The sequence below is a fragment of the Rhipicephalus microplus genome, chromosome X (assembly GCF_043290135.1).
Source record: "Rhipicephalus microplus isolate Deutch F79 chromosome X, USDA_Rmic, whole genome shotgun sequence".
Lineage (NCBI taxonomy): Eukaryota > Metazoa > Arthropoda > Arachnida > Ixodida > Ixodidae > Rhipicephalus > Rhipicephalus microplus.
The window spans coordinates 281,464,625-281,608,803 of record NC_134710.1 but is presented as its reverse complement, the minus strand read 5'-3'; the positions used below and the strand labels follow the sequence as shown (position 1 = coordinate 281,608,803).

General features: G+C 44.0%; 1 protein-coding gene across 1 annotated transcript; it reads right to left on the bottom strand.

The window, feature by feature from the left end:
- Positions 1 to 46,428: 46,428 nt before the first annotated feature.
- LOC119162396 (nose resistant to fluoxetine protein 6) lies at positions 46,429 to 128,699 on the bottom strand. The gene is made up of 12 exons (XM_037414790.2): positions 128,566 to 128,699; positions 125,921 to 126,012; positions 119,258 to 119,437; positions 118,088 to 118,181; positions 117,302 to 117,388; positions 86,100 to 86,268; positions 84,483 to 84,565; positions 83,342 to 83,464; positions 75,049 to 75,169; positions 71,955 to 72,141; positions 59,546 to 59,688; positions 46,429 to 46,851 (listed from the first exon to the last, which is right to left on the bottom strand). The coding sequence occupies exons 2-12, from the start codon at positions 125,952 to 125,954 to the stop codon at positions 46,636 to 46,638; spliced, it is 1,437 nt and encodes a 478-aa protein (XP_037270687.2). The 5' UTR covers positions 125,955 to 126,012; positions 128,566 to 128,699; the 3' UTR covers positions 46,429 to 46,635.
- Between the last annotated feature and the right edge of the window lie 15,480 nt (positions 128,700 to 144,179).

Below are 144,179 nucleotides of genomic sequence, written 5' to 3'. Positions count from 1 at the left end.
AGCCCCGTTACGACAAGCGAGGCCAGCCGCATGCAGTGCACGTACCAGCCTTGCGCACGAGCTGAGGCCCAGGGGCTAGCACGCGTGACAGAGGAAGCAAGCTATACTCGGTGACAACTTTCTGTGGCAGCATGGCCAAAAATACGTGGGCGGAGCTTATGCACAGGTGTTATTGCGCCAAGTAGTTCGGCTGTGTCCGCCGTGTGTTTCGGTTTCTATTTCACCAGCTCAATCCGCGTCATTACGTTCTAACTACGGTGCCATTTGAGCAAAGTTGAACCTCCTCACACGTGAGCATGCGAATATTCATCGTCCTCTGGCAAGCATCGTATATAGGGTTTAGAAAATTGAACGACACTTATGCTAATATTATAGAGAGGTATATCTAATTTGCATCAGTGGCACATTTCTGAGTCATTAAATTCTAAAATTTGCAAGAGCGCAACAAGTTCATAGACCATAAAAAAGTGGTGTAACCTTTCGTATACATTATTTATAAATTTCGAAATGATGCAATATTTGAGGCAGGCCTCAGAGCTCTATAGGCCGTCTGCATTTTCCCCACTGTGTCGTGAAGCGAGCTGCAGTCACGCGGCTCCTCCCAAGGGTGGTCGGACCACCTAGTACACAAGCCCTACGGCCGCAATAAAGAATGACGTGGCCTCATGTGCAAAAGACACAGTCTGTGTTGCAAGAAAGCGCAATGAGGTGTAATGTGATTTCTTATCTCAAAGTAATATAAAAAAGAGTAAAGCCGTATGTGAAGACAGATTTTATTTGTTGTGGATGTCAGCGCATATAAATTTTTGGAAAACATAACCATGCCCAAAAATTACGTACAAGCACCTTTACAATATCACAGTTTATATTCACTGAGCTTGCACTGTCGGCGTAGATTACTCTCACGAGAGGTATTTCATTACACTCATGTAGTGGACACTGTCATCACGTTTGCTGTTTGAATGTGACCGGAGTAGAAATATAAGCTGGTCGAGGTTTGTGTATTTCGAAAAATTATTTCGAGCGTGAAAACTTGACACGATCATTCACACACGCACACAGCCATGCATCAAACACACACAGCGCTGTGCGTGTTTGATGCATGGGTATGTGCGTGTGTGAGTGATCATGTCAAGTTTCCGCGCTCGAATTAATTTTTCGAAATGCTCTACCAACTAGCCCAACAACAAGTTCTTTTAGAGGTTTATGTAGATAAGGCCGTCATCTTGCGAAACGTCCTGTTTGATCTTTTTAACATAAGCGCATGCCCGGAATCAGTTGTCTGGCGTTACGAGATTGATCCTTTCGCGCAGCAGTTTTTCAACGCCGCCAAGGGTGAATGTTGCATCATTCCCAGCGGCGTTACCTTTCAACTAGCTCCACATCAGTTCAGTAAGGTTCACTTTGCAATGATACGGAAGAAGCCTTTTCAAGAAGTTGTGCTCGGCAGCTTTTCCCGAAACATCTACACAATAAGCGGGAAGCATCTGTTAGTGGTCATTAGCCAAAATCAAACGTTCTGCTTTCCGATGGTCTGGAGAAAACGCGATATTCTTCTTCGTCAGTCAAGGCTCAACGTCTGCCTTTCGTGTTGACTACATTGGTACTTTATAGAGGTGAACGCTGTGATAAGCTGCGTTATCCATGACTACAGCATTCGAAAAAAAAGTCACAGCTTTGCCACAAAGGCGAAGCATAAACGCATTAGCAACATATTAGAAAGTCACGCGAAAAATGGGAAGCAGATTGAAATGTGGCCCGCGTTTCTCACGCGGAATTGAGGCACACACCTATTGACAGGTACAGATGAACGCATCAAAGCGTGTCAGTTGTTACTTCACTGTGTCTGAAAAGCACGCCCTTTTCGCAAACAATACTGTGCAACGAGTGCGCTAACCATTGCGCGCTCGGTAACTACAACGTAATTGTTCCAGCGAATGCCCGAGGCGTACGATTGTTTTCACCGCGAGATAAGCGAGCACACTCGAGAGCGTCATCTCTCCACGCGGGAGGTGAGAGCGCGTGCTACCGCGTCGTGACAATATGGCGACGCGCGCTCATTGCGCCAGCTTGCTGGTAATGCTGAAATCATGATAGTAGTTCCCCCAAGATCCCCCATCACGAGCGGTACGTGGTAGTTATATATAGCTTGCCGTTTGAACGTTTGCGGATGTAGTTCTTCGTAGCTAAGTGGCTTACGTCTTGCACTTTCGATTAAGAGGTCGGAGGTTTGATTCCGCGCACCGATGTCTTTTTCTGAATTATATTTTTCTTTCTTGCGTTTTCATATATATATAGTTAGGTATACATATACGATGAATGATGGCGATGCCCACGTCGACACCAGCGGCGAAATACAGCTGAGAGTGTCCATATAAATGCTATCGCAATAAAATAAAGGAGAGCGACTCCGTCTTGCTTAGGCGTACTAGTTGGAGGGGGGGGGGCAATGGAAAAGTTAGGGGGGTTAAGCCCCCTTACGTTCGGCAGTGGTAACTGTTGGCTGCATGCTGAAGAAAGCAACAACTAAGGCTAATTTTGCCTTCATCCGGTGACCGTAATCACTCACTTATGTTGTTACGAGGGCATATTACAATATAGTGAAAGTTCTGCAACATTTTTGCAGTGACGATTTTCCTTGTGGGCGTCCACGGTGCGGGCCGCCTATGCGGCACTTTCGCGCCTTGTGCCGTAACATTTCAGAGCAGGCCAGCACTGAACATGGGCATAATAACATTGAATAACTTGTCCACGCTTTCGTTCTGCTGTAACTGGCTGATGCAGTTAGGAGAACTTTTCATTCACTGGTCAAATGATATGCTGCTTCAGGAAAATCGTTTTCTCAGATCTAAAATGAATGTCATCACCGCTACTTTGTCGAAGCTGCTGTGAGTTGATGATTGTTACGAATCTTTTTTAATGTTCTAGTGCTATCTGGAAGCGCAAAAGATTGTCCGCTTTAGTCTTCAAAAAACTTTATCAGCTTTGCTTATGGTAACTTAGAGCAATGATGGCAGCTTGAAAAGTGGTGACAAAGGAAGCAGCACACTCGAGCACAGTGGGAAGCTCAGCTTTTAAGCTTGCCCCTTAACTTGACCCACCGGACCAAGGGGAAGGTGAAAGAGTATGATTTTTAGCACTGCAGAGGCTTAATTCAGAGCAGGGCTGGTAGGTTTTCATTCAACTCGAACCGTCTTTTGCAGCTCACAATACAACTTGGACAGCAAAGAAGCGCACACGTGCAGCGCTGCTCATTTATTTCTCCTCTCTCTCTCTTTCAGCAAGAACGAGCTCACAGAAATGTGTGCGCGCGCAAACTACTAAACGCCATGATTCTGCAAGTGAAAATATTTTATTATACTTTTATTATACTTTTATTATACTAATATATAAGTGAAAATATTTTATTATATAAGTAGCCACTAATTATGTGACAAGCGGCTTGTCTACTTGAATAATATTTACAAGAGAATGCTCTCCGATTACCCCAAAAAGATTTAGGTATTGTTGAGCGCGTGATTGCCCTGTTTAATATGCATGCGCTGTAATGAGCACCTCGACCTTTCACCGATTCTGGCATTCATGTAAGAAGCAGGTGATATTATGTCACATAGACAATTGAAATAAAACACTATGCCGTTTTAAAAATAGCTGATTCTCTTAATTTTTCGTGGTTGTTTATAAGTGAAGTATATATATATATATATATATATATATATATATATATATATATATATATATATATATATTGCCACGTTCTATTTCTCAAGTTTTGTTATCGCCCCAAAGCACTACACAACTTTCAGCGCAAACCGCGCCTGCAGTTTTCGAGAAGCTTCCGGACTCTAGTATATCATTTCGATAAGATCGCGCCCACTCAGCGAACTGTACAGATTATTCTGGAACCTACGCCACCACCATCGATAACGCTAGAACATTCGATGGCAAGAGTATAAATGCCGACGCACTTCGCTGCTTGTGAGTAGTTGATCGACGTTCGATGCTCCGTTCGCCGCTATCAGTCCACTGCTACTATAGTCCGACTTTCCGTGTACTGGGCACCGGTTCGCCCAAATAAACAGGTAAATTCCAACACAATGTCTCCTGTCTTCGGCCACGTCACGACCCCGTGACATCTGGTGGAGGTGCTGCTTCTTTGATGTTCCGGACGCCCCCTTCAAGCCGCGACCCCAGCCCAAGCGGCAAAGAAAACCCAGACGCTAACCCTGAACAGCGAACAAGCCGCCGGCAGAGGGGACTACAACCAGAGAACGGGCTCCTTCCTGAAGCAGCCAGGCAGACCCGGATCCCGACATCAACTACTGCAACCATGACCGCCCCCGTGCAGCCTGCACTACTCCTGCTCCGACAACCCAAAGAGCCGCCAACTTTCCGCGGTTCGCCCCTAGAAGACCCGGAATGCTGGATTGAAAGGTCCGACCGCGTCGCCGCCCTCAATGACTGGACAGACGATGACAAGCTCCGGCATGTGTATTTCGCCTTAGAAGATGCTGCGCGGACCTGGTTCAAGAATCAAGAGCGAAGCCTTACAACGTGGGACGTCTTTCGCGCCAAGTTCCTCACCACTTTCGCAAGTGTGGTGCGCAAGGAGAAGGCCGCAGCTCTTCTCGAAACCCGCATGCAGATGCCAAATTTAAAAGGGGCGGTATTCACTGAAGATATGATTAAACTTTTCCGCCTCGCTGACTCCGACATGTGCGAGGAGAAGAAGGTCCGTCTGCTCATGCGAAGAGTAAAGCAGGAACTCTTCACCGGGCTCATCAGAAACCCGCCAAAGACGGTCAACGAATTCATTTCAGAAGCATCTACGATAGAGAAGACTCTCGAAATGCGCACGCGGCAATATAACTGTAGCTTCTCGTCTACAAGCTACGCCACCATTCAAGGGCTTGGAACCAGTGACTTGCGTGAGACCATCCGAGCTATCGTGCAAGTAGAGCTGCGAAAATTACTTCCTTCAGCGCAGCCTCACGCGGAATCCATCGCGGACGTCGTACGCCAGGAGATCTAGCAATCGCTGGGCGTTCCTCAGTCTCAAGAGCCTCAGCTGCAAGCCATGAGCTATTCGGCTGCAGCCCGCCGCCACGCCCCTCATCCACGCGCACGCCAAAACGCTGCCCCATCGCACTTCCGTCGCGAGACGCCACCGCCGCCACCACCCCCACCGACGTCCTACCGTTCGCCAGCGGCCCAGCGCAGTGCGCTGACGAATACTGACGTCTTTCGCACCCCTTACCACCGCCCACTCTGCTACCACTGCGGTGAGGCCGGACACACATATGCCGTTGCCAGTACCGACAGATGGGACTGCGGCTTCGCCGTCAATGCATCGCGTCCACAACCAGCAGAGCGGCCACGTGACATCGCCGACTACCTGACAGAAACTCAATCGACACCACGAAGTCCTTCCCGTTCGCCATCACCCAGCCGCCGCATGTCGCCGCACCACCGGCAGTACTCTGCCCCAACGCGGGGCCGGTCTCCTAGCCCGTATCTGGGAAACTAAGGGCAGCAACCTATGGAGGTGCGGTTGCTGTGCGACGAACTACCGAAGATCATCCTCCGACGACGACGACGCGACGGAGCTTTCCGAAACAACGCCAACCTGGCAAAGCCCTGACGGCGAAAGCTCACTTATCGAAGGTGGCCTGACGACGCAACATGGAAGCAGCGGTCAAGCCGACGCAGCCGAGACCCAACGCCACGCCCTAACTGTAATGCGAAACGGCGAACTAGTGACCTCGACGTTCTTATCGATGGCCACAGTGTGACCGTTCTCGTCGATACTGGAGCCGACTATTTTGTCATCAGTGGGTTGTTCGTCACGAAGTTAAAGTAAGGACAGCTTGGGAAGGCCCTGAAATCCGCACAACTGGACGTCATCTCGTAACACCTACAGGAATCTGCACAGCGAGAGTCACCATTAACGGCCTTATTTATCCTACAGACTTCGTAGTCCTACAGCGTTGCTCGAGAGATGTCATCCTTCGTATGGACTTCGTATGCCTCCATGGGGCTGTCATCAATCTAAGAACAAAATCGCTAACGTCATCCACAGAAGAAGCACTACCGCCGCGCACGCCGTCAGGAAACCATGATTTGATTGATATGTGGGGTTTAACGTCCCAAAACCACTATATGATTATGAGAGACGCCGTAGTGGAGGGCTCCGGAAATTTAGACCACCTGGGGTTCTTTAACGTGCACCCAAATCTGAGCACACGGGCCTACAACATTTCCGCCTCCATCGGAAATGCAGCCGCCGCAGCCGGGATTCGAACCCGCGCCCTGCGGGTCAGCAGCCGAGTACCTTAGCCACTAGACCACCGCGGCGGGGTGTCAGGAAACCATGCCTTGAATGTGCTGGAAAAAAAAACAAGTAACCATTTCACCTCGCTCCAGCGTCATTATTTCAGTCGGCACTCCTAAATCACCTGACTTGGAAGGTGTCGTTTAAGGCAGTCAGCATCTGTTGGTTACCCAAAATATTTGCGTCACAAGAGAAATTGCAGAGCTGCGGGGAGGCAAAGCAACGGTTATGCTCACGAATTTCAGCAATGAGTACAAGCATGTGAACAAAGGAACAACGGTCGCATTCATCGAAGAAATTGTGGACGCCACCAGTGCTTTCGCCCTCACTGATTCTGCGGAACCTGCTCAGGGGAACCAAGCCCCTCCCACAGCTCTCGACGTCAATCCTAGACTTCCGAACCATAAGCAAGAACAGCTCAAGGCCCTGCTCCTGCAATACGAAGATTGCTTTTCATTGTCATCAAAAATTCGCCAGACCCCAATCACGAAACATCGCATCATAACCGAAGAAAATGCCAGACCACTCCGTCAGAGTCCGTACAGGGTTTCGACGCGAGAACGTGAGGCCATGAAGAGACAAGTTGATGAGATGCTTCGGGACGACATCATCCAGCCATCCAAAAGTACATGGGCGTTCCCCGTGGTGTTAGTGAAGAATGGGACCCTACGTTTCTGCATCGATTATCGCCGCCTGAACAAAATCACAAGAAAGGACGTGTATCCTTTCCCACGAATAGACGACGCACTTGATTGGCTCCATAACGCCAAGTACTTTTCATCAATGGACCTCAAGACTGGCAATTGGCAAATAGACGTCGATGAAAGAGACCGAGAGAAGACCACGTTTATAACACCGGACGGCCTCTTCGAGTTTAAGGTGATGCCCTTCGGTCTTTTCTGAGCGCCTGCAACTTTTCAACGCGTTATGGATACAGTACTGGCAGGATTGAAGTGGCAGACTTGCCTTGTGTACTTGGACGACGTCGTCGTGTTTTCCTCGAGTTTCGACGAGCATCTTTGGCACCTTGAAGCTGTACTTAAAGCCATCAAGACGTCCGGACTCACACTGAAGCCAGAAAAGTGCAGATTTGCGTACGAGGAGCTCTTCTTTCTGAGGCACGTTATTATCAAGTCTCGAGTTCGTCCCGATCCACGGAAAACAGCCGCCATCGCCGACTTCCGGCCCCTCACTGACAAGAAAGCGGTGTGCCGATTTCCGGGCCTGTGTGCCTAATATAGGTGGTTCGTGAAAAACTTCCCCGCATCGCCGATCCTCTCACTAACCTTACCAAGGCCGACGTGGAGTTAAAGTGGAAAACGCCACAGAAACACGCTTTCCAGGAGCTTAAACATCGCCTCCAGACGCCTCCGTTACTTGCCCATTTCGATGAATTCGCCGAGACAGAAATACACACTGACGAAAGCAGCGTAGGTCTTGGCGCCGTTCTTGTGCAGAGGGCTGACGGACTTGAAAGGGTTATTAGTTACGCCAGCCGATCTCTATCCCAAGCAGAAGTCAATTATTCCACAACAGAAAAGGAGTGCCTTTCCATCATCTTGGCTACGTCGAAATTTCGCCCCTACCTTTACGGCAGGCCCTTCAAAGTTGTGAGCGGCCAACATGCCTTGTGTTGGCTAGCCACCTTGAAGGACCCTTCGTGTCGCCTCGCATGATGGAGCCTGAGACTTCAAGAATATGACATTACCGTCGTTTACAAGTCCGGCAAGAAATACTCCGACGCCGACTGTCTCTCTCGTGCGCCTGTCGACCAACCACCACTCGACGACCCGAATGACGACTACTTCTGGGAACGATAACTACCGACAACTTCGCTGAACGACAGCGGGCCGACCCGGAACCTAAGGCCCTAATAAAATACCTCGAAGGCAGGACCGCCGAAGTCCCGAAGGTATTCAAGCGCGCACTTGCGTCGTTCTTTCTACGAAACGGTCTTCTACAAAAGAAAAAACTTTTCACCACTTCGAGCTAAGTACCTCCTTGTGGTGCCTTCAGCTCTGCGACCAGAACTCCTGCAGGCCCTGCACGACGATCCGACGGCAGGGCACCTCGGTGTTTCTCGCACGCTCGCGAGGATACAAGAAAGGTACTACTAGCCACGTCTTACCACTGACGTCACTCATTATGTGAGGACATGCCGAGACTGTCAGCGACACAAGACACCGCCGACAAGGCCAGCGGGAATTCTGCAGCCAATTGATCCACCTTGCCGACCTTTCCAGCAGACTGGTAAGGACCTACTCGGGCCGTTGCCGACGTCGGCTTTTGAAAACAAGTGGATCGTGGTAGCTACCGACTACCTCACCTGCTACGCCGAGACAAAAGCCCTGCCAAAGGGCGGTGCATTTGAGGTAGCTAAGTTCTTCGTCGAAAATATCGTCATACATCACGGCTCCCCAGAGGTCCTTATCACCGACAGAGGAACGTCATTTACTGCTGACTTAACTCAAGCGATCTTGGAATACAGCCACACAAATCCCCGCCGGATGAGAGTGTACCACTCGCAGACCAACGGCCTCACCGAGCGGCAAAGACAAGACGATCGCCGACATGCTGGCAATGTACGTCGATGTCGAACGCAAGACGTGGGACGCCATTCTTCCGTACGTGACCTTCGCATACAACACGGCGGTGCAGGAGACAACGCAGATATCTCCATACAAATTGGTCTACGGAAGGAGCCGGGCAACGACGCTCGATGCCATGTTACCCAACGTCACCGACGAAGAAAACCTCGATGTGAGTGAGTACCTTCAACGCGCTGAAGAAGCCCCACAACTCGCGCGTCTCCTTATCAAGAGTCAACAGACGACCGACAGCCGCCGTTACAATCTTCGACGATGCTTCATGGAACACCAGCCCGGTGAACGTGTTCGGGTGTTGACGCCGATACGCTGACTTGGACTGAGTGAAAAGCTTCTGCGACGGTACTTCGGACCGTACAGGGTGGTTCAACGTCTCGGCCCACTTGATTACGAGGTTGTTCCCGACGTCATCACGAACTCTCAACGACGCCGATCGCGACCTGAAGTCGTCCATGTCGTGCGCCTCAAGCCGTTTTATGCTCGTTAACAAACTGAAACATTGTTTTTTGTATTATTATTGTATTTTAATTTATTCATTGTACGTTGTTGCATTATTCTTGTACCTTCATTTTAGTTAAAGCATCGGGACGATGCCTTTTTCAGAGGGGGGCGATGCCACGTTCTATTTCTCAAGTTTTGTTATTGCCCCAAAACACTACACAATTCTCAGCGCAAACCGCGCCTGCAGTTTTCGAGAAGCTTCCGGACTTTAGTTGATCACTTCGATAAAATCACGCCCACTCAGCGAACTGTACAGATTATTCTGGAACCTACACCACCACCAGCGATAACGCTAGATTATTGGATGGCAAGAGTATAAATGCCGACGCACTTTGCCGCTTGTGAGTAGTTGATCGACGGTCGACGCTCCGTTCGCCGCTATCAGTCCAAGACTGCTACTGTAATCGGATTTTTCGTTTACCGGGCACAGGCTCGCCCAAATAAACAGTTAAATTCCAACACGAAGTCTCCCGTCTTCGGCCACGTCACGACCTCGTGACAATATATATATATATATATATATATATATATATATATATATATATATATATATATATATATATATATATATGTATATCTCATCCCCTGATGAAGGGAGGACCCCTCCCGAAACTGTTGGGAAATATATTTATCCTAGTTGACAACGACGCTCCCGTTGTGCCATAACCCATTCCCATATATATCTATATATATATATATATATATATGATGAGTGAGTTAGGTTTGCCCCCCCCCCCCCACTCGCGAAAGAATTGGTACGCCCATGGGAGTGAGAATGGAGCAACAGGCTACGTTTCTACTTCGTCACCGTCACTTTCTTCCCTTCGAATGGATGGTTGGATGGATGGATATGGCTGTACCCTTTAGATCGGGTGGTGGCTAGCGCCATCAAGCCGTAATACTTTATGAACCAAAAATAGATTTATAATTATCTTTTCAAAGTAATGTTGAGGATTCGTACTTTGCAGTGAAGCGCCTTTATTTCACTCGTGTCTTGACTTTAGCCACCAATCAAATAATCTCCTTCTAGTTAATTATACCCGCTTAAGGTCTATTTTTCCCTCCCTGTACCTAAGCCCAACTGCTTCGAAAAACTCTGCGCCATCATCCTGAACTATAGGGTGACGCCTTTTTACAGAACATTATCAAGTATCTGGCAGTTTCTTCTTCCTCTTCGCACGCACTGCATACCTTGTCTACCCCTTCGTATTTGCCCCGATATGTCTTGGTTCGCAATACTCCCGTCCTGGCCTCAAACAGTAGAGAACTACCTCGAGTATTATCATAGATCCTTTCCTTGGCAATTTTCTGCCTAAAAGTTCGATAGACCTCTAGTACGGGCTTCCTTATCATGCCAATTCTCCGCATATCGGTCTCAGCTTCCTTCATCTTCTTCTTAACCGATAATTATTTTTGGTTTGGCCCCCTGCTGTTTTTTAAGTATTTACAAGTCAATTTTCTAGTTCGCTTCCTCTATTTTGTATCGACAATCTTCATGTACAAGTAGCTGAACACCTTCATAGCCCAATGCTCCTCCCCCATTTTTCTCAATCGCTTATCAAATTTTATCTTGCTGCTAGCTTCCCTGTCTTCAAAAGATGTCCATCCCATATCAACTTGTACTCCCTAATTTGGTGTATTCCCGTGAGCTCCTAGGGCAAGCCAACCTATTCCACGTTGCTTAATTTCTAATCTTGATTGAACTTCTGATCTCATGCACAAGACCGCATTGCCGAACGTCAGACCAGGAACCATGACCCCTTTCCATATTCCTCTGACAACAATATACCTATTGTAATACCGCAGTGCCCTGTTTTTGATCACCGCTGCATTCATGTTACCTTTTGTCGTCACGTATATTTCGTGTTTCCTTCGGTACTCGGCACCATAGCTTACCCATACGCCCAGATATTTGTATTTATCTGTTTTCTCTAGCGTGAGCTTCTGTATTCTAAGCTCACTACCTTCATTGTAATTAAAAATCTTGACTGCTGACTTTTTCTACCTCAATCTGAAATCTAACCTATCTCCCTGAATATCGCAGATGTCCACCAATCACTGCAAATCTCCCTTGTTGTCGGTCATTAGCACTATATCATCTGCGTAAATCAATGCTGGTAGTGCCTGTTCAATGATTTTTCCTTGTTTGACGAAAGAAAGGTTGAAGCCCAGTCCACTTCCTTCTAATTTGGCCTCTAATCCTGGTAGGTACATCATGAATAATAGGGTGACAGGAGACACCCCTGCCTAAGCCCCCATTTCACCTCTGCAGGCTTGGATATCTGTTTTCCCACTTTATAACTATCTTGTTAGCTTTATAGATATCCTTTAAAAGATTAGTGACTACATGTTCCACGCCTAGTGTGTCGAGTATTCCCCACAATTCCTCCTGAACCACGTTATCGTACGCTCCCTTGATATCCAAAAATGCTAGCCACAGGGGCCTTTGTTCCTTTTCTGATATTTCAATGCACTGCGTTAGTGAGAACAGATTGTCTTCCAACCTCCTGTGTTTCCGAAACCCATTCTGCAGTTCCCCAGCACCCCCTCATCCTCTATCCATGCCTGCAGTCTTTCCTTTATAATCTGCATCGCCAGCCTGTAGACCACTGATGTCACTGTTACAGGACGGTAGTTGTTTATGTCAGCTTTGTCCCCCTTTCCTTTATAGATCATGCTCATCCTGCTAATTTGCCATCCATCGGGAACTTCACCATCGATTATTAGTTTGCTCACTGCCTCTCTCAAAGCCTGCTTAGATTTCGGACATAATGTCTTTATCAGCACAATTGGAATGCCATATGGGCCCGTTTATGTACTTCTAGGAACCCTTTTCTCAGCCATTTCTCACTCTCGTTGTGAAAATGAAGCCATTCCGCCACTTGATTCATCCTTGTCTATTGTGTTGCATAAAGCACTTCTTTGTTGAAAATTTTCTGTCACTCTTGTTCTTAAATATTCTATGCCTTCGTCCCCTTTTAGCCTAGCACCTTTGGCTGTAGTTATAAACCGCTGCTCTAGGCTCGTCTCATTTCTTAGGGAGTTTAGATGGTTCCAAAACTTCGCAGCTGCCATTCTATCTTTCTTATGTACTTCTGCCAGCCACTGAGCTCCCTTTCTTTTAATCTTTTCATTGATCAGAAGGGATGCATCCATTCTACAGCTTAGAAAGGTTTCCCATTTTCTTTCAACATCCTCTGTCGGTTCGCCCCACTGCTTAGTATGTCTGTGTTCCCTTGAGGCTTCCTGACGTTATGCTATGGCTCTCTTAACTTCCTCATCTCACCAACTTTTGGGTTTGTGTCTTCGTTTCCGGGGTGACTTGTCACGCGCCTTAGCAAGCTTTAGCTCAAACAGTCTAATTAGATTCGTGTATGTCCACACTGTTTTATTGTCCTCAGTGATTACTTTCTCAATTTGTTTAGTGGCTAATTCAATTTGCCTTTCTGGGTTAAAATTTTCCTGTAGTTTCTCATCTTGCCTCCTTCCCACTTTCACTGCTCTTCCATAACTTAGCTTGATACGTTTGCGATCACAACCCAGACTTTCGGAGCCACTTTCATCTATGTGCATTCCCCTGAGCTTATCATACATCCTATGTTACATCAGTGCATAATCTATCGTCGATTGCAGCCTTCCTACCTCCCATGTTATTTGCCCTTCACACTTCTCGGTACTGTTGCAAATGATCAAATCAAGCCTTGCACACATATCCATGATCATTTTACCTGTCGAGTTGGTATACCATCTATATCTTCAATGTGTGCATTCATATCTCCTAGTATAATTATCTCGCACTCTCTTTTTTAACTCCTGAATGTCCTTTGATATACACTCTACCATTGCCTGGTTTTCCTCTCTGGCCTTTGCTCCCGTCCACAAGTACACGAAACCAAGGAGTGTCATTTGACCTGCCACTTTCTCTTTTAGCCATAAATGTTCCTTGCACGACTCTTGACCCTTTGGCAGTCTGTACCTTAATGAATGTATGCCCCAATACCGCCCCCCTTTCTGCTGCCTTCTGTTCTATTACTATATTCCTACGCGTAGTCCAGATTTTTCGGAGGTTGTACATGTCCCTGAGATGTGTTTCTACAAAACCGTATACCATCGGCCTCTCTACCCTTAGCTGTTCTTTTATCTCTTCCCACTTCAGCCTGTTCCTACCACCCTGCATGTTAATATACCCTATGTCTGAATTGGCTCGGTGCTCGTGGCTACGTCTCTCTCTGCCCCGGACTCTACCTATCTTAGATACTGGTGCCACTTTGGAATCATATCTGCCCATACCACCTGTCAAAAAGTCTCCCTGGTTCTTTTCCTCGTTACTAGCTATCTTGCACCCCGAAAAGCCCGCTTGCCCCCCCCCCAAAAGCTACTGCGCGTCCTGCAAGTCACCAACACACCTCATGAACTAGCCGCCCATTGAAGTGAATTCTGTCTCGTTGAAAATCACCCCACCTATGCACCTCTCTGTTTATTTCCACCACCTCAAAGCCTTCCTCTCGACTCATCCGCCATATCTCTTGGTTTGCGTTGACTACCGTTTCTTGCAGGTTGCTATCACGCACCGGTACCTCCGGTATCATGCATATGACTACCTGTACCTGAGGAGAAGTGGCGCGCATGGCATTGACGCCTTTCGCCAGTGTGGTTGCTAGTCCTGCTGTATCTTCATTTAAGACATCGTTCAAACCGCCTGAATATTTCACGAGGTTTCGTCTATCAGCTGTAGTTTGGAGTTTTGCGCTTGCTCGCCTCATGACTGCTTCCAGCTTGCGTCCTGGGAACGCTCCTACTGCAACCCTCTTGTCACCTCTTACCCTCTCTTCGATGGCTTCTGTGCATCGATTTAAATTCGAGTCCCCGGTGATTATCACATGCTGTGACTTTTCAGCTGAAGCATCCTGCACCTGGGGGCTATTTGCACCTGTGAAGCCGGCTGCTTTGTCCCCTCCCAGCCCCACCACTACTTCGCAGAAACTGGGCTTTGCGACAATTGAACCGGCTGAACCTGTTTTTTCCAAACTTACTTTCTCTTTCTTCTCAACCGTTCTGGTTGCCGGTTCCCTACTGTTCTCTCTGTAGTCCGCTCCTTTGTTTACCTTGGCTAGTGCTTCCTCGGCGGACTTCAGCCTTTCTCCCATTGCTCTTGTTTTTTCTTGCACTGTCGCCAACGCAGTCTCAAGCTCGGCGATTCTCATCAGCAGTTCACTCTGGGCAACCATCATTTTTTCAATTTTTTCCTCTACCTCACATTGCTTACACTTCGCGTCAGCCTCTTCTCCATCCACTTCTACACTTGGGTCCACTTTCAAACCCACTCCACATCCTGAACACTTTACAGTCTTTTTAACCCTGTCTTTCTGACACCAATTGTCCCCTCTACTCGATAATTACTAAACTCGAGCCCTGCCCTACGAAAAAAAGAAAGTCTAAGCTCTACTACAAAAATTTGCATGTTGAATGTACGCGCACCTCCTCCAAGGGGTGGCAAAAGAAAAGAACAACAAACAATTCAAACACACACACACGCATTAACTAATAAATACCTGGTGACTGGCCCCCAAAAAAGCCGCACCATAAAATAACTGCTACGGAGATTTCAACTGCTGCCTTAGAATTATAAAGACAAACTCAAAACATGCAAAAACGGTTATCAGCGCAGTCGATCGGGAGCGCTCGAAAAACACGTCTATCCACCGTGACAGTCTGAACCGTCCATTCGGGCCCTTTGCCCGCCACGCCTTCTTGCGGCAAGCACCAGAGGAGTAAAGATTTTTGTTCAGTGTTCCACTTTCTCTGTGACCTGAGGTCTTGCGCATGCCGAGCCACATTCCGTGCTGCGGAGACTGCCTTCTGCGCTACGGGTACCATATTTCTCATCGTTTGCCAGCCAGTTGTCAGTCTCTGGCTATCCGTCCAGCACTACTCAGCCACGGCTAGTCCAGTGTGATTACTTCTACTTACGATTGATGCAAGGAATGCGAGAGGGGCGCTTATTTATTGTTTTATCGGTATACAGTAACTTCAGAGCCGATATTTTTTTTCTTTTTATCGCAGGCACTCGCACGATGTGCCGCACACCTCCATGTGTCTTGTGTGTTTGTAAACTACCTGTTCGTCACAAATACAAGTTTTGCTTTCCTGATGGTCTTGCTTTATTGAATAGCCTTTTAATTTTTAAAGCAAACATAGCTCACATTATTTCACAACACTTATAAAGAAGCATTGCAGCTAATTCAACAAGACATATAAAAAGCATCGTAGTTAATTTTTCCAAAAATCCAGCAAACGTGATCCCCTTGCAGGGTGCATGCGTGAAAGCACGATAATATATAATTCCTCGTGTTTCACGCACCGAAATAATAGGAATATGAGGCATGCAGGGGAGCAGGTCTGAGGATCCAGGTAACACAGAACATTGAGTCAACGTGGTTTGAATGTAACGAACGTGAGGCAACGTTAGACGGTAACAGATAACATTGCACCGACATCTCCACAGCAGTCTCCACAGTTTGTTTTGTTGTTTGCGAGCGTTTCGGCCCTCGCTGTTCCACCAGGGGACTCGTCGTTTTCTGACAAGTCCAGAAGTTTGCGGAATGCACTTAGCTGTAGCTTCAATAACAAAAGCAGTAGAGTATTGTACAGCTGCATCTAAGCTAGAATCGCATGTCAGTCCAACTTAAGCTAGCAGACTATTAAAACTAGCCCCAATCGGCTTTTTCTATCAGCCATTTGGGAACCTGTTGAGGACTTTCATTTGGCATTGCTGAGCTCAGAAATACAGGATAGTGGTCACTTCTGAAAGGATTAATAATGACTTTTCAGTGAAGTATTGGAAGAAGCGATGAAGATACAATGCTTAGGTCGATTGACAAGTAGGTATGGTTGGCGAGGCTATAATATGTTGCCTCTTTTCTATTGAGGAGACACGCCCCAGAGGAGAAAAGAAACAGTTCAATCAGATGACCTCATGCATCGCAGCGCGAGTCACCCCACAGACTGCTATGTGTGTTGAAAAACTCTAAGAAGGTACAGTTCTGGAAGTTCATAAATTAATGACTGGAATTCTTGTTTACTAAATTTGTGCTGAGGAGGTATAAATAGAGCAAATTGTGACCAGTTTATTCAAGATAACGGCTCGGATGGCTACTGCCTCAAGAGACGTCTCAAGTGGTAAATGCGTACAGGCAGTTCCTGGATCCACAACAATGGCAACACGACCGGATAACGTGACCGCATCATTCCGATCCTTTCGAAACATAGCGTAACGATGTAGAAAGTTTGTGTATTTCGGTTTCAAGTGTGTCTCTTGTACACACAGAAAGTTTGGTGTAATAGTTCTCGATTATCATCGAGGTTTTTCAGCAGTCCTCTGACGTTCCACCATAATATTTGTGTAATTTTAACCTGTGAGGTGCGGTCTGTACAAAGGTGTTGCCTTACGTTACAGGGTTTTTAGGAGGCCCTGTAATTCGTAGTCTGTCTTTTTTAGTGCGCTCTAAAGAGCTGCGCCTCTCCTTCGGCATGTCGGGCACCGGAGGAGTCCTACTTGTACCCATCGCCTCTTGTGAGGTGTTGGATAGTGCCTGCTCGGCAGGCAACGTCGCAGAACTTTCGGACCTAACTGCCCTTGCAGTGGTCCGAGGTCCGGCAGACCGGGGAGTCTGCTGGCTCGGTTTGTTGGGCGGCGGAGCAGTACTGGCTGCTCCAGCCGGAGGCGCTTGTGGCGCGCCCGCAGTCTCACTCTCTGTGACTTTTGCGGGCACGAAAAAATACGGCGCGGCGCCCCCGCACGTCACATCGGCAAAGGAGGGACTGGACTGATGGATGGAGAACCGTTCACGTGCTTCTTGCAAGGACAGATTGAACTTCACTTTAATTTGAAGGAGTGGTTTTTCTTTCTTCCAGATTGGGCACATTCACATGTAGGCAGCATGGTCTCCTTCACAGTTCGCACATAGTATGTTTGAATTACACGTATCTGATGCGTGCTCGTTAGATGCACATTTTGCGCAAGTAATAAGCCCTCTGCAACTTTGTCACCCATGTCCAAAGCACTGGCACTTTAAACATTTGCGAGGGTTCGGCACATAGGGTCAGACATGGAGCTTGCAGTAGCCAGTTTTAATTGAATCAGGTAAGTCACTGGTACCAAAGGTGATGATTATGTGTTTCGTGGGTGCTTTTCGTTTGTCTTATCGCATAATTATTCTTTGGACCTGACTACATTCTGGTCTTGCCAGCCTTCTAATAATTCACTTTCGGACAGTCCAAGCAGGTCGCCATCAGAGACCACGCCGCGCAATGTATTCATTTACCTGTGTGGGCCTACTGAGACTAAGAAAACACCAAACACTACCAGTTTAGGTGAGTGGTCGTATTGGAGCTTGTCGCGAACCTCCAAAAGGAGGTCGTGCTTCCCAACTTCGTTACACGGTATCCTGGGCCGATTGCTTCGGTGAGTGTTTTGGAGACAAGAAAAGGTGGAGTTGCTCGGACTGTTTTGTTCTATTTTTTTCTATGCACGACATAAAACTTGGGGAAGGACTGCTTTGGTTTAAAAAAAAAGAAACGGTTCTTTGGTGCGCCACCTTTTGGGGCGGCGATCAGGGAGAGGGAGAAAAAGTTGGCCATACAGATCGTGTACAGTTTGGCAGCGATGGTGGCCACCCCCACCGAGCCCAACAAGGGGACGCTACAACGTTGAATAGTGAACACTCGGTAATGCCAGCCATGCATCTGCGCTATATCCGAATATAACTACCCAAGGTTGGGTAACTACACAGGGTTAACCCTCGCCACCAGAAAATTTGGAAGTAAACAGAAAAGAGAAGATGACAGGACAGGTAAAAAATAAGAGATAAAGACGAATATGTAGGTAGAGAGAGATAGGAAAATGTGACTGCCGATTTCCCCTGGGTGGGTCAGCCCATGGGTGCCGTCTACGTGAAGCCGGGGCCTAAGGGGTGTGTGGCTTCTGCCGGGGGGCCTTAAAGGTCCAATCACCCGGCGTCAATGGCCGCTGTGATAGCTCAGTGGTTAAAAACCCGGCGTCGACTCAGCCCCCAGGATTCCGTTTTCCCCGGACACAGCAAAGCCACGCACAGCTAGGCGTGGGAGAGAGTCGAAACTCCCCGTTAGCTCGGGTCCGTGGTGTCTCTACGCACCGAACGCCCACTTATGCAGACGCCCCTGCGGAGAAAACGTGACAACCTTCCTATCTCGATTATTGCGATTATGACATTTTGCGCTTACGCAAGCATTGCTAAACACTAATATTTCAGACACTGAAGTCGCTTCCTTAGTGGACACCCATAATATATACCGCTGTGAATGTACCAGAAAACAGGTGGTGGCGTCCTTCTCGCATTAAAGAAACGATCACTTCCCATGTTGTCAACACAAATTTTAAGCTTTAGGTGGTGCGGGCTGTATGTCTCGGTTCCACCGTGAAGGTCCTGTTTGGTATTTGCTACTGCCTCCTGACTCCACAAGCTGCTTCTGTATTGAACTCTGGTCTAGATCGATAAAGAAACGCAGCTTTATCCTACTAAAGTTACTGACCTCCTTAGTCACTTAATTTTTCCCTTATTGATTGGACATAGCTGTCTTCACCTTGTCGCCTCGCAACAGAATTTATCGATCTAACTGTAGACTTTAACTTATTCCAGGTTGTTCAGCTACCGACTCGTGGCAATAATCTGTTTGTCCTTATTCTTATGAACGCGCCAGAAACTAGAGGGCACTTTCACGCCTAGATCGTTTTAGTGATCACATATTACTCTAAACAACCATAAATGTTGCTTTTAAGTTCAGAGGACTTGAGACAAAAACTATAGGTGATTATAACAAGCGCAACTATGCCAAAAATAGACAGAGCTTTTGACTCTTTTTTAGCCACTTGCTTTTACCGTCGTTTTACTCAAGGCTCATTGAAGATTACTGGATAAGATTCAAAGAGAAGTAGTGCACACTGGTAGACCAACACGTGCCTATTATTATAATAGCCGATAAGAACAATTCATGATTCACGAAACATCTTCGACAGCTTTGTAAGAGAAAGAGACGCTATATAAAGCTGCAAAAAGTTCGGACAACCTGACATCTTGAGAAAAATATGACATCTCCGCAAAAGATTACAGCTACGCTGTTTGTGCTGCTAAAGATAAACACTCTTCTCAAGATCTCCCTATTCTACTCAAATGTAATCCTAAGAAATTCTGGCAAATTTTACGCCCAAATGATCACGTTAAACGCATTGCGTTACACGACGATATTAGTGCTCCTCTTCCAGACAGTGAGAGTTTGTCTGTTTTCAATAAATTCTTTTGATGCTTTTCACAATAGAGCGCCTAAATATTCTGCCAGTGGTCACTGATCGTGACTATCAATACATGACACCCATAGATATCTCAATCGAAGGTATCGAGCACCTCACTGATAATTTGAAGCTGTACACTGCATAAGGTATCAATAACACTAATTCCAAAGTTCTAAAAACACGGTCTTCGTTTCCAGCTAAATTTTATTCCACGTTTTCCAGCAATCTCTAAACACTGCTCAGATTCCAGCCGACTAGAAAACTGCCCAAGTTGTACCCATCTTTAAAAATGGCCACAAAACTAGTTGGAAATTACTGACCAATTTCATTAACGTGCATTTTTTGTATTATGATGGAACATAATATCGCATCTTATGTTTATAGTAATCGCGAATCTAATATATTCCTTTTCGCGAAACGGCACGGGTTCCGAAGAAGGTTGACATGCGAGACTCTACTACTAGGATGAACAATAGATTCGCACTCCTACATGGATTCAAACCAACAAACAGACTGTATTTTTCTAGATTTCTCTAAGGCATTTGATCGCGTTGCATATTGTCAACTCTTTATCAAGCTATGCACAATAAAACTGGATTTGTTAACTCTACTCTGGCTCCGTTATTTCTTTTCTAACAGGCAGCAATTCACTATGGTCATCTATGTCTCCTCATCCATCTCTTTTGTTGCCTCAGGTGTACCTCAAGAAGCGTACTTCGTCCCGTATTGTTTCTCATTTATATCAGCGACTTGCCCAAGGGGCGGAAGCTTTAATCAATGTTTCAGTTCAAAACGTCTAAAAAATTGTACGGATCTTCTCACTATCTGAAATTTCAGGTGTTGGTATACACAGACATCTGCATGACGGATCAGCAACTTGAAATTCGAAAGGAGCACACCCTTTTCCACCAAATCAGAAAGGATTCCACAGAAGTTATTGGGGGGGGGAGGGGGAAGAGGAACTTTTCACGTGTAAACTGCTGTCGACACTATAGTGCTTGCACCAAATAATAAAAATAAGTGCAGTCCGGTCTGCAATGCCTCATCTTTGACAAAACAAGGGATCACCTTCCCTTAAGATCTTCACTAACCTAGCAAAAAAAAAAACAATGCCATATTTTCATCCCATAGGAGAGAGAGGGAGGCGCCCAGCAGGAGCAGTTGCTCATCGCGTCGGCTCTGTGTTTTCTGGATGCTTCCCGGTGGAAAACACCATATCCAGCACATTTATCTTTACTAATCGACGCCAGAAGTCATCGTGACCAACCTGACGAAAAAGTAGGTGGGAGTACTTACATTATACCATTATACGCCCATTTCTGTGATCGCTGTAACGGCAGAAGAGACACCTGCATAGTGTTCGCCGTAGACACCGCCGCCACCGCTGCGACGCAGCTAGGCGTCGCGCGGAACTACTAAGAACGCGCCGCCCTGCATGCTTGGCGGTTCGAGTTTTCGGACCAGATGGAAGTGACAGGGGAGGGAGAAAGCATTTCAAAAGTAGAGTTTGAGGATAATACCGGATGGTGACCAGTGGGACAGCGAAAAGTTACAGAGCAAATATTAGACCAACCAAGCGAGCAGCATTTGAAAGGGCAGAAGGACAAGATACTGAGAGAACAATGGCTTCACCAAATCAACAGAGTTAGTAAAATGCCACCCCTTCCAAGGGAAGATTACTAGATAATTGTTCGACCTCATGGGGGACTTCACGTCAGCGACCACGGTGCCGCCCGCATTGCCAAGAGCGTCTACAAAGCGGCCAATATACAGAGAAGTCCGAGAACAAGACACAATCTGCCTCAACTACCAACAAAACATTGTTGTAATTAGCACTCCTGTCGAAGAACATGCCAACAGATACCCGCGAATCGCATGTACCGAAATAGGCACGCAAGCTTTTGAAGCCAGCGCTCATGAAGCAGCCCCAGAAAACACATCCAAGGGAGTGATCCGGGGAATACCGCTAGAAGACACTGCCCGAGATATAACTGAAAACGTCGTAAGCCCCAGGAAACCAACTGCGCTCGTGGCCAACCGAATGGGCAATACCACCAACGGGATTGTACTATTCGATGGCTACCGTGTGCCAAGCTACGTGGAATACAGCGGGGCATTGCTACGATGTTCGTTTTACAGAAAACAACAGGACGTGTGCTACCACTGTGGACGCTTGGGGCATAGGGCAGATGTTTGCCCGAACCATAAAGGTCTGCAGAGGCTGCAGGATGGCAAATCCTCCCGAAAGCCATGAATGTAAGGCCAGGTGCCAGCTGTGCGACGAAGACTACCCCACAGTAGAACGAACCTACAAAGCAAGATATAAGACACAATTCCTAGTGCAGAAACGCCGCTGGGAAAGAACGAGACAAGAACAAGAGAACGCGTTCTTTGCCGCACAAGACAGGCCGTCTCACACTAACGCAGCAAGGGACAAAATATCGGAGTCCTCCCCCAGTTTTCCGCATGAGAGAAAAGGCGCTCAAGGTCCAGGAACCGCTCCAGGTCAAAGTCAAGCTCCCAGTCAAGAGCCAAGAAACCCCAAAACCCCGGCGCCGATACATCGTTTAAGGTGAGCTGGGCAGAGAGGCTCAAGGGGACGCGCGCGGAGGCGGAGGCTACTTCTGACCAGAAAGTCACCAAACTCAAGGCAGAGGCAGCACAACTGAAACAAATGATTCTGCAGAAAATTCAGATAATTGCCGCCCTTAGGCGGCAATTATCTTAAGGGAAGAAACTCATAACTAACCAAATTAAATGAAGAAACTCATAACTACCGAACAAGCATGGTACAGTGAAATGACGCAATGATTATAACACAAGATAGTGTAACCAGTATGGAGGAGAGCACTGATTCCCCTCTACCAAATCGTAAGGCTTTAGAGAATAACGACGATAGTACTAGCAAGCACAAGAAAACCAAGACTGCTAACATGTTGTACAAAGGTCAAGAGGAATCTGAAGAATGCGTAAATTTACAAATAGGCAAAGTTGAAGAAGCTGTGAAAGTTCAAATTGGGGTAATAAATGACATTGGGGAAACCATAGCAGCCCAAATAAAAGTGTGGGAACGGCTATATTGCAGCAAATAACACAGTTATACAACAACAACAGGTTCGCCAGCAGCAACTAGACAGCTTATCTACTAGGGTAACAGAATTTCAAAAATGCCCCTTTGCTACAGGCCTACAAGTCAGGGGAGTAGCACCCAATAAAACAATCATCAAAACTCCGATACTAAAGCCGGCTACTATGAACCCAGCGCCTCCTCAGCAATAATTGTCGCCATGGACAGACGCTACAAATACGCATTATGGCAATAAAATTGTAGAAGTTACAGAAACAAGAAAGCCTCCCTACACCAGTATCCTACAGGTAAACAAAAACCAGATATCATCATCTTACATGAGACGCATGGCCTCGCTAAGTTGTCTGGCTACCGCTCTATCGGCAGTGCCGAGGGGGCCTTTACAACTTTAGTGCGGATGGATCACATGGCAGTGCAACACAGCACACTGGTTACCGATAAAAAAATTTACGAATTGAAATCATACCCACAAGAAAAACAGGGGACAGTGTGTTCATTTTAAACGTGTAGAATAACCTGAAATTCACACGGCACAGATTTTTAGCTCTCTTTAAGCGCACGCTAACCATAGCAAACGACAGAGTTGTAATAATTGGAGTGGACTTAAATGCTCCTCATTTTACATGGGGTTATAAACACGTCCACCGCAAGGGCAGGAATCTCTGGCTGGGCTCGCAGCATGAAGGCCTAACACTCTTTACTGACCCCACAATACGCACTAGGCAAGGAAATAGTGTCTGTGGTGATACCACGCCCAACCTTACTTTTATAAAGACCACGCAATCTGCGTGATAGTTGAATACACGGCAAGACTTTGGAAGCGACCATTCTTTCGTTGAAATCCAAATTATTTGGGGCCCACCAAAACACATGGGCAAACAGCTTAGGCTCGTTGACTGGGTTAAATTCAGAAATATACGAGAGGGCATCACAGAAAGCATTACAAACATTCACCAATAGACAGACAGCTAATCTAAAGAAGGATATTTGAGAGGCAACAAAAATAGTCCCACCACAAGCTAAGCTTGAAATTCAGGACAGTAGGCTATTACCTAGGTGTGAAGCCAAACAACGGCTGCAAAAAACGCTGGAAAACGTAGAAACGTAACAGAACACTAAGATAAAAGATAGCCACACTCAACAAGGAAATCGAACTATACGCACAACAGCGTTGTTGCCAAGAATGGGAAGAAACTTGTACCGCTATGGACAACCAACTGAGCCTAGGCAAAGCGTGGAATTTACTTCGACACCTCCTAAACCAAGAAGACACAAAAACGGTACACAAACAAATTATGAAAAAATTCGGCATGCTTCTAAAGGCACAGAAGAAAGATTTTCTCAAAGAGGTCGTGCTTAAATTCATATCCTAGGTACCACCATGCACTCACGCCGATTACGTAAAAGCGCCGAATCCTGACCTTGATGAAGAATTCAAGGAAGCCGAGATACGAGCAGTTCTACACAAAATAAATACTACATCGGCACCGGGCCCTGACGCCATTATGAAGAAAACACTGCGAAACCTAAACGATCTGTTCATGGGCAAATTAACAAATTTTATTAATGAATGCTGGAGACAAGGCCACATACCACAGCAATTTAAAACGGCGCACGTCATGCTTATACCCAAGCCTGGCAAACACTTGCAGCTTGAAAACCTAAGACCTATTTCACTAACTTCCTGCCTGGGTAGAGCAATAGAACACGCCTTACTGACCCGATCGACTAACTACCTAGATGACATCAACGTACGCCCATGTACTATGATAGAATTTCGGAAAAATCGCTACACAATATGCCATGCTACAATTAAAACACGAGATCATAGATGACACTAGCAGATCAACTCGAGCCATTCTCGGGCTTGATGTAAAAAGACATTTGATAATGTCACTCACCAAGCCATACTGAATCATGTGAGTAACTTAGGTTTAGGTGAGTGGACGTATAATTACATCCGGAACTTTCTAACGGCTAGACAAGCCAAAATCGTTGCAAGAGGCCTCACATCAGACGAAATATCTATGGGTAGTGCAGGTACATCCCAAGGATAAGTGATATCACCTATGTTACTTAGTCCTAACTGGCCTCCTGAGTAGATTAGAAATGATAAAAGGTTTGAACCATACAATATATGCAGATAATATTATGGCAGAGATGGATCAATTGAACAACGTTTACAAGAAGCGATCGACACCGTAGAGCAATACCTAGAAGAAACTGGTCTCACGTGCTCAGCCCAAAAATCTGAGCTGCTACTATCTAGACCAACATTAAAAGGCCGACCTCCCAAGCACCACAACACACAAACCTACACAGACATATAACTTAAATCAAGAGATGGACACACCCTACCCATTGTCGACAAGATAAGTGTACTGGGGTAATAATAGTAGTCAAAGTCACCAACGGGGAAATGGTACGCAGTATCGAAGCGAAGGTTTCTCAAACAATGCACCTAATCAAAAAAATTATGAATAAGCATAGTGACATGAATGAGGCAAATGTCATAAGGCTCATCCACGCGTTTCTCATCAGCCCCATTACGTATGTTTCTGCATACCATAGATGGTTTGCAGCAGAAAAAAATGAAATTAAACAGCTTCATAAGAAAAATCTATGAACAAGCGCTGGGGCTCACGCAAAGCACAAGTACAGAGAGGCTGTTGGAGCTAGGTTTACATAATACACTTCAGCAACTGATAGAGGCGCAACATAGTGCACAGTACGAGCACCTCTTAAAAACTAAGACTGCTAGATACATCCTGAAAAAATTAGGTATCAGTTACCACACACAATTTGGCACCAAATGTGACATTCCTCGCGACGTGCGGGTTAAGCTCACAGTGCCTCCATTACCTAAAAACATACATCCCGTGCGCTACGCAGATAGAAGGCTGAGCAGAAGCAAGACAATGACAAAGAGCTACGGAAACAACAAAGAAGTAGTCTTTGTAGATGCCGCTCGTTACAAACACAAAAGCTGCTTCGTAGCGGCAGTAGTTAACCACAAGAAACAATGCAGCACCAGCCTGACAATTTACACGAGACGCGTTGAAATGGCGGCAGATATCGCTATAGCTTTGGCCATATCACAAACTGACGCGTGTTATATAATCAGCGATTTACAAGCAGCTGTACGCAACTTTGCAAATGGCAGAATCTCTCCTGAAGCACTGCGTGCTCTTAGAACCGGCAAAACCATCCAACCAAGACGACAGATGTGTTTGCATTCTCTGGTGCCCAGCTAACATACCCGATATTACTGGAGATATCAACCTTACCGAGGTGGCACACAACGTAGCTCGAGCACTCTAACTTTCCGGGCTACCCTCTAAAAAAATAGCGATTAAAAAGGGTGCTTTTTGTCCCACAACAATAATCTTCATCTATAATGCGTTCCATCCTTGCGCTATCGCCCCGCGCCCCTGTACATTACGGTCACGATCGAGATGCCCAATATCACGGTTACATTGCATTCTCGATAGGGAAATGGCCAGCGCCGAGTTTTCGAGAATGGAAGCACACGCAAGCCTGATGACGATTATTGTGGGACAAAAGACACCCTTTTTACTTGATATTTTTTTAGAGTGTACGACAAATGTTGATGCCCCGTCAGAATTTCCAAATGTATGGGAGTTGAAGGACCTAATGACAACGTTCAATGAAATTACGAAACATTATAAATTACAGAGGCATGTTTACACCCCTCCTCACCATAAACTCATCAGGGTACAGTCTGTCCGATGGCGATAATTACAAACCAGATCCTATTGGAATCCAGCGCTACACTGCAAACTATTTCGCACTTTTAAGGGTGAATTTTTAAATAAAACACCCATCTTACACTTATTTCTGCGAAATTTATTCAAAAAGGTGTAATTTACGCAATTACACTCTTTGCACACCCATTTGTCATTTTTAGGCGTACTAGAGGTGTATGTTTGCAAACTACACCCGAAGGTGTTTGCTTAAATCTTACACCTATCATATATCTAAATAGTTTATAGCATCTATACATATCAAATCTCAAAGGATGCAAAAAGCGCGTGCCAAATTTCTCGTGAAAACATCAATGTTTCGGCAATCGTTTCCATTCCACATTTCATTCGCCAAAATATATCGTGCTTTATATTATATGTAATACATCACCCCCTAATTACATTATTCAGACAATTCCACGCATCTTCAACGACTTAATTCATGGGTTTACTCTTTAAGATTCTTACTAAAAAATATTTTGCTGCCGCTCATGTCCAATCATCCCTAATTCTCACAGAGACATCAGTAAAAGAGATTATGTTGCGCTTAAACATAACATGAAACGATTACGCACGGTTTTCGACAGGCTATACTGCGCGCTTTGTCATTTGAAATCACACTACATTTTTTGTACCAGAGGTCCTGTTTTCTTTACAATGGGGTCCACATATTTCCTCACACTGAAGTATTTCGCATCAATCCAAAAGTCACCGATTTATTCAGTGAGTTAGATCTATGAACATGGATCAGCTCAAATTGACTGTTTGCAGTGTTCACAATGCCATGTAACTAAGCATGTTTACAAATAACTGGCTGAGCTTACCCTGATGCAGCTGCTGTGCACACATGCCGCGCCGCAGGACAAGCTTTGCATACACCCGCTAAGCACGGAGGAACACGTCCAATGGGATGCACCACTCTGTGGGCACTTACTACTCTTTTTTATTTCCTTTATATTGTTACGAAAAGGGACACGTAGCAATATGAACGTTTGCGCGTCGTATAATATACATGTGAACGATCGCAGACGACACTAGCGCACTGTTACCATGCCACATGAAGGGAGAGTAGTTGACTAATTGCAGCATTGTAATTGACGTTTCTTACTATGGCGTTACAATGCACTGATAGTCGCACATTCATATGCTCGCACGAAATTTAATATTTGAAATTAAAGCAAGTGTCATTCATACTTTGTCGGTAAAAAAAGCATAGTCCTCAGGTTCTTGCTGAATGGCAGTGTGTTATTTTAAATAAACTGGTAGCGCAGCAGGGGTGTTGTTACGATTTATGCATGCAGGGGATAGAAAGAGGAAAGAAGAGGGCCTGACCTATCTGTATGTACATTTTTGCCTGTGGTTGCATACGTGCAGATCCCAATCGGTAGCTTTCTTCTTTTTTTCGGAATGGGCCAAATTATGACCTGAAAGTAGCATGTATATGCCAAGGCAGCGTTAGTTGAGCTTGTTTCGGTTCATGATTTGGCTCATTTTGAAATAAAAAATCTCCTCAAACGAACATAAAAAAAGGTGGAGATGTGTCAAATACAAAACAACCTCCCTGCCGCCCTTCCATAGCTCTTTATTTATATCTATGATGTACAAATAACAAATTTGGACTCAAGTTGTCGAAACAACGCCACAATGACGCCTCACTGAAAAAAAAAAGAAAAATGCGCATCACGAGGCCTACACATTTTTCGCCTGCACACGTCAGTGGCATAAAAAAACGACTTTGAAGCTCCGCTAGCAAATAAATATGTTGTCAAGTATATAATATTACACTATAGCTTAGTGGTTAGACATAGCTTGGAAATTATACCATAAAACGGTGCTGCTACAACTTTCGGTTTCGGTTTTGAGGTCTCGGGGCAACTGCGCATCGCCATTGCCAACAGTCAGAGTTTAAATTGGGTGGTATCATGTCATGTGCATGTTTGTTGAAGGCTGACGGTGGTGGATTATTCCACTGTTCACTTGCTTTGTCCAGGATGTGTACTTATACTGCTTGCACGGTTTAACTCGCGCTTACAGTACATACAGTACGTGTCACTGCAATCTGTGGCGCGTCGGCAACTACAGAAGAACTTCGGTGTGGCAGAGTGTGTGTCTTCTGTCAACCACTTTCATTGAAGCTGGGGCAGGGTTCTGTTAGGCGTCGCTTAAGTCATTTGCCAGACATTGGGGTGGTTGTTGCCAAACTGCCACCAAATATTGCGGAAAAAACTTGCTCCTGTAGTTACGGCTTTTCCGTGAAGGTTTGGTGTCGTCCGCTGTGCATTTCGCGAGTGCGTGAGCTACGATAGCCTTTTAATTACCAAAATGAACGTAAAACGAGCGTTACAGAAGTCGGGAGCGTTTTCTTGCTGTGTGCGCTCCTGTGCACTTAAGAGATTGTGACTCAGAGTAAGGGAATCCACGATGCGTCGTCCTCCGTATATTTTGCGAGTGCGATGAACTTTTTCGCGAGTGTGTGTGCGACGTAATTAACTCAATGAACCACGCGTTACAGAAGTTGGGGCGCATTCTCTTCCTGTGTGCGCAGCTGTGCAATTAAGAGATCGCGTCTAAGTATTAGGGACGACGAGGAAAACTGAATAGAGTCGCAGCAGGCGGTGTGCTCCCCCCCCCCCCCCCCCTCCATTTTTTTTTCACAGCTGATCGTGCTGCGTTGATCGCGTGCCACGACGGGGACGCTACGCTTCTCCTAGCTGTGTAAGCACAAGACATATCGTTTGGACTTCTGTACATGTGATGAATAAGTGTCCCAAGGCTGGATAATCAGGGTACGTCGGATATGCTACAGCTATGTACGCCTGGAAGGCTGCTTTAGCGACGCAGTTGGAGCGAATTAGGCGCGACTCGCGTGTACCCGTTTGTGCTTATTGTGGGTGGGGCCCTGCAAGCGACGGCGGCTGGTCGGCGGGGTATATAGCTGTAGCATATCCGACCTACCCCGATTAGCCAGCCTTAGGACGTTTATTCATCACAATGTTCGTCACATAAATGATCGGTTGAGGGAGCACGCTAACTCTCTAAAAGACTCCCTTTCCAGCCACTTGGCAGACCATTGTAAGAAGTCTTGTGGTCAGCCGATTCTCGAAAATTGTTTGATCATGAGGCGATATAAAAATCGGCTCAAGCACGAGATTAATGAAGCCTTTCACATAAAACAACTGGGTGGTTTCTGTGTTAGCATACCCTCAATTTTTCGTCACGGCTGTAAAGTTAGTTATATGGGGTCCACTGATAAAAACCCTTGTTGATAAGGTACGCCATATGGCTCATGTATGCGCGATTCTGCTTATGTTGTGCAGTTATGCGCAGATTCTGCTTCCTATATATTGCAGTTGGTTTGCAATAAACTTTGGTTGTTAGTTCAGCACTCTGTTCTCGTCTCTTCTATCCCCTCTTGTCGTTTGCGCTGTTAAGCACTTTCTTCGTCTACCACGCCCCCAAGAACTTAGCCAAAATGTGTTTGCATTTTTTCTATTGCAATACTGCGCTTTGTGTCAATATCTGAGTAGTGAATACTTACTACACAAAAGGTATATTTTGGGACCTCTCAAGCTGCTAAACATTACGAGAAAAAATCCCAAATTTTGCAGAATTGTCATTTTTATCTATATTGAGACGCGATTTGCACTGTCACGGGGTCCAATTAAAAATCACCTTCAAACTCGAATCGAAAGAAAAACAGGTATATTGACAAGTCAAATGTTATCACTACATGTTTTGTTTTAAGGAAGAAAATAATTTTTGAACTTTCCCATTGATGGCTATAGAGAATTTCAAGGCGGCACCTGTCGCATGACCAAGTGGGAAGATAGGCAACAATGGGAAAATTCAAAATGTATTTTCTTCTTTAAAACAAAAAAATTGAATGATGAGTTTCGCCACATAAAAATTTGTTTATTTGCTTTCAATTTATGACAAAGGTAATTTTAGTTGGACCCCCACATGGTGTAATTCGCATCTCAATATGGACAAAAATTACGATTTTTTTGAAGTTTATGATTTTTTCTCGTAAATTTTAGCAGCTTGAGAGGTGTCAAATATTTTTTCACTTCAAAATATACCTTATTTGGAGTAAGTATTCACTACTCAGATATTCATACAAAGTGCAGTTATGCAATAAAAAATTGCAAACATAACACAATTTGGACAAATTCTTAGAGACGTATGTGCCAGTAAAATTGCACCAATATAACTGAGCTTCACACACCTTACACAAGAACCTTTACTTAACATGTCGACCAAGTTTGGTATAGAACCTACTTTTAAAATAAATTTTTCCGCAAACAACACCCAAATGACATTGCGGGAAGTTCCGAAAGCAACCACGTCACCAAAAATTTTTTCTCTCAGCTATATTCTACTGTTTCGCTCCTTTCAATGCAGGTAATTAGCACAATATTTTTGGAATACATTTGAGATGGCCGCCAAAATGGCTGGGCACTTGGCATGGAATGACCATCATAGCATGTCATCAACACAGCAGAAGGTCATGCGTTTATTAAGCTCTCTGTTTACGAAGAAATATATTGAAAGTGCCTCTTCTCAAGTGCTGTATAACCATGTTTTTTTCACAGTTCTAAGCCGGCTGCACGTGATATAGTAGTTTACATGTGCAACAGCGGCATTCATATCTATTATAACTCACTCTTGGGATAGTTCGTGCATGTCTGAATTAAATATTAGTCAATTTTGCGCCAAAACGACGACCAAACAAACGAAGAAAACACGTAAACGTGATGGGCGCTCATTTGCAACTGTTCATTCCTTGAGGAAACAGGCTAATATAAACCCACTTTTCTTCAACGCCTGTACAACGTACTCAAGCTGTCACTTACCTAATCACGCTATAGGGCACATGATTGCTAGATACCGTGCTTCCGACTCATACAAAATTAGTGAAGTTTTGCTAACGCAAACTATTCCCCGTTTCTTCTGTGAAAAGCCTTTAAAGTATCTCTTGGTGTGTATCCTATTGAAGTGACATGCGTGCTTGAATGGGCACCGTCGTTATTCTTTACCGTGAGAGTGTATTCCCTCGCTCGATCATTCACACAGCGCCACGTTGTCTGACTAACATGTCTCTTAACGCACGACAGGGGTATTTTGTAAACCACTTCAGTGGCACACTTTGTAAACGGCCACGCATGCTCCTTTTTACAGCCTTTCAGCTGCTGAGCATGATTTTCAGTGATGCACAGGTAAAAATTTGCTAGTATGTTAAAGGCGGTGAACTCCAGCAGTACTTCATGCCGACTCGCCACCTTTTTAAGGTTGTGTGTAACCATAAGAATATATAGTACAAACAGCTGCTAGTGAGCACCCTTCCTGTCCATGTGTTTTCTTTGTTTGTATGTTCGTAGTTTCATCGCGAAATCGACTATTAAATTAAGGCATTCATATCAATTTACAGAACAAGTTTAATGTCTGTAGCATAATATTACTTGCTATTTTCGTATTCATATTTGCTTGTTCCAGAGCACAACAGGTATAAGATGTCCCACCAGCGTAAATATTTTCTCAGTATTTGTGTAGTTTAACGTCCTAAAACCACCATTTAATTATGAGACGCCTTAGTGTAGGGCTCTGGAAATTTCAACCACCTGGAGTTCTTTTGCACCCGAATCTGAGCAAACGGGCCTACAGAATTTTCGCATCCATCAAAAATGCAGCCGAGTGCCTTAGCCACTAGACCACCACGGTGGGGCCATCATCATTCAATCTAACAAAGTTGTGCCAACCGTAATTATAGCTTTTACTTGGCTATATGACAACCTCACGGCAACACAAAAGAAAAAAATTAGAGTGGTTCAAATAAGTTTCGTACCCCTTTCTCACAGGTGCATAACGCTTTTTAAGTTGCTTTTGCCACATCACATTGTTGCTATGCAAAAAAGTGCTTCAAGATTTGGAAGTGGCTACTAATACTCGCTTTCACAGGACAAAAAATATTTTTGCCCTTTATTACTCACGCATGCAGATGTAATACAATAACGAGTACTAGTATGAGTGCTGGCCGTCTTTCAGAGTGATTTATGAGGTTTTCGCGGCCTTAGAAAATGATAAAGAAAATCGTACGCCACTTATTTTTTTCTTTTCGCCACAACTTGAACTCCTTCTTTATGAATCTTTCAAATTTCAGGGTCGCCTGTCAAACAGTTTGACAAGCTCGGCATGTGCTATTGTGAGTTTTAGCATTGTTTGCTCTGTGGGGCAGTTCCAGAGACTGCTTATTGAAATAGTTGCGCTCTCGTGTATTTTGAATGAATTAGCGGATGGTAAATAATTTCGACACATATTTTTTTTCTTTCCTGTGATTCAGTCTAATTTTTTGTACTACTGTGAATTTGGAGCCTCGCCGCATTGGTCTAGTGGCTAAAGTACTCGGCTGCTGGCCCACATGTCACTGGATCAAATCGCGGCTGCTGCGGCTGCATTTCCGATGGAGGCAGAATTGTGGTTGGCTTGTGTGCTGAGATTCGGGTGCACGCTAAAGAACCCCAGGTGTTTGAAATTTTCGGAGCCCTCCACTACAGCATTCTCACAATCATATAGTTATTTTGGAACGTTAAACTCCACAAATCAATCAATACAGTAAATTTAGAATTTCAGGCTAAAAATGCTTCGTTGGCTTTTCCTGAATTCTACTATAAATTTAAATTTTCCTTCGGGGAAATCAAGATATGATGCTCCAAATTATTGCTACAAATCTTATCTTGGCTTTTTCGCCTCTGCTAGCTGTAAGTGGTTGCTCTTTCACCCCGATTTGTGTGTCTATCTTATGGTCTTTGATGTTGCATTGTTTCAGGGTGGCATGCTATTATGTGACGCGTTTATTATTTTACATCTTTACATAAACCATTCTGCATGGTTAGTATGTAGTGACACTGTTAAGTCATTGTAATTTTGCCTATTGTTTTTACTCCTGTATCAGTGTCTCTCTGGTATTCCGAATGTCTGAACACAGAAGGGTTTTTGTGAAATTAAATTGCCATTTTAAGACTGTTTTGTCGTTATATTCAATAAACTTCCTCTAGCCTTGAATATTATGCATAAGGCATGCCACAACACATGCAAACTGTGGCTATTGCAGTGTGCTTTGATATAATATTTCAGTATAATGGAGAAATAGCGCATGCTGCATTGTACGCTTCCTGCTGTTTGTATGCTTCACTGAACTTTACTTTCGTGTTTCATAAAGCATCTTAAAATTATTTCTTCATTATTAAGTGCAAATAAATGCTTTCCCTCTGTACTTTGATATGCATGTCTTGGTCGTTAGAGCTCCATGCCATACTATTGACGTCTGATTTCCGGTCTTCTTTTGTAGCAAATAGCACAAAAGCTCTGCACACTTGAAAAGGTTTTTTATTAAGCTGCAATTTGTCTCTGAAGTATGTATACGCTGTGTGTCTAATAAAATGAAGCTTGATTTTATTTTGCACATTAGGATGACTTTGAGAACATTGTGTTATGTGTGACAGCTCATTTTTAGTGATGCCTTCGCATTCAGCGAGGATTACAAGTTATATGTGAGAGGCTTATATGCCGTGCTTCACATATGCACCATAAAAGCAGTGCTATGGCCAGGATTTTCACACTATGGCAGAAGCTACTACAATGGGACATCTGGGCCTGAAAGGTCTAGCTAAAGGGTAAGCTTTCTAGTGCTTCCATGGGGGCCTGCTGGAAGGGGGTAACACTCGAATTATGGTATTTTTCGCATGAGTCTTGAGGCGTAGTTCTGCATAAACACCCAAACACTCTTTTAGCTGTTTGGCTGAATTACACTCTTACACTACTCGTGTTGTTTAAGAGTGTTGGGATTTACAACAATCAGCTTTGGGCAATTGAGTGGGTCGAGGAAGCCGCTAGGAGGCAAGGCCTTCTAGCCGACAGCTAGGCGGGAGCCCAGCCCACTAACACGCCGGATACAAAATAAAGTTCATTCCTTCCTTTCTTCTATCCCATAATAATGTGCTTAGGAATGTTTTGCAACTTTTCTTCACTTCGAAGTATTAAAGATTTCAACAAAGGTTCAAAAATATTTCATTCACACTCACACTTCAATAGTAGAATTCGTTTCGCACATAAAAGTTTGCTATTCGCAGTGCTCTAAAAAATAAAGAACACAAATTCATTTCTGTTCATTAGGAAATACCTATCGCTGAACTTCAGCAGTTGATTATCAGTTCACTAAGGAAGCATTAGCAGTAAAAATACATTAGCAAAGAATTTTATGTACATTTCATACAGCCTAACCAACAGAGGAACTAATTTTTAAAATTTGGACTATCATTCAAACACACCATGACTAAAGGAAGGCTCACATATCATCAAACAGCGACGGCTGGAATGTCAGTACAATCGTGGATCTCAGTTGAGATTTTCTTTCCGCAGACCACTACAGACGATGAACATGCAACAGGTAGATGCCACCTAAGTTTAAACATTAACAAATTATTTCTGTATGCAACTAATCACAAAAGCAAACTAGCAATGCCTTTCAGCATTTCCCCCATCAGGCATGTGAGCCGTCAGCAGCTTTAACTTGAACGCTTCGATGAGTGGCCTCGGCTCGCTTGAACTGAGATCAGCGCCACCAAGCGTTCAACATCATATACTCGCTGCAGTGAACAACAGATGTAGCGCACATCTGTTTCACTAGTACATTTCTGTTTCCAGTTTTCCTGACCGGTGGTTCGAACTCACTCACTTCACATCCCGTTTCACTCGTGGCTACGTTATCGCGCGCGCCCATGACGTTCCTTGTTCTATACTTATCTTGACAATGAACCATTGTGTGTGACAATGAACCATTGCAAACCCACCCTATGAGTTTGAATTCGCAGCAAGGAATCACATGTATAAATAGTGGAGCAAACGCACGTTCATGGTGTTCGTATAAGTTGGACAATAAATAAATCTCAACTATGATTCAATAACTTTCAGACAGCGTCAATTGAACTGTTCTCGCAATTTAGAGTGCGCCTTTCTGTTCGGTTTATGATGCACGGAAGATGTCGTATGGAGTGCATTGTTTGTGCATGTTTTCAGCAAGAAGGGCGCACGAATACAACGCAAACAAAGCGATTTTTGTGCGTAGTTATTGCATAAAAGCTTAACCTGACATCTTATAATAAAATCGTAGTAGGCACGCTGAGGCCCAGGTATTGATGCCCAGTCATATACTGTGCCCCACGACCACATCTTCCATGCAGCGCGAACCGAACAGGCATGCACGGTCTAAATTGCGAGAGCAGTCCGATCCACGCTGTCTGAAAATTACTGAATTGAAACATGAACAATGCTGCGGCACTTCAATTTATTGTGCAACATTTACAAACGCCTTGAGCGTGCTTTTGCTTGGCTTTTTATACGTGTGATTCCTTTTGACCAGCAGCTGCCAATTAAAAGACGAAAGGTACGTAAGCCATCCCACGCAACGGTTCTTTGTCGAGAAAGGAATGAAAAAATGAATTCCATGGGTGCACGTGATAACGTAGCCACGAGCGAAACGTGGCGAAAACGAGATGCGAAGTGAATGCAATCGGCCCGCCCGTTAGTCATTCTGGAACCGGAAATTTACTAGTGAAAGTGACGCACGCTACACCTATCCCTAACTGCAGCAAGAATATCATTTTCAACGCTTGGTGGCGCTGACCTCAGTCCGAGCGAGCTTAGGCTACACGTCGGAGCGTTCAAGTTAAAGCTGCTGATGACTCTACAGCATCAGCTTTACTCCAACTAATGGGACCTGCTTCGACTGATGCTAACGCTGCCAAGTGTTGGACACGGTTCGTTTACTGCAAGAAATAATAGGTGAAGCAAGGATCGATTTCTCCAGTAAATGTCCAGTACACTTCTTCCCAACTGGCTGGTCGAAAACACACTTGGCAGGTGCGTTTTTGCCACATTTTGCTGGTGGATATTTTTACGCAAGCCCATTAAATTAATTCCCAACGCTTATCTCAGCAATGGCCCATTGTGTGTGACAACTCACGCACCTTTCTACCTTTAACTTGAAGCTTCTGCTAAAAAAATAAAGTATTGAAGAAACTGAGGAAACAGACAATCATACCGCTTGTAAACATTCCCCAATAAATAAATCTAAAATGTGGTGAGCAAGCAGTTGATCTTCTATACGAATATGTTGCTTTGTTCAAGCAGCAACTGCAACTTCAAAAACGAATGATGTGTTAGCTGTCACACACAATGGTTCATTTCAGAGAAAAACATATGACAACGATTTTTATGGAGCGGTATAGAATATAGCCATGAGCAAAACATGGCGAAAATGGACTTGCCAAGTTAGTGCATTAAACCCATCAGTCAGGCAGACATGAAAACAAAATACTATTCAAAACAACCCCCTACTCCATCTATACTATGAGGTGCAGCAAAGATGCAGAGCCCAACACTTGGCAGCACTGGCATCAGTTAAAGCCAGTTGCGTCGAAGCGTTGAATTTAAGTGTGCCGAAGGCTGGAAATTCTGCGGCTGGAAATACAACTTGCAGCTGTGCTCATAAGCAGGGCACTGTAGTCGCCAAACTGGAAACAGCTTATAGAACGCATGCATTACAAAACATACACTCCACTGAAATGAGCAAGCTTCCTCACTAACCTCTCTATGCTTCTTCTTGTGGAGGCAATTGCTGCTTTGCAGGATTTTGGCCGCCTTCTGCCGCAGATAAACTCAAACAGTTTCCGTGAAGCTCGTATGGGTGCCGTGCTGGCCTCTGTCTACCTCATTGTGATGGTAGACCACTTGACCAAATGGAAGTCCTTAGAACTTTCATCAGGCGACTCTAGGTGGCCCTTGAGGACATCACATCGTTAGCGAGGTAAACCTGCTCACACAAACCGAAAATTATTTCATAATAAAAGAGCAAACCAGCACTGAGAACTTCATCCCGATGACTGAAACGATGTGCTGAGTTTCATAAGCTCTGAAATACACTTTGAACTGAAACGCATGCAGTAGAACTGCACTGATTTATCCTTGAGAGGCAAGTATTAAATGAACTTAAGACCTGTAAAACAGGCAAAAAAATGCTGTGTTGAAGCACAGAAAATTTTGTTTCAATTCATCTACTTGAAAACAAAATGCGCGTTTCCTGGAGAATTTACTTATAAGAGATAAGCAGCGAAAAACCACTGGAATACCTGTAGTGTCGCATACACCTAATAAGTATACTGCCACTATGGCCAAGATTTGGCAAAAAAAGGTTCCACTTATAGCGATAACTTTCCCCAGGTGAGCCAGTGTCAATGAGCGAACACAGCCCTGCAGGCAAGCAGGATAAGCTTTGAACTTTAAGATGTGTAAATTTTTTCACCATATTCGTGAAGGTGTGGTTGATTTGGCATCAAATAGCGGTTAAAAATGACTGTGACGTAATTCAGTTATGCCTGGGTGTGTGTAGCGAGAGGTACAGTTATTCTTATTGGAGAATTTTAGCTAGGATCCACAGCAGCTTTGCGAACACAGCCTGCCATAGGAAATGGCTGGCAGGCTGCGTCCACAGAACTGCTACGTAGGCCCACTAAATCTGTCGTTTTCAGATTATTTTTCTGCACGGCTACGCTTTTCGATGCATGTGGCTCATTCTTCCTCTGTGTCCTTCGCTCTCTGCCTCTTTTTGGTTTCGTTCTGATGTCAATGGCTCCTTTAGGCACATGACTCCGACTCACTTTTTATATCTGCCAACGATTCCGACCAAGTTGCCACTTTTATATTTATGATGCAATGTCAGCCCCTCCTATGAAGCCTGAACAGCACAATAGAGTTTAACACGCACACACACTGTTGATTTTCAACTGTAAATGCAGTTGCAATGGGGTTTTCTTCTCCTCTGTCGCTTGCCAGATCACGCTGTGAGTGGTGCAACTTCCTAATGCAGCCAAACGACGATAATGTACCCAATGTAGCTACCGCTACAAAAATCAGAGATATTATGCGTAGTCAAATGGGAGTACTTCACGGTCTCACTAAGCATGGTATTTTTTATTGCCTCGAAGTGGCATGGCAGTGGCAGTGATAGCCCTGATATCTTTTTTCTTGAGTGGCATGCGCTGATAATATTGTTTGGGAATATTAGGCAATGATGATAGCATCTAAAGATGAGGCTTCCATGATCAGTGCCACAAGGACCACACAAACAGGGGCGGTGTCGACACACAGGGGAGCTTGCACATTTGAGCAAGAAACACTTCACTAGCAGACAATAACTGCTAATGAACAAACACCTGAAGAAATATTTATATTAACACGGAGTCAAATGATGTATGAGTGGTACTAAAGGAGCCAAAAAGCTGGTAACCTTCGGGTTTTGCAGGTCGCATGCTCGTTTCGAGCTTTTTCTAAAGCATGAGCACTGTGGTGCGGCACATTGAAGAATATATGTCAGTTATCTAATCAAAATAACATCGCGTATGCTAATGCTCTTTTAACGAGACATGATTGATATGTGCGGTTCAACGTCCCAAAACCTCTGTATGATTATGAGAGACACCGTAGTAGAGGGCTCCGGAAATTTTGATCACCTGAGGTTCATTAACGTGCACCGAAATCTGAGTACACGGGCCTACAACATTTCCGCCTCCATCGGAAATGCAGCCGCCGCAACCGGGATTTTACCCCGCGACCTGCGGGTCAGCAGCCGAGTAGCCTAGCCACTTGACCACCGCGGCGGGGCTTTGAACGAAACGTAGGCACTATATTATGGCCATTTTTGCATGTACTATGTTCAAATAATTTTTTCGAGCAATAGTGTTTCCTAGAATTACCTATACGGTTTATTTCTTTCGTTTTTTAACCAGTTATGCTGAAAGTGTGACGATATTTGTTCTGTCGAAGAACTTGTGATGTTATTGTTATACTTTTCTATTGTATTTTTGTACCCAACTCCTGTAATAGCCCTGCATTGTGCTGCAGTATTAAAAAATATTTCAATAATAATAATCAGTCACCTGTCGCGCACCTGTCGCGCTCACTTCATTTGGGACAAAATACGTGACCAAGAAGTGTGGTATTCGACATCTCAGCTGAATACTATCGTAGGATCAATCCGATGAAAAAAATATTCGCAAACCATGGCTCCATGAATTTGCACACTGCGCAAAACATAGCATCCACTGACATGCCTGTATCGTGTCGACGGCAGCTCGCGGGGAGCACGAACTGTTGTATCTGAAGTTTTAGAAGAGCTCGCGCAAAACTTCGCGTTTGTGAGGCACGTGCATTCTGAGCCAACCTCTCGCGGGCTCCCTTTACTTGACGCTCGCAAACCTACACTTGCAAGCTTTGCGTACGGTATCCTATACGCAGGTTACATGTAGCTAGCGGTCAGCAAGCGCTCTGCAACATGATCTAGTTGGTTAAACACTGTGTGGTTGAGCACATCATCAGTACGGTGGGGGGGGGGGGGGATTCTCTTCTTAGACGAGGCTAGCGAGAAAAGACTAAACAAACGCACACAATACGCGGACCATGTAATGAGGAATTACAAGTTTTACTTCTCCTGTTGTATGCAGAAGTACGGTGTCGTAGTGGCAGCCTTTGGTCTTCTCATCGGTGCTCCCTGTAAGCACTGTTGGCGTCCCCAGGAATGAAGTCGTCAACGTCCTTGCGGCTCAATCATCGCCGCACTAAGGTGGCTGCTACAACCACCCGCTCTTCGCACTTATAACCTTATTGATCGTGTCAAACTGATATATTATGTACAATAACCTCGTCTCAGCAATAGTTGACATGTGAGCGATCGTTCACGCATAAGATTTTTTGTGGAAGCCATGAAAAGAAAACACGTCACTGTTGCTAACAGAGCCATGAAAGTGAATATTTCACTGTTAAAAAAGGTATATCAGCAATAAATCTTTTTAGTCTATCAAGTTTGCTGTTAGAAGCGAAAGAACCAGAACTTAAAAAAAACAAATATAGCTTTAACAAGCGTAAAACACTATCAATATTTTATTATGTTGTCATATTTATTGTATATTCAGTTACCGTTTGAAACGACACCAGAGCTAAATAGATTTTTCATTAGTGCGCTAAGGATTTCGACTATTTCTTTTTCTGGGGTCAAGAGTATTTCTCCTAGGAATATATTAAGCGGGCAAGATCACGCTAGTGCCTCATTAAAATGACGCTCCAGCAGAAAAAGCAAAAATGACGTACGTGTTGGGCCTTTTAAATACAGCTTCAGCGTTCCGCCTGATTTTCTTCAAGAGAAAAACAACAAATTGTTTAAAGCAGTTAGGTTAATTCTTCCTCAATTTGACATTAAAAAACGAAAAAAACCAATACATTTCGGATTAGAACTTGCGACATACGCAGTCACGTACTTGGAGGCAGTGCGCCAACAAACTAAGCTCTGGCAACAACGTGAAAAGGGAGTGCAATAACAGCACATGTACGATCGTACGACGAAATAATGCTATTTCACTGATATAGCATTGTGTGTGGGTGTGCGCGTGTGTGTGTTTATACTTGCGTGCGCAGGTTTTATTTCTTGTTGGGTCAGTACCGTGCACCTGTTGAAATGATGGGCCCGTGGAGGTACTGGCAGTGTTGGCCAGTGAAATTAGGTGGCACGTAGCGACTCATCAAAATTCCTCTGCGGAATGTGCGGAGCCATAAAACGGATCGTTTGCTACCCTGGATGCCGCCTAGGTAAGTTCTATTTTGAAGTAACTATTGTCATCTGGCAATGTCGATTCTCACATGGGGCCGTTACGTTTGCGCTCATGTGAGGTAACTGCTTTTGTTTTGTTTTTTTGCCGTAACTGACAGCTTTGCTCCGAGGGACGACGGAGTCAGCTGTTTCACATCTATGCATCAGCTGGGTACCCAGCGCGAGGAGCAGAGGGGGGTTTAGTAGTGTATTAGTGGGAATGCTAGTCTAATAATGGGGATTCTGCAGCCCATATAAGGAGCTTTCAATGAAATTTAATTGAATGAAATGAATGAAGTATTTAATGCTGAGTGAATGCTGAGACAGGAAAAATTTCTGGTGTCGAATGTTTCTGTTTAAACTACTGTGTACATTTCATGTGAAAAAGCTAACCTTATAACAAAACCATCTTGCAGAATAATAAATGAGATGGGCTGTGACGTTATGTTTTTCATTCGCTGTTGCTTGTTATTAGAAATGCTTAGCATCTGAAAAGAGAGTGATAGAGAGTATTGTGTGAATAAGACTAACACGCTTTTTTACCAAAACCACAAATGGTATGTTCTCTTGACTTGTCCGGTATTACAGCTTCTTTGATCCCTTTATGATTGCGTCGATTTGCTGTCCTCATGTTCAGTTACACATCTGCCCGCTCTCATGCTTTGAGTGCAATTGAAGCACCAATATCATCAAAATTATTTTAAATGCTAAAGTGGCATGCAACGAAATTGACTTTTACCTAACCTGATCCATGGCTTGTTCCCCTTGATAGATTGCTTAGTTGCAGAAATCAAGAATATATTGCTTGTTGTCCAGAATTGCTATAAGAGACCAGTCAGTAGCACAAAGTTTAACATGCTATCTGGTGGTCACATGGAAGGAGCAAAAAAAAAACATGGTTAACTGGTTAGAGCACGTGCAATGTCAGCTTAAGTGTGTACGGCTGCCTTCATACTGACAACATTTGAAAGCTGCCGTTGTCGTCATTTTCAGCTTCTATAGGTGACGACTAACTTTGTCATGTCGCTCTCATGTCGTTTGTGGCTTTGTCTACCAATTCGCCTTCGTCGTCACACTTCATGATCTAACATTTGAATGGAGAGATCCTTTATTTTGTCTTACTGCTGTTTTGTTTCTCTTTTTTACGCAGTCAAGCTCGAATGAGCTAACTTAGGACATTGTTGGGCTCGAAGATGAACCAAGTCTATGAGATGATTTTTCTTTTTGACAGTCAGCGAAGTCCACGGTGATTCGGAAAGTAGTCAAAAAGCTCCTGAAGATGCTCAAGTCATCAATGGGGATGCTGATCTTGGATTTTATATAATGAAATCCTGCAGTATTGCCTTCTGGTCTCTCTGTTAGCAAAATGGAAGCTTTGTGCTAGTTATTGACTTTGTTTTAACAACTAGACTGCAATGAACAGAGGTGGGTGGCTTGCTGAAGCTGCATAATGCAATGTTTTGAAGAAAAAAACGTGCGTTTATTGAAAGGGGTACTAACACCAATTCTAAAAGCTGACTTAATTCTGCCAGACAAATATCCTTTATATGGACATGACTATGAGCTAGTGTGAAACATGAAATAGGCGGAGAATATTAACTTACCTTGGTGCACGTTGTGATGTTGACCCGATAGTGTGGTTCTGGTGGCCCCGTGCACCAGTATGGGCGGTGTTGATGATGTCAGAGACAAAACAAAATGGCTGCTTGTACGTCACCAACAGAGCCAACCGTAAAAGTGTGTCAATATCTTGAGCTTGGGTGAGGCTGTGATGAAAAGCTTGTATCATGTCGTGGTGTAAGGGTACAGTAGGAACTGATACTAATGTGTACATAAATTTTCAAGGTGCACTGGTACTTACTAGTGCACTATCTCGGGCCCTTGAAGGCTTTGATTTGCATTTGAAGCTGAAAAAAGCAACTAGTAATTTTTGCATCATTACCTTTAAATACAGATTTCGCAAAATCTAAGCCATTTATTTGTGCTACTTTTAAACTTTTTGCAAGGTTTGAAGCCCCGTATAAGTGGATAAAGTTTATAAAAATATTTGTAATCTGCATCACCTGTCAACACTGCAGTCAGTAGGACCTTGCACTCATGGAAGTTAAATCTTCCCGTACAGAAAGAAACTAATACATTTAATTGTGTGGCTCTTCGCATCGTGTAATGCGCTGCACTGGTGAACACCATATAAATTGCTGTCATTGGACCTAGGATGCCATGTAAAATTGCCCCTCACGCATATAAACACATGTTTGTTTGCAGTGCAACAGACATACACACGAGCTTGGTACTAACTACTGCTTTCAATCTATTGTAGGCCCGAGTGCTCAGATTTGGGTGCACGTTAAATAACCCCAGGTGGTCGAAATTTCCGGAGCCCTCCACTACGGCGTCTCTCATAATCAAACGGTGGCTTTGGGACGTTAACCCCTACATATCAATCAATCAAATCTGCTTCGAATCTAGTTTTGTAATAATTGCTATGGGAAGGGTACGAAACAATACAATGCAGAATATAAGTGCTCCAATATTTAAGTACATAATTTGCACAGTGTTCTGTTGAATTTTTGAATTATTTTGTTACTACTAGCATCTGTTCGGCAAGTGTAATACGACATTATATACTATCTTGCACATATAAACTGCCATAGAAAAGCTTTGTGTAGTGTAAGTAATTATGTATTCTAAAATAAAGTATACATACTACTGCATGGCTTCAGTTTTTGTGCTGTTTGTCGGTCATCAGCTCCACAATGTGAACAGACTTCGTGCTTCCAGTAAATAGTAGGACTGTCTTGTGTTCTATGATGATCTTGGAATCACCTGGCCAAGGCTAGCTGTGTTGCGCCACATGAAGTTGTGGTTTGTGCAAAAGAATATGACATACCACAGAGGGATATACATAAGTGACTAAACTTACTCATGAGTCAATTAACTCAATTTCAGATCAAGCAGCAAGTCAGAGTCGGAGTAAGTTTGGGTGAGTAACATTTTTGGAAGTTTTCGTGGAAGAGTCTGGTTCAGAAATAGTTGGGGGATGAGTTCAAGCCAGCCATAGGCACAAAATATATTTCGTGAGTGAGCATGCATGAGCTCCACTCTTCTTACCACTTATGGTCCTATCTACTCAATTTTATTGCTATCAGTCTTATTTCGGGTTATGTTCATGCTTGTGCCTACCCACAGGTTTCAATGCATGACAGTTTATTCTCCATCTAAATACCTGTTGATAAGAGGCGTAGGTTACGGTAATGGGTCTTTGGCCTTAACCCACAATCTCTTTCACAGGACGTTATTTTCATAAAATTAACGCATGTGAGTGGCCTTTCAATAAAAACGTCCTAACTGAATTGCTAATAATAACTCATATTAAAAGCTACGAGGTCTAAATAAACTAAGGAGGGCACCAATAATGGTAAATATTAGCATTGAAGGAGTAAAACTAAATTCGACAGTTTTATTGCTGTTACTTCTAAAAATTTATACTTGTTTGGAGTGTAGTTAGTATATCTTAATTACCACTACGCAAAGGAATTGTTTGATTTTGATATGGAGGTCGTGGTATTATAGTGATACGTAAACAGTGTGGCATATGTCTAAGACACAAGGGGATAGTAACACGCACTGAGTAGATCGCAGTGGGTTAATTGCACGTGTTGTATGCAAGCAGTTTGGGGGGAAAGAACATGCAGGTGCTTCAAGAGCAATTATGGTTGCACACAGACACAGAGTTCGCAAATAACGTGAGCAGACACAGAGTTTGCAACGAACGTGTTCTATCTCAATGTGACAAGCTCTATTACCGGGGTTGTCATACGGATTCCGGTAATTTAACAAATCTTGGGGAACGATGCAGGTATGCCACAATGCATTAAAAAAGTACTGCAAGAAGCATGACATTATGCTTTCCATAATGTGGCTGGGCTTCAATCAGCTGCATGGGACAAGATGACTTTGCTATTTGTTTGTCAAGGGCCTAGCGTACTCTCCAGGGCAACAAAGCTCCATTATGAAACCAAATTTTGTTATAAGTGTTTCCTGATTTCTTCGTTAATTTTGAGTGTTAACAATAAATGCCAAGGAAACTAAAGCGCATTGAAAATATGGTAACAAAAGTTAACTATAAGTTAACGTACTCATGAGTCAACTCACTAAACATGATTAAGCCATGAGTCTGAGAGCGACTGGCTGAGTAAAATTTTGGTGAGTTTTAGTACAAGTGAGTCTGATTGAGGAAAATATTGAGAAGTGTGAGTTCCAGTGCACTCCGTTGAAGAAAATTCTTTTTCCAAGCCCCAAGAGAAAAATTCGCCTGAATTTACAAGCTACACTGTAAATGTCGTCGAAAGACGATAGTCTTGCGTCTGGAGAGAGTGAACAAAACGTTTATTTGATGTTCTGCGCAAGAAAATCGGTGAATAGTGTTCTGCAGGCGCTGCGTTAGAGTGCCTCGAGCGTGTGGCGGAGGCGAGCGAGCGCATCTAGGCACGTTAGACACAAGTGCCATCTGGCATTTATTTTCGAAAACGAAGGCGTGCAGCCTGCGGAGAAAGGTGCGCGCCAGTCTCGGGAGTGATAAGGTGTAGAAGGCAAAGCGACGGGCAGGCGCCACCACCTTGACGTCGTAGCAAAGCGTTGGAAAAACCTTTTTAAGGGTCGCGTTGCACTGTCAGCACAGCGCGATTAAACACTATATTCCTTAGAGTTACTTGTGTGTGCCTCTTCTGGTGTAAAGGCAGACATAGAAAACATCGAAGCATTGTTGTGGCGCCTCAGATATGCGCAATAATTGCTTTTTAATTGACAATCGCACAACTATGAACGCTAAACCTTGAGCAATATTGTTGGCATGATATATATATATATAATCTGCCTATCGCAGAAACATCATAAAAACATCTTAGATAAAAAATACTTGAATTATTTCATTAGTTAGTTATTCTAAGCCCATTTGTATAAATGAACATTTTATAAGATGAACAATATTTTTCCAACCAGTTATAGGTACCTGATTCCCCATAGACCAGGGAAAATTCTAAAGGCACTAGCTCAGAAATTGGCTTACCTTGCCTTCAACGTCGAATAGAGCTATTTCATCAATTGCAAAACATTCGAATTTTTTATATCTATGTGAAATTTGTTTGTTTATTGAAATTCCACACAAAAATGAACTATGTACAGCATGTGATGCCTCATCGGAAGACGTCATATGGCGCATCTCTGCTGTGCTTCAGCTGCTTGCTTGAAGAGTGCAGCTAGCAGCCTAGTACTTGAGGTTATGTATTGTAGCAGACGGGTCATTTGACCACAAAAATCACTTTTATCAAAGTTTGGCTGAAGAGTGATGAACTTGGTCACCTCCTATATTTATTACTGCAATGTGAGCGTCCGGTTGATGTTCTTTCGTTGCATGTTTCCCTCGGCCAGTAAGTCCTTCAAACACCATCTTATCCAGTGCTGCCGTCGGTGCTTCGCACATGAGGAAAGCCGGGTACGCCAAGAGGCAACTCCAGATGAACACACCGAAAAATAGGGTCACCTGATCAAATTCGAACAAAATTAGTTTCGTCATGTTCAGGTATATTGAGAACTGTTTCATATTACAAAAACTCTTGACATCTTCAACGTTAATTCACAAGTAAGAGGAAAAAAGACGAAATAACACTCAAGGCAGTTTAAGTGGAGCATCTCTTTTTTTTAATTTAAATGTATATAAGGAGAGCTTGGTGCCAATGCGTGGCGCCCGCTACTCCCCTTCTCTTGCACAAAAGTCGACATCGCACATTTTGTAGCAAACACAAGGCTATACTTATGTACATAGCACAACACTTGCACAATGAGGTCATGTTTTTCCCCACTGAGTGTCCACACCACACAGAAATGTGTCCACACTACATATAAATGTGTCCACACTACATATAAATGTGTCCGCACCACACTGAGTTTGTAAAAACACAAGTAATCACGCCAAATTAGGTGTTCACACAAAACGTGTAAGTTCAATAAAATATCTAAGATGATCTTGTTGTTTAAATACTGAACTGTTTTCAGAAAAGTTTTCCCAAAAATATCGTAGTGAAACACGAAAAAACTGTTTTGAAACATACCGCGGTTAACAGTGAAGTACATTTGTTTTTTGCTTAGTACTTTTGAGCTATTTCTGGTTCTTCCAGAAAATGAATGACTGCACGCGCTGCAGTGCCTTGTAGCTTTCCTTTTGGCCATGGACCCAAGATTTTTGCAATTGATGGAAGTCGTTTATCCAAAGAACTGAGTTTTTTAAACAGGTTTTTTCGAGCTACGTCATGATTTTTATAATGCAGAAGAATGTGCTGCACGTATTCTTGAGCTTCTTCACATGAGCAGGTAGGACTGATGGCTTTCCTTACTCTATACAGGAAGGGCTTCGTGTAGGCTGTACCAAGTCGTAGGCAACGGATGACTGTTTCTACCGATCGGCTAACCTTTAACGGATTATTAAATTCTATACCAGAATCAATGTTATACAACAGAGAGTTTCGCGCACCATTTTCGAACCAGGCTTTTTGAGACAGTTGACAGCTCAGCTTATTTATTAGACACCGTGCATCGCTCATCGATAGAGGTAGCAGTGATATAATATTTTCTTGATGTCCCGCATGTGCAATATGATCAGCTATGTCGTTTCCTGTGATTCTACAGTGGCTTGGCTCCCACTGAACATTATGGTCTGGTTTAAATCTTTTGCTATAGCATACGTCCTCTGTATTTCATATGCGAGCTCACTATCTGTGTTGCTCAAGCTGATTTCTTTTAAAAAAAACTAATGAGGACTGTGAGTCACTGATAACTACCCATAGAAGTGGACCTGGCTGTAAATATATGAAGCGTAAAGCATGGAGTATTGCATAGAGCTCAGCCGTTGTGTATGTTGTGAAATCGCTGAGTTTTAAAGCTTTTCTCGCTTGGTATGCAGGTACAAAGAATGCCGACGTAGAGCTTTGATTCAGACATGATCCGTCGGTGTACACGTGAATATAGTCTTCATAATTGGTATAATGGTGTGTTGAAGTTACTTTGCTCTATTGCAAATACGGGCATATCATTCTTACTATTTCATCCCGCAATGAAAGTTGTAATATCTGGGATAGAGAGTAGCCATGGTGAATGGGATCCACATGGAGGCCAGTATTCCTGCGTAGGCAGTAAACTCTTGAAATCTACCATAGTTTTAGGTATTCTTGCAGCTGATCTCTCCAGAATAGCTCGGTATAGGGGATGAATAGCGTGTTGAGTTGCCAACCGAAGATAATGCCGGCAACTTTCCGTAAATCTCATAGCATTTAAAGTCGGCTGACGAGACTCCGCAATTACTAAAGCATTGGCAGACACTCGTGGTACACCAAGACATATACGAAAGCTTCTGGCCAACAATCTTTGAGTACCCTTCTCTAAGTTGCTTGATATCCCATGTAAACCCGGGGCATAGTAAGCTATTCTTTGTCGAATGATTGCTGAATGTACACGCAATAAAGAAGAGCATGAACTACCCCATCTCACTCCGGCCAGTCGACGCAATATATTGATTAGGAAGTTAACTTTGTCCTCTAATGATTTTATATATGTTGCCCAAGGCAGACGTCTGTCTAAAATAACCCCTAAAATTTTCTGCTGTCGCGCAAGTTATAAGCGCTGAGAAACTATCTGAAGTTTAAATTTTTTAGGGCATTCAATTCTGAATGGAAGTACACATGTTTTCTCATAAGAAATAATCTTGCCTCTGCTCTTAAAGAAATCACTGATTATTGTCAGCCTATCTTGAAGCTTTTGCTGAACTGCTTGAATGCTCGTGTCTGATGCCGAAATGAACAGATCGTCTGCATATATGGAATATTTCAAACAAGTAAGATATTGGACATTTTAGCCATAACACATATAAATGAATATAGGCTTAGTACGCTACCTTGTGGAACTCCTTGACTAACTTCATGCTCTTTACTTTTACCGCCAGCTGTGTCAATGAAAATTTTTCTGCCTCGTAAGAATTCTACAATCCATCTTAGTGTTCTGCCTACTATTCCCAACTGAATTAAACCATGTAGTACATGAGCGTGGCTGGTTGCGTCAAATGCTCGCTTTATATCTAGAAATACTGCAACGACGATTCTTCTACAGCTCCTCCGATGATATACATGTTACATTGTCTAGAATGGTATTCATGGGGCAGCGGAGTTTGCGAAAACCTGTCATATTTTCTGGAAGCACATTCGTACATTACACTCAGCACTGAAGCCTTGCGTCTATCATCTTTTCCATAAGTTTACAAACACAGCTAGTCAGGCTGACAGGGCGGAAAGAATCTGTGGGTAGAGGCGTTTTTCCGGGTTTGAGAATTGGGACCACTCTTGCAACTTTCCAGGAGGGTGGAAGGCATTATGTTTTCCAAGCATCATTAAATATCTTCAACAAAGTATATGTGGCCACAGGACCCAGGTTTTTTAAAGCTGCATATGTTATCAAATCAGAACCAGCTGCTGCCCTTGGTCGGCACCTTGCAAAAGTGTTATTTCATTCTTGCAATGAAAACGGATCATCTAGGTCATCATGAGGTCTATTGAGGTCTATTGAGAGAAAACGGAATCAATGCTTTAATATCCCCAACAGACTTAATGTATTCAGGCGAGTGCCCGGCTGCACGTGGTCGTGTAATATGCTGACAAAATTCATCCGCAACGGTCGTTTCCGGTACGTTCTTCACTAAAGCTAAGGCTCTAAGTGGTTGTTGATGTGTTACTGTCCCACTTGAAAAGCGTAGAGCATTCCATAATTTGAACTCTGGTGTAAGTGGCGTTAGCAAAGTGCAGAATTCCTGCCAGCGCTTTGTGACTAGTCTATCCAGTTGTCGTCTCATGGGGTCATGCGTTTCTCGACAGTCGCGGTAATCTTCAAGTAGACCCGTGCGTCTGTATTTTCTTTCAGCTCTGCGGCGTATGGCCCTAATTCTTACGTATCTAGCGTCTACTCCAGCGTAACCTTCAGGAATTTTAACGAACTTGAAACACTGATTTAATTTGTTTTCTATGAGTCATACTAAGCTGTCAGTGTTAGCAATAGTGTCCACTTGGTGTGATATATAATAACGATATGCTTGCCAGTTAGTTGGCTTTGCTGAGGGCCTATATTTAGAAAAGCGTAGTTTTGGATGCTGTATTAGAATAGGTAAATGATCACTGCCCCTTGCTTCAATGTCTGTTCGCCATGAAGCCCCAGATACAATATCATGTGAGCCAAGCATGAGGTCTAGGCAACTCGAGTAATTGAAACCCCGTAGGAACGTCACTGAACCGTCATTTAACAAGCACAATGAACTATCCTGAATTGCTTTTTGTAGGTCCTTTGCGTGACGATCACAGTATGCACTTCCCCACATGGCATTGTGAGCATTGAAATCTCCGCAATATATCACAGCTTTCGTGTACGTCTGGAAAAGTGCTGTGAATGCAGAAAGCGAGATATTTGTAGAAGGCTGGAGATAAACGCTGACTACTGTTATATTTACTCGACCAAATCTAATCTCACATGCTGCATACTCTGGGTAATCCGATGATGTAGCATTCAACTGCACTGATGGCAGATCTTTTCTCACACGTATCATCCCTCTGCTTGGTCCTGTAGATCTAGAGCACATATACACAACGTAGTTCGATAACCGAAAAGTAGTGTCTACTCCGGCCTCTATATTACATAACACTCGAAAGGAGCTCTGAGTCACAAATTTTCTGAAGTCTGCACACTTAGCGCGAATACTATTCGCATTCCATTGGAAGAATCGCGACATTTTGATAACAATTATTCATGTCTTGCCTGCGCAGTGACTGTTGTGGCTAATTGTAATACTACCTGTTCCATCGACAAGATGGCTTTGACCTCAGGAAGGTGTTAGCCTGTGGGATCGCGGCTAGTTTGGCTTTTAAAGCCGAGAATAACATTGGTATGAAAAGATGAGCTGTCAACACAGAGGAGTTTTCTGGTTGTGTTACACTTACTGGACGCGATGTGCTCATGCTTTCTCGGATGTGAACCACGTGGTTACTTTTCTGTTGAAGTCCCTCCTGAGACTCTTGTCGAGCTTGCTGCTGGCTTGTTGGTGTTCCCGCACTTTTCCCTTGCTTTCGTTGTCCTCTTGCAGCTTGCGCGTACGTCATTACAGGATCCTGGCGTTTAGGTGCTGGCGGTCGTGGAGGCCGTCCAGGGTTCATGGTGTTCATGTTGGGCTAAGGCGCGTCATGCTGTTGCGTGTGACCGTAGATGATGTCACGTTGATATTGAAGAGAAGCCGCCTTGTTCTGCGGGCATCCAGAGAACGAAGCAGCATGGGGCCCCTTGCAATTGGCACACTTAGGTTGTGTTATTGATTTGCAGTCCTTGTGATGGTGGTCTTCGGCGCATATTTTTCAGCGCCTTGTTCTTCGGCAGTTTTTCGCCAAATGTCCAAACCTCTGACAATAATAGCAGCGTCATGCTGGGCCCAGATATTCCTACACTGGATCGCTTGTAAATCGAAGGAATACTTTCTCTGGAAGAGGTCTGTGATATCTGCATTGTAAAATTACACTTCTCATTAGGTGCGATGCAACAGTCCCATCTTCTTGTGGTATGTAACGAGTCTGGCGTCTAGCCGATATCACTCCTGCCTCTCTTAAATATTTTGTAAGTTTTTCTTCTGTGTTCTCTAGAAGCACATGTCTGATTTTGCCTACATTTCACATGTGAGACTCCAGCATGAGTGGCTTTACCAGCAAGCCAGCGACCTGCGCACAAGACAACAAGCTTTTGGCTGAAGCAAGAGAGCTCACGCTGGGTGAGAAACTTCCATCTTTGTTCACTCGGAAAGAACGCACTTTCTCCTTAGCACGTGCAACAATTTCTGAGGCTACAACGTTTGTGTTGTATCTATCTATCTAACTACGGGGCTGTTTGTACTTTTCAGAAGGTTTTCGTTTCCTGTATTGGTCGGATTACCACAGGAATTCCCTCAATTATACTCTTTTAAAATGTCACTTGAGTGAAAGAATATGCTTCCTCATCAGATTCAATATCTTCATCAATGAAGGAGTAGGTCGATGTCCCCTCCTGCATGTTCTCCGTCTGCTACTCCACTCTCACCCTTTTCGCAGAGCTTACTTCGTTCGACATGTCCTCCGCTTTCCTCATCGCCTCCAAAACGAGTGTTGGTGTCCTGATGTAAGAAACCCTGGTAGAACCAGGTTGACTCACATGCCCGTCGGTTCCGAAGCCATGCTGTGGTAAAAGTGGCCCTTGCCACGCTTGTGCATCCTGGCTGGTTCCGTCCACCACAGTGACGGTGAAACGTCGGCGCTCAGTACCGTCACACCACTTCCTGCTGTCAGGAGTCGCAGATAATGTCCTCAACACTGTAAATCGCTTTTCACGGCTGAAAAAAACCTAATTTGCAGGAACATAGAAAGCAAAGAGCGTCTCTCTTCTTACGGGGCTATTTGTACGGATGTGGGCACAACAACGAAAAACAAGATGCATCAAAGACGCATCGTGAAAATGTGGACAAGGTGCGCGGGCATACACGTGTCTTTCGTACTACGTTTTTTTCCTTTCTTTACTTCTTTTTTAATTCTTTCGTTTTTCTTCATTCCCTTCTTTCTTCTCTCTTTGTTTTTTGTTTGTTTGTTTCTTTGCTTTTTCTTCATTTCTTTATTTCTCCCTTTCTTTGTTTCTTTCTTTCTTTTTTTTCTTTCCGAGAAAGGAGGAAGTGCTGAGAAATGCTCCCTGTTCTGTCCTACATCAATAGGCCCCGCGCCGTGCTCCCGACCGGGTTGCAGAAATTAGGTGCCTTTTCTCATCTTCTAACCACTACCACCTCTATTCTAGGGAAGGAATTTGACCTTCATCCTTGACTTGACATTTCAACATTTGAGTTGATACAGAAACATTGATGGTCGTTCCTATATATTTCCAGGCAACAAAGAAATATTGCCACGTGAGCGCCAAGTCACAATGAAGAAAAATCGCATTATGCTATCAGAAATGGCCGTTCACCTCGAAGCTGATGATCGAAAGTGCACCAGTTTGTGTAAAACGCCACTCCTGATTCCGCATGTGACAGGCGCGTCATCGACAACTACACTTTGCGCCCCACGCACTATCTTTCTATTTAAAATTGAAGCATTTCTTAGCGAACATCGGCAAGTTTGCATCTATCTATCTATCTATCTATCTATCTATCTATCTATCTATCTATCTATCTATCTATCTATCTATCTATCTATCTATCTATCTATCTATCTATCTATCTATCTATCTATCTATCTATCTATCTATCTATCTATCTAGACACCTACGACTTTTAGCTGTCCTGACCACTTAGATAATGGCATCTATACCAAAATTTGTGCGGCATAGCAGAACTGTACGACGAGCAGAAGTGACTAGTCATAACACAAAAAGTATGACGTGTTTGTGATAACTGTCATGATATATATGTCCTGGTCTCGCTGTTCCTCAGGTGGTTTCATTGACATGACATATCGCAAATGTTGTATGGTATGGCATAGCTGCATGGCGAAAGGAAGTGCAGGCCCTAACGTGTAAATCATGACATTCGTGTTATGTAACAACATGACTACATGCCACGCTCATGATGCGCTCGTGGTCGTGTCGCTAACTCCCCATACATAAAATTTGGTAATATGTGCTGTGAATAGAAAATGAAATTATTTGACCGGTGTAAACATGATAATCACGACATGCGTGTCATGTTGGCGCATGACTACATACCACGCTCATGATGCGCTCGCGGTCGTGTCGCTAGCTTCACATACACCAAACATGGTACTACGTGACGTGAATGCATGACTGAGGTATGTGACTAATGCAAACATGATAATCATGACATGTGTGTCTTCTAAGAACATGATTACATGCCATGCATATGATGCGCTCACGGCTCTCTCGCTAGCTTCACATATGCCAAATTCGGTCTAAATAACATGAACGGACGACAAATGTAAATGACACGCCAAAACATGATAATCCTTACATGCGTGTCATGTAAAATATGACTACATGCTACGCTCATAGCGTGCTCGTGGCCTTTTAGCTTTCTTCATAGATACAGATTTCGTATTACGTGACGTGATCGAGTGACTGAGACCAAATGCCAGCCGCAAACATGATATTAAGACATGAAAGTCATGTACCGTACAACTTGCGTTCGCCTCGTAACGTTGTGCTGATTTTGATGTGACAATCAAGCCTTTCTCACTTTTGCTTCTCATATCATCAATTCTCACTGAACATTGGGTCTACCCACTTTTCTTCTGTTATATTTTCTTTTCGTACTACACTACTGAAACGCGTGAGTTATGACAAGCATCGCTTGAATACCCACATTTCGTCCAACGAGAGCACATCGAATAATTGGCTAAACTTGTAGACTCCTGTTGTTCGCGCATCAACGCAGCCATCACTTTCACGTTTCACTCTGATTTGATCTAAGCTGCTTAAATATGCACGTTGTAGTATTTAAGATTCCCTAATAAAAAGATCATGAGGGTACTGAGAATGAACCTATGTTTAGTTGATCGATAATGCGAGTTCATTAAACATAATACCACGTTGTGGTGACGTTGACGAAGGCACCAGCTGGTGGGTTCAAAAAAGAACCTTTTGTTTGGGTGAACCTGTGCTCACCAAACGACAAGACACACTACCTGCTGTATACTGTATACTGATAGCGGCTAACAAAGTGTCGTCCTTCGGTAATCTGGTGTTTGTTGAGTTTCTTCAGCACTTATGTGCCTAGGAACATTTTATTCTAATTGCTTCCTCACGGAATGATCTTCAACAGTCGCGAAGCTGCGGAAACAATGCGGCACCTTGCGACAAAGATTTTTAATGGTTTTTGGGGCTGAAACTTAAAGGGCCTCTGCAACACTTTTGGGACAGCCTTATTGAGTAGCGGAACGCGTATAGCGATGATTACTGAGGCGATTGCATTAAGAATGATTGAAAGTGGTGCACGCAATGTGAAGTTATGAGTCCTCAAATTTGAAGACTCGAGCAGGCAACGATGAGAAACTTTTTCTGCCTTTCACTCGCCTGCTGAAGTCAAAGACTGCTTCGAATCACAGCGCGCGTCTCATAAAGACATTCCGGAAATATGACCTCAGTGTGGCTTTCACACAATATCTCGCTACCGCTCTTTTTGACGGCGTCGTTAGCATATTTGCTATGAATCACGTGTGTCGGGTAGCAGACGCTCCCATGGTCACGCTGTATAAGATACATATACGCTTCGGGCGGGGTTTCTTCTCGGCTTGCATGCAAGACGCGTTCCACGGCAACGCGGGCGTCTACCATCTGTCGCATTTTTGGCTCACTAAAAACGCGGTATGCGTTTCCGCGTTTACTTGCAGGCGTACCATAGCCGCATTCGCAGGCTTTGTGTTGTGTCCATTCTTCTGAAAGTACATTATTTAGAAACAGCAATTGTTTCTTTCTGAGAAAGTATATGTAAAGTTTATGATGTTTTTAGGGTTCTCTCGTATTGCCTAGCTACCGTCATATAAATATTGCAAGCAATCGCCGAGGTCAGGCCAATCAAAAGCGAATGGTGTTTGTTGTCACATCAATGCCAAGACGTCACTACCTATAAAATATAGCCGATGTGTGTCACCGTAGTCTGAAATCGAGATAGTTTGTTTGGTATAACTGCGTCGATTTTGGTGTTGCCATGTGCGCAACAGTACCGGCGCGTTCCACTGCACGAGAAGAACCGATAAAAAATACATGCTCAAGAAGTGTCGCAGGGTTCCTTTAAATAAATTAAAATGAAGTTCATAAACATGCTTGGCTATATCCTGCAAGATGTTCACAGTGCCGATGAAGAGGCATGAGACATTAAATGAATGAATGAATCTATCTATCTATCTATCTATCTATCTATCTATCTATCTATCTATCTATCTATCTATCTATCTATCTATCTATCTATCTATCTATCTATCTATCTATCTATCTATCTATCTATCTATCTATCTATCTATCTATCTATCTATCTATCTATTCATCTATCTGTTCGTATATCCTACTACGTATGGTGCCGTCGACATTGCCCGCTTAACTTATTAATGCCCAAAGTGGCATAATACGAATTGAAGGTATGGCGAACATGACTGTCTGATTCATATGTAAAGAACGTAAAAATTTCGCAGTGCTCGTCGTTGACAGAACAATATAACACTAAAGGTCAATAACAATTCATGTCAGAGTAAAACCTTACTGTATGACAACTTCTAAAATTGCAATGTTATCAACAGTAGCGCCCTACTCATTGTGAAATCAAGCTAAATGTGTCTCACAACGTGTGACACGATTGGTACATTTTATTGCGATAGCTATTGTAAAGGCACTCTCAGTTAGATTGTGTCACCAGCTTCACCTTCGCTTTCGGTATATGAACACGTATCTTCATATAAGTAAATGCAAGAATGTAAAATAAATCAGAAAAAGGCTCCGCCACGCACAATCGAAATTGGGACCTCTAAGTCTCGAGAGCGAAGCGTTATCGACTGAGTCACCAAGGATCACGCCCTTGAACATTCAAACGGCAAGCTATTTATATCTACAACTTACCGCTAGTGACGGGCATGTCGGAGGGGGTCTATTGTTTTTTTAGAATTACCAGCAAGATAGCGCAATGAGCGCATGTTGCCTAAAGTACCACATCGTCCCGACGAGGCAGCCAGAGCTCGCACCTCCCTCGCGCAATTCGCCCCGTGGATAGCAGGAGGTTGACGCCCTTACATCATGGTGGGGAAAATCGTACGTCTTGGGTGGCCTTCGACTTCGACTCGAACGTTTCCGTTGTAGTTACCGGGTGCACAAACGTCACTGTGATTGCTGCATAGTCTCCGTTTTCGAAAAAAACGCTCTTTTCAAACACATGAAGTAACAACGGAGATGTTTTTCGCGTTCATCTGTACCTGAGAGCATGTTTCGTGCGTCCTTTATGCATGAGAAACGCTGGACACATTTAGATCTGCTGGCCATTTTGCGCGTGACAATCCAATTGGCTGATATCACGTTTATTGCTTTGCCTTTGCGGCCAAGCTGTGACTTTCTTTTTTAAGTGATCCCGTTGACGTGAAGCATCTAACTACAATAAATCTCTAGTAATCAAACTAGCTGCAAAAACAACAATAAACCTTCCATGTATAAAAGGCTCAATAGGAGCCTGCTTTACCATTACTTTTTGATCTATAGAAAAAAATCATCTGGCATCGAGTGCTTCAAAAGGTTTGTTTTGGCCGGGTTAGGCGGTAGAGCTCATGCCTTCTAGCGGGGTCCAGTTAACCAAGCAAACAGAAAAGGGTTCAATAGCCGTTGTTGCTACTGTGGCTTCTGCTACTTTCGCTTTGCTGATACTGTCAGGAACCGCGTAGTAAAGGCGGGTATCTTTGAGCATGGCAAGAGTGATGTTAACATGCCCGCTTTCATACGGATGATTTGAAGTGCGCTAACGTTATGCAGAGAATTAAAACATCAGCTATTTTAAAAAGCATTTCTTTGACTCTAAAGTAGCACTGCGGTTTCGGCACGGCTATTTCAACAATCAACGTCGGCTTAGCATTTACTTTAGTTTCCCCTCATGTACATTCCTCCAGTCAAGTGTGGCACACATCCGAATATCACTAGCCGTGTTATATGGGATCACGCCACCGGTCATATACGGCTCGTAATTACTCCCGAAGAGTGAAACAGTCATTTATTACTTCAAATGCGAGATAATGAAAAAACGGCGGCTGAAACAGCGTTGTTAACACGAAGCTAAAAAATCAATATACTTGGGATGATAGCTGGAATCGAACCCAGGCATTCTATGTGGCTGGTAACTATGCAACCTCAAGAGATATGCCAGGTCCTGAAACTACACAGGAGAGAAAAACAGCACTCAAAATCTTGACAAACACACATGAAGACGGATGTCGACAACGCTAGTCGTCGTCCATCTTTCTGCGTTTTTGTCAAAATTTTCAGCGTTGTTTTTCTTCTTTTGAATTATGTAGGCACTCGTCCAAGTCTTGATCATGAAACTGCTTTGTCCTGTGCAGGCATGAAGTGAGCGCAATATCACATATAGTTGCAGTGCTGGCTATCGCATTTTATGACAAGGTGACCTTAGCATATGTATTCATTTGTTTATATGGGTATAGCGCACCACGACAAGGACACAAAAAGAGACACACACACGTAGTGCTGTGTGTGTGTGTCTCTCTCTTTTTGTGGGCTTGTCGTGGTGCGCTATATTCATTTAAAGGATGAACTCGAATCAACTAGCCCGGCAATGCGCCTTACCAAGTATTCATATGGCTGCGCAAGACACATTTCAGCGTGAATAGACCATCGAGCAATGGCTAACAAATTATATATGTGTGATAATTACGTCATTGCATCGTATTGCGTGCCCTTCGTTTCGATAAATTGTTTTGATAAAAGCCTGTGCTGTAACACGACAGCTGACGTTACGTCTGACCCTAAGTTACTCTTCAGTCGCCAGTGTAGCCGGCGTGCCTGGTATACCACGGATGTGTTTCCCACCTACTTTTTTTACTAAAACACATATAATCACCTCTTAACGTTGGCTCAAATGAAAGGTAGCATAAGCAGCTGCTATGTGAGTGCTTCACACGAATTTATACAGCGTGCGAATCCGCCGATATTTCAGTGTTAATATGTCAATTATTGCCCACATCAAAGGTTGAACGTTTACTATGATTCCACAAATGTAGAACTTCCGACAATGCCCTTGCCCCATCCCCGGCATATTACAAATTGCTAAAAAATGAGGGTTTCAACGTTATCACAGCTTGTAATGTACGCGTCCAGGTCTGTGTAGAGCGTGCGAGCCACCGGCTTTTGTAGGGTTTGCTCTGCCGTCCCTGAAATTTGCCGCGTGAATATTTAGCCGCACTTGCTCATAACACATCCCAACAGAGCCCGAAACTATCGCAACATCCCGCCCCGCAAAGCAAAAACCGGGTGCTCGCACGCTCTACACAGACGTGGACATGGCTGTGCATGAGCCATATTTTATCATCTGTTTCTAGAAGTGAAGAAAAAACAATTGAAATGCTACATTAAAGTTTACACCATATGTAACAACGCAATGCGCAATTCACTCATTTCATGATAAAAGTCATGTTTGACGACCTTACCTGACCAAAGTGAGAAGCGTGAATACGCTCCCTGGAGGCGTGTAACATCAACATAATGAATGGATAATGTATAAGGTACACGCAGAAGGACAGCCTGCTTAGAGGTGCAAAGAAGCTCGATGATAGAAATCGACCGACGAACCCTGCAAAAAGAATATTTCAAATAAAGCAGAACTCTTATTACTTCATCGTAATCACAGTGCAGTGCTGATAATTATTCCACGTAAATCAAATACTGTCTGGAAGTGCTGATATTGTAATACTTCACACCCTCTTTGTTGAAAGGAAGGGCATAATGAGGTAATAATCGCTAAGTAAAAACAGCTGAAGAAGACGAAGACACTAAAACACAATGCACTTACAAGTGCGGAATTTACAAATGAAATACTCAATGCAATGACTGCTCTTATTACATCGCACAAAACTGCGCACACTATTCCTGTCGACTCGCCAAACAAAACCACCGAAAACAATGTACCAACGCGCCCAATTCAAAGTCCGGCTCGAGGTAATAATAACTTGGAGTTTACTTCCCAAAACCACACTATGAATATGAGAAATGCCATAGTGAAGGCTTCCTAATGCTTTGTTCATATGTTGCTTTTTAACGTGCAATGACATCACACAGTACACGGGCGTGTACTATTTGGCTGATCATCATCGTCATCATTAGCCTGGCTACATCCACTTCAGGACAAAGTCCTCTCCCATGTTCCGCCAGTTAACCTGGTCTTGTGCTTGCTGCTGCCAATTTATACCCGCAAACTTCTTAATATCATCTGCCCACCTAACCTTCTGTCTCCCCCTAACCCGCTTGCCTTCTCTGGGAATCCAGTTAGTTACCCTTAATGGCCAGCGGTTATCCTGTCTAAGCGCTATATGCCCGGCCCATGTCCATTTCTTCTTCTTGATTTCAACTATGATATCCTTGACCCCCGTTTGTTCCCTAATCCACTCTGCTCTCTTCTTGCCTCTTAAGGTTACACCTCCCATTTTTTCCATTGCTCACTGCGTCATCCTCAATTTAAGCTGAACCCTCTTTGTAAGTCTCCAAGTTTCTGCTCCATAGCTAAGTACCGGCAAGATACAGCTGTTATATACCTTCCTCTTGAAGAATAGTGCTATCTACCTGTTATAATTTGAGAGTGCTTGCCGAATGTGCTCCACCCCATTCTTATTCTTCTAGTTACTTCAATCTCGTGGTTCGGCTCTGCGGTTATTACCTGCCCTAAGTAGACATAGTATTTTACTATTTGGCTATCGAAGTATAATTATCACTTCTCGATCACAATATCGCACCACTTGTTTTACATGCTGCTGCTCTTGCCAAAGTCGTATACACAGATGTGGACAGCTATGAGTTTGTATACGGATGTTTCATCGCCTTGTTTTGTTCGTGTCGGGTGATTTCGACGCAGAGAACTTCAAAGTGAGGAGGTAGTCGGCGTGGTATTAGCCCTTGGGAGGGCTATTAGGAGATACGCCATCCTCTTCAGAGAGTTTCTACAGCCAATCTTAAAGTTGACTTTTCATGGGTCAATCATTTTAATGGGAGAACTGGCGTCTTCCTGAATTGAGAACATAATTTATACGAGCCACGAAGCGAAGCTTGGCAGTTTATGTTCCGTGTAAACAGTAGTACAGAGGTAGTGATTTGACGATAGAAACGATACTTCTAGCTGGAACTTGAGAGGCAGCCCGGTGAAGCGTCACTGGGTGACAAGCAAAAAAGAGAGGACACCTTCTAGAGTAATAAGTTCCCACAATGCTGAGTTCCACATCGGGATACCCCCCTCTCCAGGAGAGAAACTGGCCGGAGGCACTGGGAATCACACTCATTACTTCGGAGTAGGGCTGTTTTTCTCGAGTATCGTATCACATATTCCGTCGCACTTATGAATTCGTCTTGACGTTTTTATCAGTGCTATTATATGGCAGATGTTCATAAATAAACTAGCGAATTTGTTCTCGCAAAGAGACAACCTTCATGTTAGAAGAAGAAACCTAGACTCTTCTCGTGCACGCACGCATTACCAAATTGACTGAAGGGCGCAACAGTTTATTATCACTTTTTGGTCATGCTATGAAATTCAGCAGGTGGTATACTTTTCCAACGCGAAAATTTGCAAGTTTTACGCCAATGAACTAAGTTCAAAGAGATGCTTCGAGAAAGTATGTATGTTTTTTTTAAATGAATATTTTTAACGCCTCATGCGAACGCTGTTTTCATTGTATGTGTTTTTCAAAGGTATGCAGACTTTAGTATTGTTCCTACAACACGCAAGAAAGTCAATAAGTGCATTTAGCGGCACAAAGTGATGATGACTGATGCTAATGGCTGATGATAACTATGCATGATTGACATGGCTTAACACTTTATGCGATTCTACGCCTGTGCTCCGCAATACAGTCCTATCTGAATATAACGACCACAAGTAAAATATACTTTCATTTATTTAACAGTATTTTAATACCCAAATAGTTTTCGACGTTCTTGCATAGAAAAATCCACCGTTCATTGAACAAAAGTACTTACTCAGAACACTTTGTATAACGGACTTCATGCAGTACAGAGAACCTCAAGAAGTTGTCTTTGCCTCAAAATACGGCAGGTTTTTTAATGATGATGACGAGGATGATGTCAGTGGTCTTCCCCTTATAATGGGGGGTGTGGGGGGGGCTCTTTTGGTTACTGAATGGGAGGATAACTAAAGAAACAAAAAGAAGAAAACTTACAACAGGTAATTAACCTTACAATTGTTCACTGTCTCCCTGAACACCATCTGAGAAGTCGTGCTCTTGTTATTGATGCCGCTGCCAGGGGGTGGCAAATTGGTATCGCGGCTGCCACCTCCACCTGGTGTGCCGAAGATTTGCATAAAGCCCAGCGTTTCAGGTAGTGTGGTACAATCTGTCTGACGAGGACACAGACGTTTATCGTAAAGAGCAATGTGCTTATTGTTCCCTTCGTCTTTCCCGCATGCCCTGCACTGGAAAGTATCGTCATCCAGTGACGGGTCGAAGTGGCGTCGATACACTGAAGAGCGGGAAGCTCAAACACTAGCTTCAAAAAAAGAGGACGCACTGCCGACGCTATTCTCTTATGGTCCCTCTGCAGAGATAGTGGTCTTATGTGCTCTGTATAGAGCCAAGCTAGGTTACATCTCCATAGCCGCCTGCCACATCGACCTCTTTGCTTTCACTGTGCTTCGAACTCCTACAACCCAGTTTCTCTCACTGTTCTGGACCAAGTCTGTTGAAAGGGAGAACTGGTGGCACAGATATTTGATACGCCTGTGCGATGGTGTGCTTATGCCAATGATTGTTAAAAATCTAAATACGCGATGCATCTGCCTTTCGTTGTCTAGCAAAATGAGCCTTTGCCGCATGCTTGTTTAAGAGTAGTGGTGTGATTAGGAAAGTTAGCGATGGAGCGTGTGGAAATTTCCAGTCACCCCCCACCACGTGTCTTCAACTCGTTTTCACGCATCGGCTAGTAGTGCTCTGTTGCTGTTCGTTTCTTCGTAATACTTCGCTCTCTTTGCTAGCACATGGCTGCCGTGATATGGAAGAATCTGCTGTTCTTTCCAAATATGGCGGTAATCCCTACACTTGAACAGGCAGAAAGGCTTTCTGGCATCGTGACGTCACCGCTGTGTGCAGCATCCCTATAAGCAGGCTCAGTACAATATTGAAAAAAAACCATGATCGAAATGGATTAGAGAATATAGTCCAGAGACTAGAGGATACGATCAATGTGGACTACAGTCTATGGTCTAGATTAGGGACATGAGATTAGGGCCAATGCGGACTACAGACGTACCGCTACAAACGAGTGGGCACAGCTGCATATGACGATGAGGAGGTGCTGTTTACATCGATACCGAATTCCTTCGCCAATGGGTCGCATCAAACGCGTAATAAGCACCACAACATACACAATTTTCTAAAAAAATAACCATCTCACGTTAAAGGGAATCATGTGTGAATGCGAAGCAACGAATGCTAACGCTTACACTGACGCCGGCATTGACGCTAGCACTCATCACGGCGTTCTGCAGGACAGAAACCTTGGGAGGTACAAAGCACGCAGTGGTGGACAAGTGTTTCCTACTGGAGCATGCAAATCGCTTCTAATGGGCAAGACAAAGAGAAGACTCAAAGTGGACACAGATACCCGCAGTCCGCTTTTAGTTAACGATGATACGGCGAATTAGCACTAGCTTGGAGGTCAAAATCCAGTGCCTATATATATGGGGTGGTCAGTGAATAGTTGTGCAGAGTGAGCAGTTCGTTTCGCTCAATGAATGAACTCGCTAGCAGACCCTGCCTGCCTAGGTATTGTGAGGTGACAGAGGGAAGCAGGCAGGCGCTGCTTGCGCCAGTTTGCGAAGCGAGAGAGGGGAAAAGATGCGCACGCATAGTGGGGGTGTACATAACGTGCGTAGGCATGCCTAGAGGGATGAGCGAGCGTAAGGCCAACAGACGCTGCCTGCGTTGGTGTTGCAAGGTAAGAGAGGGGGTAGCAGAGAAGAGGAGAAAGGGTGGATGGGAGTCGCATGCGCAGTGCAGCGTGAATACCAACGCATCGAGCGAGCTGAAAAGATGCTTGGCATCTAAAAAAAAGAAAAAAAAACTCCCTCTACTACTAACACTATGAAATCATTTTGCAGCATTACCGTACACCAGTGCCATGAAGCTAACTTGCGCACCCAAAATTTCACTGAAAATCTAATGAATTGCTTCAAATATTTTTATGGAGCTAAATGGTATCTCGAACTAATTTTTGTTTCTTGTGAGTTCGATATATGTGGGCTTGAATGCAGTACACCTTTTAATGTTACTCTTCTAAAGTACCGCCTGCAGATGGTCCTCCAAAGCAGCTTCAGGTTCTGACATGGCTCTGCGGTACAACATTCCTCTGCCATGCAGAGTTACTTGGGGCTATCTATCGCATCACAATAATTTATACTAAGGACACGTGGGTTCTTGTGTAACACAACACGTCCTCTAGGTTAAACAAACCTTTTGTTTTATTAGCTACTGATAATATAATATTTTAGAATAGGTGTCCCAAAACCTTTTAGTACCTTGAAGGAGCAGCATCGAGGCCCCAGTGCATGCGTGAGACCCAAACAGAGTGTGTGTTTCTAATGTATACTTTAGACAGATGTCTGTCTGGTTGAGTATGAAAACTCAGCAATGATGTAAACTTCAGGCAAAAGTACGTAAATAAGCCCAACATTTCGGAACTGCCTTGGTTCCTTGCTCAAGAGGGACTGGGACAACGTAGCGGCGTTTTCAAAGCACTCGTGGGGTGGTTGATGACCGCCCCCCTCACTTTCTTCTGTTTTGCCGTGGAGCGCAGTCCGTGTGTATACAGTGGGGGAAGGTATACACTGCGGAAACAGGAACCACTCCTTCGGAACACTTCCCCAGTGTATACACACGTACTGCGCTCCACAGAAAATTGGGAAAGAGAGAGGGGGGAGTCGTGAACCACCCCGCGAGTGCTTTGAAGACACCGCAGCTACGTAGCCCTCACCTCCCTGAGGAAGAAACCAAGTTGGTTCCGAAACGTCGGGTTTGTTCACGCAGTTTTGTTTGGAGTTTAAATCATTTCGCAGTTGCGCTTTACAATGGGGACGCTATTTTTCCGAATATAGTAGAATCCCTAAAGCCAACCCCACGATCTTCGCGTTAGATACACATGGTGCCACACACTGACGTGACGGCTCTCCGTGCGCACTAATATGGATTCTAAACGTGGTGACACGTTAAATTTGTAAGTTTGTAGACTGAGCGCACTGCTTTTTTCAACTAACATCTGTAATGGACTTTGGTTCATATGACGCCATTGATTTTGAATTCAATTTCTTCTCTCGTAAGCGCTACACGGAAATCCTTGGGCTAGACAAAAAGAACTCGTTTTTAAAGAAAAAAAATGTCACCTTGAACAAGACAAAATTGGTAAGCAGAAAACCTCATTTCAAAACTCAATGTTCCTGCGTTGGAATGATAAGACATGCCTAATTCTTTAGTGCTTCAAACTTTTGGCACCCCTAATAATAACTGTCTATGTTTGCAGTAGTAATTCTAACGTCACTGGCATAAATTGCTCAGAACTGTCAAGATGATTCCGTCGGCTCGGCTTATGAATCTGACCTTGAGATTACCCAAGCGCAAAGTCTTGTGCAAAACACACCTTTATTGCGAAGCAGCTCTTTGACTGGCCTGTGTAGCGCTGTCCCCCTGTCCGCACCGCTCCCTTCGCCGCAGGTGTTGGGGCGGTTCCGAGTAGCTCACGTCCACCCAGCCGTGCCGATAATGTTTCTCTCTCGCCTGCCATGCGCTCACTACGAGTCAGTTCCCTCTCATTTCACCCTCTCCACCACTCACAACGCTGGAGCCCACTCTCTACGTTGGCATCATCTCACCTATGCCCCCTATCTCCATCTGTCGGAGAGAAGAAGCCGTGCCAGCCGGCGCCTCGAGAATTTCGGTGCTTGCCGCACAATCGCGCCAACGGGTGGAACGTGGTCGCGGCCTGCTTCCCGCAAGTATGTGCGAACTTTTTTTACGGTTGTCTTCGGCGTTGCGAGTATTAGCGAAGACGATCGCGTTAGCGAATGGCGATGTCAACGTGGGCGAGGTGGCAGCCAGGGCAGCAAAAGCAAGTGTCGGCAGCGGAAGACAAAGACACCGATGAGGTGCGAGTCAGCAACACCAATCGCGTTAGAGAATACGGATGGTGCGCGGCTAACACCGACTAGACGCGAGCCAAAGAAACTGAGAGCAAACGTCTTCAACGCGTATCGCCTCCCACGTCTTCGCGTTTCAAACAAAAGTTTACTTGAGTGAATGCTACACAGAGTTTTGCATGAAACCGTTCTTTCAGCACCCGTGTCGACGCCCGTTTCATCCGGGTTAACGCCATGCGCACCACTGCTGCTTCGTCTCCCGTCATGGTTCCCTTCGGGAAGACGGTCCATAGTTATTTTCACAGCGCCTCCAAGCAGAACATTTTCTAGAGTGTTCTGTCTCTAGCGATTACTATACTGGGTGTTCAAAGTTAAGCTTTGTGATTTTTTTTTCAATTTCAGCACTTGGAAGAAGATGAAAACCATCTTTGCAGATAACTTATGTATCCAGGGGGACACAAAGTGAGGCAATGATGAAGGCTGTCAGTGGCTCAAGTAGCTAACATTTAATAAAAATTTTTTGATAACTGCAGCAGGTCGGCATATTAGTATTGAAGAGTTGGAGGGAGTCGCGTTTCTACACAGTTACACTTGCAAGAATTATGCTAACATGTCTGTGCCCCAAGAAATCTCATGGCAAATTCAACTTGTGCCTAAAATAATAACGCATGCAAGACGGTCAGCACCAAGGTGAAGTCCCGCCCCCCCCCCCCCCCCCCGATGTGTCGCGGCACTTACGTGAGTCGGTTAATCTGACAGCGGATCGAAGGCATTGGAAACATAATAAGGGTTATCCATTTACTAAGCGGTGCCTGTTCGTCACATCGGCGAGCGACATTGCGCCGATCTTTACCTCCATGCTGGCGGAATCATGCAAAGCACAAGTAAAATTATACCTCGGAGCAAAGACATCATCATCATCTTCTTCAGCCCGACTACGTCCACTGCAGGACAAAGGCCTCTCCCATGTTCCGCCAGTTAACCCGGTCCTGTGCTTGCTGCTGCCAATTTATACCCGCAAACTTCTTAATCTCATCTGCCCACCTAACTTTCTGTCTCCCCCTAACCCGCTTTCCTTCTCTGAGAATCCAGTTAGTTACCCTTAATGACGAGCGGTTATCCTGTCTATGCGCTACATGCCCGGCCCATGTCCGTTTCCTCTTCTTTATTTCAACTATGATATCCTTGACCCCCGTTTGTCCCGATATTCTTGACCCCCGTGGTCCCCTATTCCACTCCGTTCTCTTCTTCTCTTCTTGTCTCTTAAGGTTACACCTACCATTTTTTTTCCATTGCTCGCTGCGTCGTCCTCAATTTAAGCTGAACCCTCTTTGTGAGTCTCCAGGTTTCTGCTCCGTAGCTAAGTACCGGCAAGATACAGCTGTTATATACCTTCCCCTTAAGGGATAATGGCAATCTACCTGTCAAAATTTGAGAGTGCTTGCCGAATGCGCTCCACCCCATTCTTATTCTTCTAGTTACTTCAATCTCGTGGTTAGACTCTGCGGTTATTACCTGGCCTAAGTAGACATAGTTTTTTACAACTTCAAGTGCACTATTACCTATCTCGAAGCGCTGCTCCTTTCCGAGGTTGTTGTACATTACTTTCGTTTTCTGCAGATTAATTTTAAGACCCACCTTTCTGCTCTCCTTGTGTAACTCCGTAATCACGAGTTGCAATTCATCCCCTGAGTTACTCAGCAATGCAATGTCATCGGCGAAGCGCAGGTTACTAAGGTATTCTCCATTAACTCTTATCCCTAACTGTTCTCATTCTAGGCTTCTGAAAACCTCCTGTAAGCACGCGGTAAATAGCATTGGGGAGATGGTGTCCCCCTGCCTTACACCCTTCTTGATTGGTATTCTGCTGCTTTCTTTATGAAGCACTATGGTAGCAGTTGATCCCCTGTAGATTTCTTCAAGAATGTTTATATATACTTCATCGACGCCCTGATTCCGCAGTGTCGGCATGACGGCTGATATTTCTACTGAATCAAACGCCTTCTCGTAATCTATGAAGGCTATGTATAGTGGTTGGTTATACTCTTAGCATTTCTCTATTACCTGATTGATAGTATGAATGTGGTCAATTGTTGAGTAGCCTGTTCGAAATCCTGCTTGTTCCTTTGGTTGATTGAATTCTAATGTTTTCTTTACTCTGTTAGCAATTACCTTTGTACACTACAGAGAGCAAGCTGATCGGCCTGTAATTCTTCAAGTCCTTGTCATCTCCTTTCTTATGTATTAAGATAATGTTAGCATTCTTTCAAGACTCTGGTACCCTTCCCGTCAGGAGACACCTTGTAAACAGGGTTGCTGGTTTTTCTAACACAATCTGTCCTCTATCTTTCAGCAGATTTGATGTTACCTGATCTTCACCAGCAGCTTTGCCTCTTTGCATGCTCTCCAAAGCTTTTCTGACTTCTAACATTACTGGTGGGGTGTCATCTGGGTTACTGCCAGTTCTTATAGTATTTAGGTCGTGGTTGTCTCGGCTACTGTACAGATCACTGTAAAAATCCTCCGCTATTTTAACTATCCTATCCATATAGGTAGTTATTTTGCCTTCTTTGTCCCTTGGTGCGTACATCCGACTTTTGCCTATCCCAAGTTTCCTCTTCACTGCTTTGAAGCTTCCTCCGTTTTTCAGAGCGTGTTCAATTCTCTCCTTGTTATACCTTCTTACACGCATACGTTACGTCTATTAATCAACTTCAAAAGCTCTGCCAGTTCTATTTTGTCTGTTGTACTTGACACTTTCATAATTTGACGCTTCTTAATTAGGTTCTTCGTTTCCTGGGAAAGCTTGCCAGTATCCTGTCTAACTACCCAGCCTCCAACTTCCACTGCACACTCCGTAATGATACTCGTCAGATTATTATTCATTGTATCTACGCTAAGGTTGGTTTCCTCACTAAGAGCCGAGTACCTGTTCTGCAGCGACACTCTGAATTCTTGTACTTTACCTCTCAGTGCTAGCTCATTGATTGGCTTCTTGCGTATCAGTTTCTGTCGTTCCTTCTTCAAGTCTAGGCGAATTCGAGACCGCACTATTCCATGGTCACTGCATCGTACCTTGCCAACCACTTCCACATCCTGCACGTTTTCTTTGTGTGCAGTCATTATAAAGTCTATTTCGTTCTTATTTTCGCCATTAGGGCTCCTCCATGTCCACTTGCGGTTTTCTCGTTTTTGGTAGAAGGTATTCAAAATCCGCAAATAATTGCGTTCTGCGAATTCTACTAGTAGCTCTCCTCTGGCGTTTCTAGTGCCGATGCCATAATCTCCTACTGCCTGGTCTCCAGCCTGCTTCTTTCCTACTTTTGCACTAAAGTCGCCCATCACTATAGTATACTGTGTTTTTACCTTACTCATTGCCGATTCCACGTCTTCACAGAAGCTTTCAACTGAAGCGTCATCATGGCTGGATGTAGGCGCGTAAGCCTGTACTACCTTCATCTTGTATCTTTTATTCAGTCTAATTACAATACCTACCACCCTTTCATTAATGCTATAATATTCCTCTATGTTGCCAGCTATGTTTCTGTGAATTAGGAACCCCACTCCCAGTTCTCTTCTGTCTTCCAAGCCCCGATAGCAAAGGACGTGCCCATTCTGCAGCACCGTATAGGCCTCATCTGTACGCCTAACCTCACTGAGCCCTATTATACCCCATTTAACACCCTCTAGCTCCTCGAATAGTACAGGTAGACTTCCCTCACTAGACTTCCCTCACTAGATAAGTTTCGCTCGCAGGATTTCAAGCTGGACGGTTGTGCCCTCGCGATCTCCGACATCAGCGTAGCTCCCGCCGACTGGTTCGCCCTCCGCGGTCTCCTGACGCCGTGCAGCTCTCGCATTGTGGCACCCCACCCTTGTACTGCTTCGACCGGATCCCCACTTTCCTATCTCCTTCTTTTTTCTCTCGTTGGCTGTCTTCTTCTCCGTCTATTTTCCTTCTATTCTTTTTATCCCTCCTTCCCCCCCCCCTATAAGGCACTGCGCCGTGTCGCCTGAAGGCAGACAGAAATTAGGTGCCTTTTTCCTCTTCATTCTAACCACCACTACCACCCTCAATAGATAAGGTTCTAGCGTTAAACGTCGCCAAGTTCAGGTTCCAATGGCAGCCTGTAGTCCAGAGATTTTTAGCACCCTCTGCTGCGTTGCAGCAGTCAGTTGCTTCGGAGCTGCTGGGGACTGAGGGCCGTGAGTTATTTGACGTATGCATGTGGGAGGTAGTGTCCAAATACTGCACCAGGGTGGCCAATCCTCCTCTGGTGAGGGAGTGCGTTCCCGGAGGTGGTTACCGGTGAGGCCGCAGCCCAGGCCTCACGATCTCGTGTGGCTCGGGCGCCACACGTTTATTAGCGGTTCTCGTTATATTCTTTCTAACTCTGTATCTTCCGGTTACCTTAAGCTATCAAAATTATTCTTACACTGAAAAAAAAACCGGACTGTTGTGTTCTAAAAGAAGATATTAGCTATTTTTCGGTGGCGTCTGTAGCTTCTTTTGAAAATTTGTTTTAATGAAATGAGCTTTTTGCTGGTTACCACCTTAATTAAGGGTCTAGAGTGTACGGAATCGGGTCTCCTGGTAGCCTATGGGGTGCTGTTTATTGTTATATTAAGCGGACAAAATTTAAATGCGTTTGCGAGGTGATATTTCCAATTTAATCTTTTTAGTGGTTAGGCTTAATTTCGATTGCAGAATAACTCTGGAACTATTAAACCTAGCCCGGTCAAACTTCAGTAGCGTCAGGTCTACCCTAAGTACTTTCAACTTTATAAGTAAGAAGTTTTCCGGTAGAATATTAACGAAGCTACAAGCGATCGTAAAAACACGTGGTCCGACTGTTGTTGTTTTCACAGATTGACACTGTTTTCCGCTCCTAAAATTAAAAATTTAAAAAAGACATGCCAGGAGAATTCATCTAGGTATAACTGTGTAGAAACGTGCCTTCCTCAAACTTTTATATTCAAATAGACCTACTTGCTGTGGCCATTAAGGCAATATTTATTAAATCTTTGTTAACTGGGCCACTGACCGCAATAAATATTCTCCCTTTATTTCCTCCTCAGTACGTAAGTTACCTACAGTGGTTGATTTTATTTTTTTTCCAGTGCTAAATGTTTAGAGATAACCATAAAGCTTAACTTTCAGCACCCGCTAGATTGGTAATGAGCTTGGCAGACATGTAGACCTGACGCGATGACCAGGCGAAGATAGTCAATATAGCGTTCAGATGGTGAGATATCAGCGCCTACAGGTGTAGCCTAGCTAACGACGCAGTTGGTGCCGTAAATGTGAGGGCAAAATTAATTTGGAGGCATGACACAAGGCATTATGAAAACAACGTTTCCAGGACACTTCCGCTGATTCCGAGCAAATCTCGGCTTGCTCGCTGTCGCTTGACGTGCAGTCCTTACTGACTCCCTGAAACCTCTTGTTGACTCTAAAAGCTGCAGGTACATTGCCGCGGGGCAGAGAACGAAATATTGCGAAAGGACCATTCAACACTAGGACAAAAGAGGCTGGTAAGATCCTTCAAAGAATCACGTCATTTAAGAAAAACACGAACCCTAAGATAAGACATGCATACACCTTGACATTAGCATGCAGTTCTTTGGGCACAAGATTGAAAAGTATCTTGCTGTGTCCTTAGGAGCAAGTTAAATAGTACTTAATTTTAGCACTAGAATGTCCTCACCTCCTCGACCAGTGGCGCAAGCCAGCGTGAGCCATGACAGGAACAGCGACCAGAGCACACGATCGAAGAAGGCTACGACCAATTTACCGGCTTCCGAATGGGTTTCATTCCTGTACCAGGGAATCTTCATGAAAGTTACGCAAAGCGCGCAGGTGACGGCCACACTCCAGCAGGTTACCCGCATCATCTGTTTCAAGATATGCAACATGTTAATGAATGCATTATCAACTTGGCAGTTTGCAAGTGCAAAGGATAGAACTATATAACAAAGTAAACATTGGACTTCACACAATGCGACAACGCCGCAGATGCATATCGTTCATTCAACCTGCTGTGAACTCTGGGCATGCGCAAATCAAAACGCTCCTGCAAAATTATATTGTCAACGTCAAAGAAGATTGTGTCGGAACATTGAGAAACCGCTGTGAAACAATGCTGCGAATAAAAAAGTAGTGCGCCTGCGTTGGGTCGCAGCGGAGCAGGCTGGCACGTAAGAAGTATTGGCTTACCTAGGGTTTTACCCTCTCATCTCTTGCTTTACCACCCCTCAATATGCTACCTATACATGGCTATGCTTGCTCTATTTCTTCTTTTTTTAACAGGGCAGCGTTTAAGAGAGCCGTAATCTGTGCAACGCGAACACTAGCCTCTAGCTGCTATGCACCACATCAACTAGCAAACCCCACTACCGAGAGCAAGTACTAGCATTAAACGAAAAAAAAAAAACGTGAAAGAGTCAGAAAATAAAAAAAACAAAAATTAAACAGAGAGCCAAAGATAGAAACAAAAAAGGTACAAAAAGAAAACAACAAAAGAAAGAGAAGGAAATGCAAAGGGAAAGAGAATAAACAAAAAGAATGAAGACACGAAAAGGTATATAGGCAGAGTAAAAAATAGGCAGAGAGATAAATCGATGCAAAAAGAGAAAAAAAAATAAAGAGTGAGACAATTAGAAAGATAGAGAGATGTAGAAACAAAGAAAGAGCGTTGAAAATGGGAAGAAACAGAATGAAATAGGAAGAGGGAAAAATAAACAAAAAGATATACATACAAAAAGATACCTCAGAGCTTTGTGTCGGTATATATTTGTGTTGGTGTACTCGAAGCATGCCTTAGTAATGCGACACCAGTCGTTGTGTGAAGACTTGTGGTACCATGGCACTATTTATGGTGGGATGGAACTTAAGAAGTGACCAAATAACTAGAGCGCGGCACCCAATACCCTTAGCGAGTAATAAAATAGTCCCGATAATTCAAATAGCATTGTTCTCCAATGGTGTGTACTCAGTCGTTGGGCTCGTGAGGTCAGTCAGGAGTGGTAGCCTGCAGTGCAGGCTCATGTGCTTGCGCCTTCTAGGTGACATCACAGAATTCCCAAGTTGTAACCGACTATTTAAACGCACCGCAATGCACTCCCCGCCCCGCAGGTATCGAAGTTGTGCCAAGCAGGTCGCGCCGCAGCGGCGCTTTTAGGTCACGCTCCTGTCGAAGTGAGCGCTGACGTTACTCTCTTCCTCGCCTGCCATGTTCTCGCCGCAGCGACCGCAGCTGCCTTATCGTCCGCTTGGCTGCCACAATTGCCCCTACCACCGCTCGCTATACCACCAGCTGTCGGTTCACACGCAATAAACCTGACGCGCCCAACATACACGTCGAAACATGCCTGTACATGTCTCCTCTCTCTTGCTTCACCCTCTCCACCACTCGCAATGCTCTAGCCAATGAAATTTAGTCGGTGTTGCTCCAGCGCGCATGCAGTGGTAATATTCTTTCAGCTCGTTTCTTTGCGATGGAGGGGTTTCCGGGAGACGATGCGCCTTTGCCCGCCGAAACATCCGCTGAAGCGGCTAGGCCTAAACCGGCCATCGTTCTGAGAAAAGACAAGGCCTACACCAGGCATCGCTTCAAACATTTCTTCCAGCGCTCGCCACAACACCCACGTTAGCGCCGTTCAACCGGTGATGCTACGAGTGCGCAACGCTGCTGCTTCCCACCCTATCAGGGTTCTCTTTCGGAAGATGGTGTGAATATTGTTATTGTTCTAAAAACACATAAAGTTTACAAAGGTTACTAGTTAATTTTTGTTTCATAGATACACAAATTTGCGAAAATGTGCACCTTTATTAAAAGTTATCGCACTTAGAGTGTACTTTACGCCTCAGCATTTCTTCTTCTGCTCTCACCGTCATCACCATCTTGAAATTACTAAGCGCCCGCACTCACCTTTTGTTTAACAGTGGATCTGCCTAAGCGCGAGTTTAGTTTGTGCTGTATGAACGGAAATTCTTATCGTCTCAATCCAACTGTAAATTTTAGCGCGTTCCTCGGCTGCTGCGTGCTCCCAGCGTATTCTTCATCTTATAAAGACCCTAGTAAAATTGTTTTCCAAGACTAATTTTTAATAAAAGTTCCAGTAAGGTCATACAAGATAAAACGGCAGAAATAATTTTATGCAAAGGATTACCTTGCTAAAATTGTTTTTCGAGACAAATATTTATTAAAGATTGTAATAAGGTCATGCAATTTAAAACAATAGAAATAAATTTACTCAATTGATTACCTTGCTATTTCTAGTTGAAGGTAAGTTAAATAAATGTTTACGAAATAACCACTCAGTTAACGTAGCCACGACAAATCTTTGCCTATTCATATAGTTTTACGCTCCTCAGCCAATAATTTCAATGTGGAGCCAAATTTACCAACAATTTAGTCAAGCTTGTAGACGCTGAAAGAAACTAAGTTGGCCACAAGCTCCGCGGTAGGTTCAGCTTTGCACCAGCAGCGTAAGCTTCCAATATTTTCTTCATAGTGAGTTTTGCCGATTTTACCGACACTGAACAGTTGGTGCACTAAAATAGATAGGGGTGTGAAGAAGTTTCAATATTTCTAATTACAAATTGAATAGTGTTTTTTTTTCTTTTTGTGTGCTTGAATCTGATATTGAACGCATGTTTCGACACTCCCATAGTATTTTCTGAAAAAGTCAGAGGAACAGAAAATATAACAAAGGCTAGTTTAACAGGGCCACAGAAGGACTCACTTTTTCGTTCTATGTCTGTAAAGCAGGTCGTACACAAAAAAAACAATCACATACCTTCGAAAGTTTGTGGTTCCTGAAGTCCTCCAAGAAGCTGAAGGTTATGCAACCACTGAAGAAGCAGACGGCATGATAGAAAGGTCGAACGTAGTATGAATTCAAAGTTGTCAGTTGTAAGCTGCAAAGTAATAAATTGTTTGGCTTGCACACGAACAAGAGTCTTTAATGTCATCGGAAAAGCGGGAAAAAAAGATACCAAAACTGCAGGCTGTCTGCTGCAGCAGCGCATGAGTATCATTATATGCGAGTAGAATAAACGAAATAGACGGATTTGTCTGTGCGCTGCATACTTACTTGTCTAAACACGCTTACTTGTTTGAACAGGCCTCGATGGCGGAATGTCGTCTTCCTAAATATAAAGTTAACCTTGCGCCATCTGTAAATTTTAAAGCAGCTGTGTACGTGCAATCGTATCAGTGATCGTTTACTAAAGCACGCTATTGCGGAAATATATTGGTCAAGATGAAAAATAATAAAGGCCAGTTTTTTTGTGATTCCACTCTGTGCAATGACAGTGTAAGCCTGTTGAAAGCCTTTTTTGAAGCCCGCTGAAAGTTCTTCGAAGACACTGCCCAGAAAATATAGCCGTATTGCACACAGGTTTATCTATATCATGGTGTAAGATTATCTGTGGCGAAAGAACGGCATGTAAGAAGCGCTTCGTTATTGAAAGCGCATAATATTCTGGTTAAGAAAACCCTTTTGACTAGGTATGGCCAACTATCCCACGCTTGTCCCAGCGTCACCACCCACCTTTCGCTGGGCCTGCCATGCCCTGTTTTATTGCAATAGCAATCACATGGACACTTTTTATGTGATTTTTCAGTTGATGTTGCCGTCATGCTGCACATGGAGTACAAATCGATAATATCGCCACAAGCATCGTATACTCTATGGGCGCGCAATATAACGCAAGCACTGGGGTCGTATGCAGCTGCAACTGAAATGAAACTACCTGGAGACCTCTATTGCACGAAGGATGTGATAACATCGCCCTGTGTGCGAGGCCTGCCGTAAATAGCACCGACCATCTTTCGTTAGGGGAAGGCACCTGATTAGGGAGGGTAGCGTTGCTCGAGCAGTAACTGCGATCTTCGCTTGTACGAGAGTTGTGGCGTGCACTGGCACACGCACTATCTCGACAGATATCAGAAAACGGCTCATGAACTTGCTGTGCTCAAACCACTTATTCTGCGTTGACAAAACACACACTTTGCTACGAAGACCACTTCATTCTCTTAGGCAGCCAAACTCGTTTATTTCAGTGTTTTGTTGAGTGTCGCCAGTTATGATAAAAATGGATTAGCGCCTAGCCTACAATTGATAGCATTGCAATAATTTTTTATCACAATTATTGCTTCGCTCTTGTTTTGGGACGCTGAACCTCGCGTATCAATGCTGCACTCTTGTGACAAAACATTGTCATTTTCCTTTTTTTATCGCGTTTACGTGTATGCGTCTGCTTTGAAGTGTTTCATCGTTCAGTGTGCTACTGTGGTTTGCGATGGCAAGTTGTCTGAGACGCACTGCAACACTAGCTAGAGGTCCTGCAAAGAGAAGTTTTCTTCTTTGACATCAATGACAAGGTAATGAAGTTGGAGTGTTATGATGTGCTCTTTGCGGATGACACAACCAACAAGTGCAGCGAAGTTTAGCTGGTTTGTTTAGCTAGTTTGTCATGTTAGTCCATCACATATATAGTCAAAATGTGATCATAGATTGCCACAGAAGCTGTCCGTAACTTATATTGTACCCACTTAACCAATAATTTTTTAATTTCGTGCATCATCGTTTCGTTGCGCAAGGCCTCACGCTTATGTGCGTAGGCTTTCATGCTCACGAGTTTCCGTCTTAAATGATAGATGGCTGGTATGAAGACGTTGGGAGGGATGACATCAACCGATATCTTTTTAACACAATATTGTTACTATGAGTCGTGTTTATTCGAAAACAAATGTCGAGGGGTAGCCGCGCCGACTCTGAGCTGCTTCCAAGCGGACCACTTCGTTCCCCTCTTTCTTTATTCACACGTTGCCGCTTCAGCTTAACATTTCCCCTTTCCCACGTGAAGCCCCCTGGGTGAGCATCAGTCACGAGGATGAACGCGCTTTAGGCGGGTGACGTGAACAAGCTGCGTCTGTCTAGAACGGTAGCCGCGAGATACGAGACGAGCGATTCAATATGTCACATCATTTAGGTGACCGACGATGAAAAAAAGACCGGTGTAATGAGCCGGGAACTTCTGGTACAGGCCACGCTTCCGAAAGGGTGTCCATAGCCATAGTTTTTCTCCATTTTTGTAGGACACGTTCTTGTGTCGTAATCATAGACGAACTTGGAGTGGTCTTGGGATGCCAACATACGGAGCTGAGCTAAAAGATGTGCTTTCTCCGTGCGGCAGAGAGTCTGGGCAATGGAAAAGTCCTCTTGCGCATGAAAGCGCAGAACGGTGTCAAAAAAAGTGGTGGAGTGGTCTGGCATAACGAAGATAGAATGGACTTTAGTCAGAGGTTCCATGCTTTGCCGTGTTATAGGCATAGGTTAATAAATGGTAAGATGTCATCCCGGTTCTTGTCCCTGGAGTCAACGTACATCGAAAGCATGTTGGTAAAACTTCTGATGGTGTGCTTGACGAGACCATTTGTCTGCGGGTGATATAGGGTCGAGTGGCGAAACTGGCAAGCACAAAGAAGCAAGAGTTCTTCTACGACATCGGCTACGAATTGTCGACCACGATCACTCAGAATAATTCAAGGCAGTCCATGGCGCAGTATCACATAATAGAGAAGGAACCTCAATATATCGACGGCCGTGCCTATTGGTAGTGCTTTGGTTTCCACATAATGTGTCTTGTGGTCGACGTGAACAATAAGCCAAAGAGTTCATTTTTTAGGCAAACAACGCAAAAAACAAAGACAGAGAAGTAGGAAAATAAAGGTCCCGTCTTCCTACTTTTCTGTCTGTTTTTCGCGCTGTTTACCTTAAAAATGAATTGTTACGAACTTGCCCAATTTTCAATACTACTGAATCCAACGATTGTTGTTCAATTAGCGCTGAAATGGACCGAGAAGATCCACTCCAACGATTTCGACAGGAGATGAGGGGGACGTCAAGGGATGGAGGAGACCAACCAGGGTTATACTTGGTCGCTTGAATTGCTGGCATTTATCACAACTGGCCACAATATTTTCGGTATTGCGTCACATGATAGGCCAGTAGAATCGAAGCAGCGGGTGGTGATACGTTTTGGCGAACCCCAGGTGCCCCTCTGATGCGTCGTCGTGCATAGCTTAGAGTACGTGCGTCCGCAAATTCTTGGGGATCACTAAAAGAAGCCGGGCACCATCAGCCACGTATCTTTTTTTGTAAAGGGAGCCATCTCGGAAGATGAAGCCATGGATACCTATCGGTTGAGCGGCTGAGTCTAAGAGAGGATTCAAGCTGCGGTCGTTGCGCTGTTCTCACCGGAAGGTGGCGAGGTCAGGAAAAGCAGTATCTTCGATGGCAGGTAGAAAATCGTCAAATTGTCGGCGTCACCTAGAATAGTTTACAGGGAAAGTCTCGAGAGACAGTCGGCGTATGCAGGATGTCGACCACTCTTGTAGCATATTGTAAAGTTAAATTCCTGCAAACATGGCGCCCATCGCGCGAGGTGATCAGAAGGGTCACGGAGACCAACCAACAAACATAGTGAATAGTGCTAAGTCAGGATCGTGAGGTGCCACCCGTAGAGATATGAATGGAACATATGTACAGAAAAAGCCGCAGTTGGGCACTCTTGTTCAGTAACGGTGTTATTTTTCTCGGCCTTGCTCCACGAACGACTGGCATAGGCGATGGCATGCTCGGCGCTGAGAACTATGCCACTTGTGTTTGTTTGCACTTCTGTCGGGCAGATCGTTTGAAATGGCGCTGTTTGATTCTAGACATGAGAAGGAATTCAAGTTTGCAAAATGAGGCATTACTCTCCGCTGTTCAGATGAAATTCTTATCCTTGCAAATCAGTGAAGTCAATGGGTAGGCAGTATCAGCAAACTTGGGCACAAATCGGTGGGAGTATGAACAGCGACCAAGAAAACTCTTTAGTTTGCGTTGTGACTGTGGTTGTTTGAAACAGGTAACTGCAGCAACCTTCTGAAGGTCTGGGCGCACACCATGTTTGTCTACAAGATGACCAAGTACAAGTGCTTCTCGCTGACCGAAGTGACATTTCTTGGAGTTTCAGAGTAAGGGCAGCTTGTTAAAGGCATGCTAATACAACGTCAAGTCGATGGTTGTGTTCAGCAAAAGTGTGTCCGAAATTGACGATGTTGTCGAAGTATCATAAACAAATCTCCCATTGAGACCAAGCAGTATTATGTCCATAATCCCTTCAAATGTCGGAGGAGCGTTGCACCAACCAAACCTCAAGACATTCAGTTCTAACAAGCCATCTGGTCAGACAAAAGTGGTTTTCTCTTTCTCGACGGCATATATAGGTACCTGCCAATAGCCCGATCGGAGGTCCACAGATGAGAAGTGAGATGCCGAATGAAGACAGTCGATAACGTTGTCTATACGGGGAAGCAGATACACATCTTTTTTGTCAATGAACACAGACACCGGTAGTCGACGCAAAACTTCCAGGACCCGTTTTTTTCTTCACGAAGATGACCGTTAGAGCCCAGGGGCTAAAAGAGTCTTGGATGACGCCATTAGCCAACATGTCTTCTACCTGTTCGATGATCACCTTGCGCTCCAATGCAGACACATGGTATGGTTTTTGCCTTATTTGATGCGCGGACCCCGTGTCAATCCTATGGCGAGCCCGCGTATTGGGAACACGAACTTTGGTAGCGTCCTGGGTGAAATCAAACAATGAAGCATGCCAGCTAATAATGCTCACCAAGACTTGACGCTTCTCAAAGGATAGTGCCTTGCTAATCATGTTGAAACGTGGCAAAGAGTCTTCAAGGACATCAGGAGTAGTGTCGTGCGCACGGGATTCGTTCGAGGCGTCATTGCTTAAGGCGTCGATATTAAGTCTCGTATCCGCTTCAAACGAGGCAAGTCACATACCGCTAAGAAGCACAGCAGACTGGTTAGATAAATTTGTGCCACTGGCCACAGAGGCAATACAGAGAGGCACGAGCCCACCTTTTTTTTTCAACAATTGAAGGCATTGGCTGACCAACATCGTCAAATACATCGTTGTCGGCACTAACAAAAGCGACCTGAACGCTGGATAACGAATGGGGCGGTACAACAAAATCTTCACGGACGGCGAGGGTGTGCGAACAAGTATCAGGTTGGTCTGCAACAAAAGGAGAGACAAAAAGCTATCCGGTACCGCAATCAAGAGTGGCAATACACTGTTGCAGGAAGTCTAGACCCAGAATCACATTACGCGTTCATTTAGCAAGCACTGTGAATGCGGCTTGTAGACGTTTTCAGAGAAATAGACGTTCCCGGTACATATATGAAGAGGTTGTAGCGATACTCTACTCCCAGATCAAAATGTCTCGCATTATCGTACTTGAACATCACCTTACGGCCTAATTGGGTTTTGAAATCTATGCTGATAACGTAGACACTTGCTTCCATGTCCACTAAAGCTGTTGTTGTAACATTGACCACAGAAACACAGATCTTGTTATGACGCATGGTCACTGGTGGATGCGTAGCGGCGTGTAGCTGAAGATGACTGGCGACCTCACTTCCATTGGTCACACCACCTACTTTCCCGGCGACGGTGAAGTGGGACATCGTCGAGGATATAGGGATCTTCGGTAGCGTGAAGGTGGTGGCGTCAAGCTCCACACAAATGCCGGTGGGTCACTGCAGTGATTCACCGGATGGTTTGGCCTGCTGTCAGAGTCTGAGGGCAAGGATGTCTCGTCAACGTGCTGATATCTGCGCCCGTAGAAAGTGCGTGGTCGCTCATAGGACGGTGCTGCCGTGCGATGGTGATCGGGGCCAAATCGGGTGACATCACAACGGATGCCACAGTGAAAGCATATGGGACGTTTACGAGGTGCGCTGGTGTCAGAAGAAAGATGGATGGTGAGACCGTTCTATGCCTGATAAACGGTAGGTGGTCTGCGTGCATAGTCGTCATACAATCGGTAGAACGGACGCATAATTTGGCTTGGCTCTCGAGGACGAGGCGTATAGTTGTAGGCATCAATAGAGGTGGCGTTGACAGTGGTAGCGCTGAAGTCACAGGGAGGAAAGGGCTCTCGGACATTAGGTGCCGGACGAGAAGGTGCCTCACGTAGGTCGAGCTCTTTGCGCAATACATTGTGAATGAAGGACGCGAGATCCGATGGGGCGGGATGCACGTCGATGCTGGCGACATTAGTGGCGTTGGGCAGGCGGTCGAACTTTGGCGTAATTCACCGCGCTTTCAGCACTTCAAACATACGGCAGTTCTTGATGACGTCACTTACACACTCCATACTTTCTTTTGTGATGAGTAACTGATAAACGTCCCCTGTGATTCCTTTTAGAAGATGACCAACCTTGTCCACAGTTTGAGCACCTCCTCGATATACGTCGTGCAGGTTTCCCCGGGCACTTGTGCTCATTGCATAGGAGTTTGCTCGGCATGCTTCCTCTTCGCTGCCGGAACCCTGAAGCACAACTAATTTTATTGACGAATTTTTCCCACGTCGTCAGGCTTTCTTCATGATTTTCAAACCATACGGATGCGGTTCCTTTGAGAAAGAGTCCCGTATTGTTGAACTGGCTGGTGGCATCCCCGCCATCAAACCGACTCGCCCGCTTGTAGGAGCTGAGCCATGCGCCGACATCTCCCCAGCTTGTCCAGCTAAGAATGGGAACTGGATGTAAGGCTGCCACGGAATGCGGGAAGCAGGTGGCTAGTTGTCATTGTTGTCGTGAGACGCCATCGCAGGTGGCAGACCAGCAAGTTGCCCGATTCGGCGAAGCTCCACGTATTGCGCCTCAGCGGTCGATGAGTCGTCATTTGTCTGGGACGCCGTTATTGTACCCAGCACTTCTCACCGAAAACTGTTACGATGGGGCCTGTTTATTTAGAAACGAATGGCGAAGAATAGCCGCGCCGACACCGAGCTGCTTCCAAACTGAGCACTTCATTCTCCTCTTTCTTTCTTCATACGTTGCCGCTTCAGCATAACAATATACAGCTGATGGACCGCTGTGGTTGTTTAGGGGTTACGATACTCGGCCGCTGACCTACAGGTCACGAGATGAAATCCCGGCTGCGGTGGCTGCATTTTCAATAGGAACTAAAGCGCTGTTCTCCCGTGTGCTCATATTTAAGTGCACTTTAATGAACTCCAGGTGGTCGAAGTTTCCGGAGCCCTCTACTATGGCATCTCTTTTAATCATATAGTTGTTTTTCTACGTTAAACCACACATATCAATAAATAAACTGCTGAAGGCTTGTTGTATATAGCTCCTAAGTGTGTTTAAAAACTGTCATAAATTGCTCTTCAGAGTGCGAGTAACGCCATTTTAGCGAAAAATGAACGAGGATCCTCGGGGAAGGTTTTTTGGCATTATAAGGCAATTGGTTGGCTATAACAAGCATTCCACACTCCCGACTATTTTGCAATTATACTGCGTGCATTCGTGGTATGCCATGTTGAAGAGACCACAGTTGTGCAGTTTCAGAGAAAGAAAAATCTGCTGTTCGTACCCTCGGGTACTTTAGCAAGGTGATTAATCCAGTACTTTTTCAGCACACTAATCAAATTTGTGAACTGAAGCATAACGTCGACTAATTTATCAGTGAACAAGTATGGTCGTGTGAATATACAGACGCTGCTGTCGTTGACGGCACTGTATGTTACGCAACTATTCTTACACGGCTACCTAAGCACAGTGAGCTATTTTAGCCATCGAAAATGTGCGTTTCAAGGGCCGTGGAGTGTGACACTACGGAAGCAGTGCTTATGAATACAAATTGATAACTTAACCATTGCTACGATATGGCAAACAAGAATCTTGGGGAAAACCGGCAAACGGAGTAAAAGAACAGGACATATGAAAGAACACAGCGCAGCGTTTTGTCCATGCTTTTTCGTGCCCTGTTCTTTGTGCTGTTCCCCGAGCAAGTTGTCAACCAACCGACACGAACACGCACGTTTCTGCAAACAAGAGCCGTGGCAGTCAGTGCACTATAGTCAAGGCATGCTACGGAAGCGTAAGTATTATACAGGACATCAGATACAATAAATGTTTGTTCGTTTTTACTCTGCGTTCTTGCATTTTAAACGATGTTTAGTGCAAACAGTTTCATTGTAAGATCCAATTGAAAACTTACGCCCTTGTGTAAGCAGGATAGACCATGAAGGGTAGAACGTTCGGATTAGTTGCAGTCCATAGTGCAATACCACATCCCAATGCAGAAAACAAGGTAAATGTGCCCAGCCTCAACATTTTCCATCTGGGGAGAAATCAACAGAGACATCAATCAATGAGTGGAGAAATCAACGAATGATGTGAATCTGTTCATTAACACATGGCAGGATCATAATATTTGATAAGTTTTTTAACGAGGAACTCATGTCAATCGCCATTTCCATTTGGTGTGCATCATTAAATCATCTATATTGACCTCCGCTTGTATTTGATGTATATTCTTGGTTTCTAACACTTAAGAGTGACGAACTGCAGATTTTTCAAGCCAAAAATGTTTTTCGCCACACACGCTTTGGCAGTAATATCTTAGTGAGTTTAAAAACAAGAAACAAGCGTGATATTACAATTCTATTTTTTGTCATCAAAGTTACATACACCAAATTTTACGACGTCAAACGAGGACACCTGTCTGGCGTTTTACGCATAATTTTAGAGGATATTCAACAGAACACCATGGGCACTTTGGCATTTCAGGAACACATTGCGCATACACTTTCCTGTGAGGTATAGAAATCAGGTCATTTTCTTATAACAAATAGAAGTGTTGGTTTACCCAAGATTACGCATTGTAAAAGTACTTTAAGCCCATCACGTGAAAAAAGAAAATCGATACCTGTGTTAAGTAAGAATATTGGAGCCCATTGATATTTTGATAATTGTTTTATCAAGAAATTTTCATACAGCAACATAACTACAAAGTTTTCGAAGCTATTATGCTGCTTTGTCATGCTGCACAGTGTCTTACATGCTCCGAGAGAGATAATAAAATGAAAGAAAGGCATTGAGGTAAGCAGAATCGTTGCATCTCCTTTTGTACCCAGCAGTAATGGTAGAGGCGGAGAGAAAACGAGACGCGAAAAAAAAATCGAGCGAAAGTTCTATAACTGTTCAATATGCCTACCGAGGAAAAAAGGTAAAGAAGGGCTTGATTAATTTACTGTGCGTCGGTGGTTCAAGTCAGCATTCGTGCACTGACTGTTCCGACAAGGATCTGTCATTACGGCTGCCTGACACAGCAGTGAGTGGCAGTCTTACGTGCTTACTTTTTCAGTACCAGTAGGATGAGAAGAGAAATGACGAAAAGCTGGAAATCAGCAGACAGGTACCATAGATGAACTAGCTTTGTCTGAAATAAAAAAGCAAATATGTATCACTGAAAGAGATATTCATTGGACAAAATCGGATCTCGCAATCTCCTCTTATATATTGAACGAAAACGGAACAATGGAAAAGCAGAAATCGCACACGCGTGTATGGTACATAATAAATTATAATTACCAAGCGCAGCTGTAAAAAGCTGAAAGAGGCAATACTGTCACTCACGAAGGAATCCAATTCAAAGACGTCATAGTTCCGCTCAAAACGCAAACGAGTTATAGAGACTGCAAAAAAATTTCTGACAGGAAGCAAAGTACAAAATCATCGTGCGTTTTAATTCTGCTCTACGCTGCCTTGGTAATTATATTATCAATTGTGGTTTTATACGCACACTGCCAGACGTGGTAAATTTATGCTCTGTTACCCAGAGCAATGACTATAACCATGCTGGCGTCATGGAGAGCATTGGCATCGAAAAGAGAACGCTCCGTACAGCACCTCTTGTGTATGTGCGCTGTGCGAAACAGAAAATAAGGAGCCTGCGGTGGTGGGGGAACATGGCTATACGCACTGTTCTTTTTTGGGGTGGGAGCGTGGTTGTATTGCACTTCCCTGCACCTATTCAATGCTTTAAAACACAACATACTTCATAATGACTGAAAAAAATTGAATTGATGGTGACAATCTTACAACGACCTGCCTTGGGACAATGGCTTTCCGGTAGTTAAGATTGGAAGCAAACAGCTTTTGAAATTCAACATGAGGTGCCTTCAGGTTTCATTATTTTCCAGGAGCTGCGTTTAAAAACCTCTGACTGCACTCTTCGAAAAACAGCTGTACCGAGTGATGACATGGGGCAGAGTGTGGTTAACCAGGGGGGAGGGGTGGTAGCCAACCACACTGTACCCCTGGCGCACTCGCGTAAGCATGGGAAGACAGCCCTCGTGCAGCCATAAGTCACCTGTATTCTTCACACTCTCTCAGGGCCTAGCCAGAAATATTTTTAAGGATGTGAGAGGCGGTAGGAAAGATAGGTTTACACTTCTGGTAGACTCGTGTATATGTTTGTGTGCGTGCATGAATATCCGTGAAAAAATGCACTATTTCAGGGAATCATACTCCTTAAAATTCCGCCTTTCTCTCCTGGCTACGGCAGTGCACTCTTTCTGAGTTACCTACAAGAATACCAGTTAGACATCGGGCAATTTTTTCACATATATTCAAAACATATAGCTCTTCTCGGTAGCGCTTTTTTTCATGGCGGATTTTCTCCTTATGTTTGAGGTGTATACTTATATGTTTTTGAAGTTGTACACTGCACAACATTCTGTTAAGGCAAACTCCAAACTATTGTTTGTCAATATCTAGCAGTTGGTGCCGAAACACCTACGTTGCCCACAAATCATCGTCAGAAGTGCTGTGATCTGCACTAGATATCAATGTCAATGTATCAATAAGATTTTCAAGCACTCAATATTCTACGCTGGGGAGGAAGGCATAAGAGATGCTGATGGGAAGTTTCAGAAATTATGTTAGAGATGCAACTATGACAGGATACATACCTCTTCGTTCATCTCTCCACACCAATTTCTTATCTGCAACAGCAGAGTCCACCAATTTTCCGCAATCTCTTTCTCATACTTCTCGAAGAACCTTCCGGTATCCGGTCCACTCACGTAGCGCGGAAGCACGTATATGCACATGAGGACAAAGAAGAGTGGCACACAAGTCCTACAAAAATAACAAATAATTACAATATGATACCCGTTTTCTCTTCTGGGAGGTTGTCATGAAAGCACATCTTTTTTTAGAGGCTGGAAGAAGCTTGATAATATATTCGAAGAAAACCTTCACCAATAGATTATATCACTGGACAAATATATTGCAAAACTATTTTTTTAATTCTTCTCTACGCGGAGTTGTAGGCAGTTCAATGTGTCCACCGCATTACACATGAGCGCCTGTTCCCTTGCGCCACCTTTCAGTGGCACACTTGGTCCATGCCTTCACAATTTTCGCCAATATATACAGTGAACATTTATTTGCCTAGCTTAGACATCACGTCAAGGTGGAGCCAAAAAAAACATTTCTGCTATGGCCCCTGCCTCCACTATGAGTCTTAAAGCTAAAGAAGCCAGGCAGAAGAAGAGGGGTCATTTACAACGGGACAACAGGACGACATCCCAGCAAAAATGCGCAAAGTACAGCAATCACTGATTGACTGTATCAATCAAACTTGTAGTTTTACAATAATGTGAACAATGAGAAAAAACTCACGGCGAATGCACGAAGTCAATGACGATGTGTGGGCGAAGGAGTAGGATCGTTGGACGCTACTGTAAATCAGCCGTGTTAGGGACCATTTACAAATTTAAATGAGTGACAAAGCGCTGTACAGGTATATACAATGTTTATTCGTCATAAAGAATACGTTGTGTTGAGATGTGAATTTCGTTTTGCCTTGATTCTTACTGCATTCTTTGTGGTATCAGGTCCTGAAGTTGTGAAATACTAGATCTGTGCATGTTCGCCTGGTGGTTACTCTTTCCAGTCATACGAATTGAATTGTAGAGTATATCGAGAATTCATACACTGCACGAGTCCGTCATTGTTTGTTTGTTTGTCTGTAGTCTAGAATCCATGGCTCATACCCACTCTGGGAGATTGGCTAAGAGAACATATAGTCTCATATGGACGATAACTGCACTATTGCTTACAACAACAAAAAAAGTCACTCTCCGTCCATCATCGTCTTCATCGTGGCGTATATTGGGTACCTTGCATGTGCCGTGCCGTGATGACAGAAAGGAAATGCGTGGTCTGCAGTTCGCTTGTTCTTTAATGTCATAAGCGTATTGTCATGAGGGATAGCGGTGCACTTCAGTGGATCCTGAGGAGCCTGGTCCCTAATAATTTTGAACCAGAAATCGATATCTTCAAATCGACATGATGTTACAGGGGTGCTACTATGCAGTCATTGGCATTAAGACTACTCATACCAACGTCTTCAGGTACCACAGCAGCGAATAAAATATGGCAGCTCCATTTGGTGACACCACACCACCGTATGGCTTCAATCGTTGCATTTGACTACCCCCGCATCCTGATAGCTTCTCTAAGATGTCTAGATAGGGACAGAAACAGTTCCCGAAAGATGTTATGCTCATCGAAACGCTTAAGAACCTTTTTTAATATTCGTCATACACTATTTTTGTTGCTACGTAGGCTTTTTGCCTTTTACTTATAAATAAACACCGTTTCAAGCCGGTTAGAGTAGGTTAAGGTGAAAGGAGGCCTTTTAAATTTGCCGACCTTCGTAGATGATAACGTAAGTAGTTCCCTTTGTTACTATGTTTAGGTGATAGGTGCTGGTAGTTGTCTACAGTTTTATGTGTAAAAGTTTATCATTGCTCATAGCCTTCGCTTGGAAAAAATTACGCGGCTAGTGTCGACGCGTTCGTGACCCGTCAGAAAAGGGCAAAATTCTGCTAGACTAAATTTTTGGAACCACGCATGAATATACTTCAGCATCAGTACAACAATTCACGTATTGATTTTGTTGCTCTATACTAGGTACATACCACTAAAAGTTTTGTTCATGTGGTTCATAGCTTTGGGGGGTGGGATGTGCGAGGGGCAAGACGCGGCAAATACAAATCGAAAGGTTACAGAGTGTGTCTTATTAAGTGAATATTTTGCACATACTAACTATACATTATAATTTCTAGGAGGGTTAGCACTGCACAAATTAATATTAGATAGCGCGATCAGGCTGAAAAACTACAAGAAAAAGCACCGACTGCTGTTGAGGTCAGGACTCACTCTGATCGCGCTACATCAAGGCTGTTCCGCATTCACAAGGATGCTCTCAAGAGGAGCATCAAAAAATTGTAAGATTATCCAAGTCAATAAGCTATTCACAAGCATGTCTTGTAATCACTTTTTAATGAGATTTTCTCACACCAAAGTTTTAAAGAACAAGTGATAAAGATTGGAAAGTTTATTGCCTCACAAAGCTCGGCTGATGAAGTTCAAAGCCACAAAATGCCACGCAGTTCTGCATTCAAATGACAAAAGGAAGTAAACAAGATGCGTCAAAGCATATCTAACCTCTAATAATTGAATATATATGTCACGTGCTTGCCACAAAAGACGATGGTAGTTGTGCATGTGCCATGAAAGAGTATGAAAAGGACGAAGAAGAACAACATGTTTGGGCGTTTGGACAAAGAGGAAGAAGTGATCGCTGCGTCCAAGGCTTCGCTGTTCAAAGCTTCACTGTTCGGCAGAGCTGTGGTACACTTCTAGGGAATTGTAGTGTTGAAACCGGCGGTAATTGTATCTCTGTTATTTTCCCAGTTGGAGCTTATTGCGTTTTAAGTGTACCTTTTTTAATGTCTGTGTCATCTCCAAGATAGAAGGTTTTTCCCTGGTCTGCTTCCACTGCTTCACAGGATATTACACTGGATTTCTATGTGCGGAACGGCATCAACAGCGTTCCTGTAGGAGTGATGGACACGAATGGAGGAATTATTCGGAGAAAGAAACCCAAGGCCATTCAGTCTGAGCTTCGCATGTTGACTCCTCAATATCTACGGATAACTGAGGTCCCTCAGTTTGTACGTGGTGGCATCCTGTTTAAAGGATGTTTAAGCCTGTTTAAGCCTGTTTAACTAAGCCTGTTTAAAGGACCTTCTAAAGTGTAGCAGTTTTGCCTCATATTCGGTGAGCTGTTTCATTCTCCTCACCTTGCTTGCTGTAAAGACATAGTTCGTGGAGTAGACGTCAGCTTATCTACAGCGGAAATCTTGAATATTTTCTCGGAGGCAGGTGTTGTATCCGTCTATTGTTGCAGCAGGCTTTTTAATAACGTGAGGGTTCCTTCCGAGACAGTTATCGCCACAATGACCGGGATATCGCGTGCTTCAGAAATCAAGACCTGGCCTCAAAGCTATCGAGTGAAACCGCTTGCCCATGCCCTCTTCTAAGTGAAAAGTGGTAGAGGTATAGATATAGCATGAATGGTTGCCGTTTTAATGTTTTAATATCGAATTTGCGGCTTCAATCATAGTGCTAATGCCTGCAAGTCTAATAAGGAGTCCTGTTGCTTATGAAAAGCCATTTGGAAAGCCGACCATTCTGACTGTTCTGCTAGATCTAAGGAACTGCAAGTAATTGACATAATTGAAAGAAGGCGTTGCTCGCGCAGCGCAGTTCTAGCAGAAGTACAGAGGAGAACTCGAGGATATGCAGGAGTTACAGCCCGACTGCATCTCACTATGAGTGCATCTATAGCTCAGGCAATTTTTTCGCTCGTGAAGAAAGCGGTGGAATTGTCCCTTAAAACACTGCTTCTTAACATATCTGAGACCTTGGCTCAAGTTTTTTCTTCACAACTATCTGGGATATTGAATCAACTATCCAAAAGCTTCCAAAATCCTATCCATCAAAATAATTCATCACATCGATCTCAGTCGCATGCTCTGAGTGATAACGAGATTTGACATGCTAACTCACAAAGAACTGAGCAAGACTATCTGTTTGATTAAGGGTCGTAAAATATTCAGGATGTAGAGATGGATGCTCAAATCCGTAAACGTACCCTATCCCCGAACAGCGAAAATCAGAGTTGTAATCTGAAAAAGCAAAAAAATTGCGAAAGAGCCTTGAACAAAGAATGATTTCTTAAAGGAGTGGTATTTTGAAACAAGAAATTACGGCTGCTTGCCTATCATAATAATAGGGTACCTTACAGCCCTTCAGGATAACAGGCGTTCCATACTTGCCGTGATAACAAAACTATTGTACCTTGACTCTCAGCAATCTCGAGATGTCATTGGTCATACAAGAAAATTGGCTATCATCTGAAAAAAACATTCATTTACAAAATTATAAATGTTTTTGTTTTGGTAGGAATACACGAGAGGGAGAGGGAAGATATTGTATATCATCCAAAATTTTTCCTAGGATGAACGTTGTATTGCGGGCAACATTATCTGAATACAAAATTCTAGTAGTGAAACCTGTACTTCAGGGCTGCGCGCCACTTACTTTCGTGAACAGCTACTATCCCACTGGAGTAAAAGAAAAAAAATATTCTACACTCCATTCAGAGTTTCTGCAGACCCGCCACATTATTTATGGGTGAGTTTAATTCACATCATGTAACATAGTGATTCCGCATGAACGCATCAGGCAAAATTCTGTGCACCTGGATTAGTAAAATTGAATATCCATGTGTAAATTTTAAGGAACACACAATTATTCGAGTTGATATGAGATCTGTGTCAGATTTGTCGTTTGCTAGCTCTAGCCTTTCGATTTCTTTTCGGGCAGTGGTTGATACCGCCACTAATACTGATCACTGCCCAATAGTGATCGACATCAAATAATTCTTAGTCACATTGGATCATCTGACTCAATCTTTTGTGAACTACTCCAAATTTTAAAAAAGTTTACAGTCAGCTTTGTTTTGTCGGAATAACTCTGAAACTCACATTGAAGCTACGAGACTGAGTTTTGTTCTAAAACGCTCTATAAAAAACTGACAATTCACTATAGCCTCAACACAAGGGAAACCTGTTAAAGTCTGGTAAAATTCCGATTGTGACCAGAAGTGTAGGCGCAGAAAGGCTGCATGGAACCAACTTCTCGATAACCAGTGCCCTTTTAATTGGAGCAATTATAAAAACGTCAAAGTTATGTTTAAAAGAACTGTTTCTATGATGAAATCTCAACATGAGGAAAACCGGTATGCATTTTTTCTAGAAAAGGAAACAAAAAGATCTCTATAAATTTCTTATATCTAATAAAATTGTTCTTTAATCATCAACATAGAGTTTGTTGTCCTGACCTCTGAAGAATTGGCTGATTTTTTAATTGGAATTGCAGTGGGTTTACAAAACCGCTTTACATTTCAAACACAAATATTGTTTCCCAAACCTTCCTGTGTGGATGATTTCGCAAAAGTATCAATATATAGACGAACTTTATCACGTTGTCCGGTTCAGCTCCCCTGTTCAGCTACAGGTCCAGACGGCATTACAATATGTATATAAAAACGCTATTGGAGAATCTCATCAGGATCTTCCAAATCTCCTTAACCATTCACTTCGGAATGGCTGGATTCCTTTAGATTGAAAAACTGCAAAAATAATCCTCTTGCTTTAAAAACAAGCTGCAGGTGCACATATTGATAACAACAGACCTATCGCATTGAGCTCGCTTGTAATAAAATTATTTGAAAGAGTATTATACCTTAGAATTAATAAATTTATGACAGATGACTCAGTAATGAGGCCTTGTCCGATAAAATTTAGACCAAGATGTTCTATTTGGGATGCACATATAGATTTAGAGGAACGCGTTAAGCTTTCTCGTCACAGGCGTCTCTTTTTAGCATTAGTAATTCCAGATTTCGCTAAGGCATATGAGAGTGAAGAGCAGGCTACTCTACTCAACATATCAGAAAGCTTGAACTTCCCGCGGTATATTAATAATTAGGTGCACGAATTTATAAAGGATAGAAAACTTTATTGTTCATAACAGGGCTTATCTTCTCTAAAATGTCGTCAGTACAGAGTGGTTTCTCAAGGTTCTGTCCTCTCTACCGTTTCATTTTGTGCCTTATTAAGTTCAATTTCGCTACACTATAACGTCTAAATGTATGTATATGCAGAGGACGTTGCGTTCTTCGCCGCTGCGTTACAATCATATTTAGTAACAATAAATGTTTCATTTCAACAGATTCAAATGGCTTTAAATGTTAGGAAAAGTTCAGTGACTTTTTTTATTTGAACTCTCCATTTAGCATTTCCCTTCAATATCGCCAAGAGGTGATGCCACCAAATGACTGTGTTAAATATTTATGAGTGTTCTTTGATGCGAAACTGACTTAGCGAAACCCCATTGAACATATTAAATTCAAGACAACTTGTGCTATTAGAACAATTCGGAAACTTGGTAGATACCGCACTGGTCTTTGCAAGGACAGTCTAATTATGATTTACCGTATGTATGTTCACCCAATTTCACAATTTTGTTGCGTTTTATATTCTGGGGCCCTATTGAAAATCCTGGGTTGGTGGATGCTGGAATAATTGGTGGATATGGTGGAAAGAGTAGTGGATATGGTGGAAATACTAGTGGATATGGTGGAAACTGTAGTGAGCATAATGACTGATGATGATGAGAGTGTAAAAACGATGTCAGATGGTGGTGGTGGTTGTGGTGGTGGTGGTGGCGATCCAATGGTGGTGACGGCGGAAAATGCCGGCTGATGACGGCTACAGGAAAAAATTAGTGGCAGATGGTGGTTGTGGTGGCGAGTCAATGATTGTGACGGTGGAAAATGCCGGCTTGTGGTTTCGAGGAAAAACGTGTTTGGTAGAAGGTTTGGTGAGCATGGTGAATGACAGTGGCGTGATGGAAGCTTGGTGGATGATGGTGGCATAATGACGAAGCACATGACAGTACGTGAAATCACTTATTCGTAGTGTTTCATTCTTGAGTGCGCAAAGATGTATGTTTACGGTCAAAAGAAACCAATGCTGCTCATTACGCTTTTTAGCACGTTAATTTTTTTATTGCTGTGCTGTCCACAACGCTTCACTTTTCGTGAAGCGTAAAATATGCGGCCGTGAATATGTTTACAGTTTGCGCACGTACTTACATCAGTTTACATCCGTGATTTGTTTCTTTATTGCGATGTTTGGAAGATTGTAAACAGTGACATATGAATGTTTTGCGTCGGCGCGCAGGCATCGAGAAGTGAATAAGCTCCAGTTCGCAATTGTTCCTTTTAATGTTAGAGCAGAACGCAGCGGTCACTTTATGTCACCACGCTAGAAATGCAACTCTGGCAATTCTTGCACACTCTATTGCGTGAGCCGTACTTTTAAGTTAACAAAGTGCGTGCGAATATGCATAAACTTTCACTTTCGACATGCGTCGAGACGAGCACCAGCAAATTCGACTTTCACCCTTCTGTTCTACTACCATGATTTACACTAAAGGTTTATCCTGCCGACCGAGCCCGTACAAGTGTTATCGGCGCTTCTGGGTTTCAGAATACACAGTTTTGACGAGAAAAAATGACGATACAGCACAGCTGTGGCATCAATTATCCTAAATGAATCCTTTTTTTATTGTGTACGGTGTCCGCGCAAGAAGCGACAAACATCGATGCGATGCGCTTGCATAACTTCCACCATATGTACGGCTCCCCTCACCGACAGCCACCGGTCACACTCACCAGCACCTCACTGGCTGTCATGCGAGAACGTAGACTCGTCAATTCGTATGCTTACTAAAACATTATGATAGTATAATGTTTATGGCGCACTGCATTCGTTTTTGCCAAGCCGTTATGTTGTTGTTCCTAACGACAGAGCAACAGTGGTGCGCTGGCACGACTGGGCTGTGCGTTGCGCGAAAAATATCACAATCGATTGTGTGCGCGTATCAATCGAATGAGAATAGAAGCGTCATAATGCCTGAACAGATATCGCCCTTTGGAAGGAGCGGCAAACGCATATTATGCTAGGTAGTAACCGCCGATAAACTCTACCTGCTTCTGAGTCCACTAAGTTGTTTTTTTTCTTGCGCTTGTAAATTGTAACAAAAACATAGCGCTGTTGCCATTATCGCAGTAGAAATTGCTACAGGCAGCAGTTGTTTATGTTTATCAAATGTGGAAATATATAGTAGCAGGTGCAAATCCCGTCTATCTCTAGTAAGCAACAAACAGAACTGAAATACTGAGTTTGTGAGTTGACTACTCCTTTAACACCATGCCTTCCCTCTGACAGCGTGCCACAGTGGTTGGTGTGCTCATTTGGAAATCTGAAGGTGGCATGTTCGACTACGCGCTTTCACGCCTTTTTAAGGGTGCTTTCTACACCGTTTTTTGTATAATTATTTTTATTATTTCTTTAGCGGCAGCTCGTCACGGTGCTTCTGACGATCCTTCGCGCTCCAGCATTGCCAGCTGGAGCACGGCATCCACCATGTGCCAGCAACATTTACAGCACCATAACCCGCCAAAATGAATGGTGGCATCCACCCTTTCTATGGTGGACGTTTTTTCAATAGGGGGGGGGGGGGGGGCAGCATATAAGATTAATCCCCTCGTTATCTTAGAACGAGAGGCTCATCGAAGTTGTCTAGAGGTTCCGAAACTTACTGCGAACAGTGTGTTATATCAAGAAGCCCGAATCCCAACCCTAGCTTTTAGATTCTGCATGCTTACCATAAAAGCATATTTAGAATTTACGCTTCCTAAATCAGACGTCCACAGTTAATAGTCATTACTGAACGAAGAATATTTTTGAATGAGCCATCTTCTAGAGTTCATAGACATAAAATGTTGTTTGTTAAACAGCAGCTAGAACCTTTTCACGTTAACATGCGCAGCATTGTTTCAGATGAATCATTGGCGAAAACCAACATTGAATTTGATAATATAATCCATTCTAATGGCAAATTTCTACATAATAGGCATCTAAAAGGCTTATTAGAAGACTGTCTACTTCAAATAAGAATTGTTAATGTTATTGCTACGGATGCATTCATGTGTGAAGAGAAAGCGGTGGAAGAAATCTTCTCAGAGATATTGTCTTGGTCATTGTCAGTATGTCTCCCAGATTACACTTTTATATTTGAAGCAGAGCTTTTAGAAATAATTTTGGCCTTTATAAAACTGCCAAATAATGAATTGGAAGTTGTTATTCTTTCTGATTCACTTTCCGTATTTAGATCCATAGCCTCAGCTTTTTCATTCGAGTATTTCCTTTGGAATGCTTTGGCTTCTTTAGTGTCGAAACACCTGAGTGCAACTTGTGTGGTTACCACATAACCAAATCATATATATATATATATATATATATATATATATATATATATCCAGCGAGTGTCTTCTGTGAATCCAGTGATGAATAGAAATTGGTTTGAGCGGACAAACGTGCGAAAACTTTTATTGCTCCTACGTTTCGGCCGGGGTCCGACCTTCGTCAGGGAACCTGACGAAGGCCGGACCCCAGCCGAAACGTAGGAGCAATAAAAGTTTTCGCACGTTTGTCCGCTCAAGCCAATTTCTATATATATATATATATATATATATATATATATATATATATATATATATATATATATATATATATATTGACACGTGTTTATATGAAAAAGAACGATGACAGGAATGTTTCGTAGATTCCAGCGCTAGTGGGTCAGGTGCTTTCTCGGGACGACAACGAAGCAGGCATCTTGCTGTACAGCTGATCCTGAATACACTCTTTTCGCTGCCGTAAGCTGCTGTCATCTTTTATTCGCGTTGCACTGCGACACTGGTGGAGGTGCTGGGCTGTGACGCTGCCCGATGCTTCACAGTCCTAGTGGGAGCCGTTACTCTAGCCCGGACGTGCCTATTGCAACCCCTGTCCATCGATTCAGTCGTCGGCTACGAGGTATTCCTCCAGACTGCAACCCCTCGCAGAAAACCTCTACCAGACATCTAGAAATGGCTAACACTAGCCCCCAGCCTGTACTTCTCGGCACCAGTGCTCCCGCTCCATCCCAGGTAACGTTTTTTCAATCGCTGGAGCCTAAACGCTTTGGTGGTGGCGCACACGAAGATGTAGAAGATTGGTTAGACCACTATGACCGTGTACCGAAGATCAACCACTGGTCTGCACAGGAAAAGCTCGGCCGGGCCTACTTCTATCTTGACGACAGCTCTCGTACTTGGTACGAGAACCGAGAAGGCAACCTGTCCACATGGACCAACTTTCACCAGAAGATGGTTGAAACTTTTGCCAATGTCGACAGACGTGACCGCGCCCACCAACTACTAGAGCTAAGGGTCCAAAAACCCAATGAAACGGTTGCCATGTTCGCCGAAGACATGACACGTTTATTTCGGAGGGCTGACCCGCAGATGACTGAAGATAGGAAGTTGCGCTACCTCATGCGTGGCGTGAAAGAGCAGCTGTTTGCCGGACTTCTGCGCAAGCCGCCAAGCACTGTAGAGAACTTCATTAAAGAAGCGTCGGCTATCAAGCGGGCCCTTCACCAACGCTGCCGACAATATGACCGCTTGTGCAGCAGCCCCCAAACTGAGGCCACCGCTGTGACGTTTGACAGTCATAGCTCCTTACGTGACATGATTAGAGACATTGTTCGTGAAGAATTGCAAAGGCTGCGGACTCCGGTAGTGGATACACTCATGGCATCCGTCGCTCAAGTCGTCCGTGACGAAATCCGCCAAGCATTCTCGACAGCTGATCCTGCCCCCGAACAACGTCCCATGACGTACGCCGCCGCCCTTCGAAGCTCCCCACCCACTCCGACTTCATACTACCCGCCACCTGCAACCGTTACTTGGTCACCACCACAAGGGGAGACATCGTGGTGCCCATCCATCCAGCCCCCATACGACCAGTCGTTTTCTGGCTTGCCATGGCCTTCGTCGCGTGAGGAGTCATCACGGCACTTCCTTGGTCACCACCACAAGGGGAGACATCCTTGGTCACCACCACAAGGGGAGAACCATCCATCCAGCCCCCATACGACCAGTCGTCTTCTGGCTTGCCATGGCCTTCATCGCGTGAGGAGTCATCACGGCAACCACAGCTTCGCCGAACAGACACCTGGCGCACTGCTGACAGGCGTCCACTCTGTTTCAACTGCGGAAGTGTAGGCCACATAGCCCGCTATTGCTGGCACCGCGCCGATCCGTCTCGCCCTCTCAGGCCACGGTTTGACATTCGACATGCCAACGAGTACGTATCCCGCCGTGGAGATGTCGGTTCTCAAGGACCTCCGGTACCTCGACACCCATTCGACCACCGCCGTAACAATGATAACGAGGCTACAACTGATTACGAGCCGGTCTTCCGACATCGACCACGCTCTCCTTCTCCTGCCCAGTCACCTTCGTTGCAGCGCCGCACTTTTGCCGACACCAGACGAGCGAGGTCACCCAGCCCACACCAGGGAAACTGAAGGCGGCGACCTCAAGGGGTAAGGTTGCAGGCTGTCAAGACGAAGAAAAAAAGCCCCCATTACTCCCACTTCAGGACGCTGTAAAGCCGACAAGACGTAATACCGACGAAACCGTGACCCCAGGCCTTACCGTTTTTGTGGATGGACAGCAAGTCAAAGCTTTAGTCGACACCGGGGCTGACTTCTCTATTATCAGTGATGACCTTGCCGTACGCCTCAAGAAAGTAAAGACAGCGTGGACGGGACCTCACTTAAGGACGGCAGGCGGCCAATTACTGATGCCTGTCGGAATGTGCACAGCAAGGCTCGACATCGGTGGCTCTACTTTCGTGGCGACGTTCGTCGTTCTCGCTTCATGCTGTAAAGACCTGATTATCGGAATGGATTTCTTGAGAGAACATGGCGCCGTGATCAACATCCCTGACAGTGCCATTACATTTCGCAACAACAGCCCTACTTTAGTCGATTGTTCAGAGCCGAGACATACGTCTTGTTCAGGGCCTTTGCGTCTGACGGATGACGATGTGGTCATCCCGCCACGACCGTGTACGCTTGTTTCGGTGGCAGAGGATGAGCCGTTTGACGGCGACGGCATTGCTGACCAAATAAGCTCACTGATATTTAGCCACGGTATTTCAGTTGCTCGAGGTCTTGTCACTGTCACTGCTGGACGCACAAACTTGCTGCTCACTAACTTCAGCACTGAGCGCCGACATCTCCCGAAGAGTACAGCCGTCGCTTACTTTGACACTACTGCAGAAATCCAAGGCAGTTTATCGGCCCTAGACGAAGCACCTCAAGAAGAATCACTACCTAATCTTGACGTTGGTACTACGTTGTAGAGGGACGAACGAACTAGACTTCTTGAGCTGCTAGCTGAATTCTAGGACTGCTTTTCATCGACATCACGGGTCGGTCGAACGCCGCTAACAAAGCATCGAATAATTACCCACGACGCAGCAAGGCCTATACGCCAGAATCCTTATCGTGTGGCTTCAAAGGAACGGGAAGTGATACCGCAACAAGTCGCTAAAATGCTTGAAGATGACGTGATTCAGCCATCAGAGAGCCCGTGGGTATCGCCTGTAGTATTAGTTAAGAAAAAGGACGGTACCCTGCGTTTTTGCGTGGATTACAGGAAGCTGAATCAAGTGACTAAAAAAGTTGTGTATCCGCTTCCACGTATTGATGACTCCCTCGATAGGCTTCGAAACGCTCGCTACTTTTCTTCAATGGACCTCAGAAGTGGATATTGGCAGATCGAGGTAGACCCAAGAGATCGGGAAAAAACCGCTTTTGTGACGCCGGATGGTTTATATGAATTTAAAGTTCTACCCTTCGGTCTGTGCTCAGCGCCCGCTACTTTTCAAAGGCTCATGGACACTGTACTTTCAGGGTTAAAATGGAAGACCTGTTTAGTTTATCTAGACGACGTCATAGTGTTTTCCCCAACTTTTGAAGAGCATCTCAAGAGGCTAGAAGTTGTTTTACGAGCCATACGCTCCGCAGGCCTCACATTGAAACCAGAGAAATGCCACTTTTGTTTTGAAGAACTGCTGTTTCTTGGTCATGTCGTCAGCTGTACCGGCGTTCGGCCTGATCCCGAAAAACTTGCGGCTGTGGCACATTTCCCAGTACCGTCCGATAAGAAAGCTGTCAGGCGCTTTCTGGGCCTATGCGCCTACTATCGCCGGTTCATCGCCGACTTTGCACGGATTGCGTCGCCGTTAACTGGCCTCACTAGAGACGACGCCACCTTTGAGTGGAATCACGAACAGCAAGCAGCGTTTAATGACCTCCGCCAACGTCTTCAAACACCCCCAGTGCTTGCTGACTTCGACGAACAAGCGCCAACAATGCTTCACACTGACGCAAGCAATGTAGGCCTCGGAGCTGTGCTTGTGCAGTGGCAAGAAGACACGGAACGAGTGATCGCCTACGCAAGCAGGACGCTAACACGCGCTGAGGCCAATTATTCAACAACTGAGAAAGAATGCCTCGCCGTGGTCTGGGCAGTTATGAAATTTCGCCCGTACTTGTATGGCCGCCCTTTCAAAGTTATAAGCGACCATCATTCCCTCTGTTGGTTGACTAATTTAAGAGATCCAACCGGCCGATTAGCACGCTGGAGTCTGAAGTTACAAGAGTTTGATATGACGGTCATACACAAGTCTGGGAAGCGCCATACGGACGCCGACTGCCTGTCTCGATCACCAGTACAGTCAGCTTCTCTTTCTGACGACGATGATATGGCCTTCCTCGGGGTTCTCGACGCGTCCACGATTGCCTAACAACAACGAAGTGACCCTGAATTGCTTGATTTGATTAATTACGTGGACGGACGTTCTTCGAGGGCACCTAGAGTCTTTGCAAGGACATTATCGTCGTTTTGCTTACGCAACGGCGTCCTCTACAAGAGAAACTTTTCGTCCATCGGAGCTCCCTATTTGCTCGTTATTCCTGCACCTCTTCGAACTGAAGTGCTCCAAGCATGTCACAATGAGCCGACGTCTGGCCATTTAGGCTACACTCGCACATTGGCAAGAGTACAGCAGGGATACTACTGGCCACGACTCACAACAGCCGTCAAGCACCACGTTCACACTTGCATTGATTGCCAGCGACGCAAGTCGCCTCCAAAGAGACCCGCCGGTCAGCTGCAACCAGTTCAGGTTCCACGTACACCATTTCAGCAGATAGGAATGGATATTTTGGGACCCCTTCCTACTTCTACAGCAGGCAATCGCTGGGTTATAGTCGCAACAGACTACCTAACCAGGTATGCCGAAACAAAAGCTATCCAAAAGAGCACCGCAGTAGAAGTGGCGAGATTTTTCATAGAAAATATTGTGCTACGCCACGGTGCTCCGACTATTGTGATCACGGACCGCGGAAAAGCATTTACGGCAGCTATTTTAGACCACGTCCTGATGCTTAGTGGAACGACTCACCGTAAGACCACTGCGTACCACCCGCAAACAAATGGACTAACGGAGCGCCTCAACAAGACGATTGAAGACATGCTGTCGATGTACGTGGACGTCCAACATAAGAATTGGGACGAGATTTTACCCTATATCACGTTCGCATACAATACGGCTAAACAAGAGACGACTCGCATGACTCCATTCAGCTTGGTTCACGGACGGGAGGTACGGACTATGCTGGATTCGATGTTGCCACATGAATGGGACGCTACCGACACAGGTGCTGACGTGTTCACTGAACGCGCGGAAGAAGCTAGACAGCTCGCCCGCTTACGGATCCACCAGCGACAAGACTACAATGCAGGCCGCTACAATGCTCGCCGTAGAACTGTAACGTATAAAATCGGTGACAGAGTGTGGGTTTGGACACCCGTACGAAAACGTGGACTGTCTGAGAAGCTGCTAAGGCGATATTTCGGGCTATACCGAGTATCGCGCCAGCTAAGTGACGTCACCTACGAGGTTGTCTCCGACAGTCCCCAATGCCCTAGGCGTCGCCAGCACCAGCCTGAACTTGTTCATGTAGTGCGTATGAAGCCGTACGTGAGTGACTGACTGCACGTTAAAAAAAATACTGTGCGTCTGCATCAGCATCGGGGCGATGCTCTTATAAGGAGGGGCAAGTGACACGGGTTTATATGAAAAAGAACGATGACAGGAATGTTTCGTAGATTCCAGCTAGTGGGTCAGGTGCTTTCTCGGGACGACAATGAAGCAGGCATCTTGCTGTACAGCTGATCCTGAATACGCTCTTTTCGCTGCCGTAAGCTGCTGTCATCTTTTGTTCGCGTTGCACTGGGACAATATATATATATATATATATATATATATATATATATATATATATATATATATATATATATATATATATATATATATATATATATAGGCAATAGCGGTTGAGTGGCCGTAGCCTTGCATATAGTCAAAAAGATCCTCCGTGAGCGGTCACAATGTAGTTTATTTCGACATTTCGCCCTAGAGTGTGGCCTTCACCAGGATTAAAGGTACAGTTTGTGGGTGCTCAGCTTTATAAAATCTCATATCAGAGGGTAAGGGGAAAAAGAACAGAAAAAAAGAAGAAAAGGAAAAGAAGAAAAAAAGGAAAAAATTAAAAAAAGAGAAAAAGAATATAAGGTGGACTCGCCCTGGGTGCCCCCCCTCCACTCTTCCTTTCACTTCACCCTTCATCTCTCTCCCCTTTCTCCGCTTCACCTTTCTGATGTCAGCGGTCTCTGTATGCTACCTTTTGGTAACGCATTCTCCCCGACCAGACGGCGCCTCCTGGCTTAGGCGGTTCGGTGTGGGGCAAAAGAGAGATTTTTTAGGAAGTTGTAAGCATTTAACTACTGGGCGTCCCGTCAACATTTCGTCGTAGAAAGAGGGGTGCCGCGTATTGTGGCAGAGGCTGCTAAGCAGGCTTTTCAGGAAGTTTTAAGCCTTTAACTACTGGGCACCCCGTCAAAATTTCTTCGTGAAAAACGGTTGCCGCGAATTGCGGCAGAGGCTGCTAAGCGGGCTTTTAGGAAGTTTTAAGCCTTTAACTACTGGGCGCCCCGTCAACATTTCGTCGTAGAAAGAGGGGTGCCGCGTATTGCGGTAGAGGCTGGTAGCGGGCGTAATGCGAATTCTTTGCCCGTTTCTGGATTACGCGGGCAGTAGCGGCCTCCCGGTTGTGCACAGGGTTGCTGTTAGGCATGTCATGCATGGCACAATTGATTGGGTAGTAAAATAAAACAGAAAACAGACGACAACTGTACTTAGGAAGAGTAGTCACACTTGGAATTGTTTTGAGTTGTCCAGTGCTCTTCGCAGCTGCAGTGCCGTGAACTCAGTTACTATTTTCATCATTGCCATTATTGTTTTCTAATACTTTAATTGCTTCAGGTGTACCAGGATTCTCATTTATTCGTCTATTGAGGGTGTTAAATCGGTGGATAAGGTATGACTTTTGTTCTTCACGTTCTCAGTTTGATTTAAATCCCGTCTCTAAGAGCGTTACTGATAGTTTGTCGAATGCACGGTCGGGAAGATTACCATGTTTTGATAGGGGTAGATTTGGGGCTGATTTCGCATGGACTCTGTGATTATTGAAGCGAATCCTAAATGGTGTTTCTGTTTGTCCGATGTACTGCATACTACACACGTTGTATTTGAGTAGGTATACCACATTACAGGAATCGCCTGTTATGTTTCCTCGTATGTTAATCAAAAATTTGGATTGTGTGCTGGTTGCTTTGTATGTTTCTTGCGTAGCCTTACATACAAGACATCGTGGCTTTGAACAAGGTCGGCAAGAATTATGGGAGGGGGGGGGTAATGTATAAATTTGAGAGTGGACAAGTGTGTCTTTGAGGTTACATGGTCGTCGGTAAACGACGCCTGGAGCGGATGGGAATGCGTGTTTCAGACGTTCACTTTGTTCGAGTTGCCCCACACCAAACCGCCAGAGCCAGGAGGCGCCGTCTGGTCGGGAGGAATGCGTTAACGAAAGGAACCATACACAGACCGCTGACATCAGAAAGGTGAAGGGAAGATATGGGAGAGAGATGAAGAGAGAAGTGGAAGGAAGAGTGGAGGGGGGGCGCCCGGGGGGAGTCCACTTTATATTCTTTTTCTCTTTTTTTTCTTTTTTCCTTTTTCTCTTCTTTTCCATTTCTTCTTTTTTTTCTGTTTTTTCTCTTTCCCTCTGATTTGAGATTGTATAAAGCTGAGCACCAACAAACTGTACCTTTAATCCTGATGAACGCCAGACTCTAGGCCGAAACGTCGAAATTAATCACGTTGTGACCACTCACGGAGGATGTACGTGACTACATATATAGAAATATAGAAATTGGCTTGAGCGGACAAACGTACGAAAACATTTATTACTCCTACGTTTCGGCTGGGGTCCGCCTTCATCCCTGACGAAGGCCGGAACCTGGTCGAAACGTAGGAGTAAAAAAGTTTTCGTACGTTTGTCCGCTCAAGCCAATTTCTCTCTCTCTCTCTCTCTCTCTCTCTCTCTCTCTCTCTCTATATATATATATATATATATATATATATATATATATATATATATATATATATATATATATGCAGAAGAGAATAAGTTCGGTTGCCGTAAGGTTATAATTATGAAAGTAGATGCAATTTCACATAAAAACTGTTTAGTCTGCCGACGTTTCGACGAGAGCCTCGTCTTGAAAAATGCTTGTTGATCATGCCTTTGAAAACGCGTCTTGACTATGCCTTGATGAGGATGGTGCTCCCGTCATAATGTCAGCAGAATAAACAGTTGTTATGTGTAAGCGTACCTACTTTCAAATATATATATATATATATATATATATATATATATATATATATATATATATATATATATATATATATATATATATATATATATATATATATATATATATATATATATATATATATATATATATATGCTGACACTCCTCTCATGCGGTGGTCTCTAGATGCATGGTCCTGTAATGTCCATTGTACGTGATAGCAGTTTTGTCACTGAATCATCCCAATTTCGTAAATAATTTTTACTCCACGATTCCACAAAATTTAGTTTACAGTTCGAGAATACGGTCATCTTTCTTTTACTTGGAATAATAAAAATTAAAAGGTGCCCTTCGCGCAAACTGGAAGTGTGCATCACAAATCTCCATGCCGCATACCGCCTCTTGATTTCTATTTATACAGGTCTGGTCAGGTGCTCTCATCTTTGCTCGTACAGTCGAGAGCCAGGAAATATCGATCATTTTTTCCTTCTTTGTCGACGTTTTACAAGCCACAGGATGAAACATTTAGAAAATATATTCAGATTATAAACGTAACCCTTAATTCTGAAAAGATTTTTTCGCTTAAAGTTTCTTCTCTGGGCCACAGCAACAGGAGCATCCGCGTAACAGTTTGTGAATTTCTTAGAGACTAAAGAAGCTCTGCTTGTTTAATTTCTTTTTCTTTTTTTACCTAATACTATTCTAGTTCTATAAATTTACAAACCAGTTTTTACTTTCAATACTAGTTACTAACTTCATTCGTATGTTACCTTATAATTATTCACTCTTATACTCTCTAGATGACTGAACGATTATTTTTCTTCAAAAATTAACAAATTGTTTTCCCCATTACAATAACCGGTGGTTTATTGGCCGATTCCCCATAGTGAATACGAGCCAAAGCATATAGAAACAAGCAAGCAAGAGACCGACCTGCTTGTGGTATCTATACATCTGCGACCAGACAGAACTGTGGCGCCATTGCCACAACTCCAGCGAGAGGACGTTCCTTTGTTTGGGGTGAACAGGAGCAAATGGCATTCAATGAACTATGGCAGCTCCTTCAAACACCTCCAGTTCTTGCGAACTCTGACTAGCAAGCCCCTACAGCACTTCAAACAGGTGCCATCATGTAGCTAAGGGTGCCGTTCTGGGTCAGTGGCAAAATGGCTGTGAAAAAGTGACAGCCCACGCGAGCATAACTCTGTCTCGTTATGCGAAGACTAGAGCTCTTCAGCGCGGCACAGCAGCATAAGGCAGTCAGTTTCTCATCGAAAACAACGTCCTTCGGCATGGTGCTTCAACAGCAGTGATCGAAAATGCAGGGCCTGCCTTTACCTTCGATTCTCCGACTCAGCGGTACGGCTGACCGGAGAAAAACTCCATACTATCCGCAGACAAATGAACTGATGGAGCAGCTGAATAGAACCCTCACAGACATCCTCTGCATGTACGTCGACACGGAGCATAAAAACTGGGATTAGATATTGCCGCACTTGACCTTTGCTTACAATACCACTCGAAAAGAAACGACTGTAATGACACCGTTCAGTCTTATTCATTGTCGTGATGTCACGACAACGTTGAACGCAATGTTGCCGCATGAGTGTGAAGACATTCATACAGACGCCGAAGAATTTACTCAGCGCGCCGAGGAAACCAGAGAACTCGCACGCGTGCTCATCAGCAGCATTAAAATGCACAATGTTACGACCCCCGACACAAGTTCACTAGCTACACACCAGGCGACCAGGTATGCGTCTGGATACGTCGACGTGGACTGTTTGAAAAACTGCTAAGACGGTACTTTGGCCCATACAGAGTCACCCGACACCTGAACGACGTGAACTACAAGGTTGTTCTCGACAGTGATTGTAGTTTTACGCGCCGAAAGCATTTACCCGAAGTCGTGCACGTCGTGCGTACGAAACCGTATTTATCGGGTTAGTTAGCTCCCGGTTTCCGTGTTGGTGCGACCACTCTATGATAGCATGATAAGCGCCTAAGTTGCGTATCGAGGCGATGCCTCTTTCGGAGGCAGGATGTTACGTTGTTGCCACGAAATAAAAAAATGATGGTAGATGAGCATGTGCCATGAAATGTTATGGAAAGGACGAAGAAGAACTAGCTTGCGTGTTCTGTTAAAAAAGAGACCGAAGTACTTGTGGAATCTCTACCTCTTTGGTCACACCTTGGTTTTGACGTCGTTACAATAGAATGAAGTGCAAGTGTTCAACAAAAGACACCATTAGCACAATAAAGATTTCAGGTGCTTGATCTACTAAGAGTTTTGAAGCAACGCAACACCGGATTTTGTCTAGATTCATTGCGTGGAGTGCAAGGAGTGGGCTCATGAAGACTGCGTGGGGGCCCGCTGAGTGACTTTCACGTGTTTCTACTGCAAAATATGAAGGGAGAAAAATTTTGACACTGTCTCTTTTTACCCCATAAGTTAAGATAAAATGAGACATTTGGTGGATTTTCATTTCTTCTTAAGACACACCTTTAAAACCCAAAGCATGTGCTGCTTAAATCTCACCAACAAGGTCAGATTCATACAGCACATACTTTGTACCCAAAGGAAAGTGGCTGCAGTGATATTTATTGGAGTTAAAGAGTGAAGACAAAAGTAATATTCATCATTTTTATTTTTTTTACCCAACCTATCCTAAGGCTAACGACCATGAGGGCGCTTTTGATAGCCCATAAGAAAGCATAACAGTCTCAAAATTGTCGCCCAATTTAAGATTCCGAACGCTTTGCGAGACATCTGTGCTCTGGGTGCGTGCGGTCTTCAAAGAACAGCATCTGCGACAATTCCGGGAAGTGGGTATTGAACAATTATAAAGTCAATTTTATCATTTCCTAACGGAAATCAGTTGGCAGGGACATAAATCCCATGCTTTGATTTTTTTTCTATCAGTTTGTTCGCAGTCCTCCAGGGCGAAAATATCTGTGACATACGACCTGAATGTGCCTGGATGCCTTCACATGGAAGCAGTACGCCTCCTGTCGGCATAAAACATGCAACGCACTCATTCTTAAGCGAACGTTTTCAGAATCAAGAAAAAAAAACCTAATCGATAAAAAACCCTCACATTCTTACACAACTATTTTTTCAGTATTTACAAGATTTTAGTACAATTTTTTTTATCATAGCTAAAATACATATTAGCATTTCATATATTGTGTGAATCGCATTTCCAAAAACAAACACTCCATTCAACAAATTTTCGATTTCAATTATCGTGATTTTTTTACAAAAGCAAAATGACTACAACATCTTAACATAAAATATTTACTAGGGAAGAGCAGCGCATAATGTATGAAACACGGAGAAATAAACTGCTACACTAATCATATGCAGTGTATTGCCAAGACAGCACCTGTGTTAATGTGTAATGACACAACCTTTGTTTCTCTGAACGTGTTTTTCAACGTAATGTTTCTTTGCCCGTGTTTTCGTAACTCCTGTGCAGCTGCTAAAATAATATGTACATTCATTTAGCCCACCAGCCCCTCTGAAACAATGCTTAATCACTTCTCGCAGATCGAAAAGTTGAGTATTTACTTCGTCCGATATACGCCATTGTCGACTGCAGTTTACCTAAAATATTAGAAAATCATGGCAGTTCTTGTAAGTGTTTTTCAATACTTACAGTTATCACGAGGCACAGTTGACAGAAAAACTCTACAATTCACGGAAACCGATAGCAAGCAGCTTCTCTATGGCCCACAAATCTGTGAGCCAAAGCAGCCTTGTTTTCTGTACGTCCTATCAATGTCGATGAGCCAGCGGAGACTTTTATTCTTACCTATTCTCACTCAGTGTGCCAAGCCAAGACTTGTGCAATGACAAGTTCTGGTGGTATGAGGATTTTATCAGCTAAAACATCATCTTCATCGAAAATTACACGCTATTAGAAAACACAATGTGCGGAGCAAACAACATTACAAGCACCTATAGCCACGGGTAAAAACTTACGCCATGCAGAACAGTATCAGCATGTATCTCGAATTTTTAGCACTGCTGTTCTCGAACACTGATGTCAAAGGTCGCAGCCTAAACATGGGCCTGTTCGGTCAATATCTAGGTCGAGAGATTCAGGGACAGTGGCCCAACAGAAGATATAGGATTTTTCTTATTGCAGTTGTTGTGGCTTTACTAACAGTGCAATTAGGCTCACAGTCAACAAAAATTAACCAAGTGTTATCAAATTCAGATTCAACTTCATTAGTTTGTATTATTATTCAGAGTCATCCTCTGAGAAGGCTTCTGCAAGCGCCCTTACTGGGCCCAGCAGTTGATGTATATATGACCGCACGATAATAATAAACATTGTCTTGTAATGAATGAGCTATTGAAACGTTCGAAATCCACGCACTTTATAAAAAAACCCTACCATCTCGTCAACATACCGGCAACATTACAGCAAATTTTGAATGCTGTAAAACTATAGTACTGGGATTGATTTTACTGGGGCCCCGCAGTGATTCCTCAGCATTGTCAGAATACGTTACTGCTCGGTAGTCAATACTAAACCTGAGCACAGGCCGAATTTAGATGTCTGAGTGCAGTCCATGCTCCATGACTGTGTCTAAGACCTGCCGGAAACCGATGCCAAAGCGTTGAGGGCCCACCCAGCCCAGCCCTACAGACCAACAAAAAATTGCCCCGTGTGTGCAAGTTTCACTGCAAGTTTTGTTGATAGACGATAGACTTGCGTCTGGGGAGAGTGAACAAAATGATTATTTCATGTTCTGTGGGAAAAAATTGAAGATTTGTATTCTGAAGGCGCTGCGTTAGAGTGCCTCGATTCGTGCAGCGGAGGCGAACGAGTGCATCGAGTCACGTGAAAAACGAGCGCTGTCTGGCAGTTATCTTAAAAAACGAGGGGTGGCGTGTGCGCCTGCCTCGGAGGCGACAAGGTGTACAACGCACAGCGACGGGTACGTGCCACCACCGTGCCGTCTTTGCAAAGCGTTGTTAACACTTGCCTTTTTGTGCATAGCGTTGCATTGTCAGCGCAACGTGATGAAAATACGGTCCTTTGAATTACTAGTGTTTATGCCTTTTCTAGTGTAAAAAGTTACATACAGAATATAGACGTGTTGAAATTGTGCCTCAAATATGCGCAATAATTGCTTTTTAATTAACAATCGCACAAGTATGAACGCCTAAACTTTAACGATATTCGTGAGCACTGCAAATGGGGTAGGATTTCAGCCGTTCCGGGCATCGTTTTGGCGGACAAACAGACAAGTGGACAGACAGACAGACAAGCGGACGAACGGACGGACAGACGGATGGATGGACGGATGGACGGATGAGTGGACGGACAGACAGACAGACAGACAGACAGACAGACAGACGAAAATTATTGCTTCGAAGTCGCCCTAGAAAAACTATCGTCTTTAAAACCCGGTTCAGTCGGATGTTATGAAGGTTTGCTGCAGAGAGAGGATGTCGCTTTTTATTATTATGGCATTTTATTCATCATGCTTAAGTTAAACATAGGCGAACGACACGTGATAGTCAATATGCAAGGATTTGTAGTTGTGTAAAAATAAACTGTCAAGTGATTCGGTCTTTAGTGAAGTGCGGTTCTCCTGCGTTACGTATCCCGCCCAACAAAACGTCCGTTTGCTACTCGCACTGGCAGCCGCGATCGCCAATATCGTTTTCGCGGGCATAGTAAGCTGGAATATAGTACTGTTTTTTTCTTCCAGAACGTTAGTTACTCAGAGGAGGGGAGAGGATCAAACCGTGTACAGCTCATCCAGTGTGAGTTGACCCACTTCGTTTAAATTGGCTACAGGAAAGGACAACCAATAAATGAGGCAGGGGTGGTCGCGTGGAAGGCGCTACGCTGTAGAACACCGCTCCGCCAAATTTATATTGTGGGCTTGATTTGGGCTTTGTACCTTGAACGACCCACCGAACAGAAACAATGAGGTCTGAGAACAGCCGGGCCACCCGAGATGAGAAAGCATCGGCCCGCCCGAACAAGGCCCGCAATTTGAACTGGTCTCGGGCTTTCGGGCTACCCAAAGCCCGTGCATAATTCTAGTCGACGATACTGAGAACACGCGAACCCAACAAAATTGCCCTGCATTTGGGCTGGTATTCACAATCGATTCTCAAAACTAGCTTCAAGTCGCTCCCTCTTTTCTTGGCCAATGATATCATAAACATGAATGACCATGCCGCAAACTGAATGTCCATGACCATTGGCCGATTTGAAAATTGTGAGCTGCACTTTTACCGTGGCCGCCGTGGCATGCCGCAACACGTTCGAGCTCACGCTAGCGATAGCAGAAATCGTCAGTTACGTCAGTAGCTAGAATCCATAGGCTTGGTAAAACTTCCTCACAGCGACCAGTTATCATGTATTTTCAAGATTTCAGCGAAAAAATAACAGTGCTTAAAAATTGAAAAAAAAAACTAAAAGGGATGGGCATAAGCATTCAGAACGATTAATACGCACTCGTAGCTGAACAGAAAACTGCTCTGAGAAAGTGCGAGGAAGGATAAAGCAAAGAAAAAGTAGGTGTCACTCGTGCATCATGAGATCTCTATTGCCAATGAGACGTATTTGCGAGACGACATATGTATCTCCTCGAAACTGATAGCAAGACCAAAAATATCGCTTTCTGATAGCTAGCAGTCAGTTCCACATCAGCTTTGTTTGCTCAGTTTAATGCAAGAAGCATTATTAATAAAGTATGAGCAGGTAGAGTTGCTTTTGTCTCATGATCCTCATTTCCGCATTAAAACCGAGACATTGTTGCATGCTTTCAATCGCGGCTATGAAATTTTTCCCGCCAGGCTGCCAGCTATTCCGGAGCGACTGAAAGTCTTGAGAGGAGGGAGGTAGCAATCATAATATATCATGGTATTGATGTAGCGGTGGCGGACAAGATCAGTGATAAAGAAAGCTTGATATTAAATGTATTATTTTAGAAAAGGACTTTTTTTTTTGCACTGTTTATTGACCGCCGCATGCTACCGATGTCTTGTTGAGCGAACTATTATAGGACCACCATCTAAAACTTTCAGGTACAAACCTGATTAATAATGGAGACTTCTTCCGTCTTCCGTCTATTGACTGGAGCCGTTTGTGGTACGGGTATTTTAATACAGCGGCATATGGTTGATATTATGTACTCCCATGGCAGAATCTTGATCAAATTGTGAAAAGGCACGCGCAGCACGCTTTGTGGCAAGCAATTATAACTTTACCATAAGATCAGCTGACATTCGTTCAGGATTGCAATGGCCTCTGTTAGCTGACCGGCGAAAATACCTACGACTGTCCCTAATTTACAGCATATTCATGAACAAAACAGGCATCGACAAGGATCAGTATATAAGGCCACCTACCTATGTGTCACCCCGTACTGACCATTCTTTAAAACTGCGTGAATACACTTCCAGGATCAACGCATTCAAATACGTCTTTTTTCCAAGAACCACGCATGAGTGGAACGGCTTGCCAGAGGAAATTGTCTCTGCGCCTCCCTTATCTTTTGTTAAAAATTTGCACAATTTTTTATTGAACTATTCATTACTGTACATTTCTGATGCGTTCCGTACTAATTATTTTCTTTTGTTTTTATTGCCCTGTGTTACCAATAGCACTCTTCTCTTTCAACGTTTGCTTTGTATTTACAATTTGATGCCTTATTTATGACAGTGTTGTTTCACTTTGTTGTTTCACTTTGTTATGACTATGTTCTTTCAAACGATACAGCCTTTTATCCGCAACCATCTTTTTCGGTATATCGACTGTACTGTATTCTTTTGCTTGTTCTCCCCCCTACAATAATGCCCGTAAGGGCGATGTAGGTACATGTATAAATAAATAAATAAATATAAATAAAACTGCCATTCGCGCAAATTGGTTTTGTACTAGCTATTTATCAATAAGAATTCGTGGAACAACTATTGTGGAGCCTGGAATTTCCGATCATAATTCAGTATTGTTTAATTAGACTAAACAGGCTCTTGTGAATAGAAAACTTATTCTTCGGCCATAATAGGACACTCTAATATGTCTAATGATACAATCATTATTTATTATTTGGACGTACACCTTGCCTGTGACAGTCATGAGGGTGAGTGTTTATGACAAATGTTTCGCTCTACTTCAGAACACTGCATTTCTCAATACACTCCTAATAAACAAATACATAAGTGGTGCACGAATTCATGAATCACTTGGTTCATAATAAAGAATAAACGAAAAATCAGGTGGCTCAGAAGGCAGCATAAAAGTTCAATGAACTAAAACCAGAATTGCTGAAAGAGGTTAGACAGGCCAAAAATAATTTCTTCAACAATACCTTAGCTCAATTTATTAGGACATACCCTCCTAAATTTTGGCGCTGCATAACTGAAGCTCATCACGAGATATAGAAACTGAAAGTGCATAATCGAATCGTCCAGAAACTGATAGAAATCGCATAGGGTTTCAATCGATCATTTCGGACAGTATTTTTGAATTATATGAATACGGCTATTAAGGTGCCAAGACAGAAACAAAGAAAACACTAGTAATACCTCAAGATGGCATAATCAAAATGCTTCTAACACTGAGTATTAATAGGTCTGCTGACTGAGATGATATTCCTAACACTTTTTAGATGCAATGCTGGGCAAATTTCTGGATTTATGACTAACATGTTTAACCCATCGATAACCAGAAGTGTCATTCCAATTGATTGGCACATTACACGTGTTACACCCATAAACAAGAAAAGTGGCCGGCTTTCAGTAAATATTTAGTGTCCTGTCTCAGTCATAAGCACGTGTTGCAAATTCTTGGACCATGCTGTGGCTTGTTACATTCCAGAATTGATTGATATGTGTGGTTTAACATCGCAAAATACATCCATTGAAGAATTTCTAACTAATCTAGGTCTATTGTCACTATAACAACAAAGTGTCATAAAAACAATGTCTACAGTTACTCAGTTGGTTTCTACAGTGCATGAGGTTATGGCTGCACGTTTTATCTCTGGGCATGTGAAAATTCTATTTTTGGCTTTTTCGGAAGCCTTAGATAAAGTACCACATAAGCTATTGTATACGTTAGAACGTCTCGGCCAGCCGTCTTTTATTGGTAAATTGATTAGGGCATATCTTTCCAATAGTCATGTAGCGCGTATACAGGATAACCGCTGGTCATTAAGGGTAACTGACTGGATTCCCAGAGAAGGGAAGCGGGTTAGGGGGAGACAGAAGGTTAGGTGGGCAGATGAGATTAAGAAGTTTGCGGGTATAAATTGGCCGCAGCAAGCACAGGACCGGGTTAACTGGCGGAACATGGGAGAGGCCTTTGTCCTGCAGTGGACGTAGTCAGGCTGATGAGGATGATGATGATTCTATTAGTAAAAAATTGTAGAAATAGAAATTTCCTCATTCCTTGTGCTTCTTGTTACATCGGAAGTGCCTCAGGGTAGTGTTTTAGGCCCTCTAGTATTTCTTATTTAGTTAGTAGTTCATAGATGAAGTGGTTCATGGTACTGTATCATTACGGTTATTGCTGTTTATTGCGTTGTTTTAGAGAAAAGCTCAACTTTATACAAATAACCACATCTTATTAAAAAACAGTATATCTGCAAATGGACAGGAGTGTAAGCGTTGAAGAATGGCTTTAAACTCCGTGTAGCTAGAAAAAAACTAGTCAGTACTTTCATATATTCAAATATTAACAGTCGGCTCAGAAGTTGATTCGTTTACATACTTAGGCGTTACACTAAAAATAAGTTCACATGGTCAAAAAATATATTTGATATTTGTGCAGTCTGTCTCCAGAAGCTATGGCTTCTTAAAAAAAACTTTGGAAAGTGCCTAGAAGCATAAAACTTCTCGCTTACAATGTCTACATAGGGCTTCGATTGGAGCAAGCATCAATTGTGTCGGATCTACATTATCAAAACAATACTTCACAACTAGAAAATGTTCAGCCGAAAGCAGTAAGATTTGAATTTGAAAAATACATAGTCTAGATTTCCCTACATCCGTTGATGAAGCTCAATAACATACCAACGCTGGAATCCAGGAGGAAAGTTAACCAACCGCCTTTCATTTATTTACAACTGCCAAGCAGCTAAAATAAATGTATATTTTTTCAACATCGGTTAAGCGTCATAGTACAGGAACAACACTTCCCAATCACAGATTTTCGTTAGCACCAATTTTAGCTCATACAAAACCATTTACATACAGTTTCTTCCCTCGTACGGTCGTGGAATAAATTTGTTGCCGAAGAGTATATTCGACACCGATGACTTTGTTAACACTATCTGATGGCATGTTTTAAAGGGCTGGCACTCTTTATTGTTACCGTTTATGCTTGCTCTTACCACACGTCTTGATGGACCTATATTTAAGTGCTTGTCGTACTAGTTTTATCGTTTGTTTTATTTCTTGTGTTCACCCATTGCGCGTTGTTTGAACTTTAGTTTTGCATTGTACGTGAGGCCCATCCTGCATGAGCCAAAACGTTGGATTGCAGTACTTAAAATAAATAAATAAATAATTTGTTATGCCACGCCTTCAAACGAAAAAAGAGAAAGCGCTGAAGGTTATGACGCGGGCTGAAGAATACACGCATCCTCCTACTCAATTGTCCCGCCTCCGCCCCCTCATCATAGCTCGCGATGCGTTATTTGGCACGACAGGACGTAGACAGTGTTAGTTAAAGTACGTGACAAATCCCAGTAACTCTGTTACTACTTGATAAATTCTAAATATGTTGATGGCATTGGAATGCAATCAACTTTTTCAATGAAGTCGTCCAGTGATTACCTGTAAAAGTATTGCAGGGCCCCTTTAACATAATGCTTCAATTTTCGCGCTGAGCTACCGTATCCCTAAACGAGCATCTGTTAACTGCCTGACCCGCATTCATGCTTTGTATTAAATGCGAATTATTTATTAGCGAACATCGGTATATATCGATAGCGTATCCATCTATCTATCTATCTATCTATCTATCTATCTATCTATCTATCTATCTATCTATCTATCTATCTATCTATCTATCTATCTATCTATCTATCTATCTATCTATCTATCTATCTATCTATCTATCTATCTATCTATCTATCTATCTATCTATCTATCTATCTATCTATCTATCTATCTATCTATCTATCTATCTATCTATCTATCTATCTATCTATCTATCTATCTATCTATCTATCTATCTAGCCACCTACGACTCTTTGCTCTCCGGGGTGTTTCGATAATGACATCTATAGCAGAATTGGTATGACGTAACATAACTGTATAACTAGCCTAAGTGATTAGTCATCAAATGAAAATCATGGTTTGTATGTCATAAATATAATGATTTACATTTTATGATGTTGCCGCACTTGCGCTGGTTCCGTTTGCGTGACACGACATGATTCCATGGCGAACACAAGTGACCTATGAAAGTGACAGACCCTAACATCAAAATCATGACACGAGTGTCATGAAGGAACAATACTACAAGCCACATTCCTGAGGCACCCATGCTCGATTATGTAGCTTCGCATATACTTCATTTAGTATTACGTTACGTGAATAGATGACGAAGTTATGTGACTGGTGCAAACATTATAGTCATGAGATGCATGTCATGTAGCAACATCGCTACACGCTACGCTCGCTACGGGCTCACAGCCTTATTGCTAGCTTCACATATAATAAAATTGGTGTTGCGGGACGCGTATGGACGACGAAGGTAAATGACAGGTCTAGGCATGATAATCATCACATGCATGTCATGTAAAGACATGACTACATGGTACGGTCATGGTGGACTCGCGGTCTTTTCGCTAGCTTCACATATACCATACATGTAGTTCCGTGACATCAAAGGATGACGAAGGTATATGATTGGTGCAAACATAATAATGATGATATGCGTGTGATGTAAGAACATGACAACATGCCACGTTCATGATGTGCTCGCGGCCGTTTCTCTAGCTTCATATATACCGAATTCGGTATTACGTGACGTGAATGGACGATGTAGATGAATTACACGTCCAAACATGAGAGTCATGAATGATATGCCTGTCATGTAAACATAATCACATGCTACGTTCATAGTGCATTTGCGGCCCTTTCGCTAGCTCAACATAAACCAAATTTCGTATCACGTCACGGTTATAGACAACGCAGGTAAATGACACGTTGCAAACACGATAATTATGACATGCGTGTCATGTGAAACATGACTACATGCTACACTCATAGTTTGCTCGTGGCCATTTTGCTAGCTTCACATACTCATAATATCGTATTACCGGACATGAACAGACGACGAAGGTGAATGACACGTCCAATCACGATAACTATAAGGTGGAAGTCATTTACAGCATAATTCACTCCTGGTTCGTAACGTTGTGCTGATTTTAAAGTGGCATATCCGCCTTTCTCTATTGTGCTTCGCTTAACATTAATTCCCCCTGTACGGGGGATCGGCCATTTTTTGTATTGTTCTCGCCCTTGTTTTTGTTATGTGTCATTTTACTATGAGAAGCACTTATTTTCAAACGACAGTAAAAAATTAGCAACTTATCGACGAAAATGATTCATTTAGTAAGATGATAGTACAGAGTCATTACTCAGCCTTTTTGAGAGTGTGCCGACGCTTCATTGTAGTAACGAGTTTGACCAAATTACCTAATGTGCACTATCACGGCTAACAGTACACAGTGAGTAGTTCCATTGGTTTGCCATGGACTTATTTAGAAATGGCAGCTGTTGTCCTCCTGATGCGATACATTCTGACAATGTTAACGTAAATGTTTTGTACAACAACAGAGTTTCCCCAGCAAACGTTGGTCTTTAGAGGCAAGGTGATAGTTTGTTACAGCTCCAGAGTAAGCTAATGAAGTTAGAGCATTCCAGTCTACGAAATCAGATAAGTATGTGTTGCAACAAAAGTTGAAAATTTCTAAGCCTCCGTAAAGTCAGCCACCGTAAGACATGCGTAATTATTATCAAACGTAGACTCGTTAGTGTGACAGTTGCTGGGTGATAGGTGCGTGTTACTATTGTCACTTTTGTTAATAACGATACGACATGTTTTGACTAGGTCTCTAACTTAATGCTGGCGCAACGATCGAAAAAGTGATCGTGCTGCCCAGTGCACCTACATGCATTGAAGTGCACAAGGTTGTACTAATTTATACCATGTTTTATAAGCGCTGCGTAAGGACAAAAACTTATGTTACATTCTGGCAATATAAAAATTATTTGAAAATCTAAGTGCCAAATAGAACTAATTATTGCCTCTAGTTTGCCCAGAACCCTCGAAACACTCTACAAGTCCATGTGAATACGCAAAAAAATAGAAACGTCATGAGGCGTTCGTTTCACATTGCTTTATTTCAACTTTATAGAGTATAAAACTATAGGGCGTCAGCCATTCGAAATGATGCCAGAACGGTCAAACTTTTCAGATCATAAATTGTAAAAGCAGCATTCCTTACCTGATTTCTCTTCGTATCACTGCGATTAGGAAGACGAGTGGTCCATTCTTTTTTTGTTTCAACACAGCGAGAGACAGCAAGAAGCCACTGCAAAGTAGATAACAATTCACTTGGGCTAAGGGCAGTTATTAATTACAGTGTTCATGGTCACTAATGTATTTTTTCTCGTCGAATGTGTCTCATTTAAGCTAAAGCTTGTAAATCTGTGGCTGCATTTGCTATGAGATAGTAGCTTTGCAATAACTGTTATCCAAAATCAATACCTTATCTTTCAGAGCATAACGTTAGGGCATAACATTCATACATATCGGAAGTTCATAGAGCTAGAACAATGCCGATGTAACCTAAATTTTAGTGTATATAATGCTCGCCTACTTAATGGTCACACATGAACCATCCTGCTATTGATATAAATTTTTTTGAAAAACTAAGCTGTCTATTTCTCGTTCAGTCATTATGAAGTAGAAATTACTAAGAAAATATTGCTAAGTTGCTTAGAACAATATTTACATTCACTTTATTCATTTTTCATTAGTGTTTATCTGTGCAAAACGGAAGTTTCTAGCGGTGCGAGGTTGTTCTAGATGAGACGACACTAGAGGAATGCCATGTTTTGACAAACGGACTTGTTTTTGTCAAAGCAGCAGGGCGCACTCCACTCGAAACGCTGGCTTTCGCTTCATTTCCTGTTAGGCGATTCCTTACTGTGGTCCTTACGTTACGCCGCAATAGCTGCAGATAGCGCCATCCAGTGCTCTTTTGTACCAGCCTATGCAGTTTACTTGCCTGAGAAAAAAGAAAGTGTCGACGTTGTTAAATGCCGCCGCTATTATCATGGATCCGCTGTCATCAGTGCCGATGAAAAGACTTGAGAAGCGTCCTAAAAAATAAAAAAAGAGGTATGAACTAGCAAGTGACTGAACAAGTGTGCGCTATTGCAAGATTCAGTTTTGTTTGCAAGGATGGTGCAGGCTAGAAAAATTTAGGCTCAGGTGGAAAAAAATTTCACTCGAAATCGGATATAGTCTTGCTGTGAAGTATGTTTCAATAGGCGTTTGTTAATACAAAGAATACAAGCGTATTTTCACGCGAAAAAGTTACTGGCGGCTTTGCAACACAATTAGAACATAATCTCGCTTAGAGTATTTGAGAAATGCTCCCATTTCCGGTTTGGTTAAGCAAACACTTGAAGAAAAGCATTAAACATGAAATGACCACCTAAAGAGAAGTTATAGAATTACTCTAAACGAAAAGTTATGCTTAAGGTAACCCTTTTCAAAATGCGAGTTAAAGTGTCGCCCAAGTCCATTCTATAGTTTATATGACTGGTAAATTCTTAGCATTTCGTTTCATTTCCTTGCACTGTCAGTGATTGTCAGCACAGCGCTGAGTTACTGAGTGTGTGGGGGATACGCAAAACTGGAAAACATTAAATTATACATATACGGCTATTAGGGGGAAAACCTTTATTGTTTACTGCACACGCCCATCCTTTAGTCGGTCTGGCTGTTCCCCGGAACGATACCAGGTGGCCGCGGGCCACATCGTTTTCCACAGCACTCGCGTTTTGCTTGCGTATAGCGTCGCAGTGGCCAGCGTGTTCAGTTATGCTGGAAGGGAAACGTGCGCATCGTGTTCCATATTGATCGACCCTGTTTCAATGGCCAGAGGCGTTTGCAGAACACACTTCGGAATTCACGAAGTCTCTTTCGGTCTTTACTTCATTTTTGGGTAGACGATATGTAGAAACAGTGAGGCACTTTGTTTTGCGTGAGCAAAGACCTAACTGACTTATGTTTTATATTTCTACATGCACGCTCACAACCCGTATTATTTTATTAGTGTGCCAGTGCTACCGTATAGGCTATATATTATGTTCGAAACCCACATGCCACATATCCACCACACAAACACCAAACGACAGCCCGACAACAACAAATAGAATAAAGGGCTTACCCCAAGTGTCTGATACCGCCTGGTAGCAATGGCCGAGTACAATATATCCGACGCTAATGGCACGCACACCGTGCAAGAATCTGAGAGAGTATTGGTCGGGCTTCGTCTTATCGGTCACGCGAAACAAGAATCGCGTGTTTCTCGCTGCCGAGAACCCCGCCACAAGCCTTAGCAGCACACCTGGAAGAAAGTTGTGAGAAAGCTACGCTTCAGAAATTCGTGTAGCATCATAAGCATGCTCTTCACGTGTTTGCGTGTGCTTCTCCAAATAGACATCAAACGCCTCAAGTATTCTAGCATGTACGAGCACATAGCAGACAATCACAAAAGATTTTCTTGTTGTTCTGATGTTACTTTTTTCTTCACCGGCATTAACGCAAGTTGTAATCAACTGAAATATTATAGGTTTTGAGTAAGACTGCGCGCGTATACGACATAATCGTTTCTCTATGTTTCCGCATAGGCATGTGCAATGATGGTTGAGGCGGTTGGCTGCTCTCTAATTACAAAGAGCAATTCGTGGTGTAATATGCGTTTTCCTCGGTGTATGATGTGCGATGTACACTGTCAGAGTGCGCATGCTGTATTAACGCGACCGCGTAAAGGAGCTCGTTCTGTAGAAATTCCAGCGTAGGCATAATCAGCTGTGAGCGAGAAATTTTCATCTTCTCCTTCACTGAAATATTGAGAAAGACAGGAAAGAAACGTCGCTGATCCCCCTGTTAGAAATCGGCATAACACGAACGTGAAAGATGTTTATAACAGAGATAAGTGAGCGTTTATTCTGCATTCCTTCAGCAAAAGCAACAAATTACAAAGTCTCCTTAGGAATGGCAAGCAGCTTAAATCTTGCAGCACACACCTCAAGCAGAAATCACGGACAAAATCTGAATACACAAGACGAGCACAGACCAACAACTGTCACAGCTCGGCAACTTAACCAGGCTGTTCAAATAGAAAGAAATACAAATGAAACGAGCGCAAAAGTATACACAAGGAAAGCGCGAACATTTGTCAAAATCCTTCCTGCTACGTGTGTCAGCTGTGCACTCCTTTCGTAAACGCCGCCGTGGCAGCGTGGAGGCGGCACTTCGCTGAGGCGATCTGTGAATCAGATGCTTGCCTTCTAGCTTTTTTTTTCTTGCAGTCTGTCAGTATCAATATTGCAACGTCACTTCCGGGACGTTGAAAATTGAATACTGAGAAATGAAAAGCAGAACCTAGGTGGGCCCCGGCATAGAACACTTTCGTGTGAATAAATTATTATTAAAAATCACAGCCTAATCCACAAAGTCAATGATATTGAGAAGCTTGTATGGGGCGTTTCTCGGCGAGTCCATTTCTGTAAGAAGGCTTTTTCACGAGCCGGTGGCCAGCGCTGCACAAAGTTGGCCACGTCGACCGGCGCGTTAACCACCTGTCCCTAAATGCCATACTGTCCGCTGCCTAATGCTCGTATGTGACAGACCTGGAGCTATCAGGTGTTCCTCAACGGGGTTGAGAGCAGGCATGCGAGTGGGCTTGGTTAGATATCGGCACCCGTGCGTAAAACTTATCGAAGAAATTTGTCTATCGCTGATATGCCTACGAAAAGACAAGAACAAAGTGGACGTAGTCGCAAGGATCGTCCTTGCCCTGCCGACATGCCTGATGTTCTTTTTTCCATTATCCAGGCTTGGATGCGGTGCGCGTCTGCGCGCGGCAATACCAAACACCATGAACACCTTTCTCTTGTCTTCTCTCTTTCAAATTCCTTTCTCTCCCCGAGTCTCATGCTCGGTGTGATGTTGTCGAGGTGACCATTCAAGAGAGAAAGTTACGACACCACATTTTTATGTTCACTTTCATTTCTATTTATTTCAAAGTCACTTCGAGAAAGTCAGCGTGCGGCCCATCGTAAACCAACGCGCCTTCTATTGAGTGTTCTTGGAATCACTGGAAAGGTGACAATGAGGGGCGACCGAAGAAGTGTACACACTGGCAACACTGGTGTACACGCTGGCACTCGCTTCCTGACAAGCCGCGAGGAAAAAGGAGCAAGCTCCTAAAATCTCCGGTGCTGGGTGGGGATTGAACCCAGGCCATTTGCAGGGCAAGCAGGTGGTCTACCACACAGCCACGTATTCTTGGAAACACAGCACCAAACAGATGCAAAGCAATGGGTGCGAACGCTTATACTGGCGGTGGCGTTGGCACTGGCGCCCATCGCAATGTTGCGCTAGAGAGGAACCTTGGGAGGCGCAAAGCACGCAGTCATGGACCGGTGTTTCCTACTGTAACATAAAAATCGCATCTAATTGGCAATGAGAGAGAGAAGACTCCGATTGAACACAGAGACCCACCGCCCGTTTTTATTGAACGCCCACGCTGCGAATTTCTACTGTTCCACAACGCCGAGAATTGATCTCCCACCCGGCTCTACACTGTAAGCAAAAATTAGCCGTGATGAGACTTGCTTCAGCGTATGATGCCCCACAACTCTCCTGCCCCAATCATCTACTCTCTGGTAGGGATTGAATTGGGCACATGTCGTCGTAAAGCGCCCCCTGCTTAATGACAAAGTTTTTGAACGACATTACTTCGTTCAACTCCCAACGAATTTTCAAGTCACTAGGTTACAAATTCCCTATAGACGTTTTGAAAAGAACAACTTTGGTCGTGACATGCGCGCGTGTGTGTATATAGAGACATCTATTTGCACGTCGGTGTGAAACATCAGTGCTATGTGCGGCTGACCGTGTGAGCGTCCGTCGACAGGCAACAAATTATAAGTGCAGCGAAGATTTGCAACTTCCAGATGGTGTTTAGTGTGAAAGTTTTTCGGCATTTTGCACCGTTGAACTACACTGGACATCGGTCCGATTTCTCAACGAAACACTGCGAATGCCTTGCTTTAAAGGGCCCAGTTATAAAAAAAAATTAACGAGTAATTTAGTGTCCACAAAAGTAAGCTTTTACAATCATCAGCCATTGATCCTGGAGTTTCACCGTCTAAAGCTTCGAAACGGTCTGAAATAGGTTTCGCTCAACCATGGCAGGCTGGCCGACAACCGGTCTGAGAGTTAAGCCGGCGACGCACTCGCCATGACTCCGCCGACGGGGGCTTCTCCAAGTGTCGCCGGTATTTAACCGGTTGCAACATCTAAACATCAAGAAGGCCTCGGTATGCCGTCGGTATCAAGCCGGCGTCGCCGTGAGCTCGCTCTGCGCGTCGGCCACCATGGCGAGCTCTACGAGCTAGCACCGACCACCGGCGAGGCAAGGAATGTGTTTCACAAATAATAAAGGATACTGGAATGAATAACAGTCTTCTGCGCCTTGCGACCACCGCTGTCAAATGACTAAAACGAAGGCGAGCACCGAATGAGGCGGAGACACGCAGAAACGGCGGACGGCATGTGTGCCCCTGCAATGCATGCGAGCTACAGGAACCACAATTGCGAACTATCTTGTTCGTTTAAGTCTATCCGTAGCTTGAACTGCGTGGATAGCAGGCATCTAATTCTGTTCATGGAAAATATAACGAGAAGAAAACTGCACGTAAGAAAGCATTTTGTGATAGCCAGCTCTCGTTCCTCGTATAACCAAGCCGTACTCCTGAAAGAGGCCTACCCCCGTATTCACAAACGCTCCTCCACTCGACTTTCACCCTTCACTTGACAGAGTTGAGCACTGTGCCACGGCTCGGCTAAAAATGGTGCTGCGCTACTCAAGAATAGCGGCAGATTGTCACTGATGTACAGTGACTTGTCGGGACTAGAGACGGCGCTCCCATAGGCTTTCTCAAGTGAAGGTGGAGCGTTGAGTGAAGGGACGTTCTAGAACACGGGGGCTAGTCTTTGAACGCCGTAGCGGCGATGCTATCTCGGTTCATATGGTGGTTATTGGATGTTATATCCCACATATCAATCATCAATCAATCGTCAAGCTATCTCGGTTCATCGCTGGAGCTGCTGAATGCGCGTCGTTGAAGTGTTCATGCACGGCCATTCGGGCTTTGTGTACGACTCAGTGCATTTTAGGGATTGACACACAGTGCACCTAACGCAAATTCAGCCCGTCCGACATAGCACCAAGTGATAAATATTTTGTTATAATAAAAAGGTATTGATTATTAGACCATTTTGCATTTAAAGGGCTTGTGTGTTGAAGTGCTTACATCAGGCCCTCACAAATATTTACCTACGCTGTGAATGTTTACTGCTTAATTATTAGTACAAAAAGGGCCATTCCATTGTCACATGGGAATGCAGAATATGGTGCCTATATATACAAGCAACTAAATCGAGGCTGTGTAGCATGAGCGGCAAGCTGTGGTGAGTGTGAGTATTGTGTGTATGTTTGTGTATTCTGGTCACTATTGTGGGCTTCGAAAATAATTAAAATAAAGTTAGGCTTGCACATGGTACGCCTGCAGACGTGATTTTAATTTCTCAGTGGATGTGAAAAACTTACTCCCATTTGGACCTGAAGAAGTTCCCCGACGGATGTATATAAGAACTCCCCTAAATCAATCCAAAAACCCCCACCAAGTCGGAAGTAAATTTTTTTACTCTCTTCGGGCAGTTTGAAACAACGCCCAAATGGGCTTGCGCTAGACGACAAGTCGTTTACTGCCATCTCAGGCTATTTTTGTTTACAGTGTACCTTGAAGGTCAAGATACAGTGCCTACATATACGGAAGGGCCAGCGAACAGTTTTGCAGCGCGAGTATAGTCTGTTTTTTTTTTCATCAAGAAACCCGCTATCAGATGCTGCCTGCACCTGCGTGGCGAGGAGAGGGAAGGGGATGCGTAGAAGGTGAGATAAAGGTGAGTGGACGCACATGCGCAGTAAGGGTGGTCACGCCATATAGAAACATACAATATAAAGAGTGACCACTCGAGCCTTTTCGCGGCCCAGCAAGGTAGGCTCTGACCAGCCGCTAGATGGCGCGCCCATTCTCGCTTCCACTCTTCTGTCATGGCATATAATAGCCTCCTTAGCAGGTCAACGAAAACATAAGTTTGGCATCAAATTTTTGCAAAAAAGAAACTTCATTGATTTGTGCAATTTTCCACATCCGCTTTAAAACGTGTCCCACTGAGAACGTTTATTGCTTTACCACAAAAAGCAGTAATGTTTAACTTGAAAGTGTTGCTTTTCTGCATTTATTTTGCACAAGGTGTACGTGGTTTACATGTGCTGTATATGTTATCCTTTCGTGCACGGATTGGTGTCTAGCCTAGTGGTAAAGACTCTCGTTTTCGGAGCATGAGGGTACGCGCTCAAACCCCAGCATAGGAAAGGAAAAGTTTTGTTATTTTATTTATGCAAAAAACATTATCGGGTCTGATTAGGCACTAGTGGCGCTGACAGCAGCGCAGTAGCCGGGCCGCAGCGATCTATGGGAGTGCCCGCTCTTTATGTAAGTATATTTCTCTATGGTCACGCCACATACTTGATTTAACCCCACCCTAAAATGTTTCGCATCTAGTAGCTTCCTCCGCTAGAAAATTGAGTGAAAATAACATGCTTTACCAAGGGTGCCTTGTTGGTCTTGTTGGTGTGCATGTTTATAAAGGTAAGCGCTCCAATGAATATACGAAGGAGAGGTGATCTGTTATCCGTGCATTGCTGCACGTGTGAGTTTCGACGAAGGTTCGACGATTTCTCAGTTTGCTGCATGCAAAGAAATGAAACCACGTGGCTTATGGTAGAATCTTATACACAAGCTTGGCGAAGAATGTGTCAGTAACCCTTATTTATCATTATCCCGAAAAGAATTGCCATTCTTTTATGTCACTACACTTGCGCATGCTTGTGTGTCCACCTTTTCATTTATATATTCTGTGATACGGCTCGAAATAAATTATTGTTGAAAGCTAGTGCTTGTTTGTGTTCTCTCTGTTTCGTCCTTGTCAACTAAGTGCCGCGCTAAATAAACTTCTCGAGTAACATCATAATAATGATTGATATGTGGGGCTTAACGTCCCAAAACCACTTATGATTATGAGCGACGCCGTAGGGGAAGGATCCGGAAATTTAGTCCGCCTGGGGTTCTTTCACGTGCACCGAAATCTGAGCACACGGGCCTACAACAATTGATAGTCCCCTATAGCTTCATAGTCCCCTATTCTCGTCTCGTAGTTGTAGCCTAATATATTGTTGCTTTACGATCTTATGTTCAGTCGACCCAATAGAGCTTCAAAGTTCATAGGTGCACTGTGGCAACACCACCAAAACCATGTGAGCCCGCGCACAGTAATGAGAAACTTTGGCAGGTGTACAACTTTATATGTAAGCCTTATTACGGCAAAGAACATATTTATCGCTTAGCGCCATGTTCCTTCATATATTCGAAGCTGCTGAAGCTTACCTTTTCTTTAACCTAAACGAAGTCAATTTTTCACGACATATAAGTTGACCTAACTTATTACAGAAATCTCTAACCATGTGACCTAGTAAAACAATAGTATTGAAGCACGAGTCTGCAGCCCAGAGGAAGAAACGACTGGAATTATGGGGAGTTTTCTCGCAGAGTTATCTCTTATCAAAAGTCCAGTAAACGTGCCCATGCTGTAGAAATGCTGCACAAAATTATTGTCCCGCTCCACGTCAGCGTTTCAGCCATCGCAATTTGCTTCGATCACCAGTAGATGTCATAAAAAATCTTGTACTTACCCCCTTTTTGTGCTGAATTCCCCTTCGAATCCATGTAGAGATCGATTACAGTGGCTCCAGCTACTAGGGCGGCAAGAACAGCCAAGAATGCTCTGCACAGGGTAAAGTATGGTTGGTTTATTGTCTAATGTGTATTGCTGTAGGCAGTTGTTCTGCACTCAAGTGAATAAAGGAAGCGAGGCCTAACTCCACATCGACAATTTACAATATGCGAAACATTAATGATAATAATGCTAACATTCATGCTAACTTCGTACTGTTTACGTGCCCTTCATCAATACTATACAGTGCCTGTGAAGGCACGAGATGAACGAATAAGGTAAAACTTGGCTTAGAGAACAAATAGAACGTCTGTACAGGACAATACTGAAAGTGCTTGACATCTATCGACGTAACGTGGCCCCCTCTACCTCCCTTCGCGACATCGGCCCCTAATTACGAGGAATCGCGAAGTATAGCGGGGCCTGTCACAGAATTGATAAAATGCATAACCATGCAACTATTTTTGGCGAAATTGGTGGCAGTTGGAAGCTCACTTCTGAAATACACTGCACTAATTATTAACAGTAATAGTGAAGAATTTTGCTTCACTAAAATGCAGAAGGTAATTATTAGTTAAAAAACAAAGGAAATAATAAATATTCTGCTCTGTAATTGGCAACCGAAACTTTAACGTTTCAAAATATCCGCCAACCTTTTCAATTTATTAACGTAATTATTTTCCGCTTAGCCCTCCTGGGATCGCAAGCTCTGACGTGAGCAGCAACAAAGGGGGAAAGAGCTGTGACGGATGTAAAATGAACTCGGCATAAAAAGTTGAACTTCTGCAAATAGACTCGCATAAACAAGGAGGCAGAAATCTGCAACACGTCACCAAGAGACCGGAAGAGTTGATTATACCTAACTAACAAAGAATATTGCGGTGCTTCACGACACAGTATAACACTATGATTATGAAGGATGCCGTGTAAAGGAGGTTTCAGGAAGTTTTCGCCATCTTTTTTGGCCCCACACACACCCTCACACACACATACACACGCACACACATACATACATACATACATACATACATACATACATACATACATACATACATACATACATACATACATACATACATACATACATACATACATACATACATACATACATACATACATACATGCATACATACATACAAAGAGTGTCCCAGCTGACTTCGTTTAAAACCAAAAAAAAAACATTTGACTACTAGAGTCCTATCTATTTCAGAATGGTGGTAGTCACGTTCACATACAACAACTATGTTTCCTTAGTGAGCACTCATTACTTAACTTTATTGAACCAACTTTTATTCTTGCTCGATTTGGCAGAATATTACAGTGTGTGGTACTTCGCGTCAAATAACCACAAAATCAATTTTTTTTCATGAAAACTGCTTCGCTGTTTTTGAGAAAAAAACAAAAGCGCGTGAACACGCGAAATATGTAAAAGACGCGCATATGCGCACCACTACCCCAGTGCTTATAATGTTTCTTTTGTTGATACAGGGACGCGTTGGTTCACTGCACAGGACCTCACGCTGTTTGATTAACACGCATCAAAAGACACTGCTGGCGCATCCATCTGCCAGCGTGAAGCCTTGTACAAGGACGTGACGAACGAACGTAGCCGTGTATCAAAGAAAGAACACTTGAAAGCATTGGAGTCATAGTGCACGAGAGCGCGTGTGTTTCATATTGCATGTGTTTAGTGCTCTTTTGTTTTATTTAGAGAGCAATTATGTGGCCACTGTCAGTTGAGTTTTGCTGCTGGTGTCGGCGTCGACATCACCGTCATTCTCCGTATATGTACACGCATATCTAAATATGAAAATGCAAGAAATGAAAACAATCTACAAAAAAACTGCAGCACGGGGAATCAAACAGCCGACCTTGCAGTTGCGAGGCATTAGCCAATGAGCCAATAACGAGTACCTTCTTCAACATTGAAACGGCAAGTTATTTTTATCTACCACTTAACGCTGCCGATGGCCATCTCGGGGGAACTATGAAGTTCTCAACACTACAAGCGAGATGAGCGCGCGTCGCCAGACTGTCAGGACGCCGCGGCGCACCCTCTGATCTCCCAGCGTACTTTGCCAGGCAGAGAAGAAAGGGGGGGGGGGGGGGTGGACGCTCAAACACGCGCTTTTATCTCGCGATAGGGTGGGTCGTACGCCTTGGGCTTTCACTCGAGTGCTTCTATTGTAGTTATGGGGCGCACAAAGGTCACTGCACTCACTGCAGAGTCTCCGTTTGCGAAAAGGGGGCGCTTTTCAGACACAGCAAAGTAACAACTGAGACGCTTATTTCTGTTCATCTGTATCTTTGAGTACATTTCGAGCGTAAGAAGCTTGAGGCACATTTTGATCTGCTAGACATTCTTCACGTGACCTTCCAAATATTTGCTATCACGTTAATTGTTTCGCTTTTGCGCCAAGGTTGTGACTTTCTTTCTTAAAAACAAAACAAACACTGAGGCAGATTTCGAAAAAAAGTATATGCTTCGATCAGGAATTAGTTAGGGCAAAGGCACAACATAAAGGTAATACTTTACAAATTCTTGCAACAACAAAAAAGTTGGTGAATAATATAATCAATTAGTATCTAGTAATGAAAAATTACCGGATATATTGTCACAGTTGCGGCACGTGGACAAAGGGAGCAGACTGCATGTTCAGTGTTCAATTCGGCTGTCTATAACGACGGACCATCGTACGTGGAACAGCACGAGTGGCATCTGCTGTCGCAAATACGCCACTTCTGAGAATGCGTGGATGCCCTGCAGTTTCCACCCTTCGTTATCTCCGCGGCCGTAATGGCTGCTTTGGCCGTTGAAGCGCTGTCGACAATACAAAATGGAAATAAGACAACAAAAAATATTCTCGCTTCGTGATATCATATCACAGTGACAACAATTTTACTTCGTATTTCTTTCTTGTTTTTTTGTTTTTTTTTTTGCGAAATCGCTCAGAGCACCTTCGACGGCCAATGCGTTTGTCGCATCCGCGGCGATAAAAAGGGATGAGTATTGCGAGGCAGGCACATCACTGGCGCCACGAATGCTCAGATGTGGCGTATTTGCGACAGCAGATGTCGCCCGTGCTGTTTCGCGCACGACGCTCCGTCGTTATAGACTGCTGAGTTGAGCACTGTTCATGTACAACTGTTTATTGAACCAAAGTTGCGGCTTTGTAAAAGGAAAGTCAAATCGGAGCAAGACACTCGCACTTAAAGCGATGAACAGACCTTCGGCCGTCGATCAGCTGACAAGTGGCGAAGCGATTTGACATTTATACATTTGCCGCTGAATAATACAGTCTTAACACTGGTCATCACGCATGCTCTGGAATAACCTTGAGCATTGCGTTTTTCGAGCAATCTTAACAAGACAATCTATAATGATCGCGATCCTTGTCAAACAATGAGACACAGTTTGTGCTGAGCATCCCTGACTGTGTTTGCATGAAAAAACTGATTGAAGTAAAAGTGAAAATGAGAAACGCTCATGGCATTTCCCCCTCTGAAAAAGCATCATCTCGATGCTTCAAAGAGAACACGGCGAATAATACATGAACAATAAAATTAACAACAATATTGTTAGAGTACAATAATAAATGAGTACAAGCAATAAATTATAATATCTGAGAAACAACATTAAATAAGCAAATCATTAGGTTCGTTACCCACGCGGGAAATGGCTTGAGGCGCATGCAAGAATGACTTCAAATCGTTCACTGCGCCATTGATATTTCGTGATCCCGTTGGGAAAAACCTCGTAGTGGAATAGGCGGAGACGTCGAACTACCCTGTATGAGACGAAGTACTGTCGCAGAAGTTTCTCACTCAGCCCGCGTCGGCGTGTCCGCGGACACACCCAAACACGGTCACCGGTTTTGTATTCCGCGAAGTGTCGCCGAAGATTATAATGACGGCTGCAATTTTCTGTTGGTTCTTAATGCGGAGGCGGGCGAGGTTTCGTGCTTTTTCTGCGCGCTGAAAGTAGGCTGTCACGTTGGGGTTTTCTTCATGAGAACGTTGGGCAGCATGGCGTCGAGGGTCGTGAATGTGTTTCTCTGTAGACGGTGATATACGCGTCATCTCCTGCATCGACGTGTTGTAATCGATGATCGTGAACGGAAGGATGGCGGGCCACGTCTTGTGTTTGACGTCGGCGTACATGGTAAGAATATCGACAATCCAGTTGCTTAAACGCTCGGTGAAACTGTTAGTCTGTGTGTGGCACGTTGTCCGGCGTTGGCATCCTCTAGTTGTGTGCCAAAATCCCCAGAGTTAACTCCGCCGTCAAGGTCGTACCTCTGTGGGTACTGAGGACCTCTATGGCACCATGATGCAGGATGATATTCTCGATTAAGAACATTGCTGCCTCGGTGGCACTGATTTTAGGCAGCGCCTTTGGCTCAGCGTAACGAGGGAGGTACTCGGTAGCTACCATAATCCACTTCTTTCCGGATTTCGACGTCGGGAACGGCCATAGTCTCTTTATGGCAATTATGCTTAAATTGTCAGCGAGGTGGCTTCATTGGCTGCAGAATTCAAGTTGGCTTAGTAGGCGATGTCTTCCGTCGCTAACGATTTGTCAGGTTTGTACATAGTGGGTGACGTCGGCAACAAAGGGGGGGGGGAGTTCAGTAGTGCTTTTCATATATCCTCGATAGCGTGCGGGAACACCCAAGGTGTCCAGGAGTCGGGTCATCATGCAGAGCATCCAAAACTTCTTGTCATAACGCGGAAGGTACTACGATAAGGTAGTCAAGTTCGATGTGGCCAGAAGTTTTTTTTAACGAGGGTGCCGTTACGCAAGAAAAACGATGCCAGTCCTTGCTTGAATACTCTTGAACAATGGCATCCTTTTTCTCGAAGTATTCCATAAGGCTCTTGATTTTAGGGTTGCCTTGCTGTCGTCCTGCAACGTCACTGGCCCTTAAGGTTCCCAAGGAGCAATTTCCGCCCAGGTAACCCGATGGTGGTGTGTCAAAAAGAGCGTGGGGCAGGCGGTCATCATCATAGTGCCTTCGCCCCGATTTGTAATTGGAGGTAATGTCGAATTCCCGAAGTCACAGACTCTATCTTTTTAGTCGACCTGAAGGGTCCTCCAAGTTAGCTGGCCAACTTTCGGTGTTGCGGGCGCTCAAAACTTTGAAAAGCTTGCCATAGGGGTAAAGTCAAAAGTTAGAGGTATCCCAGCTGATGGCAAGACACTCTTCAGCAGTCGAATAGTTGTCTCCTGCTGACATAACGGATAGCCATTTAAAGTCCGTCAATCTTCTGCACCAGGACGGTACTAAGCGCTACACTGATTGCAGTGGTGTGGATTTTCATGTCGGCATATTCATACTAAAATTTCAGCGCACACACATCAGAACACCAATGAAAGGGACATACGGACACGCGCCAACAACTGATTCTTGTTCAATAAGTAAACATAATATACACTCTTTTCAGTACCTCATCATCACTGTGCTCGAAAAAAGGCATTGTACAAAAATAAAAAAATAAAAGTTTAACAGATGCAGTGTGAGGTGACATGTTAGTGTGATATCACTTCAGCATATTCTTTGAATTGTGCAAGTATCGGCGGTGTTTGCAGGCGTCGTTTTAGTTCTTGAAACGCTCCCTCCTGCGGCGTTTGCCACTTAAAGTCGTCGTCAATCTTAGTAAGGTTAGTGAGTGGCTCGGCAATGCGGCAGAGTTTTTGACAAGACGACTTTAATAGGTGAACAGTCTGAGAACAAGACGCATGGCGTTCTTGTCAGTGGCTGGTGAGAATGCAGTGATGGTTGTTGTCTTCAGGGGGTTGGGGCGTACTCCAGACTTCCTTATCATGTGGCCCGAGAACAAGAGTTCCTCTTATGCAAAGAGACACTTTTCTGGCCTAAGAGGGAGTCCAGAGGTCTTGATTACTTGAAGTACACCTTGAAGGATCTGGAGATGTTCATCGAAGTTTGATCAAAACAGGACGACATCGTCCAAGTATACGAGGCAAGTCTGCCACTTCAATCCAACCAGAACGGTGCCCATAACACTCTGGAACGTCACAATCGCCGAGCAAACAACCATGCGCATGACCTTGAACTCGAAGAGATGGTCTGGTGTAATGAAGGAAGCCTTTTCTTGGTCCTGCTCTTCTGCGTCAATTTTCCAGTAGCCGGTCTTGAGGTTCATCACTATACGTCGACTTGCCAGTAGCCTGTCTTGAGGTTCATTGTTGAAAAGTATTTCCTGTCGTGGAGTCGATCAACAACGTCGTTTATTCGGAGGAGAAAATGACGTCCTTCTTGGTCATCTTGTTGAAGCGCTTATAGTCAACACAGAAGCGTACTTTTCTATCCTTTTTCTTCACTAACACCACCAGTGACGCAAATGGACTCTTTAAAGGCTGGAGAATGTCGTTACGTAGCATTTCCTCAACTTGTTTTTTATGGCCTCGTTTTCTCACGTTGAAACTCTGTACGGGCTCTGACAAAGTGACCTGGTAATTACTTCTGTCTCGATTCGACGTTTCGCGACAGCGGTCTGTGAAATTCTTGACGACGACGAAAAGCAGTTCTTGTATATCAAGAGCAGGTTTCTAAGCTGTTCTGGTTTATGCGTCAGAAGGCTCGGAATAATGCCGAAAGCTGGTTGAAGGGTTTAAATCATCGAAATATATTCGCCAGAATCAGTGAGGACGTAACAGTTGTTGGCTTTCAGTATTCCTTTGATGTTCGTAACCGTCGTGCTTTTCATGACATGCTTGTACTCATTGCTGAAATTCGTTAACATTACTGTGTCTTATCCTCTACGCAGCTCGGCGATATTCCTTCCAAAGCGAATATCATGGTTGACCTACAGGTGCTGATGACCTTCGACAATGCATTTGAAGGCTTCTGGTTTTAGAATGTCTACGGAGACGATGGCGCTTAGGTGAGGTAGGATGTTGAATTGTTCTTCCAGCACATTCAAGGCTTGGCTTTTTGGCGGCATGTGCGGCGGTAGTGCTTTTTCTGTGGGTAATGTTATCGACTTTGTATTCAGGTCGATGACGGCACCATGAAGGCTTGAGAAGTCCATACCAAGGATGGCACCTTTCAAGCAATGCTATAGTACGACGAAGCTTGCGGTGTAAATCTGTCTCTGAATGGTGACTAAGGCCGTGCAGATTGCTGTTGGCGTAACTAGGTGACCTTCAGCAGTGCGTATTTCGGGGCCTTCCATGGGGGTTCTAACGTACTTCAACTTTGCAGCAAATGGCCCACTGAAGACGAAATATTCTGCTCCCGTGTCGACGATAGCTGTGAATCTGTGGCCGTCGATGAGAACGTTGAGATCGGTAGTTCAAAGTCTGGCGTTCCAGTTGGGTCGTGTTATTGGATCACGGCTACGAGGATTTGTACCGGGGCTTCGATGTTGCGTCATCAAGTCGTCTTCTGGCCACAAATTTTCGACCTTCGGACTACGTTGACGTTGCGACAGGTTCTTGAGGGTTCGTCGCAGCATCGTTCTCGGCGGTGGAGGATTTTTAGTGGTTCATTATACAGCAACCGCAAGCCCATCGGTTCCTGCCCTTAGTTTTGCGAGTACGTGCACAACCGGCGCTGAGGCGAGATGTAGCGGCCGGGTGATGGTGAACGGGAAGATCCTGAGGGCGTCCATTGCACTGCTGCGAGGTAGTCGGTGATGTCGCACGCTCTTTCACTCCCTGTGGACGCGGCGCGTCGATAGCGAAACCACGCAGTCTCATTTGGTGGTACTGAAAGTAACGTTAGAAGTGGCCAGTTTTTCCGCAGTAGTAGCAGAGAAGTCGCTGTTCGAAGGCGTGCCACACGTAGGTTTTACGTTTGGTAGGCGATATGGCATCGGTGGCAGTGGAGGTGGTGTCTAGCGACGAAAATGCGGTAGTGCGTCTTTTTGACGTGGACGTCAGGGCGAAGATGTAGCGTTGGATAGCAGCAGCGTAGCCCATGGCTTGGGGTTGCGGCTGTGATAACTTTGGGATTCCCAGTGATTGCTGTATTTCCTGTCGGACAATGCTAGCGATCCAAATGAGGCTTAAGCGGCGGTAATAGTTTGCGCAGTTCCTCCCGCACGATCACTCGGACGGTCTCTTGCAGGTCTTCGGTGCTGAGGCCATGAGCCTTGGAGTAGTTGGCTTTTAAAGAGCAGTGCTTATACTGCCTAGTGCGCATCTCAAAGGCCTTCTCGATTGTCGCAGCCTCGGCGAAAAATTATTCAACACTCTTGGGTGGGTTGTGAACAGGTCCCGCAAGCAACTCTGCCTCGACACCTCGCATCAGGAATCGGAGCTGCTTTTCCTCGGCCATGGCGGGGTCAGCGCTATGGAACAGCCGGGTCATCTCTCCAACTAAGATGGTCACGTTTTCGTTTGCAAGTTGCCAACGCGTGTCTGCGATAATAGCGGCACGTTCATTGTGAACAACGCTCGTGAAAATGCTCAGTAACGTCGACTGAAAGATTTCCAAGCTGCGTTCGATGGACTCCCGGTTCTCGAACCACGTCTTCGCGGCATCTTCTAGGTAAAAGTATACGCAGCACAGGTTTTCTTTTGGGTCCCAGCTGTTAAAGTCATCTACTCGGTCGTAGGTCTCCAGCCAGCTTTTGGGGTCTTCCACTCATGATGAGCGGAATATTGGTGGATCTCTGGGCTGACGGAGTGTGATTGATGCAGGTGGTACAGCGGTAGTTATTGCGCCTGTGGTTGAAGTCCCAGTACTGGTTTGCGTGGTGTTTTCTGGCAGAAGCCCATGTTCTAGCAGTAGGTCCTGCTGCCTGTGGGTGGTACGATAATGAGGGTTGTCCTTTGCGTTGTCTTCTTCACGGCTTGAGCAGGGTTTACGATTTGATGGGAGTGTCCGGTACGAGAACGAGCAGCACCTCCACCACATGTCACAGTGTCGTGAGGCGTACGATGGGGCCGACTAGATGGTCAGGTGTAACTGTTTATTGGGCCGAACTTGGGGCCGCGTAAAAGGGTATTCATATTGGAGCAAGACACTGGCACTAACAGCAGCGAACAGGGCGTCGGCGCCGATCAACTGACAAGCGGTGAAGCGCGTCGGCATTTATACATGTACCGTTGAATATTCCAGTCGTCACCCAAGCTCTAGAATATTCTTGAGCGTTCACATCTTGTGCGTGATTTCAACAGAACGATCTACAGTGATCGCGAACCTTCTCGAAGAATGAGGCGCAATTTACGCTGAGCATTGTTGACAGGCTTTGCGGGAGAAAACCGAATTAGGCAAAAGTGACAACAAAAAACGCGCGTGGCAATATGTACACACGACCAGCACTAATATCAAACAGGTAAGACTTCCTTCGAGCACAAGGTTCATTTGTTTTTACCTTGGTCCAAGGTAGCTGGAGCACCCTGTATATATACTGCATGGCGCACGGTATCGCGCACATACTCCGTCTTGCTGACGGCTACTGGAGGCCTTTGTCACCGAAGTCACATGCTGATCAGGATGTGATGATAAAACTAGGTGCTTCAACAAAGCTGTGCTTACACTTATTGGAACAGTTAGGTTGGTGCGCAGAAACTTTTAAATGAAAAAAAAAAGACGTTTGCACGAAGCTGGCTTTGTAGCTTTGAACGTGCATATGTGTTTGAGCAACTTACATAATACCGATTTGCGTTGTACTCCACGGTTGAGGTGCTGCAGTGACGCAGTTTTGCACTTGACCATCGACTGCGTCTGGCAACACTGAAAAAAAAGTCGGCTAATGTTTCAATTCGCTTTTTGTGAAGCAATGTGGCCGCGCCATCACACGGTGGCCACGAGAAGCAACGTGGTGTGCTCTTCCGGTAATTCTCTCTTCAGATTTGTTATCCAGATAAGTCAGCAGCCTTTAGGAGATTATGAAGGAAAATGTTTTCACATAGAAATTGTTTCGTGTAAAAGTTTTCAGCCCAGTCACTCTGAGTGCAGACTTAGCATTGATGAAAAAATAGAACAACCAGGAGTGCCCTTTTCGAAACAGCCACTACAATGCCATCACTATTTTAGTTTCCCATTCAGCTTGACCATATACAGATTTATGCAATAAGTAGTTGGGCTGAGAAAAAAGCTGCATTGAAAAGGTTGCCAAGTACCACACACCCAGGCTCTCTGTGGCATACAAAGCCGCAAATGCAAAATGCATCTTTGCGTGCTGTTTTACCACCGCTACTCGATAATCAGGAGTGTTAAAGTTGGGCACCAAGCAGGCTTGTGGTGCAAGAAATTTGCCATCTGCAAGTGCCCATATGCAGAACCGAAGCCTGCGCTTAGTTCTTCGTTCGCATTTACAAAAGGTCTTAAATAGAAAGCCAATATGAGTCTGAAGTAGTTTTTGGTCGCCATCAAGATCATGAGGGTGCAGTGTGAACCACCGCGCAGTGTGTTTTACATCTTCTGTATTATTACCTTTTCCATTTATAGGGTGCCGCGTGTATAACCAAGCTCCCCAGTCGTTTGACCCAACTTTCTAACTTTGCTGCACCACCGAACTTGGAAGCAGCCTACAAAACACATCTTGGAAGCACAGTGTGTGAGGAACTCAATTTTAGAACTCTCAATTTATGATAGTTTTTGTGCGATAAGCGCAAAAACTATAGTGGTGCGTTTACAGATGTGTCACAATGCTTTTATGCTGATGTGAGTTGTAGTTGAGTTGAAAGACTTCTGTAAAGTGGTGGGTTCAGTTGAAGCGATATGGTACTTTAGGCATACAATAAAAGCAGCCGATTGATCGAAGGCGACTCTGTTAGGGTTGTCTATTGCAGGTGACAAAGTAGCTGAATCTGTTTGAGCCTGCTGCTTGTATACGCATCATCAATTTCTAACTTCAGCGTGCATTACACGCACTCTGTTCATACAAGTAGGAGCACTGCTACAGATATTCGCTCCTGCTCATTTTAATATGTTTTGGTTGATGCGTTGCTGCTGACATGTGGAAACTCGTCTACCCCGAAATTGTCATCTGTACTTACGGTGCACGGATGTTAAAATCCGAAGCATTCTGAAGTACCTTGAGTAAAACCTCTATATTGTTACCCAGAAATTCTGTTCAGGACCCTTTGGAATCGACTCTTAACACGTTCATGTAAGCAAATCATCTACGGGCAATCGTACTGTACATGCAACTGTAAAAGTCACTAATAGAGCCTGCATGTATTTGTGCACTCCATGTTACGACAATGACAGTGGCTTGCTTTAAATTATATAGTAAAGTGTCTTATACAAGTGACCTTCTGTTGTAGCCCACTCCTTGGAGCTACAACTTCATACACCGAAGACATTCCATGGTGCGTGCATTTAACTGCCACATGTCAGTGAGCTTGTGGCTTGTTTAGTTTAAAATAAATCTACTCTAAGCATCTCCTACTCCGACGTGAAGCAGAGACTCAGGAAGTTTCGTGAAGAGAACTACAGTGCCACTTATCCTAACAGTCACGCACAAGACGCGTTACGCAGCTCATTGGAAGCATATTGTACCACTTCGACAGTCGGAAAGCACTAGACATTTCGATAATGAAGTCTTACGCCGTTTACTCGGCCCAACACTATAGGGCTGCGTGAAGGGAAGTAGACACAGAAGTATTGATACTTTAAATACAAGCGCGTTGACGAAAACAGAGACTTAAACAGACAAACCATGTCCATAACTGCTTAAACCGCTGTTTTCTAATCGCACTCATATTTCAAATCTCATGAATCACCAGTTTGCCCCATCAGCAATTTGGGTAGAAACATTGTTTCATTAAGGCTTCGCCTACAATATTTCAGTGCGAACAAGCCATACCTGAAGCCAAAGCTCTAGCCTGTATTTCAATAAAATATCGTAGTCCTCTAGTCAACGAAGGCTCTGTGAAGGACAGCTGTGAAATGTTGGGAGCTGTTACCGCCTCTATAGCCTCAGTATGAATATTGAGCCGTCTACTGAATGCTTACTAAACCCTTATCGAAGTGATTGCAATTTATGTTATTAAATGCTCCTGATAGCCATTCATAGAGTGGTTATGTATCAGTGCAACTGATTATAATGATAGTTGAGAAGTCTCGAACAGAATGTAAGAACAGCAGATCTATTCCATGGTTGCGCCTAATGACAAATGATTGTCAGCATTACGTGTCAGGCTCCGGGCAGTAGTATTATACACGCATAAATGGCATACGTGACTGCTTCGGTGGTGGATGAAATGGGGAATGTGTGGCAACACAGGAGAACAAAAACAACGTTGTTTCTGTATATTTCACACTGGATACTGAAAAGGGGTCAATTTGCAGCCTCAATTTTTAACAGGAAGTGCGTCGTTTTGCTCTTTAGGAATCTATTAAAAAGAGCGTTACATCATAGAATATAATTTTAAGCACACACTGGTACGTTTAACACACGTACACAAAAGTAGCATTAATGATTTTGCACACGACCATGTAGGTACGAGTGCTTACCTGTATCTATTATCGCTTGTAGATCCCTCTGGGTGCAGTCATCGAGAAAACACAGACCGATGCGAAGGAGTGGTGCTTTCATCTGTCCTATTGTCCCAAAGAACTGTATGATCTGAAGAAGTAAACACAAGACAAATTCAGCAGGTTTCTGAGAATATTATTTATTATTATTTTGGTCAATACTGGTGAGCGCCAACTATGAGCCCTCGTTTCCTATATAGGTTTAAATTGAATGAACGAAATCTAATAATTTTGCTACGCGTTGCATGCTTCTTCGGATATCTTCCTCTGAAACAAGTCATCTTGCGATATTGTTAGTTCAATATTTACTATTTTCTGAATTTGATCAATTGCATCGCAATTTCACGACAAACTTTTTGCCTATCAATATATTTTAGTCTATTATTGTACTGTACATCTGTGCCGACTACAACACGAGCCTTAAAGGACCAATACGATATTCAAATAAAGATATTCGTAGTTTCGTTGCAGGTGTGAGGCAATGAATGGAATAGCAACAAATCGTAATTAGATACGAAGAAATGCTAGCATTTCGATCTTTTCGATTCGATCTTGCGACCCTCAACAATTTATTCCCTTCGCATACTGCAACCACGCCATTGGTGTACTTCACTATACATGGCCACAGTATGCTTCACTGTGTTAGCTCCTCCTCACCTTTCCTTCTCCAGGCTGCGGACAATACTTTCCTCGTTTGAGCTCGACTTTAAAGTTGATTGATTGATTGATATGTGGGGTTTAACGTCCCAAAATCACTATATGATTATGAGAGACGCCGTAGTGGAGGACTCCGGAAATTTAGACCACCTGGGGTTCTTCAACGTGCACCCAAATCTGAGCACACGGGCCTACAACATTTCCGCTTCCATCGGAAATGCAGCCGCCGCAGCCGGGATTCGAACCCGTGCCCTGCGGGTCATCGACTTTAAAGTTAAGCTGCGCAGTGAAAAGCCGGTTCAAGAAAATATGGCTGCTTCATAGAAAAAAGTGGTTTTTGGGTAATCTGCTCTTTGAAAGCAACGTGTGGTCCGAGCACAGCACATGGAATGGTATACGGGTCGTTTGGTGATGTGATCCATGATAGCGCGCACGCCTCCAATCGCAGCCGCACCCATACGATAAAAGTTCACAGTTGCTGCTCAAACAACAAATCACCCACGCCCCTAGCCCGGTGTTCATGCTTCTTGGTCAGAGAAAAACTAATGGAGCGTATTCCCCCTGCTTCAGGAGCAATCGATGCAGGCCTTGTTCACGGGATAATATTTCGTGCGTCTTGCGCTTGCAGGAGGCGGTTGGCTCGCTTCATATCTGCTTCAGCAGAGTTAGTTGCCAACGCTCGCACGCTTTCACTCGCAGGTGGAACATTTTATGTGCTGGTTGGTGTTATAGGTATCGACTTGATACAAAATGGAAAGGGATGGCGTCGGCAATAAACCAGTCAACAGTGTTCATATGATGACTAAACAGCTTTACAAGAAAGAGAATAAATAGGCAGCCCTCTGTTGCCTTTCTGTATGGTTGTTTATTGTCCCCCCAAAAATAAATACCTTCAGCCATTCTTACATAGCTAACTAGCATCTGTTACCACGGTAAACTACTGAGAAAACCACAGAATGAAACCACACAAACTGAAAGCTAGTTGAAATGATGGTGAGATTGCCACGCAATCTGAAGAAGTGGTGCTATGCCACTTCTTGCCTGGCTTGGCGCCACTCTGACAAATGAGACGCTACGGCCTAGCCTATCGTGATTTATTCCAGGTCAGCGCTTCCAGTGATGCACCCAAAGGGGCGACAACACCAAAATTGTTCTTCTCATTATCGCGGGTAGTCGGCACGCCTCGTAAAACCTTGTAAGGAAAAATTGTCGGCCGTCGAGACGCCTTGCTTCGTCGTCAAGGTGTCCCGGGCAAAAAGCTCAGCGTCTGAAAACCGTATGCGGATGCTTTTCTCAGGTTCTCCTTGGTGCCTTAATGCCGCTGTTTACACAAGTCGTGGTCTGCCTGGCGCTGCCTACCTATCACTGCAACGGACTACAGAGTTACTTTTCACGTAGGACTCTCAGTCCTCGTGCTGTGTCGAGCGCGGTGTGCAGTGTTTTCTTCCTCGCCTTTGGACGAATTGGGCTTGCCTTTTTCCTTTCCTGCGTTGGCAAGAAGGTGGCGTTTCACCTTCTCTTTGGGGGTGGAGGTGAAGATGGCATTTTTATTGGGCTGTCCTTGCCTCAATTGTTTTTCCCTGCAGAAAATTCTGGTGAGGCGAGGATGTAAAACGCAAGCGCCGAGACGTTTCAGACAAGCTCTCAGAAGCTCTCAGAAGCTTTCATCACCTTTCCACCAAGAGCTTCTATGATGCTGCTCCCATTATGTAGTAACACGCTACCTGTAAATATTGTAAGTAAACGTTACTTATAACAGCTCCGGGCTTCTGTCCTCGACATCTCCCCGAGACTCTGGCTGGCTCCGGTCCTCTAAGCAGACCACCGACTACATCACTGGTGAACGAGCACGTTACCGTGAAAGTACACAGGACATCTAATTTAAAATACGACATAATACGAAGGTTTCTTGAGCGAGGTATCCGTGAGGTGGTGTTATGGAGTACCATTTCACTGTTCTCGAATGCCTCATAAGAGATATGCACTGCTCCAGAATAAAAATAAAATAATAAAGCAGTACCCTAATCAGCACAAAATACCCGACTATGAATAGTTCAGCACTTTGGTGGTGCGAATCTAATTAAGCCGACAAGACACTGCCAGTAGTTCTGACAATTTAAACTAATAGCAACGTAGCCATAGCGCACTGAACAGAATGGTAGCTTGAAAACTTGAAATTGTTAGTTGTCAGTTCTTCAAATATTGTTTTGGCACATCATTTCATGCTGTGCCGGCATGAAAGCTTGAAAAAGCCAAAGCAAGTGTCAGCAAAGTTCGGCTTGCCCATTTACCAGCCGCATATAAGTAATAATTAAATGACATATATAGCAGTTATATGACTGGCTCATTATTTATATGGCCGCTAGAGCAGATATAGTTCCAGCTCCATGGGTGCTCAAAGTTTTCAATGCTTATTCATTAATACCCCTTTTGAACAGAAGGATGTCGATTTGTTTGATCAGTGAGAAGGTAAAAAATAGAAACCAAAATAAAGCTATTGGTTGGTGAGGCATATGTTGTTATCATACGCAAGAGCTAAAATGCGCAGAAAAGATACAATAAGTGTTCTCTATTACATACCTTGGGCTTTTCAGCTATAAAGAGCTGCGAAGAACAATAAAAGAGTGAGAAAGTGAGACTGCAGTTCTTAAATAGTAATGCTGCCATAAATGATGTATCCAATGCTCTGTTTTTCGGTGGCGTACAGGTGTCTGACCACCCCACAGAGGGTCGTAAGTGACACAATTCCTTACAATTGTCGTCGTAGGTGAGTGTTAAAGGTCCGTTCGCAGTACGTTCCTCGTGTTAGAAAAGCTGCCAGCGTGCTACCAATGCCAATAGACACTCAGTAAAATAGCGTGTAAAGTATTCCTTATATAACGCACACCACACATCCGCAGAATTGGTGCACACGCGATATAAGTCTTTGGAAAAAGTCTTTCGTTTTTCGACCACCCATTACTTCATGCGCAGAAAGAAGAATGTTAGTGTCTCACCTTCGGATGTAAAACAGATGATAAAAATGTCATCTCTTCGTTCCCGATCGACCCTTCCTTGACGTTGAATAGCAGGCTGCAGTATTGTCCGTGTGAGACCACATTTCCATAGGCATCTTTTACTTCCGTCTCCAGACACTCGTCGAATGCACCGATATCAGCACGAGAGAATTGTAGCATGCCTGTCGGGTACTTTCCGGTCGCATCAAGCACTGCAGCCACATCAGAAAGTTAAAAAAAAGTGCAAGCCATCATTGTAAGTCTCTCATCACCTGCAGTGCTCCGGAAATAATAATGAAGATTCTTGAGTCTGAACGCACGGGCTTGAATTTGAATGCAATAAAGACTTTGTTAAGATCTAACAAACGCTATATATTTTCTTGTGATACCTGCAATCCTGATTCGTGTGCTGCAGCTTCATGTCTAATCTCAAGTGATAGTTGTGTTTTCACACCACAGAGCCCACAAGTATAATAATTGATATATGGGGTTTAACTTCCCATAACCACCATATGATTACGAGAGGCGCCGTAGTGGAGGGCTCCGGAAAATCCAATCTCCTGGGGTTCTTTTAACGCGCACTCAAATCTGAGAACACGGGCCTACAGCATTTTCACCTCAATCGAAAATGCAGCCTTCGCAGCTGGCATTCAATCCCGCGACCTCCAGGTCAGCAGCCGAGTACGTTCGCAAATAGACCACCACGGCGGGGTGAGGCAACAACTATATTGCCCTTAAAATAAACGTTCTAGGTTATAAACCAACCAAGATCATGCGCTACCATGTCGAAAATCAAATTACGGTCTATTGGAGCTAACACTTACATTCCGACGAAGTGGCATTGTGTGAACAAAGGCCACGTTTGATATCAGCTAACAGTTAAATACAAATAGTGAATCGGTGGGCAAGGATATATGTTTTTTGCCCATTTACTTCTTGCATTTGTCGCCTAATGAAAGCAGTTGCGCACGCACCTAGAGGCGCGACACAAGTGCTGATAGTCTGAAAGGATCTAGGATTCTGACACGTAACAAACACGCAATTGAATGCGTGCATTTCTTCGTTACAATGTAGAGCTCTAGCCTCATAAAACCCGTCATTTAGTTAAAGACAAAAAGAATTTGTAATCACAGAATGAATTGGCCATGGGGTATGTATTACTCACAACATGAATATGGTCACGTATTTAAACACAACTGTTTTCGATTGGTAAGCTCAGGAATATTCACAAAGAAAGTTAAAGCAGAAACCACCTCTGAATCTTGGTAGCACTCAATGCACGTCCAGCTGAGGCAATCGTTCATTTCTTGTCAGTAAAGCTATTAGGTTGTCTATAAGTTGTGCTCCGTCATGAAAAAAATCAATCATCTTCATAAGTAAACACAGGCCTTATTCATTCTCTTTAGAGTAAAGCTGTTTGCGCTATCGCTAATGCGTGGAGTGTTGTGAAAAAATCCTAGAATGGGTATGCGCCACAAGAATCGGGCAAGCCTCACTATCGTGTACAGAAGGTTCGCGTGGCAAAAAAAAACTGACACGTGGTAAAACGACAGAAAAAGAAAGAGAAAGAAAATTAAAAGAAAAGAGAGAGAGAGAGGAAAGAGACCCAGGAAACGACGAATGGGAAAACAGAGAGAAATTGTGGAAGACGAGACATACAGAAGGCGACAGGAGATCAAGAAAACAGGAATTAGTGAAAAGAGATTTAAAGTTACAGGAAGAAGAAAACAGAAAAATAAGAGAAATAAAGCTATAAACAGCTGAAAAGACCGACAAACAGAAAGTGAAAGAGAGTGAAAAAGCGATAAGTTGAAAAACGAAGATAAAAATAAAAATTGGGAGACCCTTAAGCTTCTCTTTGACGAGTTGAACGCGATAACGAAATCTGCCTCCTAGTGCGTCTTTCAACCGCTAAGTGCATACTTATGTTGTGTTACATACACATACACCCACGCACACACACGCACACGATAAATCGTACCAGCACGCGCGCGTGAATGGTACATATAGGTTTTTTACCTAAAGCATGAGTCGAATGGCCTCCAGGATACACGCCCCACGCTCGCCATCTCGGAGGTCCTAAAGAGTCTCACAGTGCCTCACAGAT

Excerpts from the sequence above, each read along its gene's own strand:
- LOC119162396 (XM_037414790.2), bottom strand. The coding sequence starts at position 125,954 with ATGGATTCGAAGGGGAATTCAGCACAAAAAGGGG. Across the intron at positions 86,269-117,301 it reads GTGATACGAAGAGAAATCAG|GACTTGTGTGCCACTCTTCT; the intron begins GTAAGGAATGCT and ends TTATTTTTGTAG. Across the intron at positions 59,689-71,954 it reads TTGCGCCACTGGTCGAGGAG|GGTTCGTCGGTCGATTTCTA; the intron begins GTGAGGACATTC and ends TTCTTTTTGCAG.